The sequence below is a fragment of the Polyodon spathula genome, chromosome 54 (genome assembly GCF_017654505.1).
Source record: "Polyodon spathula isolate WHYD16114869_AA chromosome 54, ASM1765450v1, whole genome shotgun sequence".
NCBI lineage: Eukaryota > Metazoa > Chordata > Actinopteri > Acipenseriformes > Polyodontidae > Polyodon > Polyodon spathula.
This window is the reverse complement of record NC_054587.1, coordinates 196,517-339,363: the sequence shown is the minus strand read 5'-3', so window position 1 is coordinate 339,363 and position 142,847 is coordinate 196,517. Positions and strand designations below refer to the sequence as shown.

The following is a 142,847-nucleotide window of genomic DNA, read 5'->3' as shown; positions in this document are numbered from 1 at the left end:
TCGTCTTAAACAGCTTCTGAAAAGCCTCCTGTGTTTGCTCGGGTGCGGCTCCCCGTTCATTTTCTCTACACTGTTTGAAATGAACTTGCATGCGCGGCCTATTCAAGTCGTCAATTAAATTAGACAATCGCTAATTTTGCCTGTTTTGATTTCCAGTTCCAGTAGTTTTGATTTCATCCGCACAGCAAGTCAAAACTACCGAAGCAAAGGGGTGTTCTACTAAATCAGCACACGGCTGTATACGAGTACACACACACACACACACACACAAACACTCACTCTCACTCACTCACTCTCTCTCTCTCTCTCTCTCTCCACTGTAGCAGAGAAAAAAAAAAATAATTGTAATGAGAAGTTCAGAGCTACTCGCCTTTATCGTGTTTCTTTTTCTTCTTCTGCCACAGCACTACAACACAAATGAGGAGAAGCAGCAGCAACGCCCCAGCTATGCCAGAGTAGATCCTCCAGTCAGAGAGCCACCGCATTGTGCTATCTGGGTTCAGAAAGAGAGCAGTATTCAACTGAAAAATGCGGCATTTCTCAATGCGAACGTGCGATGTAACTGCATTACTATTATGGCTTCCTCCCAGTATAACTTTTTGCGGTACAATCGTGTAGTTTCTCTCGCTACGTGATGTTATGTGGAATACATAAATTGTGTTCATATCTTTTTGTTTGTTTAAAATGATATCTCAGTCCTAAAGTTGACAAACTTTCACAGCTCTCCCGGATAGATGCTGCTGCCTCGCTGACTGGATTAGAGGCGATGCAGGTGAAGATCACACCCGTCTCTCCTGCGCTCAGGGACACCTCCAGCTTCCCAGCGTGCTCGGGTAAATCCTGGTCCCCTCTCTTCCAGCGGTAGGAGACATGTTTTGTTTGGTTCGCGGTGCACAGCAGCGTTGCACTGCAGGTTTCGTTCGATGGTGTCCTCCTCACCTCCGACGAGATCTTTTCTGAGTAAACCAATGCACAACAAAGCAGACCTCCGTTACATGTCGAAACACGGAGTAACAGGTAGGTCCTGGTTGAAATATGGAAAGCACATTTTGTCATTATAAACAGTGCACATGTTAAACGTGCAAAACCATTACATTAGCTCGCTTTACTGTTATAGAGCTATATGCTCCATACTAATTACAGGCGATTTTGATGTTGAAGTCTGAATTCTTCTCGTTTAATGGGTGCGTGTTGCTGTTTATGCGAAAATGACCAGGCATCTGTCTGCAAAGTATCTTCTGCCAGGACTGTAAAGAAACCACGGACACGTGCAGCTTTTCCATTGTCTACTACAGCACAATCATTCCAAGTTAACACACAAGTTGGTTAATTGCGTGATTACATTGATCAGATTTAAAAGATAAATCCATACCATAGACATGAAGCGTAATCATGCGTGTTGGTAGCTGACCGGTAGCTATAATGGCAACACGGCTATATTCTCCAGTGTCTTCTGCTCTGAGCCGATTGATTGTTAAAGACCAGTCTGTTCTGTTCAGATGAAGCCTATCTCCGAACTCAGTTGATAGATCACTAGAACTCAGAGCAATGGTTTTTCCACCCCATCTCCATTCCACGTCAATGTTTGACTGTTGAGACAAACCAGCGGGCAAGACAACGGACTCCCCCACAGTCCCGTTCACGCCTGGGCCAGGAGATAATGAACTGTCCGCCAGCAAACCTGCAATAACAATACCATTGAACAGGGGTGCGAGATTCCGCAACCTATTCGTTTATTTTACAGAATAAAATAAAAATATCCTCACTTGTTCGGGTGATAGGTTTACACAAGTGACAAAAATCACAATGATACCGAAAAATTACAATGATATCGTAGATATCATTATCATTAACTATCATGAAAATATGAATTACTCACATCGTGTGCATTAAAAGCCTATCTTATATCAGTTACAGTGACACTGTAACACATAGCTGGTAAGGCGTTCCATCGAGTCTCTAATTACTATGTGTTTGCACTGTAGTTACTGAGTAATTATACATCGTCACAATGTTATTATGCGCGGTTACAATGCACTGAATTTGGAAATCTTTTTGCATCATATAATCTATTTTCTGATGCAATTCTGTACTTACATGCTGTACAAGTTGCATTGTAACTCTGTGTATATACTAACACATAGTAATTAGATACCTATTACAAAGTGTTACTGGACGACAACACTACACACCCAATGGAAAGCGTTACCGTATAGTTCTTGCTAAACTAAATCCATGGTAATAATTTTAGCATGCTTCAATGCAATAATGCGATAAAACCAGCACTTACCCGGCAGCGCGATGCAAACGGACAGCGCGTAATTGAAATAAAGCGATCTCCGGTGTGTAGACATTTTACAATTCCGCGTGAATGGAAACGACGTGTCAAGGCTTCTGCGACAGAGCGACTGTTGCTTTATTATTATTATTATTATTATTATTATTATTATTATTTTATTTTTTAGAATATCGTTTCTGAACACCCAGCTTTAGCCGATCCTTATTCTGCGCGCAGCCACCTGAGTCATTAACCAGGCTTCCCAGTTCTTCTTAAAATGTGTTCTTTTTTTGTTTTTCACGAGAATAATACGTCTTATCGCGCTACATTTCCTCTGGCGGTCTATTTGTGTCTCTGTGTCTATGTGTGTGTGTGTGTGTGCGTGGGGGGGGGGCATTTTAAAGCACAGAAGGGGTGTGTGTATTTGTGGTCAAGGGTCTGCGCCCTTGCACGACTTTATAGGAACAACACTGTATCATCTACTGCTCGTGGTCTGAATGCATGTATGTATGTAAATATATATGTACAGTAATGTGTATCTATTTAAACACCCCACTGACACCCTGTATGTACCCACCTTTCAATCTCCGCTCTGTAATCTATGAAACAAGAAAGCGTTCGACCGCTTTGTGCTTTTGTTATTAATATTCTTTTAAAAGCCTCCTGCGTTTTTGTCATGTGAACCTATACGTTTTTCTCTTGCCGCATTTAAATTAATTGCGTTTGTGGACTACTGGCAGCCAATAAAAATAAAAACTTGAACGTGTTTTAAGAGCTGCCGCGGTTACAAACTAACTCAATATAAAAACGGTCAGTTTTCGAGTGGCCTTGGGAAAAAAAAAAAAAAATGTGGCAGCTTTTAAAACGGAAATGTCAAAAACACCTTTTAGTTTTTCTACAGAGGCTAAGAATGACTGAAACAGGATGCAGCTGGCCTTTTAAAAACACACAGCGCTGAAACTTTTTCAGAGATACGACAATGCGGTATCAAGACAAGATCGACTGAGGACAGAGACCAGGAGACCGTCCTTCTTCACACAGAGAGGGGTGAGGAGGGTGGAAATGGCTGCCTGCAGGGTTGCCTAGTCATGCAGTCGAGGCAGGATCTTAATAAGCTTAGGAAATACAAGTGATGTTATATAGAGTTGCAATGTACCTAATGTGGAAATGCTTTTGCGTAAACCAACCCTAGCCCTTTTCTCAAACCACTGTGACATGTATGGTGCAAAAAAGATTGCCACATGAAGCACAACTCTGCATAATAACGCCGATGTGTGAGCACCCGTGCATTCTCTTAGTAACCTCTGTGCAAACACACAGCGGTTAGAGACACTCGATGGGAAGTCATATTTCTCCAGAAGCGCGCAGCATGCTCTGCGTGCGTTACTGAGGGCGACACTGAAAGGCGCGCTGCATTTCACACTCAACGAAGACAGTTTCCGTTTCACTAATGAGTCTGGTTTCTTCTTCGAAGGCAGTGCCAAACGCTTTTGTGGGACACAGAGAGGCTACTAACCCCTGGTTCAGACCTCGTTTGAGGCAACGATGCTGAAAACCAAGATCCACAAGTCCCTCAGCTTTCGCCATTATAATCTCGTCGTTCGTTAATTTTATATTCCTGGTAGCTCTTGTTTTTTCTGAAACGCCTGTAAAGATCCATTGGCGTGTTGGTCTGGAGCACAGGCAGTTCATTTCAAACAAAGAGGGAAAGGTGAACACGGAGCCACACGCGGTCAAACGCAGGAGACTGTGTAGACGGCACAAGCACAAAGCGGTCTGTCATTTTTACACACACACGAGTGTGTTTCTGTATCGCTGATTACTGAGGGGAATTTGAAATTCTCACAGCCTGAGGTGTTTTCATGCAGGCGGGTAGATAAAGGATCCACTGTGTAACACAATTTTCGTTCCTGGGTAGTAAGTGTTATTTCCTAATTGCTTATGCCTCAAAAGTATAGAAAATGGCTATTATTCCCCACAAACATTGCTTTTGTGACCAGGACAGTGATATTTCAAAATATCACTATTTCCAATGGGAAAACGGGCAAATGTGTGTCTTTTCATTCACATAAAGTCAGAAAAAAACAACACATGAATCCAAATTAACATGTATTTATACTAAAGCAATACAAAGATGACTACAAAAGATTTAGAAGTGAGTAGTTTTTCGAGATTTACGATTATACTGTAAATTTACAGTATAATCGTAAATCGCGAAAAACTACTTTGTGGGGAATAATAGCCATTTTCTATACTTTTGAGGCATAAGCAATTAGGAAATAACACTTACTACCCAGGAACGAAAAAAAAAATGTTACACGGTGATATCAAAGAGAAATCTAGAGGGGATATGATAAATGTTCTCACTACTCTGTGTGTGTGTGTGTGTGTGTTGGGGGGGGGGGGGGGGGGGGGGGGGGGGGCCAACGTAGGGATAAAAATCTGAGAAAAAGTCCCCACAAAAATAGTAACTCCTGCGAAAAACAACGTTGTGGGGACGCCCCCACTTTGTAAAGCACCTTTTTAAGAACTAAATATGCCTTTAAAAAAAAAAATAAAACCAAAAGTGCCAAAATATTGAGTTTGTTGTCGACTTTCACCCCTGTGTGGAGTTTTTGTCTGACTGGAGAGTCAATTAGAAGACCCCACAAGTATACAAACATCTGTGTGTATGCGTGCGTGCGTGCGTGCGTGCTGCGCGTGTGTCTGTGTGCGTGGGTGCGTATTTCTTGCTGATAAACCCAATAAAGTAATGCGATCTGATACCTGAACAAAATCAGACATTAACTCTCTGAAACGTGGTTTAATCTTATTATTGCATCTCAATACTTGTAAAAGTTTACCACACGCAAAATAAAAGGAAATTGCATTTTGTTATATCTAACGTTATTCTAACGTTCCTTGGCACAGTTTCAACATAACCCTAAGCCTTTTCTGCTACCATTGTGTACTTGCATATATCATGCAAAAATTTATTTCCACATTGTCCGTTGTAACCATGCACGAGCATTGTAACGATGTGGAAACTACAGACAGTTTCTCATCTCTTCTTGGAGGTAGAAACACCAACTGTCTGGGCCCCCTGCCCCCCCCTCGGGGTTGTGAAAGGAAACAGCGCAGCAAAACCGAAGAGTATTTATTAATAGTCCTGCAGAGACAGAGAGAGGGGGCTGTGAGGGAGTAAGCTGTGTAGAGTGAGATCAAACCACAGACCAACACCCTGTTAACCTCTTGCGCGCTGCAGCAGGGCTGGGTGAAGGAGAAAGATGGCGGGGCTTCTTTCGAATGAAAGTCTATTGGACAACAAAGCCGTGCGCACCTGTATTAGAACACGCCCTCCCATTTCTTCTCTAGTTTTGATTTGTTACAAGTTAAATCAAAACGGAGGGAACTGAAAATCTGGGGAAATTGTCGATGGCTTTTAATAGGAAGCACCCGCAGTTCATTTCGAAATAGTCAGAGAAAACTAACGAGGTCCTATTGGAAGAGACTCTGCAGCAGCCCCTGACTCACTGTGTGTGTGTGAGAGACCCTGAGCGAGTCACTGAACCTCCTTGTGCTCCGTCCTTCGGACGAGACGCCAAACAAACGAGGTCCTATTGGAAGAGACTCTGCAGCAGCCCCTGACTCACTGTGTGTGTGTGATGAACCTCCTTGTGCTCCGTCCTTCGGACGAGACGTACCAAACAAACGAGGTCCTATGGAAGAGACTCTGCAGGATGTGTGAGAGACCCTGAGCAAACCTTGTCTGCGTCCTTCGGACGAGACGCCAAACAAACGAGGTCCTGTTGGAAGAGACTCTGCAGCAGCAGCAGCATTTGTTGATGAAGCAGAGTTCACCCTCCTAGTCTCTGGAAGTTGCTTTGGATAAAAGCATCTGCTAAATTAATAATAATAATAATAATAATAATGTATTCTATTAATATTTGCTCTTAATGGAAACTGCACTGTAGTTGAATATTGCTTTGCATTGTAACCCTGTATTGCTCTGTAACCCGTGTGAGGCGCCTGGGATAAAGATAGTCGCTAAATGAACTAATAGACAGCGCCTAATCGAGCTTGTATTGAAACAATTTCTGACATTTGAGTTGACTAACAAGCTCTCAAATACTACCCCAGAGAAGAGAGGAACACAAAAACAGACCGCCACCAAAATTCAAGAGAAATTGTTTATTTAAAAAAAAAAAAAAAAAAAAAAAAAAAAATTATAAAATTCTGATTTTTTTTTTTTTTTTTTTTTTTTTTTTTTTTTAAAAAGGTTCATAAAAAAGGAAAAAAAAAAAAAAAAACACACTGAAATTATTAAATCTACAAAAACGTTTTGTTTTTTTTTAAATGCCAGCATCACCTGCCGGGAGTACAAACAGCTTTTGTGACTTGAGCTTTTCCCCCAACTTTAGAAAAAAAAATTAAAATTCAAAACTCATTATTCTACAGGCATGCATTTCAATCTTATTATTTCGTTGTATGGAAAACTATACAAAAGCACCAGTGGTGTGGAATTCAATATGTTACCAAGGGAACATTATTCAGCAGCTTTCACTGGACTCTATGAAGCTGAGGGAGTTCATTCTATATAGAGGGGGTGCAATTCAATATGTTAACAAGGGAACATTATTCAGCAGCTTTCACTGGACTCTATGAAGCTGAGGGAGTTCATTCTATAGAGAGGGGTGATGATGTAAAACTTCTGGCCGCTGCCAGAAGATGTCGCTGGCAGATATTTCTGAAAAGGAACAAAACCTTTAAATCTTGTTTAAGTAAGGCTAGCGCTCCTACACTCAGGCCAGTAGTGTCTCGCTACTTCTGGATTCTCTTTGCAGACCCCTGCCATAGTATCATTGAGTTTTAGTGTTATACAGGGATGCAGGACTGCAGTGTTCGCTTTTGCTCAGTTCCCGGCGAGGTCGTCTGGAGCACGCCGCAGGGCCGTGCAACGTATGAAAACAATTTCTCTCTCTCTCTCTTGATTTCATTAGATTATTTTTAAAGCCCGTGTCAAATTCAGACCGGTAAACCATCCACCCCTATTGCATCGCACCAACAGTAGTCATGACAACAGAAGCAAGCCCTGGGGCCCCTCCCCCTCCCTAACATTCCGTAGGTCGACCAGGGGGTGGGGGGTGGGGGGGGGGCTTTCACAAGAAGAGATGCCACGATGCAGGTCACAGGTTTTCATTTACTTAGAAAATTACACAATCATCGCAAATACGAAATATCATGGTCTTACCCTTTCACCCCCCCCCCCCCCCCCCCCCCCCCTCCCTCCCCCCCAACATCACAGAATTAAAGGGCGCTCCCAGATGGCATCGCGGCCCCGTTTTTTTTTTTTTTTTTTTTGATCAGGTGGTCTTTCTTAGTCATAGGTAAAACTTGCTGGTTTATGACATCACAGCGATGGCTGTCCATTCCGATGACCTCACAGCGGTTTACCGGTTTTGAGCCGTTTTCGTTTTTGTAGGCGACGTTGCAGGAAATAAAAATAAAATTAGTTTATAAAATTGACCGGTCCTTCAAAAATGACAAAAAAAATGTAAAAAAATTCTGACAGAGTAAATGTCCCCACAGTTGATGATGTCAGAGAACGACACGGAGCGTCCGAAACGATCCTTGTGGAAATTGCGTCACATGGAAAACGGTCCCCACCCCACCTCAAAATCCCAGTTGGAGTCTCGCTCAAAATCGTCTAGACAAGCCCATAGGCAGGTAGACTTGGTTCCACCCCAAAAAATGCATTTAGTTTAAACGCATTCATTCACTTCAGGGTACAGTGAAAGAAGTGTTTTAAAAAAAAAAAAAAAAAAAAAAAAACACAACTAAAAAAAATATATATAAAAGGGCATTTCACAAAAAAAAAAAAAAAAAAAAATTCACTAAAATTTTACTGAGAGAAAAAAAAAAAAAACCTCACAGTCTCTCATATTTTATTGAAAAGCTGTACTGGCTACATTAATAATAAAATCAATAGTTCTTTCAAATCTTAGGGTCAATAAACTCTGAACAACAAAAGTTGACTTGTGTCATTAAAAAAAAAAAAGGAATTAAAAACATGAAGAGGATATGACTCAATTAAGCACACACACACTTCTTTCAAACACACACACTAACGTTGTTCTTATTAAATTTATTAGAAATTAAGGCCGCGGTAGAGTTGTAAGACAAAGCCGCTGTTTCTTCAGGAACGAGCGGCGAATCGAAATCTGGTTCCAGGAGACCCCCAGTCCGGCGGGAGACCCAGTTTGAGGAGGCTGTATCAAACCCAGAGTCTCCCTGGCCTGTTGAACCCGAGTCTCCTGAAACCAAGTTACAAGCCAGACAGAGAGGCTTCATGCTCCCCCTGAAATGGCACTGCTCGCTTTTTCTGCATCCACACCGAACCCCCAGCCCAAAACATTATTCACCCCTATTCCAAGACTCTTTTTAGAGACTTTTTTTCTAAAAAAAAAAAAAAAGGAGAGCTAAACACTTCACATTGGTCTTCAAAACATAAAATTTCCAAACAGGCAAACTCCACAGTCACCTCAAAACGCACTCTACAACGGAGAGAAAAAACCAAAACCAAAAATAAAAATTTCCAAAACAGGCAAACTCAGTGGCCACCTGTACCGCAAAAAAAAAAAAAAAATTGGCTTTCCCGCCTCTCTGTCGCTCTCCTTCAAAAAGCCCTCGAAACCGGGTCACCCCCCGTCTTTCACACGGAGGTCTCCGACTGCAGCCGCATGACGAACTTGTGGCTCTTGGGGTCCACGAACTCCTCGCACACCTGCAGGAAGGGGATCCTCCTCGCCGTCACCACGAGGGCGAAGTCGAGCCGCTTGAGAGCGAAGACCACCCCCTCCCGGAGCGCTGACGTCACTGGCTCCTCGCTCACCAGCGTCCACTGGCGCCCCGCGGTGTTGTCTTTGTGGTACTGCACCGTGGGGCCGGGAGTCAGGTAGCGCTCCAGGAAAGCCTACGAAAAAGACGAGGGGGGGGGGGGGGGGGGGGGTTGGATTTCAAAAACAGGCCTGGATTATCCCTTTATCCTAGGAGACTCACACAGGTGTCACAGGGCAACACAGACAGGGTTACAATGCAAGCTTCATATTTAAAACACAGTGCAGTTTACAGCCAGCGCTGATAATAATAACACTGCTAGAATACAATATGAACTAGGATGCTGTGTATAATAATAACACTGCTAGAATATGAACTAGGAGGCTACGAGTTAGCATCACAGCGAGTTATATTTGCAGTGACAGATTAACAGTGCAAGGATAGTGCGTCAGCTGAGGATCCAGTGACAAGGCGCTGAGCTCAGGCGAGTCCAGTGCAGACCAGCAGGGGGCTCAGGGTCTCGAGTCAGTGGCGTCTCATCCGAAGGACGGAGCACAAGGAGGTTCAGTGACTCGCTCAGGGTCTCTCACGCACACACAGTGAGTCAGGGGCTGCTGCAGAGTCTCTTCCAATAGGACCTCGTTTGTTTGGCGTCTCATCCGAAGGACGGAGCACAAGGAGGTTCAGTGACTCGCTCAGGGTCTCTCACGCACACACACACACACACACACACACACACACACACACACACAGAGCGAGTCCGTGGCTGAGCAGAGCGATTTGAAGCTCCTGGTACCGAGCCCCCTTCCTCTCTAACCTCTGGAGCCCCCCAGCCTACCTTGGGCGTCATGTCGTGGGAGATGCAGAACTGCAGGTGTTGCAGGATCCCCTCCATGCTGTGGAAGGGTTGCTGCCTGGTGGTGCGAAGGTACTTCTGCATGGCCCGGGCCATGGAGGCGAAGATCGCCTGGGCCGCCTCGCGGGGGTCCATGACCTCACGCGGGTTCTTCTGATCCTCTGCCTGGAGCCGCTTGATGTGGGTGAAGGCTTCCTCTACCGCCACCACCAGCCTGGGAGGAGAAACAGCAACACTCCCATGTTAACGCTGTCAGATAGATACCAACTGTACAGTTACGACAGGTCTTCCTCTAAACCTTTAAACTGATAATTAGCTTAATTAGGCATGTCTAATTGTTTTCAGCTCTCTAAAACAAACACTTGGGAGATGTTGCACAATAACCGAAATCCACAACTTTGTAGGAGCTCGGAACAATTCGAAAATGTTAAGCTAAATTATCAGAGAGCAGGAGCTCCAAACCCCGCCCCCCCCCGAGGACCCGCCCCCCGAGGCTCAAACCCACCTGGCTTTTCGTTTGCGAACCCTGCGGTCCATCTCCGCCTCCTCGTAGTAATACTCGTTGTGGCTGTTGTCTCTCCTCCGAGCCGCGGCCGCGATCATCGCTCTGGACTGACCAGTCGAGTTATTGGTGCTGTTCTCTGAGATGGAGGGGGAGAGAGAGAGAGCGCGCGAGAGAAAGAGAGAGAGGGAGAGAGAGCGACAGAGCGAGACGGATAGGGAGAGATGCAGAGAGGGAGAGAGACAGACAGAGAACAAGACAAAGAAGTTCCTTTAATAATTGATTAGCCCCAGAAAATAATAAAAGCACATCACACACACAAACCTTGATCTCTCTCAGCGTGCAGCAGCAGCGCAACGCGACTCACCTTCCCCCAGCGAGTAGACTTTAAACCCGGACATCTTTTTGGAGAGGATGGACTTGGGGAGGTTGAGCAGGGCCGGGTTATACACGGGGAAGTCACTGTAATACTGCTCCAGAATCCACACGGCCGCCCGCTGGATACTGAGAAACAAACGAGGCGTCAGGGAGAGTCCAGAACAAGGAGATCGCGATTCCACGGGCTATAAAACATAAGAACAACACCGCAAAGGTTCTCTCTCTCACCTGAGGTGCCCGACATTGTAAAACTTGCTCGCCCCGTCGGTCGTGCGCACCACTTTGACGCTGAAGGCCGGCTGAATTTGCCGAATCTCCAGCAGGACGATCGCGAGGTACTGAATAAACAGCAAGGCGTCGACCAGGGAGGCGGCATACTCCACGATCCCCCGGTAATCGCGCTCCCTCGGCTCCAGCACCCGCACGCCGTAGAACAGCCAGTAGGACGCCACGAAGAGGAAGACCAGCACCATGAGGAGGGAGCGGAAGACAAAAACCCGGGGCAGAGCGGCCCGGGGCGGGCGGAGAAACAGAGCCCAGGAGGCGATGAGCAGGACCAGGAGTTTGAAGGCCAGGGAAACGTACAGACCCTCGCAGGGGGTCCCGCAAGGGTCCAGGTCATCCCGCCAGAGGAGCTGAGGGAGGAGGAGGAAAGCGACGGGAGTGAGGAAGGCGAACAGGCCCAGGGCCCCAGACAGAGCAGTCCCCAGGTAGCGCCTGCAGTCCGGGGCTGCCGACTCGTCCACGTCCTTGGCGATGCGGGACAGGTCCTCGTTGGACACGCTGTGCTCCGAGGTGCCGGTCACCACCGTGGTCGTCTCTCCCCAGTTGTCGTCCTGTTTTGAAAAAAAGGGAGGGGGGGGAATAAATTTAGAAAAAAAAATGTCATGGTTTAAAAAGCGCGAGGGACGGGACGTGGAAATTGGAAATCGATTTAAAAAAAAAAAAACGAATCTGTATTCAAAAAAAGACTTTTTTGGGAGGGAGATTAAAACTTTCAAAGACTTGTAACAATCTTTATTTAAATCTTTTTTTGGTGGGAAACTTTGAAAAATTGAACGGTTTTATGATGGCCTTTTAAGATACAAGAGACGTGTGTGTGCGTGAGACTGTCAGTGTGTGTGCGTGCGTCAGTGTGTGCGTGAGCCTGTTAGTTTGTGTGTGCATGTCACATAAAAAGGTTGCTATCCTCTTGCAAGGTTTCAAAACAGGTTTATTTTAGACTAATGTAACGTTAGACCACTTTGTTCATCCTAATATACTTCTCCTGCGTTTCAGAGCGTGGCTGTCTGTTCCTTTACTGTTTTAAAATCAAACTGCTCTGCCTATTAATGAAAAAACAACAGAGTCTCTTAATATTAATCTCCTAGTGAAACAGGAATTGATCACACTGCTGTGCAGCGGAAGTCTTGTGCCCCCCCCCCCCCGTGTAAGAGCTCAGTGAAGGGGTAGGAACAGCGCACTGACTCGCTCGTCTCCTCTCGTCGACTCGTTCTCCAGCAGGGGGTCCCCTGGAGCCTGGATCGTCACAGACTTGTCACCCCGACTTCCATCTCGGCTCTTAGAGCGATGCCTGTCCCTGCGATCCCTGGAATACAAACCAGACAGAGAGAGAGCGAGAGAGGAGAGATAGAGACAGAGAGAGAGATACAGACAGAGAAAGAGCAGAGGAGAGATAGACAGAGATAGAGAGAACGAGAGAGAGAGAGAGAGAGCGAGAGAGAGCAGAGATAGACAGAGAGAGCGAGAGGGGCAGAGAGAGAGATACAGACAGAGAGACCGTGAGAAAGTGAGAGAGAGAGAGAGAGAGAGAGAATCAGTAACCTGCCTGCAGACCATGGTCTGCTTCAGATCAGGTGCAGCCACAGCGACTTCATTAACCCTTTACTCTACCCTGAGCCTTCAGCGTTTCCTAGTGTCTCTCTACAGCTACAGCCAAAAGTTTAGCACCACCCCACAGAACTTGAGATAAAACTTACATACAGAAAAGAAAGCAGCTTACATCAATCAGAAATAAGAAATTTAAATGACGGGGGAGGAACGAAAGCCTGAAGACACCGCTGAACTAGAGGCTGTGGATTCAGAGCGCTGCCAGGGCTGAAAGGGTGAAAGGGTTAAAGGAGACACCCCCCCCCCCAAATTTCCCCTCCTCCCAGTCCTTTACCGGTGCTTCCTCGAGCTGCGGGAGTGTCCAGACTTGTAGGAGTACCCAGAGTACTGAGATTCGTTGTCCATGTCTCGCCCCCTTGGTGTCTCCTCTCCGCTGCGCTGCCCGCTGATCTTGCGGGGGCGGCTGTTCCCCCCTCCTCCTCCGCCTCCCCCCCCTCGAGACCCCGAGCCCCCCTCTTTCAGTTTGCGGGCGGCGACCGCCTTGGCCGACAGAGACAAGGGCAGCTTCAACAGGTCGACCCTGCTCCTCAGAGAATCTATTTTCTATTTTGAAGGACGGCCGAAACCCTTAAAAGTGAGAATCACGCCGGCCGAAACCCGACCTGGAACAACAAAAAAAAAAATAAATAAATAAATAAATAAATCTCTTTTATTAAGGAATCATTCGGTCGCTTCCAATAGGACCTCGTTTGTTTGGCGTCTCATCCGAAGAACGGAGCACAAGGAGGTTCAGTGACTCGCTCAGGGTCTCTCACACACACACACACAGTGAGTCAGTGTGAGCCGGGTGATTTGAACCTCCTGGTATCAAGCCCCCTTTTCTTTAAACGCTGGAGCAGCATGCCCTTTACAGCTCTTTCACTACTCAGGAACTCCAGAGTGGATGTCGGCGAGCTACTGCCCTCTAGAGGACAAAGGCATGCTCTGCAGGTGTCCACTCTGAGCTTCTTAAAAACAACTGAAAAATTCTCCTGTGTTTCACCACGCTTGTGGCTCTGTGTTCCTTCTCTTGTACCCTTTTTAAAACTAACTGCACGGCTGTACTATTACACCCCCCCCCCCCCCCCCCCCCCCCCCCCCCCCCCCCCCCCCACTCACAGCAGCGTCTCAAACCCCACCCTCGGTCTCACAGAGCACTCAGCTGTTCAGCCCAGCCCTCCCAGTCCGATCAATACAAAAACAGAGCCTTAGAAAAATGCAGAGAGCTTGGGGTCAACTGGTCAGATGTCTCAGACAGTTGTATCAACACTGAAAGACAGACAGAGAGACAAGTCCACACAGAACCGAATCACAGCTGATATATCATTTCACACCGAAAGACGGGCAGGTTTGGAAACCCAAGTTTGCAGCCGTTTTCTTGCGTAGGAGGAACTGAACCAAAAACCTCTGAGTTTACAGACAGCAATTTAACTATTTTGAAAACACGCACAGCCAGGACAAGGGACGGTGTCATCTTTTACTACTGGGCAAATTCCATCCCTCTCCATCTATCCTCTCCCTCATCCTCCCTCTCCCCCTCGAAACTCTTTCTTTTAACTTTTCAGAAATTAATCCAGATCGATCATTCCCAAACTTTTTTTGTTTTGTTTTGTTTTTTTAAAACCGAAGGAGCCCCCCCATTGTTAAATGGAGAGGCACAATGCATGCTGGGGTTGCTGCAAGGTTACATCGGCACGGCAACCGCAGAACACACCCCGCCACTGCCAAACCAGGGCTTTCATTGCCGTGGTAACGAGGAGGCCCGGTTGCCGGGGAGACCTAAACCAAAGCAGGAACAATGCCACGGAGGGTGGGGGGGGCGATATTTTGGCCACCTTGGTGAAGCCTAGCCCTACTGTACCATTACAAGAAGCTGAGGGAAGTTCAGGGAGTTCATTCTATATACAGGGGGAGAGTGGGGGGGGGGGGGGGGGGGGGGGGGGGGGGGGGGGGGGGGGGGATGACTGCTGAACTTGGAAACTGGTTCGACAGAAATCCTGTTACTTTTAGTGTTGACACCTTTCAAACCAAACGAAGTTGGAACCTGTTGGAAATTTATACCTTTAATTCCACCTCTGTTGAAAAGCCCGGCTTCGTTCACACTGTGATTTCCTGGCTACACCCATTGCAAACAAAGGGCTATTTCAAGACCCATGAAAAAATTATCCCTTTTCCCATAGAGGTGCAATATTTCTACATCATTTGTGTGTGTTAACATAATGAATTCCACTCAGCTTCATAGAGTCCAGTGAAAGCTGCTGAATAATGTTCCCTTGTTCTCATATTGAATTGCACCCCCTCTATATAGAATGAACTCCCTCAGCTTCATAGAGTCCAGTGAAAGCTGCTGAATAATGTTCCCTTGTTGAAAGCTGCATATTGAATTGCACACCCTCTATATAGAATGAACTCCCTCAGCTTCATAGAGTCCAGTGAAAGCTGCTGAATAATGTTCCCTTGTTCTCATATTGAATTGCACACCCTCTATATAGAATGAACTCCCTCAGCTTCATAGAGTCCAGTGAAAGCTGCTGAATAATGTTCCCTTGTTAACATATTGAATTGCACCCCCTCTATATAGAATGAACTCCCTCAGCTTCATAGAGTCCAGTGAAAGCTGCTGAATAATGTTCCCTTGTTAACATATTGAATTACACACCCAGCACTTTGTAGTCCTACCCCCTCCTCCCCCTGTTAAACAAACCTGGACAGCAGTGGACTGAAACGGCTCTCCAGGAAAGGGAAGGATTGCCTGACTGGATACTCCAGCAATACAGGGTGCAAAAGGGCAATCTGGTTGCAGAAGAGCAACATGAATACAGGACTCAAGCCTTGTCAACAGCCAGAATCAGGCACTTCAAACCCTCAACAATCTGGACGAACACAGAGACGCACAGATACACCTGCACATGCTGTACACACGTGTGAGGGAACACCGTGGGTATTAACTCCACAGCCAGCTCCATTTAGGATGGGAATGAATGGATGGGAATGGATCATACTGCTGTGCAATGTGGAGTCTTGTTCCCCATCCGTGCATTGTAACTGCAGTTTAATATCACTAGACTGGACTGGAATTGCATTGTAACTGCAGTTTAATATCACTAGACTGGACTGGAATTACATTGTAACTGCAGTTTAATATCACTAGACTGGACTGGAATTACATTGTAACTGCAGTTTAATATCACTAGACTGGACTGGAATTACATTGTAACTGCAGTTTAATATCACTGGACTGGACTGGAATTACATTGTAACTGCAGTTTAATATCACTGGACTGGAATTACATTGTAACTGCAGTTTAATATCACTGGACTGGGCTGGAATTACATTGTAACTGCAGTTTAATATCACTAGACTGGACTGGAATTGCATTGTAACTGCAGTTTAATATCACTGGACTGGGCTGGAATTACATTGTAACTGCAGTTTAATATCACTAGACTGGACTGGAATTACATTGTAACTGCAGTTTAATATCACTGGACTGGACTGGAATTACATTGTAACTGCAGTTTAATATCACTGGACTGGGCTGGAATTACATTGTAACTGCAGTTTAATATCACTGGACTGGGCTGGAATTACATTGTAACTGCAGTTTAATATCACTAGACTGGACTGGAATTACATTGTAACTGCAGTTTAATATCACTGGACTGGGCTGGAATTACATTGTAACTGCAGTTTAATATCACTAGACTGGACTGGAATTACATTGTAACTGCAGTTTAATATCACTGGACTGGACTGGAATTACATTGTAACTGCAGTTTAATATCACTGGACTGGACTGGAATTACATTGTAACTGCAGTTTAATATCACTGGACTGGAATTACATTGTAACTGCAGTTTAATATCACTGGACTGGGCTGGAATTACATTGTAACTGCAGTTTAATATCACTGGACTGGACTGGAATTACATTGTAACTGCAGTTTAATATCACTGGACTGGAATTACATTAATAAAGACTCCTATTGCACAGCAGTGTCACCCATTCCAGGTTTTACAATGAGCTGGACTAACTGACTCAGTTATACATAAATAAATAAATAAATAAATAAATAAATAAACTAGGCAGCTGTTATTAAGCGCTCCTTTCTGAATCTTGGGAATAATCTTTTCTTCCAAACAAAGAGTCGATTCTACAACAGCTGCTGGATCACAATGAGCCAACTGCATCTTAGAGGCTAAAAATAAACCCAGCCAATAACATCAAAGACAGCGTAATGTCCTCTTAGAATCTTTTTAAAAATATATATATATATATATATAAATATATATTGGGGATCTAAATTAGCGGTCTCATTGTAAACCCCCTGGGGGGGGGGGGGTTGGGGGTGGAGGTTGGAGGTTGGAGAAATCCCATTTAATGTAAAGACCCTGGAATGAGTTACCACTGTGTTTCATGACCAAAGTACTTTGGTTAATATTTTGACTGGGTGTTGTTTTGCTCGCTGTGTGCGTTTTCAATTTTGTGATCAATCTGACGATGAGAGAGTTGGAATGGCTTATTATAGAAAAAATTAACAGCTTGTGGATTCCACAAATCAACCCTTAGTCACCGTTTCATAACTACAAAACAGTGTTTAAACGTTTGTTTTAAAAAAACAAAAAACAAACATAAAATAAGATACCAATGCTGTGTGGTCTACGGCAGCTACCCTAAAATTATTATTACTATTTTAATTTATTAGGGCTCTTTGATTTACCAACAGTATCCTTTTTGAAAACTAAAAACAGCAGGACTGTGTGTCAGTTTCAGACTGTGTGACATCTTTTGAAATTTCACAGACACTAAAGCTCAAGGCAGTTTGATTTTTATATCTGGAAAAAGGATTTTTTTCTAAATGCAACTCCTTCCAAAAAAATTAAAATAATAAAAGACTTTCCCTTTCAACCTCCCACTTTGCATCATTTCCATTCAAAAACACCCGAGAGAGGCCCGATCGACCTCCGGGCTATTGATTGCTCCCTCCCTTCAACTCCCCCTCTCGGCTACCCCCCGCCGTATCCGCTAGGTAAGCCCCAGGCTTTTGCGGCCTTTTGTTTATATTTGGAAACCGAATTAGGAACAAACATATAATCAAACTGGTTTAATTCATATTAAAATATATAAAAATCATCACACACACAAATTGGTTATATTATAAATATATATATATATATATATATATATATATATATATATATATATATATATATATATATATATATATATATATATATATATATATACACACATACACACACACACACATATATATATATATATATATATATATATATATATATATATATATATATATATATATATATATAATCAATCTCATTTAGTATGTGTTTGTATATTATTGGGATGCTGTGACGGTCTTCTAGCAGGGGGGACCGATGGTAATTTGACGTTGCCCAGAGTTTGAATAAATGTTTATTGTTTGGGAAATAAATAAATAAGATAAAAAAAGCAAACAAAAAAAAGTACATTAGTGGGTATTTATAAATTAAACGCGCGCACAGATTTAAATCAGTTTGCTTTTTGACATTGCAACGCGGTAGCCGATTGCAACCCTTGTCATTGTTACATTGGTGAGAGAGAACAAATACATCGGAAACATTGTCAAAGCCACACGGTACTTCTGTGCAAGAATTAGTTCAGCATAACTAAGGGAAAAAACAATGCAAACAAAACAAACAGCAATGCATTTGATATCAAACAGCTAATAACAATAATAATAATAATAATAATAATAATAATAATAATAATAATACAACGCACACACACGAAAATACTCCCATATACATTCGTGCAGTAATGAAACACTCACCAAATTAATAACTAACGCTATATATATATATTTTTTCTTAATAGCAACTGGGATAAAACCCGTCCAGACCGGTCCAATTCAAATTTCCAATGCAGGACTGATACTTTTACCAAATAAAAGTCGAGAACGGGTTGCGTTACTTTCTTGATTTCAAATTCAGCAACAACAAACCACATCAAACGACCAACCCGTGAAATTAGACTAGCAACCCCTATTATTATTATAATTATATAAAACAATACATCTCAGTATATAAAACTCCATTACAGAAAGCACCCCCCCAAAAAAATAACAGAAAAGACGAGTAAAACAAAACAAAACACACAAGGACTTACCTCCTTACCCAGGAAAAGCGAGCGCAATGAATCGGAGGGTATTCCAAAATACATACAGTTTTGTTTTTCTGAATGCAAAAAAAAACAAAAACAGAAAACAAACATCCACTATAAATGTGTTTGCTTGTTGTTGTTGTTTACAGCGGAGTTGCGGTAAATTCAAAGCAGTGCCTGTTTTCTTAAAACGTGTCTTTCGAAAGATTGCATTGCAAACCACCGGATCTTGTCTCGTCTTTATTTTTTTCCCCCACTTTCAAATGGATTCCTTCGCTTGCACCACGTTCAGGGAATTGCTGCTGTTGTCTCTCTTAACAACGGCCAGCCCTCCTCGTTTTTTTTTTTTTTTTTTTCTCTGGATCAAACACAGTTCTCTTTGCATTCAGCGGGACATTTCAATTTCATTAGCTATATATACATATATGCACGTATTTGTATGCTATGTTTCTGCATGGGCCGTGTTTTCTCTGTTTCTCTCCCTCTGTCTGCTTGTCTTTCTCTCTCTTTTTCATCACCCGTTTTTTTTCTCCTTCTTTGCAAACAAAAGTGATCCTTCTTCCTCGTTTTTTTTTTCCCATTCAAAAGCTAAACCAGGCTGTTCCAGCGTTTAATCCAACCCTCCCTCCGGCCACTCCTCCTCCCCTGCTGTTATATTCACACACACACCCCTCCTCCGCTTTCCTTTTTGACCCCAGCTTCCATGCAGGGTATTGCAACTAAACAATTAAAAACATAAATAAATATACAGGTTTGAAGGGTAGTTTATTATTGTTATTTATTTATTTTTAAATATGCTCTCTTTGCCTGTAGCGTCCTTTCATTTTGCTTTATTGCACTTTGCTGTGCTTTTACTGTGAGAAACGTTTGTAAGGGTTAGTTTACCCTGTTTTTTTAAAAATATGCTTTACCAGTCCTCTCTGTGCTTTACAATGCTTCCCTATGCTTTATCAGACCTCTCTGTGCTTTACAATGCTTCCCTATGCTTTACCAGACCTCTCTGTGCTTTACAATGCTTCCCTGTGCTTTACCAGACCTCTCTGTGCTTTACAATGTTTCCCTATGCTTTACCAGACCTCTCTGTGCTTTACAATGCTTCCCTGTGCTTTACCAGACCTCTCTGTGCTTTACAATGCTTCCCTATGCTTTACCAGACCTCTCTGTGCTTTACAATGCTTCCCTATGCTTTACCAGACCTCTCTGTGCTTTACAATGCTTCCCTGTGCTTTACCAGACCTCTCTGTGCTTTACAATGTTTCCCTATGCTTTACCAGACCTCTCTACCTTCAGATCTCTCTATATCTATCTATCTATCTATCTATCTATATAGATTAATATGAAATGTTTATTTCAAAGTTAAGGAGTAATTATTATACTGAAAAAAATCTTCGTCTAAATTTTTCCATTTAATATGATTTTATATTAATTGAAAATTAATAGAAAATATATTAAGTTCAGTCGTTTATAATCTATATATAATATATATATATATATTATATATATATATATATATATATATATATATATATATATATATATATATATATATATTCCTCTCTGTGTTACCTCGAAACTGACCAAATCACAGGAGGGCATCCTTATTGCATATTCATGACGAGCAGAAACGCCTTTTGCAGCCGACGAATCACAGAACGCTTCTTCTGCATATTCATGAGCCCAGAGGCGTGGCTCGGAGGCTGAATTCCCTTCGGAAGAAAGCGAAAGGATGGAAGAGCCTTATCATGACGTCAGTGCCAGGAGGGTCACCCCAGCCCAGGCCAAGGGCAATAGAAACTGAGCAAGCAGTTGTGAAAGACAGAGGGAGACACGGTCTCTCAGCAACGTAGTCGATTCCCCATTCACCCTCAAAACAAACACAAAACTGCTGGGAATCAAACCATTTTCTTTCTTTCTTTCTTATTATTATTATTATTATTATTATTATTATTATTATTATTATTATTATTATTATTATTTAAAACAATCCATAGCAGGTATCTTCGTCGAGGTGGGCCACAAGTAGGACATGTAACGTACATATATATATAAAATTCCCTAACGGAAAAAAAAAAAAAAAAAACAGAATTTCCCTTACATGTACCTTAAGTTTTTTCGAGAGAGAAATTAAATAGGGGGGGGGGGGTTTTTGCACCCCGTTTGCTATTAAGTTAAAGATTTGGTCACAGATTAATAGTACCGTGTGTGTTATATTAACTATAACGCATATCAATAGTCTCTTTAAAATATATAAACACGCGTTTTTTCATAAGACTATTTATGCTCAACGTCATTACACTGAACGCAACTTTTTTAAAAAAGTCAGAATTTAGGTTCATATTAATGAAATTCACAGTAATACTAAGACCTCGTAGTAGTGGACAAGTTTATTGACTCAAATATTAAATTTAATTATTAACAGTTCCTTACAGTTTGTAATTAGCGAGTGGGTGTTTTTGACTTGCAAACTGAAGTTAGAGATGATCAAAAAATGCACTTTTAATTAAACTGTATACTTTATACAGACAACTGCCTATATTCTCTGCACGTCATCACACTGACATAACGGTAGCAGATGCAGACACAACAAATCTAAAATAAATCAAAGTATTTTCCTTGTCCTAATTATTATTTTAAATGGTAGTGTTCAAACTTGTGACAAATAACTTTTTCTAACTTGTGACAAGCGCTACACGTTTTATTTTTATTTTTTCAACTAAAAAACACATTCAATTAAGCCGCGATAGCTCAAATTGCATTGCAAATTTTTAAATAAATTGCAAGATTTTTAAAGGGGTTCTTGGACGACAAAAGAAAAAAACACTTAGTATTAATAATTCCGTCTTTTTTTAAATGCTCCTTTTCGTCGGTTTCCGGTTTCTTAAGACGGATTAACAAGGTTATTGCTGTCAAAAAAAACCCCAAAAATGTGCAAAAACTGTCAAACCACAAAATCCACTTCAAAAGATTTACGTTCCTTAAAACCCGGGCGAGTTTGTTTTATACATCTGCAACGGGATGCGGTAAATTACAGTAACCGTTAATAAATTAAACCTTTTAATTACAGCGCCGTCCTAAATATTGCCTAATCCCTTCGTTTTTTGTTTTTATTTTATTTTTTTTTTTTCCCAATTAATATTCACAAAACCCCAACCTAAAGCTAGGCCCCCACACCGATCCACGTCCTAGCCTGCCCCGCATAGCCGCACTGACTCTTGCTGCCTTTCGGTTTGCCAAGGCACACCAAGACCGTGGGGGTAGGGGGTATCCCCCATCCCCAGTAGTAGGGGGGGGGGGAGGGGGGAGGGGGGAGAGGGGGGGGGGGGGGCGGCGTGGTCTCGTTGCAAAATACAATTTTAAAAAATCAAAGAGGAAAAAACACACAAAATGTCCTTTGCAAAAATAAACCCTAACTCTAACCCTAACCCTTTGCAAAATGAAAAATGCCCTGCGGTGGGTGTCCAGTGCAAACCACGCTAGCGTTTGCGGATCTCCCCCTCTCTGAAAACGGATCCCATTCCGTGCCTCGTTTGTTATTGTTTTGATCCTTCTGCCTGGAAAAATCTCGTTTTTCCCAGGAATTTAAAAATCCTGCTAGCTTCCCCTCCAAACGCACGGCTGGAGACTTCTTTTGCGACAATCAATTCAAGCCCAGCCAGCATTTGTTCTGTTTGTTTATTTATTATTCTTTTGAGAAGTTTCTGACATCTTGTGGGCTCTTCTGGTATCTGTTTGTGTGATTTGTTGGCATAACATTTTTTTTTTTTTTTTTTTATCCCAGGCATAATCATAAATCTAAAAAAATGTTTTGTAAAACAATTATCACTGAAGGTGTGTTTGAAAAAAAAAATGCAATTAAAAAATACATTTAATCATCTAATCATCTAACTGTCAAGAGCTGCAAATATGACCAAGTCGTTTCGAAAATAAATACAATAAATAAACACAAGGGTACCAGGCTGCTCTGAAACGAGAACGTGTTTGTATTTTTTTTTATTTTTTAAGACAATGTTTAAACAAAACAGTTTTCTTCCATTTTGCCTTGACTTTATAAAACACACGCTGGATTTTACTGGTGCATTTGTGGGGAATTCCACTCTATTACATCCCATACTGTTCCTGGATATCGAAGGATTGCACCTAAAATATATTGTGATGAAATCCAGGGATTCCGCTGTGACATAAAATGAATGTACATAATAATAATAATAATAATAATAATAATAATAATATAATAATAATAATAATACATAATATAATACGAGGCATAAAATTAACGCGGCTTTAACTTGAAATGTTTTAATTACGTGTTCCTATTGAAAAATAATATTATAATTAATATAATATTATAATAATACTCTGAGTCTCTGACCTCTCCCCAATATCATTATAGTAAGGAATGAGACTCAGAGACTGGAGAGGGTTAGGATAGTGTCAGGAATGAGACTCAGATACTGGAGAGGGTCAGGGATAGGATAGTTCCCCAACTGGCACTCAATTACCCCATTAGGGAATGGCCACACCTATGATTGTTTCAGGGATAGCTGTAACCCCATCCCTGCCAACCTTTCATTCACACACACACACACACACACACACACACACACACACACACACACACACACACACACACTGTTTACAGTGGCTGGCTCCCGAGGGTGGGGGTTCAGGATTTTACTAATTTGCCAAAGTGAAAACGTCAAAAGGGAGCCCACAGATAAACAAGCAAAACAACTGTTCATTGATGATCCATGCACTCACGTCGTGGTGCTTTTACTAAATCGATAAAAACAACCAAACAGGGTAAAAAATAAAAAAAAAGAAGTGGCATAATTGTAGCTTTGTTAACCAAAAATAATATTCCCAACCCTGCTCCTTTGCCTAATCTGATCTTTTTATTTTAAACATATGGAGATTTTCACTTTAGGTATAAAATTGTATAATGAACTTAAATTCTTAAGCTTTTTATAAGCTATTTATAAAAGTCAAATTAAACTATTATTAGTTCAATTAAGGGTTCAATTACGCAATTGAAATAAAAACCAGCAGGGCAGTGTTCCCCCAGGACCAGGGTGGAGAACACTGTCATATGATACAAAGGGGACAGCATTCATTATTATTCTGGTGTTAATATTGCAGAAAAAAAGCCTGAAGTTAACATATTTAATTTTAGCGCACTGAGTAATCCCTAACCGGGCGTTCCTATAGTTTTATCAAGCTCATAATTACTGTCAGGGCTGATTGGTAAAACAATTACAGTCAGACAGAGAAATAGGTGGGGAAGTAATAATGCAGTGAACAGGATTATCAGTGCTGGTATAGGCTGTCATACAGATACACCTCTTTATTCAATCTCTATCACTGACAGGGAGGATGATCAGTGGGGCTGCGTTTTTACCATCTGTATTAAGAGAAGGACTGAAGTATGGATAGAGCTTCTCGGTGAAGGTCTCAGTGAAAGTGTAGATGTGAGATCTGATCTCCACATTGTAAAAGGAGACCTGCCCTTCCTCGTAATCCAGATAGACCCCCACCTTCCGGGGCTTCACACTCATGGGGAGGGAGATAGAGGGGTCAGCCAGAGCCTTGAACTCTCCACCATTCATCCACACAGTCCAGTAACCGTTATTAGGATTCAGTTTAATCATCCCCTTCCTGTTTATGGAGGCTCTGACTACCCCCAAGTACCACTGAGTTTTCTCCCCCACCTCCACCTGCCAGTAGTGCCTCCCCGAGGTGAAGCCCTGCCTGCCCAGGACACTGACAACACGATCAAATCTCTTTGGATTGTTAGGGAGTTCTTGTTTCATGTCTCCATCGCTCACTTGTTTCCTGTCCTCAGACAGGATGAGATAAGGGTTCGCTGTATCAGGGTCCAGAGTCACATCAACTGCGGAGAAGAGAGGAGACAATAATCATGATCCCTGAGAAATATCAACCCTCCCACTAGCCCTGGTGATTGAATGTTAAAACAGCTTTACATTGTGTCCTGATTGATTTTCACACCCTGCTCACAGCCTCATTTCCAGACACTGGCTGGTGCTTTATTGCAGCAGAGATTTATATAATAGAGACCATGTGAGTTTCTTGTGAATAATAAGAGAGAGTATTTTATGCCATTCAAGTTATTTGGTTTAGTCATAAAAAGAGAACAGTACCTGCAGCACCGAGGATCCACTTCCACACTAGAACAGAGAAAGAAAGAAGATTTCCATATAGCTCTGCTCAATGAGAGATCTATACAATATACTGTGTTAATGAATACATTTCAATACAGCTCTGCTCAATGAGAGATCTATACAATACACTGTGTTAATGAATACATTTCAATACAGCTCTGCTCAATGAGAGATCTATACAATACACTGTGTTAATGAATACATTTCAATACAGCTCTGCTCAATGAGAGATCTATACAATACACTGTGTTAATGAATACTGTTCCATACAGCTCTGTTCAATGCAGTACTGCATGTAAACGTTTGGTCACAGCTGTAGATTTAACCTGCATTATTTTCCTTTTGAGATGTAAGTAATTCATTTTGTGACGGCAGTGGAACAGAGAGATATTCATTCAAGCAGCTTCTCACACAGGGATGTTAGTTATGCAGCACTAATTCATGTAAGGTATGAATATTTACCAGCTGTGCAGTTTTCTGTCATGTCTGTAGAGTTCTTCAGGTGATTCTGCAGGTCAGAATACTTTTGAAAGAGGCTGGCATGCTCTGCATTCCTGTGAACTGAGAAACAAGATTAAAACCAAACAGCTTCTTTTTTATCACACAGCTCTGATCAAAGGTTTTGCATCATCTAGAATTTTTGGATTGAGACATCATTAAAAACAAAAACTATACAAACATCATTTTATTTAACATCATGTAATCAGAGAAGCTACAAAATGATATTGCAAAAGTTTATCAGAATCCATAAGAGTAGTACAGTAGTATTTCCTGTTAGATTTCGAAATGTCACATTTTTTAATTGGCCAGTTTTTCATTAAGTATATAGAAAACTACAAAGCGGTATGTTATTGATTATGTTAATGTAACATTATTCTACAAGTTTCATTCGACTTTATGAAACAAAATTGGTTAATTCGATTGTGTGGTGCAAAATATTTGACCATAGAAGCTGCTCTACCAAAAACAGTTCTGATTTTTATACCCAGTAGGACAAAATTACAGGAAAGCAGGCGTTCATTTCTTTCATATGTTTTGACCCGTATTTCTGGTCACTGCAAATTCTCCTCTTTCTCATAAGGGTTCAGTACTCACAGAGCACACCCAGGGTGATGGACAATGAAAGGATCCACAGCACAGCAAAACCCACAGCAGCCCACTTGCAGGGACTGGCTTTCTTCAGAGTCGTTTTAACTGGGAATACAAAGGTGAAATCGAAGTTCTTGACAGATGACTGAATGTGATTATCAAAGAGTTACTTGTCTGTTTTAAAATGATACCGCGTGCGTAAAGACTGGATCATTCTCACTGAAGCAATGCAGATCTGGTAAAAGCTGATTTTCTGCAGCTCGAGTGGTTATTAGCAAGACAGCCCCAGCACATAAGTTAGGATCCATTGGGGTTAATCTAATCTACTAAGCAGTAAATCAATACAATAAGCTCATCTGTAAATCTATGAAATAACTAAGGATATGTTAGCATACATTTTTGGAAATAAAGGAAGGTCAGGTAGGTTAATGGAAAGAAATATGTTGAAGCACGTGGGATTTCTGTAATACCTGTTAGACAGATTTGGATAAATTAAATCATGTATGATTTATTTTTCTTAACCTCAAGCCTTAGTTGCCTTAATTATTATTATTATTATTATTATTATTATTATTATTATTATTATTATTATTATTTAGCAGATACTAATTTGCATACAACCACCAGATTTAACTGGCCAGTTAAATATTTATCTAAATGTTAAATCTTGTAACTAGATTTTTAAATTATATCTGAATGTACACATTTAAAAAATATATTTTTGCAACATTTATAAATCTGGGGAAAAAATACAAGATTTAAGTAAAATCTGTAAAAAAATTATGAAAGCTTTAAGGTGGCATATTTACACATGGCACCTCATATTAAGGCTATGTTTTGGTCAAAGGTTTTCATAATGATTACAAATAAATGATGCAACAAATATAGTAAATCTCTCTGACTTCAAACATTCAACACAAGTTCAGCTGTACTACTACACTGCAAACTTCATTAAAGTCAATACGTGTTTCGACTTTCGTCTTCTTTCATAATTTCAATAGTTTCTTCAGCTTCTATACGTTGTGATTCCAAATACAATCAGGAAAAACGCGCATGATTTATACATGAAAAGAAAGACAAGAAAAAATATATATTATTGTTATTATTAGAAGTTTAGAAACTCGATTAGCTCACTTCTTTCAAAACGAAACCCTAATTATATCAAAGTCACATTCGCCTCAGTCATGTCGCTCGTTTCCAGTAAGGCGCTTGTTTCCAAGAAAAATGAACTGTATTTCAGCATATTAAACAAACGGAAACCAATTAACAGGAAATTAGACTATATTTAAACATTGGTTCTGCAAATTTTCTGAAAGTTGTCAGCAAAATATTACACATCAACAGATATCAAACTGTCAGCTTGTTCTGTGAGATTGCAATCTATCAGAAGCAGTAATAGAAGTACAGTAGTTATAGAGCCGCAAAACAATTACATCCCTAAAGTAGACAAATCTAAACGCAAAACTAAATTGCCAAAATGGTTTAATAGATCAATTTAAAAAAATATTCAGCGAAAAAAAAGGCACTTTACAGAGCGTTAAAAAGGGACCAAAAATAAAGCACACAGAAAGAGTACACGGAACTGCAAACACAAGCCAAAAAGGAAGTTAGAAAGGCCAAGAGAGAAATAGAAATGAACATTGCTAAGGGAGCTAAAACCAATTCCAAAATGTTTTTCCAATATTACAACAGCAAGAGAACATTCAAAGAGGAGGTTAAATGTCTAAGAGATACAAATGGCAAAATCGTAGATGAAGAAAAAAAAATAGCAAATATATTAAATGATTACTTTTCACAAGTTTTTACAAAGGAAGATACTGACAACATGCTCCACATGTCATCCTGTTCCTATCCAGTTTAAAATAACTTTAGCATAACCGAGGCAGAAGTGTTAAAGGGACTAGGAGCTCTTAAAATAAACAAATCCCCTAGGCCAGATGAGATCCTCCCAATAGTACTCAAAGAAATTAAACATTTGATACATTGTGAAAAGTGTTGAATTTAAATCAAGGGAAGTAATGTTAAAACTGTACAATGCATTAGTAAGAATATTGAATATTGTGTTCAGTTCTGGTCATCTCGCTATAAAAAAAGGATATTGCTGCTCTAGAAAGAGTGCAAAGAAGAGCAACCAGAATTATTCCTGGTTTAAAAGGCATGTCATATGCAGACAGGCTAAAAGAATTGAATCTATCCAGTCTTGAACAAAGAAGACGATGCGGCGACCTGATTCAAGCATTCAAAATCCTAAAAGGTATTGACAATGTCAACCCAAGGGACTTTTTCAACCTGAAACAAGAAACAAGGACCAGGGGTCACAAATGGAGATTAGACAAAGGGGCATTCAGAACAGAAAATAGGAGGCACTTTTTTTACACAGAGAATCGTGAAGGTCTGGAGCCAACTCCCCAGTAATGTTGTTGAAGCTGACACCCTAGGATCCTCCAAGAAGCTGCTTGATGAGATTCTGGGATCAATAAGCTGCTAACAACCAAAACGAGCAAGATGGGCCGAATGGCCTCCTCTCGTTTGTAAACTTTCTTATGTTCTTATGTATGTCGTTAGATTTTCGAAATATCCCATTTCTCCTTTTTTTGTCATTAGGAATATGAAAGCTATAAAGCAGCATGCAATTCAATACGTTTCATTCGACTTTAAGATGTAAAATGAGTTAATTCTAGATGCATGACTTTGGCCACATCCTTACCCAACCATCACGACCAACACCCATTAAGCCATCAGCATGTCACGTAACTAGCTATGAGGACACTGGAGTCGTGTCCTCGTTTGTTTTTTTTTTTTGTTTTGGCGCCATCAATGTGTATTGGGGAGACCGATGGCAGTTGTAACACTGTACGATTGTATCACCTTGAATTTCTCCAAACAGAAGCCAGCTAGAGTGCCATCAGGTCTCTGTCTATCTGTCGAAGAGGAGCTGTAGGTGCAAAGCCCAGGCATTTAGCGCTCTCATCCCTGATTTCTACACTTATAAATGACACAGCTGATTGCTCGTAGTTTTGTTGTTTCTTGCTGGAACAAGAGGTTCATTAATGGCTCCCTGTGTCGGGGCCAGCTGTACCACATGTTACAAAATACCCCATACACAATTAACTGAACACCAATCTTGCACTGAAGGAAACAAAACGTTCATCTATCACAATTGTAACTCAGAGTGACGTATGCTTGCTTGATAAAGCCAACAATTTCAGGGTTACGTGTTACAATTTAAAAAAAAAAAAAAAAAAAAAAAAAAAAAAAAGCCTTTCTGTGAACATTTTTATTTTTCGAGTTAAATAAAAACAAAACACATTTGCTTCATGTGAAAATTGATCTTACTCAATAAAACGCTCGATTCTTGAGTTAAATTAAATGTGTTGTTTAATTACACTTCACGGTATATTACATCTGACCCCGCCACTCAATACGACTGGCCATGACCATGAGGTAACATTATAACATCAGACCCCTTATATTTATTATTCATCATATATCAACTCTTAAAACAGGGTCTCTATAAGGATTGCTAGAGGAGATAAGTTTGTATCAAAGTCTGGTCAAACCAGCTCAAATCATCTACGCCTAATGGACAGAACGGTAAGAAATGTTACAACCGCCCCCGGTCTCCCCTATATAGTTTATTATTAATAATAATAATAATAATAATAATAATAATAATAATAATAATAATAATAATAATAGCTATGCCAATCATGTAATTTTTTTTAGATTTGTACCTATGAGAAAGTCCAGGCTGGTTAATTACCTGTGTGTTTTCCAGGCTGTTTCTCCCCTAGTGGGATGACAGAATAGACATCCTGGTCTGGTTTCTGTAGCCCAGTGTAAATGTCTTCCACCTCCATGGCTGGTGCTCTAATGAAAAGAGGAAAAGTTTAGTCTGTTTCTAAGATGTTCCTGATTTTCACTGCCACACAACGTGACCCATCAGGGCTGCCTTGTGATGTGATGAAGATGTTTCAACACCACCTCGGGAAGTGGTTTAAAGCCGACACGTATGCTGCTGTGGTCTCGACGCGTATTTGTGGTCGTCTGCAGAATTAGTAAGCCTTTCTATATGTAAATTTAAAATGAGATGCATCAGCAACATCGAAAAGCTGATAATTATGAACTACAGCTGTGACCAAAAAGCTCTGCATCACTTAGAATTGTTGACACATAATAAAAAATAAATAAACTGTATGAACTCATTTAGATCAACATGTGATCAAAGAAACTGCACAACGACCTCGCATACAAGCTTCATCTTAGATTTTGAAAATATCAAAGGTTTTCAGTTATTGCCACTGTAAGCGACAAATAAGGCGTGTAATTAAATATGTTAACGTAACATTATTCCGCAGGTTTCATTCGGCTTTATGACGCACAGTTAGTTTGTTCCTTTGGGTGAGGATGAACGTGATGAACGAGCTGAACGTGTTTGTGTTAGTATGAGGGCGCGAGTTCCTGTTTTTTCTAAGTGTAAACTCACACACTGAGGCTGGTGACATGTGCAATATCTACTGAATTTATTAAGAGACAATTAATGCAAGTAGCACTGAAATACAAATCAGACACACAAAGCACATCGACTCATATTACAGCAGAGTCTTGTTAATTGCAGCGCAGCCTGTGCGCTTAAAGCTTATGTGCAATTATCCCAAGTGCAGAAATGTGATTATCAGTAAGATATACAGTGTATCACAGGTACATTTCATTGCTCATCGCTTGCAATTGTGAAACACATTTATTTTATATGTAAATAGTCATACTGTACAGCTCTGACCAAGCCTCCTTGGTACTCTAGGTACTGAGGTTAAATGCCCTTGATTAGTATGTAAGGTACTAAAATAGAGGCAGTGCTGTTTCATCACCATGGTATTACTAACAAATGTGGTGTCATACCATACACATCCGTAGATGTCGCTATTGCTAACATTACTTAACCCCTCCTGCTATGTTTAGAATTCTGTTATGTTTTGGGTCATACTGACCCGATGCAATTTCAAACTAACAGTGCAGCCATTTCCAGAGATAATAATGCAAAACTCAGAGCCGAGTCACATAGATTTAAAATATTATTATTATTATTATCCTACCGCTGCATCTACGCTTTCCAATTCTGGACACTTTTAGATATTATAACTTTATTATATTCGCACCCTTCATTTCTATAATATTGTATGCGTTCAATTCAGTGTAATAACCTCTACAGGTAGGAATCATTGTAATCTGGAACCCGTCCTTCTGATGAGACGCCAAACAAACGAGGTCCTATTGGAAGAGACTCTGCAGCAGCCCCTGACTCACTGTGTGTGTGTGAGAGACCCTGAGCGAGTCACTGAACCTCCTTGTGCTGCGTCCTTCGGATGAGACGCCAAACAAACGAGGTCCTATTGGAAGAGACTCTGCAGCAGCCCCTGACTCACTGTGTGTGTGTGAGAGACCCTGAGCGAGTCACTGAACCTCCTTGTGCTGCGTCCTTCGGACGAGACGCCAAACAAACGAGGTCCTATTGGAAGAGACTCTGCAGCAGCCCCTGACTCACTGTGTGTGTGTGAGAGACCCTGAGCGAGTCACTGAACCTCCTTGTGCTCCGTCCTTCGGACGAGACGCCAAACAAACGAGATCCTATTGGAAGTGATGCTGCAGAGTTCACCCCCCTAGTCTCTGAAAACCTATTTAGATTAATTGGCTAATTCGTTCTGTTGGAAAACTGGACTTTTTTGGGGGGGGGAGAACATGTCGGGACACCAGGACACTTTATGAAAAGGGGGGTCTCGGTCATTCTCTCGCTACATCCAAATATGTTGCTAATCTCCGTCAATACCTGTATAGTACCGTTCTGTCTTTACTGTGTCATAGAGATGGAGCATATCGATAGCTTTCTCCAGGTTGCCCAGTCTGACTGATGGTACAAAGCTGCATAACTATCGTATCTCGCTCGGTTTTTAACCAGATTGGAAACGTCACCTGCTCACAACGGAAGGGATACCAAAAACAAAAAAAAAAGAAACCACAGCGTCCGACTTGCTTGGTGATTCGCTTAGTAATCCTGTCGATTTTTGCGTCTTGAAACGGGGTCACTGCCAAGCGACGTCTGTGTTGCAGAATGTAACTGTTGAAGTGAGAATAGAAAGTTTGCAAACGCGAGACCTCTTTTCGCCTTGTAACTGACTCTCTGCACACAGAGGCAGTTTGCAATACGATTGCTGGTCGGTCGGACGCAGAATGTTTTCAATGCCGTTCATACCAAATGGTTTATATGCGCCTGTGTTACCAACGCCGGGTTGTCCACAGTGATCAGACATGAACAGAAAGAGACTGGACAAAGCAAAGGGCTTGACGCGGCCAAGCGAGCAACGAACATTGAACATGGCTGTCCGGGAAACAAATAATAGAGGTAGGTTTGGGGGAAAAAAAGAATTGAAGACGTCTCTGTCAGACAGCTCGTTATCAAACCAAGCGATGCCCCCTCTCCCTCCCACCCACTCACTAAATCACATGTAACATTTTCGATGTATTATTATTATTATTATTATTATTATTATTATTATTATTATTATTTTATTATTATTATTAATAATAATAATAATAATAATAATAATATAATAATAATAATAATAATAATAATAATAATAATTCAGGTTATATACCCCTTTGGATGCATATTGTTTGAAGTTCTGTGGTTGTTTGGGTCTGCACAGTTCAATCACCTGTGGTAAAATAAATATCACAATGTATATTATTAGTATTTGTAATAATACAAAATAAGTGGTAATTATTTCAGAGTGTACTTGGGACAATAACGTCTTCTTTTTTTTAGACAGCAGTGCGACAGAGCGGTTAAATGCATCGTTTTGCAAATAATACTGAGCAACGAAAGGCACTGGAGCTGTGCAGCTCTGGCCAAAAGCTTTGCAGCTCCACCTCTAGAGTGAACACATTGTGCTTCATAAAGTCGATTCAAAGCTGCTGAATAATGTTACGTTAACACGCTCAATTACACGCCAGCGCTTTGTAGTTTTCCATTCACTTAACAGGAAAAGACATACTTTTTAAAAACGTGGTATTTAACTTGAAATACGACTGTGTTGCTATTAAAGCTTCCAGTGTAGACTTTTATGCGGGATCGTTTTGTAGTTTCTTTGATTGCACGATGATGTTAAATAAAATATCAAAATTATGTTCATGTAGTTTAATTATCTTTAATGATCTGCTAAAATTCTAGCTGATGCAAAACCTTTGGCCAGAGCTGTAGATGATATGGGGTTGGTTTGATCAATCTCTATCAACACTTTTTTTTTTTTTTAATGCAAAGTGTATCTTGGAGATCTCTGTCTATTCACACAGTACGTTTTATTCTGATAACCGGGGAACGTCTTTTAGTTTGTTCTTGACATTCGAGCTCTGACTATGACAAATACAAATAAAAAAAAAGGTGCAGCCATAAATACAATCTCGTGTTGGTACAGAACACACTGATGGAGTTCAGATATAGTACTGGAACCTCCTAGTCGCTGAACCTCCTTGTGCTCCGTCTTTGTTGTGAGATGTTGTTGGAAGTGACTCTGCAGCTGATGTTTACTTAAACAAAAAAAAAATAGGGTAATCGGAAATAATAATTACAACAATACGCTCCCTAAATAAGCGAAGAAACACAATGAAAAAGACAATGATGCTGTAAAAATGACAAACAGAGCACAACCATGTGGGGGTTCGATGTCTTTCTCTTTTTTTTTCCCCAAGACGAGATCTTGGAAATACGCTTTTATTTAGTTCATTTTTTTCTTCATATTTAAGACTTTACAGTTATATCACTTTTTTCTTTTAACAAATCAATCAAATAAATGTCTTTTTTTTCCCAGTAGAAAACATTTCATTGTACAGCAATTTATTTCACAGGCAAGGGGGATAAACTCCCCGTTCAATACCATGTAAGGTAACAAAAACTTGATTGCAGATATCAAGGAAATAAACGTAGGCCAGACCCAACTTCAAATCAGCCTCTGATGTACGCATCCAGCCCCAAAGTGAGCTGATACTTTGCTGTAAAAAACGAAGCAAGGCTCCTGGGCATATTAGGTCCGATCTGTGCATATTTCAGATGCAACAGAAATATGCACAGAGTCAGAAAACCCTTAAGACAGTGGTTCTCGAGTCAGGTCCTCAGGGACCCCAGTGTCTTCTGCCTTTTCATTCCAACTGAGTTTTCAGTTCCCCGACTAAACCCTTAATTGAATTTATAATAATTTGCCGTTTTTAATTGTTTCCAGCTCTTAAACAGTTTCAGGCTAACTGTAGCTTTGTGTGAGTAACTTGAAATCTTTTTTTAAGAACTAAAAAGCCCTTTAAGGAAATTGTTACAGTTCAATGAATGGTTTAGTTAAGTAATTTTGGAATGACAACCAGAAGACGCAGGGGCACCGAGGAGTAAGGTTGGTTGTTTTTTTTCTTTCTGACATGTTCCGTTCTTTAAGGTCTAGAGCAATGATTCTCAACCCTGGTCCTGGAGGACCCCCTACCCTGCTGGGCTTTGTTCCAACTAAGTGCTCACTTACTCAACTGAGCCATTAATTGAACTGATAATTTGCTTAATTTGACTTGAAGTTGGAGAATTCAAGTTCCTTACATTTGACTTGAAACCCCAAACTGTTTAAAATAATTAAGACTGATTAGACAAATTATTAGTTCAGTTAAGGATTCAGTGAAGCAGTTGAGAGCTCTGTTGGAAGAATAACCAGCAGGGTAGGGGGCTCCCCAAGACCAGGGTTGAGAACCATTGGTATAGAGGGAGTGGGACACAATTTTGAAGCCCATTGGGTTTCCAAGACGGTTGCCCAAAGCCAGCTCCAATGAAAGGGAAATGATCAGGAGGTGTGTGCGCTTGGGGATCGGGTTTGCAGATTAGCCTTTATGAAATGAGAAGCTAAGTGTAGTCGCAGGGTAACCTTCTATAGGGACGGTGACGAATAATTGGTTGTACAGCAGAATTAAGTCTTAAGTTGTCAATGGGTAAAGACTGGTGTTTCCTTACAGAATACAGTCGTGGCTTTTCTAAGATCTACACAGTAGCCAAAATTATTTTGGGCAATGGGCACCTGGCTGTCCATCTTTATTTAGGATAGGACAAAACCTTTATTTTTTTGTGGGGGGGTTGGGGGGTAGAAACTAGACAGTTGAAAATGACGAGTTCTCCCGAAAATCAGAAAGCTGGGCTATTGAGAAGGTTTCAGAATGCGATGCAGTGGTTGTTCGAGAAGACGGACGGGTTTGAGTTGAGTGTGTCGATGGGAGGACATACAACAAGACGAGTGCTTGAGTAGGAGAGTGACGCAAAGGTGACTTTTGAAGGGTGTTGGTATAACAGACGGTGGGCGGGCGATAGGAAAGGTGGGATCAGTGATGTAGAGAAACTGTGACAAAACAATCAGCCTGTTTTTCTGGGGGGCAGCAGGCGGATTTTCTGAAAGACGAGAGTTTAATCGTCATCGTCATCGTCGTCATCATCATCATCATCATCATCATCATCATCATCGTCATCATCATCATCGTCATCGTCATCGTCATCGTCATCGTCATCTTCATCGCTGTCATCGTCTTCGTCGCTGTCGTCTTCGTCGCTGTCATCATCCTCGTCGCTGTCATCATCCTCGTTGCTGTCGTCATCGTCGTCATCATCATCATCATCCTCGGTGTTGATGTCTCCATCGAGAACATCCTCGATCCAATCCTCCAGCTCTTCAGCGGAGGGCAGGTCATCTTCATCCTTCATCTCCAACCACACGCTGTCCGCCTGTGGAGAACCACAAGAACGAGCAGCACTAAGAGGAGACACGTCTAGTCGGGGTCATGATGTACTCTGTGTGGGCTGGAGGGGGGGGGGGGACTGCTGCTTCTTACATCTACATCAATTACTTTAGTTCGTTTAGCCATACAACTAAGAAGAAATAGGGTGGACTTTGAAAGTCTTTAAAATCTTACAAAGGAATTGACAAAGCTACTCCCAGTTGATACTCTGAGTGCAGCACGGAAGACCCAATTTGACTAATATTACCCAACTGTCTTGAACCAGACGAAGCCACTTCTTCAAGAACAGCGGCTTGAAGCCTTCCAGGAGACCACCAGGAGAACTAGTTTGAGGTGGCTGCATTACAAACCCCAAATCACCTCCAGCGTGCCGGTCAGTAGCCTGAAATCTAATCTCCTGAAACCAAGTTCCAAGCCGCAAAAGTGGCTTTATGTTCCCTCATCTTAAAGGTACCATGCTGTACTGTGACACAATTTTGGTTCTGATTAAACTCAAGAGAAATGCAGACAGAGAGCACAGGCGGGATGGGTGCGAGATAAAGGTGAGGGTTATACTTACATCAGTGACGTTGACAACCCCAATCTGGGGTGCAGACAGGTCGATGTCGAAGGTCTTCTCCCAGTAGGGAATGAGCTGAAACAAGACAGGGGAAGTCAGAATACAATGGAGCAGAAAATAGAGAGAGAGTCGTGTTTTATATTGATCACATCACAATGGTAAACGACATACTGAACACTGAAGCAAGGTGGAGGGTCACTTCTTGTTTTTCAATTCATTTCTAAAAGCAATTCCCAATCCCCTTTGAAGGAATCGGATTTGACATCTTAGAGGCGGGATAATAATCAAGGCGATCATTCAACTGCTTTCCTTTTCAAGCGAGTTTAATTGACTAACAAACACACAAACAGCCACTTTGATTGAATTCGTTTGTTTGCCATTTGAAAGTGAGAAGCTCATTTTTAACAGAGTATCTCCAATGGCAGTTTCGATCAATGAGGTCTTGGAATTGAGAAAAAGGGGACTTGATCACCCAACCCTGGATGCAAAACAAGAAGAAACGCCTACAAATCTAGAGAAATTGCACAGCTGGGTCTTCACAGCATTCCAAAGCACATTGTAAAATGAAGACCGTGACAACAGACATACCCTACAGAGCTCCATCAAAGATGAACCCTTTCCCATAGCAAATATATATATTGTTCTACCTAGTGTTGGAAAAAAAATAGCTGTTTTTAGACCCTTGTCCTGAGTTTCTGTTCTTGCGACAAGTTTGTTGTTTCCTTCTGCATTTCCTGGGCTCAATAACGCCCTGGTTTATGGACTGGCGCTGCTCTCAGTCACCCAGTAGGCACAGCTAGAAAGCAGATTTTTTTTTTTTTGTTTGGTTTTCCTCACCAGGGGGAAGTCATCGGGGTCGATCCAAATGATGCTCAGGTCTGGGTTATCGGTGTTGTCCTCAGCAACTTCCTTCAGGATCTCCAGGAACTCAAAACCATCTGCGTGGGAAGAGAGAGAGAGAGAGAGAAGATCGGATCGACTTGCAGATACAAGTTGGCATTGTTTTATAGCTATTTTGTTTGCTTGTCTGTATTTTTTTTATTTTGTGTTTGTTCTGATTCATTTTCTGTGTAAATCTTTTTTGCACGACATAGGGAATTATGCAGTTGTATCAGAAAGGGGCTAGAGTTATATCATGCAAAAACACATTGTAACTTCATAATAACATTGTACTGATGTGTGAGCACACATGGAGTTACTAAATAACTGCTATGCAAACTCATAGTCATTAGAGACACTCAGTGGAAAGTGTTACCCATTATCCTACGATCAACGATCTTGGAGCGGTACAGTCGGAGGTCTTGCCTGATGGGTCTGTATTTATTTTATCTTGTGTCCTAATTACATTGTTTGGAGAGATATTTCTGTATTGGGTTTGCATTGGGAACTCAACTACCATTCTAAAAATAGCTCTGCGCACTGACATCAGTATATAGATCTTATGTTCAGAACAGAAAACAGGAGGCACTTTATTTACACAGAGAATTGTGAGGGTCTGGAACCAACTCCCCAGTAATGTTGCTGAAGCTGACACCCTGGGATCCTTCAAGAAGCTGCTTGATGAGATTCTGGGATCAATACGCTACTGACAACCAAACAAGCAAGATGGAAGCGAATAGCCTCCTTTCGTTTGTAAACTTTCTTGTGTTCTTACTGCAGTGTACTATTTGGTTTTTTTTTGGTCATGGCCAGGCAGTGATTGACGGTACCTGGGTCCTCTTCTTCTGCAAAGGCGACGATGTGGAACCCATCGATATCATCTTCCTGACAGCAAACAAGACAAGGAGATAAACCGTCAGTATGCTACTATTGCAGCGTTCAAAAAGCACCAATTATATGCTCCCTCACCACTTTCTAACCAGTGGGAGTTACTGTTACAGCTGTGGCCAAAAGTTTTGCATCATCATCACCCTCTATTTAGAATGAACTCCCTCAGCTTCATAGAGTCCAGTGAAAGCTGCTGAATAATGTTCCCTTGTTAACATATTGAATTGCACCCCCTCTATATAGAATGAACTCCCTCAGCTTCATAGAGTCCAATGAAAGCTGCTGAATAATGTTCCCTTTTTAACATATTGAATTCCACCCCCTCTATATAGAATGAACTCCCTCAGCTTCATAGAGTCCAGTGAAAGCTGCTGAATAATGTTCCCTTGTTAACATAGTGAATTCCACACCATTGCTTTTAGTTTTCCCCATCTACTTAAAAAATGAAAAAATGATAATTGATGAATGTGATTTTTAAATATCTAAACTCAAATACTGTACTACTATTATGACTTCCGGTAGACATTTTGCAATATTATTTTGCAGTTCCTCTTGATTACATTATGTTCATATATTTTTTTTTTTTTAATTATGTCTCAATCCTAAAATTCTAGGTGATACAAAACTTTTGGCCAGAGCTGTACAGCTTTCTGAATTCCACTTCATGCTTTACATCACAGGTTGGCTAATCGAGTTGATGCTAGGACATTATAACAGCAATCACACAAAAAATGTGATCCTAACTTTCTCTTTGTTGTGTATGTTGCTATCAACAGAATTTACGATGTCCACATGTGCTGCTGTAGACCTGAAGGGACAAACAACATTAGTTTTACCATGGGGGGCGTTACCACGAAAGAACTCTACGAAGCTGCAACCTTCTGGACTCACCCAGGTCTCGTACATGTTGTATGGCTCCAGCTTCCTCAATGTTGGCCTGAAAGCAAACAAGAAAGATAAGTTAGTTTCCATTCCCTGCCTTTAATATAATAATTTTTTCAGTGAGCCTGCGTTAATCTTTTTATGGTTTGTTAACGCCTGGGGATATGTGATTGTACTAGCACCAATTATTAACAATTCTGTCTATAGCCAGGAACTCGAGAGCAGAACTCATTGAGTCTGGAGTGTTATTTTCTTCTAGAAAATAGAAATAGAAATGTGAGGAGGGTGGGGGTGGGGGGGTAGGATTGCCACCCTTCCCCATTAGACAAAGCCAAAAAAAACAGCTGGAGGCTGGGGAGGAGGAGAAGAACTGTGGCGCACAGCGGGAATGTCATGGATTGAGGTAAGGTATCAATCCCTTTCTTGCCAATCATTGGGTGTATCGAAATCAGATGCTAGCTGTTCGACTGGTGCTTTGTTCTGGCATTGGAAGCTCCTACGGTCTATCAAGTTATCTTAGAGACAGTGCCTGTCCCTCATACCTCTGGTGATCCTCAATGTAGTCCACAATCTCGTCCTCTGTGTACGGCTTTCCCGGGATCAGTCTGGGTTCATCCATGAAGGGTTCGTAAAAATCAACCTCGTTCATTTTCAGATCCAGTTTCTTAGCGATCTGGCCACGGAGAAGAAATAAAAAAATAAGGTTTTGAATCCTTTCTGTGTCGCTAAATTACCAGCGGATGTTGAAAACTCCGACTCACCTTCGCTTCAAAAGTGGCAAAGAAGTTGATGTACGGGTGGAACTCTTCAGCGGCATCTTCGTACTCTTTGTAGTCTGGAATTAAAATAGAAATAGATTTTTTATCAAGGTTTGCTTCAGTCGGTGTACCGAAGACAATTCACTTAAAAAGCGAGTGCCTTCAAATGTCATTTTTAATCGATTTTTTTAAATCAGTAATTCATGAGTGTCTTTGGGTTCTGCTGTTCTAATTCTGAATGATCAGATCTCTGTTTATCTGGCTTACAGCTTGCTTTGAGATTCGTTGGATGCATACCTGCTGCTATCATTGAGGATAGCAGGAGTCAGGCAAGCAGACACGAGTAACAAAAAATATATAGTTTCACAGCTTGGATCGGATAGCGACTGTGTCCTATCAAATGCAAGTCCATTTACAGTGCGTGCAGTTGTGTGTTGCAATGAATTGGCATCGCAGCCCAAAGACAAACCATTTAACCTGAAGAGCACGCTCCGTAGTGGAGAAGTCAGAACGTGTCTTATGCTGATGTGACTGTTATTAACCCATCAGCCACTAGGGGGAGACCCGTTACAGTGTGTTCATTGCATAACCTCTTAGCTTCGTCTCACGGTACGTACGCTCTGAATTCTCATTCTTGAAGTATCCCACCAGTTTGATCTCGTCCTCGATGTTCTCGAACGCCCGCAGCTCGCGCTCCCCTTCGATTAACTCCACGGGGTCGTCAATCACCTGGGGATGAGGGTTCGAATTCACCGTTAGAAGCCTTGAGGCGCTGCCCGTCACTCTGCAACCAGCAACCGGGCAGCGGGCTTTCTTTGAAATGTCTTCAATGAAAAAGACGGCGGTCTAAATAAATCCTAAATCTGAAGGTAGCGGAATGCCACTAAAATATCGGTTTTCTCAAACAATAAGTATTATGACATTAAATCACATTTTATTTGCATACCGAATTCTAGTAACTCAGAAAATAAATAGGTGCATTTATCTAATTTCCACAAAGTCTCTTTCTGCTTCATCTTGTCAGAATTCTCCTCTCTCTCTCTCTGTGGTCCTCCTCGACCGCACCGCTGACTTCTGGACCTATACTTCCAAATGATTGACAGACTCACGTCCAGAATGAACTCGACCAGAGTGTCAGCTGCCAGCTCCCCGTCGTACTCGATGACCTCATCGTCTGTGAAGATGTAAATGGAGTCCTCTTCGTCCATACCTGCTCACACAGACACAGACTTCCAGTCAAAACCCTTTGTATCCAATCGCACTTTGTACCAGCATTGAGCGTTCAAATACCCCCTGTTCAGACTGCACTTGTACATCTCTTGATCACCCCCTCCTGGTCTGTGCTGGACTTGCCTGCTCTCAGCCCCAGGCTACTGGATCCTCAGCTCACGCTCTATCCTTGCACTATTGCACTGCTAATCTGTCACTGTGGATATAACTTGTTGCATCCAAGTTCATGTATTTTAGGAGTATTATTATTTTCACTCACTCTCAATGACACTGTATTTAAGTCTTCCATTGTAACCATGTACTGCCCTGTAATAATAATAATAATAATAATAATAATAATAATAATAATAATAATAATAATAACAGTGCCTCATTGCAGCTCTGACTAAAAGTTTTGCTTCTTCACCCATAGAGTCCAATGAAAGCTGCTGAATAATGTTCCCTTGTTAACATATTGAATTGCACCCCCTCTATATAGAATGAACTCAGCTTCATAGAGTCCAGTGAAAGCTGCTGAATAATGTTCCCTTGTTAACATATTGAATTGCACCCCCTCTATATAGAATGAACTCACTCAGCTTCATAGAGTCCAGTGAAAGCTGCTGAATAATGTTCCCTTGTTAACATGTTGAATTCCATACCCTCTATATAGAACTAATATGTGAACAATGGAACATTATTCAGCAACTTTCATTCGACTTTACAAAGCAAAATTAGTTAATTCTATAGGGTGATGATGCAAAACTTTTTTGCTCATAGCTGTACATGCAATCGGTTCTCCTCTGCATCAGCTGATCGAAAGTCTTACCCAGTTTCTTGGCAACCGCTGCATCTTTCTCTGAGTCCACCAGACCGAACCCGATGTCTTCGTCCTCCAAGTCATCGAGAACCTGGGCCGCTAACTGCAAGAGAGAGAATTGAAAACGCGAGGTTTCAGCGGATTGACGTGCCTTCGTTCACCTAGATGAACAGCCAATAAAACACGGGATGCTCGAGTCGAGTGCTTCGTTCTGAGACAGGGGTGTCAAACTCCGTTCCTTTGTGTTAAATCGTCAACTGTAAAAGACCTTGAGGAAGAAAACAAAAAGAATGAATCGTGTCCAATCTAACAAAGGATTAGATCAATAAAGCTGATCGAGATTGCGTTGGACCTGAAACCACAAGACCAGGCGAGCCTCGGGGACTGGAGTCCGACACGTCTGTATCTGAAGCAAACATTCAGCATTCTCTGGACAATGCTCAACACGTCATTCCTGCACCGCCTCGATAAGAACGTAAGCTTGCGGACGCGAGAAAGCCATTCAGCCCGTCAAGGCTGGTCCCTTGCTAGCAGAATCTAGTATGTCTTTCGATCCAGTGTTTTAGACCCTGCTACTTCACCTGGTAGGCTGTTCCGTGCATTAACCCCACCCCCCACCCCTGCGAGAAAACTTCCCTTAGACCGCAGAACACATCTTTGCAACACTTTAAGGAGCGTGCAAATACAAACCCTTTTGTACGGTGTTCGCCTACTCTTATTTTTAACGGTTTACACGAATCTGAACATTACTTCTGGCCAAAAGTTGTGTATCACCCTATAGAATTAACTAACTAAGCTTCGTAAAGTCCAATGAAAGCTGCTGAATAATGTTCCCTTGTTAACATATTGAATTGCACCCCCTCTATATAGAATGAACTCCCTCAGCTTCATAGAGTCCAGTGAAAGCTGCTGAATAATGTTCCCTTGTTAACATATTGAATTGCACCCCCTCTATATAGAATGAACTCCCTCAGCTTCATAGAGTCCAGTGAAAGCTGCTGAATAATGTTCCCTTGTTAACATATTGAATTGCACCCCCTCTATATAGAATGAACTCCCTCAGCTTCATAGAGTCCAGTGAAAGCTGCTGAATAATGTTCCCTTGTTAACATATTGAATTGCACCCCCTCTATATAGAATGAACTCCCTCAGCTTCATAGAGTCCAGTGAAAGCTGCTGAATAATGTTCCCTTGTTAACATATTGAATTGCACCCCCTCTATATAGAATGAACTCCCTCAGCTTCATAGAGTCCAGTGAAAGCTGCTGAATAATGTTCCCTTGTTAACATATTGAATTGCACCCCCTCTATATAGAATGAACTCCCTCAGCTTCATAGAGTCCAGTGAAAGCTGCTGAATAATGTTCCCTTGTTAACATATTGAATTGCACCCCCTCTATATAGAATGAACTCACTCAGCTTCATAGAGTCCAGTGAAAGCTGCTGAATAATGTTCCCTTGTTAACATATTGAATTGCACCCCCTCTATATAGAATGAACTCCCTCAGCTTCATAGAGTCCAGTGAAAGCTGCTGAATAATGTTCCCTTGTTAACATATTGAATTGCACCCCCTCTATATAGAATGAACTCCCTCAGCTTCATAGAGTCCAGTGAAAGCTGCTGAATAATGTTCCCTTGTTAACATATTGAATTGCACCCCCTCTATATAGAATGAACTCCCTCAGCTTCATAGAGTCCAGTGAAAGCTGCTGAATAATGTTCCCTTGTTAACATATTGAATTGCACCCCCTCTATATAGAATGAACTCCCTCAGCTTCATAGAGTCCAGTGAAAGCTGCTGAATAATGTTCCCTTGTTAACATATTGAATTCCACACACGCAGCGCTTTGTAGTTTTGACAACAAAATATATCACATTTCCAAAATCTACCATGAAATACCACTGTACTACTATTATGGCTTCCGGTAGACTTTTACGACATAATTTTGTATTTATTTATTTATTTTCATTACACGACTAGATGGCTGGTAGATAATACATTTGTATTTATTATTTATTTCATTACACGATCATGCTAGTATATCCAAACTATATATATATATATATATATATATATATATATATATATATATATATATATATATATATATATATGGATTTTTTTAAATTTGGCGTCTCAAACCTAAAATTCTAGGATGATGCAAAACGTTTGGCCTGTCGCTGGAAAGGTTCACTCGGTACGGAATTATACGCGCGAGCCCAGCAACAGCACACATTTCGGCCCTTACAAGTTAAAGCCCGTGCTGCTGCTGGTTTTGCACTTTCTAATTCTGTTGAAATTGGAGCTTGTAACGGGCACCTGCATCCGCCAATTGGGAGCGATTTGCTTGGGGATCGAGCAGGCGGGACAGCAGCTAAACGAGAGCGACGCGGAGACAGGTGCCAAAAACAGATGATTATCTGCTTGCATTTGGCCTTGTAAATGTTGATCTGCTTTTACAGTATCTTGCTCTGCGTCTGGAATAAATATATGCAATCAATCACGTTCCCTAAATAGATTTAACACTGTTAATGCCCTGTCATTTTTTTATAAGAAAAACGCCACTTTATTTTTGTAACTTTAGCTCTGGCTAAACGTTTTACCTTATGCTCTTAAACAGTTGCAGATTTCAAGTCAGCTGGAAAATGATGTAACTAGTTAGTTCAAGTGAGTAACTAGTTAGTACAATGAAGGCTACAGTGAAGTGACTCAGAGCTTAGTTGGAATAAAAACAGCGCTAGATCTTGAAGTAACCGCATCTGGACCCCCCCCCCCCTCCGTTAAGGGCAATTGTGTAAATCAACAGCTATTGCGATCCAACTGTAATGATAGCTGAACTTCGTAAGTGTAATAATCATCGTCCAACCGTGCGATTGATCGATTACAGTTTGATTACACCTGCATTCGTCACTGGCATTGGAATTAGAACGATGGTTTCAGCAAAACAGTGCTGCTGGAATTGGGAATTTGGAATTTGGAATTTTTGGAATTGACCCCAGGTTTGCCTTGCAGTCAGAGCAGCGCTGGAGTGCATTAGCAGCCTGCAATGCAGAGAACGCCTTTGGGATGCTGGGGGAATGCGAGCGTGGCTCTGGAGGCAGCGGGGACAGCTCAAGGCGGGCTCCTGGAACATACCTGATAGGTCAAGGCAGCTCTGTTAGTTAACAGCTGTAAAGAGAAGTCGTGTTTTTAGAGTGATGTTTATATTTAAGCAGTAATATTAATAATAGTAGCCATACAAATATTATGCAGTTTAGAACTTCCAGAATACAGCTCTTGGCCAAAAGTGTTGCATCACGCTATAGAATTAATTAAGAATCCAGTTACTTAACGTGATGCATTTAAAAAAAAAATTCAAATCTAACATGAAATACAACTGTACTATTATTATGGCTTCTGGTATAGAGATTGGGTTTTTTTGCGATATCACTTTGTAGTTTCTTACAATTGCATGCTGTAAAATAAAAAAATCTAAATTATGTTCATATTGTTTTAAAACAAATAAATAAATGTCTCCATCTTAAAATTGTAGGCGGTACAAATCTTTCCCCATAGCTGCAGATTGACAAAGGGGCGATTTCTGTATAGTGTAGGGGTGAGGGTCAGCGAGCATTTGTGTGTAAAGGGATCTCGTATCTAGTAGAACGCTGCAGTAGCTGTTCATATTAACCGCATCTCTCTCTCTCACACACACACACACACACACACACACTCACAGACACACACACACTCACAGAGACACACACAGAGAGAGAGAGAGAGAGCGAGGGCCCAGCGTTTCCAGGACTGTAATGACCCTCCTTGCTAGTTTTCACTACCATGCTGCCTCAAACTGTGTTCCGGCTATATCTGAAAATGACGTTGGAGAAATGCATTTACAGCTCTGTCCAAACGTTTTGCATCGCCTAGAAATTTAAGATTAAGACATAATTTTAAATATAAAAAATAAAATAAAATACATGAACACAATTAAAATATGTTATATTACATCATGCAATCAAAGAAACTACAAAATGATCTCGGAAAAAAAAATAAAGTCTACCGGAAGCCATAAAAGTTTGATATCCAAAACGTCCCATTAAGAATATGGGGGAAACCACAAAGCGCTGGTACGGAATCCAACGTGTTAACGTAACGTTGTACGGCAGGTCTGACTTCATTAAGCAAAAGGAGTCCGTTCTACAAACCTTTGACCAGAGTTGGTGCCTTTTAAAACAGAACAGCGCGCAGTTCCACCCTGCCGCCACCAGAGGGCAGGAGAGCTGAGCGCAGGGTGGAGCGGTGGAGGTGGGGGTTGTCTGAATGGGCAGAATCGCGATCTCAGTAAATCACATTGCCCTAAATATAGGCTCTCGTTACCCAGCGCTGCTAGTCAGCAGCAATGCAGATAAATTTAGAGGCACACGCATATTCCATCCCCTGGCTATTTTCTGGGTCATGGCACTAGGACTGCATTGCAGGGGTTATGCTGACACGTACAGTACTACTGAGGCAGCATTCGGTAACACTGCCCTCAGCAAACGTGAAGGAATTATCCATGGAGATCTCCTTCGAGTACACAGCACGGACAGGCAAACACGCACAGCGACTGGACAACAGTTTAGTACTTTATGGAGCAAAATGAGTTTATTCTACGTTTTACTCAAATATATGATATATATATATATATATCTGATATATAGATATATATATATATATATATATATATATATATATATATATATATTACTGAACTTGAACTCGAGTGGGTTGGGTGAGGACGGGCGGGGGGGGGACGAACCGAACCCAACTGCCTACAACAGATGTCCTGTTATACCAGATCAGGCGCCTCTGTTTGGAAGCTGTTTATAGGTTTTGGGAGATTATAAATAAAACAGATGACATGCGTGATACAGCAGCGTGTGCGAATGTATTCGAACGCCGCGTTGATTCCGTAGCTTTGACTGGCTGAAATCAAACCACTGGAACTGAAAATCTTGGTAAAATTGTCAGGCAGATTAGCGCTTGTCCAGTTGAATTGACGGCTTTAATAAGCCACAGGTGCAGTTAATTTCAAACAGTGAGAGAAAAGGGGAACACGCAGCCACACGCCGTGAAACGCAGGAGTTTAGGACGCCTGATTTAAAGCACAACGTGGCTTCTGAATCCAAGCATCTTACAGGCTACAAAGCGCGTCAGTCAGAAGGGGAAGCAGCTGGTTGGTTATTGGCAATGAAGGCGGCCCTGGAAGGGGCGGGGGTTATTTCACTGGTAAGACAAGCTGTACTCTAAAGCCTAGGGAACACGAAGCGGCGACTTGAAACCTGGTTCCAGAAGACCCCCGTCCGGCGGGACAACTAGTTTGAGGAGACTGTATCAAACCCCAAGTCTCCCTGTCTGCTGTGCCGCGCAGTGGCCTGAAACCCAGTCTCCTGAAATCCAGTTTCCAAGCCGCACAGAGGCTCCCCTGAGCAGCCCTGTCTCCACAAACATACCCTTAGAATTTCGGCCACAGCTGTACATCGCCAGACTTATCACTGGGTAACACGATCTGATTAGTCGTGTCACTCATAACAAACACGCCACCAGTATTGAGGAGAGACGCCACTCAACCTAATCCTTCAACACTAAAGGGAGAACACAATAATAAACAACACAATACCGCACCTCCTCCTGCCTTATTACCCTATAGGACATAATTCAATTGCATTGCCAGACACTGCAAGCTGCAACACTAGCAATGCCACAAGTGACGAGCTATGCGTTTGAACCTATACAGTATCCGCACCTGTGGTCATTTGAACGAACGCTACCACGCTGAGTTTCAACTTAAACCACTTGCTATAGATTCGCGCAATTATCTCTCCTAGACCACTGGAGCAGCCTGCCGACCACTAGCGGTTAAAGTCAGGGTAGCTGATGAAAGAGTTGCATGCGATTTCTGATGCACATCCACTCGTCCTCACACACTAGGACTCGCGTGCACAGTTTGATTAAAGACGTTCTTGTTTTTGCAAGCCCTGCTTTCACTCTGTGGTCTAGAGAGCCAACTTGCTCCCGCCCCCAATTCGCCTGCTTGTCAGTAGCCAGTCAGCTGCTTCCTCGTATTGACTGACGTGCTTTCTTTTAGTCAGGGACGTCACTGCTGAGGTGGAACGACCCAGGGAGTGCAAACGGATAACCCGAAAACAACCCTTAGAAACCGAGAACGTCCTTTAATCTGAAGTAGTACACCAAACTGTCGTGTTTTAAACTGACTGTGTGTGTGTGTGTGTGTGTGTGTGTGTGTGTGTGTGTGTGTGTGTTTCTTATAAAACCGCACACTCGAGGTCTATGGTGTGAATGAAAATGTGAAGTGGCTGAGATTTATTATTATTATTATTATTATTTTATTATTATTATTATTATTATTATTTAGCCACGATTACTTGAAATAGCTAAGTGAGATCAGTGTGTTTTTAATCTTGAGATTCGACCCATTTGCATTACACTGGCCAGCAAAGAACCGAGTCTTCTCTTAAAGAATTTACAGTAAGATACATCACTGCACTAACCAGACTGTCTCTATGGCAATGTAATGACACAGCGAAATAAAAGCCAATATAATCAAACATTGGAACAGAAATCTGTTGTTTAATTAAAAATCCTGGAATATCTCATGATAACTAAGCAATAAATTAGCAGGACAAAATACCTACAAGCATAACACACACATATAATTTTAATAAACACACACACACACACACACACACACACACACACACACACACACACACACCACACACACACACACACACACACACAATTACATTATTCATGCGTTTCAGGACCAGTATTTTGAGTAACAATTCAGCACCCTCGGTAATGCCCACAAAGTGTAGCGTCATTTTAGGATTGAGACATAATTAAAAAAAAAATAATTGTCAGAAGCGTAACATTATTCGGCAGATTTGACTTCATGAAGCAAAATTAGTTCATTCTATAAAGACTGATGCTAAACGTGCGGTCGGAGTGGTACAGGAATAGAATATATGAAGGGGCTATTTGGAAATTATGAACATGCAGCTTGTTTATAATAGCTATAAACCCCCAGCGATATATTTAGAAACGCCAAAAGAAACCTTATAGTTTAAATCACTTTTCGTTTCAAAGTCTTCGATCGGTCCAGTTTTCCCGGAGATAGAGTTTGGTGTTGCGCGTTTTGTTGTGTATCTGATAACTCTCCAGGCTAAGATTCAAAGTGCTGTTGGCGCATCTGCCACCTGTTTCCAGTATGAAGCCGAGGGGATAAGGGATGAGTGCTTCGGACAGCAGTGTGGATGATTAACTCTTACCATTCCGCGACTGCTGCTTCAGATCTACGAGACTGATAGCTTTAATCAAACTTGGGGGAATTTTTTGGAGCCTCCTTTCTTTGTACAGAAAAAGTCTTTCATTGATGTGCCGCTGTTGCTTTGGTCCAAAAGTTTTACATCCTCGCCCTACAGAATGAATTAATTTCGCTTCATGAAGTCGAGTGAATCCTGTTGAATAATGTTACGTTAACATATTGAATTGCACGCTGCGTTGTTTTTTTAGTTTTCCAGATACTTAACAGAAAAAATCTGACATTTCGAAATCTAACATGAAATACCACTGTTATGGTTTCCGGTAGACTTTTGCGAGATCATTTATATAAATCCTAAAATTCTGATTCAAAACGTTTCATACAGTTGAAATTAAATTACGCAAAACTTGTAACAACCCTCATTACGCGTGGTCGTTACCCCTTTAAGAGGTACTGAAATATTTGTCTACAGTAGACACGCCAAAAGGTTGACTGAAGCTCCCTGTAGAGCAGTTGACTGCAATGGGTCCCGACAGAACAGACCTGACTAAGGAAGCATTAGGGAGACTTCTTCAAAAGTGCTTCTGAAAACAAACCATTTTCACTCAGGAAAGAACTGTCGTACAGTTATTTCCATATACAGACAAAATAAATCTATATGGAATCCAGATATTTTATTTAACGTCGTGTAATCAATTAAACTACCAAATGAAATCTCATAAAACTCTACCGGGAGCCATAACTGTGACACAGTAAGCATTTCATGTTAGAGTTGGCAATGTCACATTTCTGTCAGTTAAGTATATGGGGAAAACTACACAGCCGGTGGTATATAATTCAATGTGTTAACGTAGCCTTACTGAGCAAGACTCTGTGAATAGTTAATCCCATAGGGTGATGCAAAGCTTTTGGACAGAGCTGTATATGGATAGAACGCCGTTATAGAGCAGGGTCGACACCTGTTAGCGCAACAGAATCCATGTGAACTAATAAACCCTTTAATTCACGCAAACCTTCCATGATATTTTCAGGATGTCCTGTCCTGACTCAATAACGTGTTAGGGGTTTCAGGATGTCATGTAAGACTAATATATTAGGGTTTATAGTATATTATATATCTATATATATATTATGATATATATATAATATGATATATATCATAATAGAATGTAATAATCTATATATATATATATATATATATATCTTTTGTAATTATTTAAGTCTAGACTGACTGAGGTCGCCTTGGATAAATAATACATATATGCATAATATTATATTATTATATAGAATAATTATTATATATTATTATTATTATTATTAACAGGCAGACAGACACACAGACGCCAGCACCTCTAAAATGAGTTCTTCCATCTGAAACTGTTTCTGGGAGGCGCGGTCGCTCTCCACGGGTTCGTGGTACAGAATGACCATGACGTCATATTTCTTCATGATAGCCTTGAAGTTCTTGGTGTTGAGGTCGTGCACGCGGTCCTTGCCATCGTACTCGGGAAAATCGAGCCCTTCTTCCGCCTGACAGACCCTCCCGACCCCGCAGGAGAAGAGGCACAGAGCCGCGAGAAGCAGCCAGGCTAACTTCATGACTAGACGCCGCAGTTAAATTACCTTTCAAACTTGTTTACGTTTTCTCCTGTCAAAAAAACAAAACAAAACAAAAACAAAACAAACAAACAAAAAAACTGACTGTTTTTGTTGGGGTGCTTGAGAAGAGTTTCAAGGTGCCATTAATGTTCTCTCTCAACCAGGACGGGATGGGAGGGAGGGAGGGAGGCGGGGGTTGGTCCTCACAGTACGAAAGTAGCGACCGTTCTGGGGACGGGGGACCAAAAAAGTGTGAGAAGAGAGGAGGGTGTGTGGGCTGGGTAAAAAAGGCGAGGGGAAAAGGGGGAGGGAGAAGAGAGGGGGGGGCGAGAGCTATGTTTGACACGGATAGCTGGCCTCCCTCTATCTCCGTTTCACACTCTGTCTGGCTCCGACCTCTTTGCCATATTAAGTTTTGAAGGGGCTGCTCTGGCTAAAAAAAAGAAAAGCGCATTGGAAGTTTGGCGGGACTCATCGAGCTGGAATCGATGTGAGTTGAAAGGATATGGACGACAGCAACAATGTATCGTTTTCAATCGGGGTCTGGGGTTCCGGTCAACCCCACCCCATCACAGATTGCTTCTGCCGTTTTGATTAGTTGTTGGGTTTGAAACCAAAACCATTGGAACTTAACATCTTGGAAAACTGGCCAGGCAAATGAATGATTGCCTCGTCGATGACTTGAATAGGCCGCGCATGCAATTCATTTCAAATAGTCAGATAAACAGGAACACGGAGCCACACGCGACTGTATATGTTCCACCCCCCACCCCATCTCTTTATCCCTGTCAGTATGTTACATGTATCTGTTGTTGCAATGTCTTGCAGGGCGTTTCGAGTTATTACCTCAGTCCTAAATCAGCTGCGGTGGCGCTGGGATTCTTGTCTGGGATATTCAGGAATTTTGGATTTTCTCGGCTATTCCCGGACCGTGTTCTAAAGCGGTTCTGGTATACGATTGGCTGTTTCAATCTGCAGATTCTAGATTCGTTGAACTTGTGTTCACGCAGACGGATTATTATTATTATTATTATTATTATTATTATTATTATTATTATTATTATTATTATTATTATTATTATTAAAGTCATTTAGCACACGCCTTTATCCAAAGCGATTTACAGAGATGTTTTGTTTATGCAATCAAAGAGGCTATAAAAATGGTATTGCAAGAGTCTATATCAGAAACCACTACAGTAGTACGGTATACCTTGCTCAATTTTGTCACATTTTTTCAATCTGTGTCAGTTTACGCACAGCCCTGCCGCTCCCTCTGTATGATAAAGCGTAAAGAACAGCCAGCATTATGCCAGGCCTTAATAGAACTCCGAAGAGGACGAGTCAAGTTACGCGAGGGAATAATATACGGACTGATATTACTTTCCAAACTGAAAGTGGAGAAAGCAGTTATTAATAACAGCGTGGGGGTTGAAATCTGAGCCCCACCCTCTACGCCTCGACTCCTGTTTACTGCCTATTTTGTCACGGGGGGGGGGGGGGGGGTATTAGTTCGGTGGTGCATTTCTACGCGATATCATTTTAATAATGTAATCATCTTTATTTTTATATAGCGCCTTTCATAGTGGACCCCCATCACAAAGCGCTTTACAAGAGACTAGGGTATGTGAGCTATGCACCTCACTGTTCAACAAACGAGAGACATGCCTACAGCTGATGTGGACAAAAACAGGTTGCAAGAGTGAGCAGCTCCAGTCAATAAAGCTGAGAACGTAGCACGTAACACGGAATCTATCAGCTTTACTCTACTACCCTCCAGCGGTAAACCGCGACATTGCAATTGCTATACGTTGCTGTAAAGGAGATGGAACTATTGGGTAACCCATTCCATCCTCTCAACTCTCTCTCTCTCTCTCTCTCTCTCTCTCTCGCAAGGAGTGTCTCCTTCCCTCTATCCTGAATTTCTCTCCTCCGGTCCTGGTTACTGTGCTTAAGTTTAACTTGGTCATTTCCTTTGTAAGATTTTAAAGACTGCAATAAAGTCCCGTTTGAGGCGACATAGATCCAGTTCCACCCGTCTCCCAACGCTCTGGGATTGCTCCGCTTGCTCCCTTCTTACTGGAGGCTCTCCAGGGACACGGCGCTCTTTTGACTATGCGGAGACCACAATGAAACTCAGGAAGTACTTCAATGTGATCAGCGCGGGATTTGCCAAGTCAAGGAATCTACAAGTCAGAAGACTTTGAAGTGAAACTAGCCAATCCAAGCGGTTTTTATAGTGACCTTCAATTTATTTTTAAAGAAAATGATTTATTGCCTAGAAGCGGAAATGAGTCACATGGCAAGAGTCTGCATTAAAAAAAAAAACATCCACTCTCAACCAGCGACCAATCAAACACGATGGATTCTAACAGCTGGGCTATTTTACTTGAACTGAAAAAAAAACTGGTAACAATTTACATTGTGTCTCTGATTAAGTGTTCCTCAAAACAACAACAACAACAATTATAAAATAAAAGAAAACACCCACTAATGGAAAGGTGCTTTGATGTTTTTGGCTTGCAGACTTTCTCAGGAGCATTTCTCCTTTTGAGTATTTCGACCTTCTTCATTTATTTTGTGTGTGTGTGTGTGTGTATATATATATATATATATATATATATATATATATATATATATATATATATATATATATTATACACAGCATTTCTGTGCTTGGACTTGCTGTACAGGCTCGTAATCTCTCCCTCCCTCTCTTTCTCTCTCTTTCTGTATCTCTCTTTCTCTCTGTATCTCTGTATCTCTATATCTCTTAGGGCGGCTTATCAGGGTGACGTTCGGTGTCACTTTGCCCGGCTCTGGCAACTCTGAACACAGCATTGTGCAATGCTGTTGAAGCTGAGTCGTCTATTGTTCTCAAACAGACGCTCAGTACAAATACGCAGCACAATAGATTCATATTCTTGAAGCTGACACCCTGGGACCAATAAGCTACTGACAACCAAACGAGCAAGATGGGCCGAATGGCCTCCTCTCGTTTGTAAACTTTCTTATGTTCTTATGTCCTAACTGGAAAGCATTATTCAGCAGCACACCGAGTTTATTAGGTTCATTAGGAGCGGAATGTCATTTTTAAAAGCAGCGTTTTGAATCAGATAATTCACTTCTCTTTCCGCCAGGGTGTTCTTTTGTTTTTCCCTTTTGGTATAAAACGAGAATCGCTCTGATTTTAACCAGGCCGCGTTGTTCCCTTTTCCCACTCCTAAAATAGACAACCTTGTCAGAACTTCCTAATTTTGAAATGATCGCTTTGCTGAAAGCACCCAAAAGCTGTGTGCCAAGCCTCTGTGGACTGAGAGCAGGTCTGAGCTCCAAAAACACAGACTAGAACAAGCCTATAGGATTGTAACCTGGCCAATACAACTGAGCAAAATAATAATAATAATAATAATAATAATAATAATAATAATAATAATAATAATAATAATAATAATAATAATAATAATAATAATAATAATAATAATAAAAAAAAAAAAACAGTTTGCAGATGGACTAGTTAAACTCCATCTCTCTCTCTCTCCTCTCCCCCCCTCTCTCTCTTTCCATTCTCTCCGCCTTTTGTGAGCTGACGCCACCGTCCCAGTCTCGCATTGAGAGAAAGATCGGGGAAGGAGGAGATTTTGCTGGCCGGATAGTGTTATGACATCACTTCAAAAAAATGTGTGTGTGTGAGAGAGAGAGAGAGAGAGAGAGAGAGAGAGAGAGAGAGAGAGAGAGAGAGAGAGAGACTGAGAGAGAGAGAGAGAGAGAGAGAGAGGAGAGAGAGAGAGAGAGAGAGAGAGAGAGAGAGAGAGAGAGAGAGAGAGAGAGAGAGAGAGAGAGAGAGAGAGAGAGAGAGAGAGACCAGAGTCAGACAACATTCTGCCAGCAAAAAAAAGGCGTTTCCTTAATAGCAGACAGAGAAGCCGGCGAGAGACGTCCTGCACCGGACATTAAAACGTAGATCTATAGACGCCGTTATAAAGCCGATACCTCCAGCAATCACACTGGAAAGCACAGAGAGTCAAACGGCTGAGGTTGGATTCGGAATTGTGTTGAAATACATCCTGGGGGGGGGGGGGAGAGAAGAAAAAAAAGCCACATTGCCTCAAATTCCCGTTTTCACAATTTCTAGAAAGGAGCAAAAGCCCAAGCACCATTCCAGCGGTTCCTGCGACTTGGATACCCAGCCTCTCACAAGCCGGCCGCAGTGAGTACAACACACACCCAGCGCATTCCAGAATTCTGCAATTAATGATTTATCCATACCGCTGTTCGGGGGATTGTGCCTTGCACTATAGCTGCGTGTTTTCCAGCTCCACTTCAATAGAAGTTACTTCTATACGTTGACTATTTTAGTTTTGATTGTGTGTTTTTAAACAGAGACACACCTGATATGCTAGCTGTATAACCAAGCGCTTATCTTTGCCTATGTAATGCATTCAATACCGCATGTAACGTTCTCGTGTTGCGTATGCATAGCGTACGTTATATCTTTTTCATTTTTTTTTAATGTGGAATAAAGTAGCGTTTCCAAAGTGATATAGCACGCATTTAATTGGTATTTTAAATTATGCTTCACTCGTTCTTCAGGTTCCTATCAGGTTAAGTGTTGAATACTGTAAATACATTTAAGCCACATATTGTACATAACCACGGAATCTAGCCAAATCACTACGAGTCAAAATCTGAGGCAGAAGTAAATGGAGATGCCAAGAGGTCCTCTCTGTACTCAAAATAATAATAATCTCGTCCGATGTCGCTGAGGGCGACAGAAACTACGTTGGCTTTCACGGAAATGCGTTCAAAACAGTTGCGTTCAGCTCTGCGAGCAAACCCAGACAATCCCCTTTTGATCGACATGTTGGCTTGAGGAAACTGTGTCAGCTCGCTGTGTTGTTACGGATGCTGCCCCCTGTCGGCGGGTCGAAGTTAAAGCTCTAACGCATGCAGTCGAATTGTGCCCGATTCTTTCACTTGCATTTCGCCAATGACGCAACTCAAGTCTCGTGGCCGCCGCAGTCAATGCCACTCTTGCAGTGTTATGTCGCCTCGTGGCACACTGGTTACGAATATCGTTGATCCCTGCGGTTGACAAAAAAATATTTTTGGTGGAAACTTTTTTGTATTAAAAAGAGCTGATAAAGTTAGCCGGTACTTTAAACTCAACACAGACACCAGGACCTGAGGACACAGCTGGATGGAGACAGACTTAGGACAGAGGGAAGGAGACCCTTATTTGACACACAGAGTGTGGTAGGGGAATGTGGCAGGTGGCTGAATCACTTTGTGGCTGCTGAATCATTGGTCTCTCAGGCGATCAATCAGCAGACAAGCGATTGATGTGGCGAATGGCTTTGTCTCTTGCAAATGAGATTAGCGGCCCCTCCTTGCACGTGCGACACGTTAAAGGAAATGTTTTGCATGTTTGAGATCGTTTATTTAACATCATGTAATCAACATGATATATATATATATATATATATATATATATATATATATATATATATATATATATATATATATATCTGTTACATTCGGTACACATCTTGGCAAAATGTAAAGGCGACCTTGAACCTGACCCTGGAACTAATATTGTTCTATTTTCTGTCATGTGACTTTTTAAAATTGCCATAGCGTAATAAACAAATGTTAAGTTAGCTCTAGTGGATAGGGCTCCAGAGGCGGCGTGTGTCCTGTACAGTGGGGGAGGAGGTGAGAGGAGAGGGGTGATCTTGAGAGGGTTAAACTTTACTTGCATTAATGATTTGTCATACAAAAAGAACAAGTCTGGCAAGTAAATAGTTAAAGTAGAACTAGCGATTCGAGATAGCAGCTGCACGGCGCTGTAAATACGCACGAATGCACCATTCTAATCGACTTTCTCTCTCAGAAGGAAAGATGCTCTCCGCAGTAATTTGATTTCATTGAACTTGATGCAATTTCCTTCTGTTTCTCCGTTTCGTATGCGAGTGTATTTTAATGCAGGCTTCTCGTCCTGGCTCTATTCAAAGCAGGGGCGAGACATGTGAAAGAGGATGTTTATCATTGAAACACGTCGCGGTTTGATTGAAAGAGAAGTCCGCTGAATCAGATCAGAGTGTCTAATAAACATTACAGGGGCGATTCAACAGAACAGTAGTCCCGTTCTGCTTTCAGCCAATCAGAGAGCCGGTTTATGCTGCCATTCATGACATCATTCTCAGACCCAGGATTGGACACAGCTTCAGTCATGGCACATCAACTCCAAACGAGAATCAATGGCAGGACCCACTGGGCTATTGACTCTGAGCCCCAAGCTGTGGCTGTACAGGCTCGGACAATCAATCAATCCTTCATGGTGTAACTTTTAGTTGTGAGAGGACTGGGAGTGGAGGGGGGATGAGCTGGATTTCAATCCCACAGCTCTGTGACTGTGTTATTCATCTCCTGACTAACGGTGCAGTGGATTCCAGGAGAATACGCTGGTGTTCAATCACCCAGCTGCCACTGAATCGCACACAGTGTGCTCTGGAGGTGGTTGGTTTAGAGCCCAGAGGACTGGCAGTCAAGCAAACCCAGCTGGGTTCAAATCCCACAGCCTGGTCCCTAGCTAACTGGAGGTGGTGCGCTATAGCGGTTAGCTAAGTGTGAGGGAGCCGTGTTGAGGAGATCAAGCTGGTGTTGATTTGCAAAGCACTTCTACAGCTGCGGCCAAAAGCTCTGCACCGCCTAGAGGTTTTAGGATTGAGACGTAATGAGTCCATGCTATCGGGTGACGATGCACAAATGTTTCTCCCGCACAGTGGCTGTACACTGACTCACCGACCGCGTGACTTTGCAGAGAACAGAAGTCATGTCTGGATATGGTGCAGATCGATAGAAATGTGCCAGGCTGCATCTGATGTACTCGGAACACCTGAGGCTAGGGTGACCTTTAAATAAATAAGAGAGAGAGAGATAAGGCGATGGAAGCAGCTGGAAAGAAAGCTGATTATTTTATACGTTATCCCCCCAGGGCAGGGAATCAAGACCAGGGTACTTCCTTGACATTCCAAGTGACACCCCTGAATCTAAGCCCCTCCCCCAAAAATAAATAAATAAATAACAGGACTTTGAATTGAAAATGGCATTCACAATTGCCAGTCAGGGGAGCACAGGTTCGCATCCTGGCTGTGCTAAAGTTGACAGTCTTTGTCGGGTTCCACCTCTACAATGGACCCTACTGATCAGGTGCCTGGTGATCTCAAGCGCAGACCTGCAGGCCTCCAGAATGTCATATTCTCCAAAAGAAAGCAGGGCAAATAATGTTAATATCAAGTTTCATGACAACTGGGTAGGCGTTTATCCAGATCTATGAGAAATCTAAGTGTAGTGTACAGATGAATACATCATACAGTAAGTCCAAGTATGTAAATTCAATATGAGAACAAGGGAACATTATTCAGCAGCTTTCACTGGACTCTATGAAGCTGAGGGAGTTCATTCTATATAGAGGGGGTGCAATTCAATATGAGAACAAGGGAACATTATTCAGCAGCTTTCACTGGACTCTATGAAGCTGAGGGAGTTCATTCTATATAGAGGGGGTGCAATTCAATATGTTAACAAGGGAACATTATTCAGCAGCTTTCACTGGACTCTATGAAGCTGAGGGAGTTCATTCTATATAGAGGGGGTGCAATTCAATATGTTAACAAGGGAACATTATTCAGCAGCTTTCACTGGACTCTATGAAGCTGAGGGAGTTCATTCTATATAGAGGGGGTGCAATTCAATATGTTAACAAGGGAACATTATTCAGCAGCTTTCACTGGACTCTATGAAGCTGAGGGAGTTCATTCTATATAGAGGGGGTGCAATTCAATATGAGAACAAGGGAACATTATTCAGCAGCTTTCACTGGACTCTATGAAGCTGAGGGAGTTCATTCTATATAGAGGGGGTGCAATTCAATATGATAACAAGGGAACATTATTCAGCAGCTTTCACTGGACTCTATGAAGCTGAGGGAGTTCATTCTATATAGAGGGGGTGCAATTCAATATGTTAACAAGGGAACATTATTCAGCAGCTTTCACTGGACTCTATGAAGCTGAGGGAGTTCATTCTATATAGAGGGGGTGCAATTCATGTTAACAAGGGAACATTATTCAGCAGCTTTCACTGGACTCTATGAAGCTGAGGGAGTTCATTCTATATAGAGGGGGTGCAATTCAATATGTTAACAAGGGAACATTATTCAGCAGCTTTCACTGGACTCTATGAAGCTGAGGGAGTTCATTCTATATAGAGGGGGTGCAATTCAATATGAGAACAAGGGAACATTATTCAGCAGCTTTCACTGGACAAGCTGAAGTTCATTCTATATAGAGGGGGTGCAATTCAATATGAGAACAAGGGAACATTATTCAGAATTCAACTTTATGAAGCAAAATTAGTTCATTCCCAACAGCAGGCTCATACTGACTGCATCCTAGTCGAGCAGATACAAACGGCCTGCTATTATTTTTCTTTGCAGCTGGATTCCAAAAGTAAAATATATTTTTTTCCAGCCAACCAATCAACAACCTCGCCTGTTTTGAATGTATGATTCAGCTGTTTTATTCCGGAAATCCGTGGCTATAGACCTTTGAATACAGCTATTGTACAAACAAGATCTCACAACAATCAACGGGACTTTGGTGTTAACTACTCGGCTGCCAGCAGAGAGATGTGGTGCATTCAACAAACCGTGGAGCCTGTCAACTCTGCCTCTGTGGAATTAATCTAGAAATAGGTTTGACAGCTCTTGTGTTAAGAGAGGCAGACAGAGAGTCGGGGCTCTAGGGATTATTTCAGTTTTAATTCAGTTCCCAAATCCAGCTGCTGTTGTTTCCTCCTCCCATCCTCGAGCGGGATGTGTTCCCATAACGACTCCAGGAAATGAGCTCGCTGCCCAGTCTCAGCTGGGTTTCCAAGGCAACAAGCCCTAAGTGAATGGAGGGGAGAAGGGGGGAGGGATACAGATCGGAAGAGACAGGCTATAACTAGGCTCTGGGTCATTCTGTGAAGTGTATATGTTTCTCAAAGTTTGTGGTGGTACATTAGGTTCTGTGTATCTTTTTAATGGCTGTACTTATCAAAGCTTTTGTGTATTTTTTTTAGCAGAATGGACATAAAAATAGCAGAGTTGCAAAACCCAATGGCAGCTCTCGATTTCGGAGTGATTAAATGACCCGACTTAGTTCAACGTGAATCCTTGAATGAAGCGCTCTGATAAATGTTTCATGGACAAAAGAAAAAAAATCATGTTTTGGTTTGTTTGATGTAGTTTAGTCGGCTCTACAGCTCTGGCCACACGTTTTGCATCACTTAAATTTTTACGATTGAGAAGGTAATTAAAAAAAAAAAACATGCAACTATATGAACATCATTTTGATGTTTTATTCACCACCATCGTGTAATCAAAGAAACTACACAGCGATAGTCGTAGAAAACAAGTCTACAGGACCTTAGTACAGCAGTATTTCATGTCATGTCACATTTTTGTCAAGTGTTGTCATTCTGTAAGGTATGTGCAAATCTATACAAAGTGCTGGTGTGTAATTGAATATGCTAACGTAACATTATTCAACAGGTTTCAATGGACTTCATGAAGCTCAATTAGCTCATTCTAGAGGGGTGATGCAAGACTTTTGGCCGCAGCTGTACAATCATGCGGTCTTGCGGTTCTTCCTCTTGGCGCAGGATCGCAGGCAGCTGCGTTGGTTTTAACGGGAGCAGGTAGTTTCAGAAGTTCCACTTTTTGCATTGCCTGAGGGAGCATTGCTATTAGAGGGCTCTGCAGAAGCGTGTTTCAGTTTGACTACGCGTAACTGATGTTTTATTTCTAAATCAAACACGACCTTTGCTTTAGACTGGGCTTCTGTAATTGCACACGGTATTACAGCCCCACTGGGCCCTATAAAGACATTGCATTTATTAAGTGAGATTATAGTCTATTGATTATTTCAATCCCTTCTTCCCTTGATAGCATTCGGGGCTGACATAAAAGGCACGCAGGCGTGCAGTAACTAAACAAATAAACGAATGCATCCATTAACAAAGCCTTGAATTCCCTTTAATGCCCCTTTAAAGAAGCGTTTACATGAAGTGTAATGTGAGCTGATCATTGACAATTTGCTGCAGAGAAGTTATTTTTCAACCTGGCTTGAACACACGGCGCACCGTTTTCGTCAATTGGAATGCATTATTTCAGAGATGGAAACCATTTTTAAACAATTTTCTTAAACAAGCATCACCGCGCTTGCAACCCGTTAGATTTATGACTAATATCATCTTTCTCGCTTTCGTTCTTGCTTATTAATTTAGACCCAGTCTGCTTCTCTCGGTCACTGCTGCTGTTGCATAGCAACCGCTGACTTTGTTACCGAGGCAACCAGGCCAAGGTCCTGGGGGAAGGGTCATTATATTATTATTATTATTTTTTTTTATTATTTACAACCGAAATCCACTATAAAGTAACACAGAAAACGGACTTCGTTCTGACAAACCCAGCTATAAACGTGCAGGTATCTGACTGGATGTATTTCTGTATCCAATAGTGATGTGTCCAGGTGTTTTTGACGCACATCACACACCTAACATCAAGGGTTTTTAAAGTTTTGAAAGCGTAAAATAGAAAAATGAGCAAGGTTTCAAGCAGATTCGTTTAGTGTTGCCGTGACGGGTTCTGCCCCCTGCTGGTGAGACGAGGGTAAACGCTCTACAGCCACGAATGCTCTATAACCTTTAAGTCTTTTGCATAGCGGTTAAGACATTCGCTTACTTACACTTTGCTGCCTTATTATTTAACACTTTCCACTAAGTGTCTCTCGTTGCTGTGCGTTTGCATAGTTACTGAGTAAATCCACGTGTGCTTCCACGTCATCACAATGGTATTACGCAGGGTTACAATGTGATTCATGTGCCAATCTTTTTGCATGATATGTGTAAGTACACAATTGTATCAGAAAGGATTTGCGGTTTGGGTTAGGATCATGCAAATAAATGCAAATGCAAAAAAACGGACGAATTTGTGTCTTTTCGTTCACATAAAGTCAGAAAAAAACAACATATGAATCCAAATTAACATGTATTTATACTAAAGTAATACAAAAATGACTACAAAAGATTTAGAAGTGAGTAGTTTTTCGAGATTTACGATTATACTGTCAACCAAAACCTAGGGAACCCTATTCAGTACTTCATGGATCAGTGGATAAAACTAGATTTGGTGTGAAAAGGGTTTCTTTCTTTCTTTCTGTTCTCTCTCTCTCTCTCTCTCTCTCTCTCTCTCATATACAGCTGACAGAACCATGGCAACCATTCCCATGTCCTTTCAGTCTCGAGACGGTTGCCTAGCAACTAAAAAGAGCCAGAACGCATTATATAGAAAGAGTGAAAAGGTGAAGAGGTGGCAACGTGTTACTGTCAGTTAACTCTTACCTGGATCCAAGATTGGCAACTATAGCTCTGGTCAAAAGTTTCTGCATGATAACGCTATAGAATGAACTAACATATTGAATTGCATATTGAAGTTTTCCCCATATACTCAACAGCAAAACTGACAAACACTTGAAAAAATGATACATTTTAAAAAATACTTCTGTTGTACTAATGTAGCTTCTGATATAGACTTTTGGATGCAATATCATTTTGTAGTTTGTTTTAATTTCATGATGTTAATAAAATATCTAAATTCCAGAAGAAAATGATTTTTCAATGCTATGCTGATAGATAGATAGATATTGATTATAAAGTAAGTTTACCACATAGCGCACCATATCATCGATGTGGTAAACGTACTTTCTAATCACCCTGTACTATATAAGAACTACAGAAAATTTACAAACGAGAGGAAGCCGTTCGCTCCCGTCTTGCTCGTTTGGTTGTTAGTAGCTTATTGATCCCAAAATCTCATCAAGCAGCTTCTTGAAGGATCCCAGGGTGTCGGCTTTAACAACATTACTGGGGAGTTGGTTCCAGACCCTCACGATTCTCTGTGTAAAAAAGCGCCTCCTATTTTCTGTTCTGAATGCCCCTTTGTCTAATCTCCATTTGTGACCCCTGGTCCTTGTTTCTTTTTTCAGGTCGAAAAAGTCCCTTGGGTCAACATTGTCAATACCTTTTAGGATTTTGAATGCTTGAATCAGGTCGCCGCATCGTCTTCTTTGTTCAAGACTGGATAGATTCAGTTATTTTAGCCTGTCTGCATATGACATGCCTTTTAAAACCAGAATAATTCTGGTCGCTCTTCTTTGCACTCTTTCTAGAGCAGCAATATCCTTTAAATATATATATGTCTCAATCCTAAAATTCTAGATAATGCAAAAGCAGAGCTGTAGAAAATGTGTTTTAAAAACAGATCACTCTTTCAGTCGCGGCAAGCAGAGGGGTTAAATTCTCAGAGCGCGCTGAATGTCAAAGTCGGGTAAAAGCTGAAATACTGTGCTGTTATCAGTAACCATGGTGACTAGAATGATTACAGCGAAAAAAAATCACTCTGACAGAAGAAAAAAAAAAACACATATCTGTGTCGCTCCACCTCCCAGTTCTCTGTCACTCTACAATTACTTAATTACATAAAATAAATTGGCAGCGAGGTAAATCGAGAGCCGTACATATCCCTCGGCAGCGAGATCAAAATCCATTAGTGTTGTCAACAGGATATAAAGCCGTTAGGTGACATTATCCCCAGACACGGAGTGAACTTCCATAGCTATGCGGATGATACCCATCTATATTTGTCCCTAAATCCAGGAATTGCGTCTGCCGGGGTGCTACTTGCCTTACAACCATCAAGCATCGAATGTCACAGAATTTTCAAAGTTTGCATTGAGATAAAACCGAGGTTATGCCAGTGGGATCATAGAACCAGCTAAAAGGAAATGTGTTATTACAGGAGCTCGACCCTTGCAGACTCTCATCAAAACTTCAACTAGAAATGAAGAGTTTGGAGGGTCATCTTTGATCCTGATCTATCATTTGAGACTCGTATTAATGAAGTTATTAAAGTATCTGTTTACCATTTGAGAAATATAGCCAAACTTAGCACAATTATTTCCGTATCTGATGCAGAGAGACTAATGCATGGCTTTGTTTCATCTGGAATTGATTATTTTAATGCCCTTTTTTCTAGTGTCCCAAAACGTGTGGTATGCCGCTTTGCAGCTTGTTCAGAATACCGGAGCTAGAATTCTGACTAAAACCAGGAAAAGTGAACACATTACCCCTGTTTTGGCCTCTTTACGCTGGCTCCCTGTGAAGTCAAGAATTGATTTTAAAATTTTGCTGTTAACTTAGGCCCTGAATGGATTAGCACTGAGTTATTTGCAGGAGTTACTGACCCCGTATCTTCCAAACCGCACCCTGAGATCACAGGATGCGGGGCTGCTGGTTATTCCTAGGGCCAACAAAAGCAACACAGGAGGTACGGTAGGGCTTTTTGTAGTAGAGCTGCTAAATTACAGAATGCCCTGCTTTGTTTGTCAGGGAAGCAGGGGTTTTGGGTACACACAACGTCTTGGTAAATGGCGCCATCTTGTGGCGAAATGTTTCTTTTTTTCACTGGGGGGCTGTGGTGTGACCTAAATCTGAAGATACCTGAACGAAAACATAGATTTTCTTAAAAACAGGAATCGTTATCCGTTCCCCGGCAGCGGCGTTTGAGTAAAATAACCGAGCCGTCTCTTTCACAGAGCATGTCAGAGTACAGCTCTCTGCTCAGCGAGCTCTCTGAGAACATCACCAACGAGGACCTGGAGCAGCTGAAGTCCGCCTGCAAGGAGGACATCCCCGGAGACCAGAGCGAGAACATTACATCCTCCCAGGAGTGGTTCAGCTACCTGGAGAAGGATGACAAGCTAGCCCCGGGTAAGGAATCTAATCAGGGAAGAACGCCAAGCCATTATAGGGTAAAGACCGAACACCTCTGGCCAAAGGTTTTGCATCACCTTATAAAATTCAGCTTCATAGAGTCCAATGAAAGCTGATGAATAATGTTCCCTTGTTAACATATTGAATTCCACCCCCTCTATATAGAATGAACTCCCTCAGCTTCATAGAGTCCAGTGAAAGCTGCTGAATAATGTTCCCTTGTTAACATATTGAATTGCACCCCCTCTATATAGAATGAACTCCCTCAGCTTCATAGAGTCCAGTGAAAGCTGCTGAATAATGTTCCCTTGTTAACATATTGAATTGCACCCCCTCTATATAGAATGAACTCCCTCAGCTTCATAGAGTCCAGTGAAAGCTGCTGAATAATGTTCCCTTGTTAACATATTGAATTGCACCCCCTCTATATAGAATGAACTCCCTCAGCTTCATAGAGTCCAGTGAAAGCTGCTGAATAATGTTCCCTTGTTCTCATATTGAATTGCACCCCCTCTATATAGAATGAACTCCCTCAGCTTCATAGAGTCCAATGAAAGCTGCTGAATAATGTTCCCTTGTTAACATATTGAATTCCACACCATTTTTTAGTTTCCTATATACTTAACAAAACATTTGACATTTCAAAATCTAACATGAAATTCTACTGTACTACTACTACGGGCTTTTTTTTGTGATATCGTTTTGTGGTTTCTTTGATTGATTCTGCAGGGCGATGATGCAAATGTTAGACCACAGCTACAGTACTTTTAATAAATATTGTAGTGCATGGGTTTCCTGACTGGAGCGAATTATACAATGCTGATTTCACAAACATGAAATGGTGTCATTCTCTCCTGTTTCAGATAACCTCTCCTACATCGAGCACATCTTTGAGATCTCCAGACGTCCTGACCTGTTGACTCGTGTGATCGAATACAGGACCACCGTGCTCAAAATCTCAGACGATGACGAGATCGACACCAAACTGACCCGCATCCCCTCCGCCAAGAAATATAAAGGTGATTCGGGAGACTTGCTGGTCCAGTGGTGAAAGAAAAGATGCGTGATAGCAGGAGGTTCTAATATTTGTCCCATTTTAGAAGTAAATAACTCTCTTTATACTTGATAGCCTCACATGAGCAAAATGACAGTAAATAACTCTCTAGGGTCCATGATACTAAAGAACACGAAAAACTAACCTCCCTCATTCTCTCTCTCTCTCTCTCTCTCTCTCTCTCTCTCTCTCTCTCTCTACAGATATAATCCGCCAGCCATCAGAAGAGGAAATCATCAAGCTTGCCCCACCACCCAAAAAAGTCTAAGGTTGAAGTTCACAACCCATCCACCACCTCCCCCCTTAATCAACACACACACACACACACACACACCTCATGACCAACCCAACAACTAACCTCTAAACAGGTGAGTCACCATAGCTAGCTACCTCGATCCCTCCCCCCCTCCCCCCCCCCCCCCCCCCCCCCCCACACAGGAGAGCAAGATAAAGGCATCCAGTCTGGTGCGTGCGTAAGAGAGGAATGGAGAAACAGCAACACTCTTCTGAAAAATGCCCCTCGGGCATTACAGTCTGTCGCTGCATTGCAGAAGACCTCGTCAGCTCTTTCCGGTCACCCCAAAGTGGTTGGATTTCATTGCCTTCCATGGAAAGAGAGGTAGACCCCACCTACGCCATCGGAGAAACCTCTTCTGCCTCTGCGAGATTTTCTTCTGATCCACCCAGCGGTCAGCCCGGAAAGAGAAGAGGAGCATCAGCCATACACCTTCCTCTTCATGCTCTGCAGAACGAGTGGGGCTCTGCAGAGGGAGGCAAGCAAATAAACAAAGTACAGTGAATCTTCTTGATCTCTCCGCAGTTAACTGTGCAAAGAAGGTATTTGATCAAAATGAAATACACTGCAAAAAAATGAATTTGATAAGTCAAGTTATATATATATGTTTAAATATTTATAATAATTTATATAGCTATATATATATATATATAACCAAATATCTGTGAATGCATCATAAACCAATGGCAAGTATTGACCAGATACTTTTGTGTGAGTGAATTCCAATGGCCAGAATTCAGTATTGTACATTCCCCTTTAAAAAAAAAACAATGCAGATCCCTTTAAATAAAGATGAGGTGGTAAACATGTGAGAGAGAGAGGGAGAGAGAGAGAGAGAACAAGAAGAGAAGAGAATGTTCTGAAAATGACATATAACGCAAAGTATCGTGTTCTGTTCCCGAACTGAGCTCAGTTCGGCCAAACGTTTTCGTCCTTTCTATGAGAACGAGAAAAAAATAGAGAGAGAGAGAGAGAAAGTGGAAAAGAAAGAGAGAGAATAAAAATGTAAGGCGTGGGCAGAATCCCTCATTTTTGCTTGACCTCCGTATCACCACTGTGTTCAAACTCAGCCACTCAACTAGTAGCGAAGGCTAGATGGTGGTGGGTTAATTAATTAATGACTTAATGAATTCATTGTGTTGTGCCAAATTGTGTCCGGTAATTAGCTAGCTAGCTAGTGTGTGTGTGTGTTTGTGTTTTTTTTTTTTTTTTTTTTAATAACTCGTAGCCTTTCCCCCTCTTAAACCAATAATCTTGTTTTGTGCCAAGGACCAAGCGTTTTCCATTTTATCGTGATGAAAAAAAAATTCTATGCAAAGCATTTAAAAAAAAAAAAAAAGAAACCTTTTCAATCTCCATCGGGTGCTGCGCTCACCTAAATTCTGACGCAAGTTCCCCCCCCAATGTGAAGCGACTAATATTGATTTCTCTGACCACTTAAAAATTATGCAAATATTCCCAGAAGCACATTTGCACCAGTAAAACATTTGAATTTTGCCGAATACAAACTCTCATTGCTGAATATTTTTTTTTTCCAGTTCATAAAACAATCAGTAATTTGAGATTAATCTACACCCATGAAGCTGGTTCATAAATCCTAATTAGAGATGACATGGGCCGTCTCAATGCACGTTTAGCTAAGGAGTCATGAGATCAGCAGGTTTGGTGGCCCAGTGGTTATAAAAAGAGGCTTGATACCAGGAGGTTCAAATCCCGGCACAGCCACCGACTCACTGTGTGTGTGTGTGAGAGAGACCCTGAGCGAGTCACTGAACCTCCTTGTGCTCCGTCCTTCAGACGAGATGCCAAACAATCGAGGTCCTATTGGAAGAGACCCTGCAGCAGCCCCTGACTCACTGTATGTGTGTGAGAGACCCTGAGCGAGTCACTGAACCTCCTTGTGCTGCGTCCTTCGGATGAGACGCCAAACAAACGAGGTCCTATTGGAAGAGACTCTGCAGCAGCAGCAGCAGTTGTTGGTGATGCAGAGTTCACCCCCCTGGTCTCTGCAAGTCTCTTTGAATAAAAGCAACTGCTAAATGACTACTGCTGCTAATAGTAATAATAAAAATTCCTGGTTAAAATGAACTCCTAAACTCCCAGACCGGAGTCTGGAACCACTGAAGTAGAACAAGCAAAAAGAATAAAGATTCACGTCTAATAAAACGCTCACTGGGTGAATCGCATAAAATGGGCATTTCAAATGCTTCTGCATGATGCATAGAGTTTGTCATTGGTGGTAAAATAATGAATAGCTTGGTCATCAATTTAGCACTATTAGCAAAATGTAGAACTGGTTGTCAATCCTATAGATAGATAGATAGATAGATAGATAGATAGATAGATAGATAGATATAGATAGATAGACAGACAGACATATAGATAGATAGATAGTTGGACAGACACAGACAGACACAGACAGACAGACAGACAGACAGTCCACCAGCACTGTCAGTCCCTCTCATTTCGCGTGGCATTATTATTCATTGCTACCGTATATCACATCAAATTGCAAGTCTGAAACGTCTGGCCAATAATTTATTAAAATGATCTTATTTAAATCGCACGTATTCATGCCAGGTTTCATTGTAACAAATGCTGTTGTTCGCGTGTATAAGGCAGTTACCCTCTTGCTGGAGGACTGTGGGAAGTGTTCATTCCTGCACCATGCCTGAATTCCAAAAGAATGACTTCAGAACTTCCGAGGAAGTACAGAAGACATTCGCGTGTCATTCCTGTGGGATTCCCTCGGAATTTCTTGCGCCCTATTTGAAAATGTTACCGATTATTTTTAAAATAAAACTGCAAAAGACGCCTGAAGGAAAAGTAACAATTAGTATTCATGTCATGATTAGTTAAGCTCGTTATCTCAGCATTATTCAAACACATTTAGATAGCATTCTTCTTAATATTTTTTTTTATCGAGATGTATGTAAATATTGCAATTTTTATTTCAATGTGTTTTATTGTTCATTAATTTATTTCATGCAATTTTAATGTAATGTAATTTAATGCAAATTACTAACAAAAAAAAAAAAAAAAACAGCCAGCTTCTTAATGAAAAAGTTTTTACAGAGTTGAGAGATTGTTCGTAACAGGTATCTGTAAGCATACTGCTACTAACTCAGAGCGTCTGTACATTAGCATGGTGGGAAAAGACACCAAGAGTCTCTTTAATGACCGTGTGTTTGCAGAGCAGTTACTGAGTAAATCCACTTGCGCTTAAACATCATCACAATGTTATTATGCGCAGTTACAACGTACTGAATGTGGAAATCTTTTTGCATGATGTAACCCTCTTCTGATGCAGCTGTGCAAAAAGATTTTCCCATTCTGTACATTGTAACTCTGCGTAATAACATTGTGATGATGTTTAAAACAGGTGGATGTGCTCAGTAACTGCTATGTAGAGGCACAGTCATTAGAGACAAGGTAAAGTGTTATTGATTACTGCAAATCAATAAATGTCAGTTCCATTCACATGCTAGATTTCCAGGCCAGTCTAACAGAGATGCAGTAAGAGCGTAGGCATTAACAGACAGAGGTATGCTTGGTTGGCAAAATGTGTTAGTATGTATATATCACTGAAAAAGTAATTTGGTAACCTAGGAAACCACAAACCACAAACTGAGTTAAACTGAGGGAACACAGAGTCACTTTGTCTGGCTTAGAACTTGGTTTCAGGAGACTGGGTTACCAGGCCACTGCATGCACAGCAGGCAGGGAGACTCTGGGTTTGATACAGATTCCTCAAACTGGGGGTCTCCTGGAACCAGGTTTCAAACCAACGCTGTTCCTGAAATAAAGTGTGTCTGTGTTCCCTCAGCTGCTAATTATCTGTTCCTATAACATCCATCCATCTATCTATCTACCTACCTACCTACATCTGTAAGTAATGTAGCTGTTCATGTTGTGAGAATTCCAGTCTGTACTTTGTTTTACAGAATTTTTGAAATTGTGTGTTTAAAAAAACAAATGTTTGTGTATTTTAGAGCAAGGAGCAGGTGGCTGTATTATTGGAACGCTTTCTATTATATATATATATATATATATATATATATATATATATATATATATATATATATATATATATATATATAGTCGCATCAGTTATCCATTTTCAAGCACTGTAATAAAATAATAGAACAGGGCTGGTAGGACATCCACAACAGGTGCAGATAAAACTTGGGGAAAGTCAGGAAATGTGATTTAAACAGCGCTGTAGCCAAGCCAGAACTAGACTAATAGTCAAGCCAAGTCTCATGACTCCTATCTCCCGCACCGCTGTCTGATTCAGTCACTCGGCCCTCCTTCCGGCAGTGAAAAGAGAGGGAGGAACTTCTCCTAGTACCAGATACTGCTTTAAGAAGGGTTACAATGAAGTGCTGACGAAGAGGACAGAGAACTCATCGGCCACGACTATGGAGACACACACAGACGAAGCCGCTGACACAGACACACACACAGAGAGAGAGAGAGAGACACACACACACGGAGAGAGAGAGAGACACACGCACACACTGACACGCAGACAGACAGACACACAGAGAGAGAGAGAGACACAGGCACACACTGACACGCAGACAGACACACACAGAGAGAGAGAGAGACACACGCACACACTGACACGCAGACAGACACACACACAGAGAGAGAGAGAGACACACGCACACACTGACACGCAGACAGACAGACACACAGAGAGAGAGAGAGAGACACACGCACACACTGACACGCAGACAGACAGACACACAGAGAGAGAGGGAGACACACGCACACACTGACACGCAGACAGACAGACACACACACGTGTAAATAAAGGAAAGCATTCTGACAAGATGGAGCAGAAAGACACTTTGTATAAATCCTTGTAGAAGTGAGATAAATACTCCCTCCGTTATTACACGCGTTACTAGAAGTTCAGCATATAAATAAAACCTGTACTTGTATTATATTCGAATAATTCTTGTTGTAGAAAACTTTCGGAGTTTGGATTTTAGCTCATTCTAAACCTTTTCGAATGCAATTATCACTGCCTAAGGAGTCTGTTCTAAAAAGATCTGCTCTTAAGAGCGTGAAAGCTTGACTTGAGTCCTTCTGACTCCGGGGTGCAGCCGCTCCCCCACTCTACCGACAATTCCCAAACATAATTGTGAAGCTGCAGAGTTAGATTAATGCGTTACCTATTATACCTGTCACTAGAAGTTAAATGCAGAAATATAACGCGAATTCGTATAACCTTCCCTCGGGGTTTAAGGTTACACCGCTGGTTTTAAAGGGAGGCGCGAAAAAAAAAAAGCCATAGTCTTGTCTAAGAAGAAAGTCTTAAGCCGTATTGAAGAATTGCAAACAAAAAACCTCCAGGCTTGCATTGATGAATCGAGAACAGCTGGAGCCCTTTTTTTATGAGAATGTGTTTTTTTTAATAGTTTGGATAACTGTCAGTACATTTTAAACCCGGCTTTTCCTGCACCACCTCCTTGCAAAACAAAGATAGCATCGTTTTTATGTTTGGGACGCACATGTCACTTATACCTTAAAGGGTTAATCCAGTGGCATCGCGTCCCTTATCTTTGAGGGGCATTTTTCCACATGCATTGAATTTAATGTTTTTTTATGGTCCAGACCGTTGCACAGACAGACAAATAGACAGGAAGGTTAAGCATAGATCACTGTTTGGAAATCTAACAATGTGTCAAAATATAAACGTATTCCAGTTTTGTGTGTGTGTGAGAAAGAGAGAGAGTTTCCTGTAGAAAAAGAAAGATTTATTTTACAACAACAACAACAAAAAAGAATATTTAAAAAAATACAAGTGTGGCTTTTTTTTTTTTGCTTTCCTCTCCATGAGTTTAAATGAAAAAGAAACAGAAAAAAGATGCCATTTTTGTCATTGTGCTAAAATAAATATAAATATTATATTATATATATATTAAAATATATTTGCTAACCTACCTATGCTCCAATGTGATTTTGTTTCTTCGACTGTATAAAAATATTCAAGCAATCTGTTAAACTGTGTTCATTGAATTCACATATAAATGTTTTAATTTAGACACAAACACACGTTGTATATATATATATATATATGCTGGTTTTCATTCCAACCAAGATCTCCAGCCAAGGGTCAATGTCTGGACCCTTAACTGAACTGATAATTTGGTTAATTAGACCTTTTTTTCAAATTTGTTTTCAGCTCTTAAACTGTTGCAATTCAAGTTTCTTATAAAATGTTAGGAGTAACTTGAAATCTACAGTTTCTCATCACACGGACTAACGTTTTATTTTCTGATTATAACGCAATATACAAAAGATAAATGATTATACAGATACACAGAATTACTTGTATTCCATGATCATTTTAAACAAAAAGATATATCCTTGTATTTCACATCTAACACAGAGAAACATTATACAAAGTCCCATAACATAGACCATAGACACTTTCCCCCCATCAATAGATCACTAGAAGATGACTGATGTGAGATCTGGTCTCCACATTGTAAAAGGAGAGCCGCCTTTCCTCATAATCCAGATACACCCCCAGCTTCTGGGGCTTCAGACTCAGGGGGAGAGTGACCGGCTTGTTTGGAATAGTGTTGGCATAAAACTTCTCATTTTCAAGTCTTATTACCCAGAATCCCATTTCTGGAAATAAAAGCACTTGTCCATTCCTTTTGGCAGACCCTTTAACAACTCTTACAATCCAGCCAGTCATCTTCTCCACTTTTAGCTCCCAGTAGTGTTTTGAGGCGAACCCCTCCCTGCCCAGGACACACCATGGACGTTCAAACCTTCTTTCTGTGTCAGCGAGGGCCAGGTTCTCCTTTCCCAGTGTCATACTGGTTCGGTCGTCAGACAGGATGAGATGTTTATTGGCTGTGTCTGGATCCAGAATCACATTCTCTGTAGAGAAGGAAAGACTTAATTCTTGTTGAAGTCCTTCACATTCTGAAAAATAAACACAGCACTGATATGACATTTTTTGTTCCTTGATCGTTTTAAATGTTTCGGAAAATGTTAACAGTTGTTCCAAGGGAAAGGAAAATGCTTACTGTTACTAGCGTCCTTTTCAGCCTTTTACAAGTTTCCTACAATCAACAAAATGCATAATGCAATGATCACTGGCATCACGGTCTAAACAAAAAACCCCAAATAAACAACCCACTTCCAATATCTATATTAATCTGAAATATATTATTATCATCACAAGAAGTTAAGAATAAAATATATTTCAACAGTAATACAAGATTCATCAATACAATAAACTCTGTAATGTTTGAGAGTCTTCTTAGTACACAAAACAAATATAATGAAAACTTATCAAATTCCACATAGGTTTTGTTGCATTCTAAAAACAAAACAAAGCTCTTCCCATCAGTGCCAAGTCTGTTGGGCCAGTGGATAAAGAAAAGGGCTCGATACCAGGAAATTAAAATCCTGTCTCAGCCACTGACTCGCTGTGTGTGTGTGACCCTGAGCAAGTCGAAGAAAGGAGGTCCTATTGGAAGAGACTCTGCAGCAGCCCCTGACTCGCTGTGTGTGTGTGAGAGACCCTGAGCGAGTCACTGAACCTCCTTGTGCTCCGTCCTTCGGACGAGACGCCAAACAAACGAGGTCCTATTGGAAGAGACTCTGCAGCAGCCCCTGACTCACTGTGTGTGTGTGAGAGACCCTGAGCGAGTCACTGAACCTCCTTGTGCTCCGTCCTTCGGATGAGACGCCAAACAAACGAGGTCCTATTGGAAGAGACTCTGCAGCAGCCCCTGAATCACTGTGTGTGTGTGAGAGACCCTGAGCGAGTCACTGAACCTCCTTGTGCTCCGTCCTTCGGACGAGACGCCAAACAAACGAGGTCCTATTGGAAGAGACTCTGCAGCAGCCCCTGACTCACTGTGTGTGTGTGAGAGACCCTGAGCGAGTCACTGAACCTCCTTGTGCTCCGTCCTTCGGATGAGACGCCAAACAAACGAGGTCCTATTGGAAGAGACTCTGCAGCAGCCCCTGACTCACTGTGTGTGTGTGAGAGACCCTGAGCGAGTCACTGAACCTCCTTGTGCTCCGTCCTTCGGACGAGACGCCAAACAAACGAGGTCCTATTGGAAGAGACTCTGCAGCAGCCCCTGACTCACTGTGTGTGTGTGAGAGACCCTGAGCGAGTCACTGAACCTCCTTGTGCTCCGTCCTTCGGATGAGACGCCAAACAAACGAGGTCCTATTGGAAGAGACTCTGCAGCAGCAGCAGCAGTTGTTGATGACGCAGAGTTCACCCCCCTAGTCTCTGTAAGTCGTTTTGGATAAAAGCATCTGCTGAATGATTAATTCATGACAATACATAAACATTTCTACAGTGCCTTTCATCACAAGTATCTCAATGTGCTTCACACACACACACACACACACAGTTGAATACAATTGAAATTGAGACAAAAAAAAATCATGTTTTAATTGTAACATTAGAAAAACTAAAGATAACAAAAAAAAACAGTTGGTAAAAATAGAATTAAAAATTATATTAAAAAAAAAAAACATTAATAAAATGATAATTTTAAAAAAGATTTAAAGGATGGAGCAGATCACTCAAAGGAGTGTCTTAGGTTCGCTCGGTCTAGATTGTAGAGAGGGGAGCTTTTATTTTTTTAAAGACCTGAGTTATATCAAATAACACCTGCTTGTTTTCACCCCGTTTCCTTTCGAAGACTTAAACAGTTTCTAAAAAGTCTCCTGCGTTTCACTGCGTGTGGCTCCTCGTTCCTTTTCTCTCACTGTTTGAAATGAATTACACTATTAAATTCATACCGTCATATTGCGATTTTACAGCACCTTTATACACACGACAAGATGTGGTAGTCTGGCTCCCTCTTGTGGCCGGAATGGTCTCTGCAGGGGTTCCGCTTTGCGCTGAATTTTCCCTCAGTTTAAGAGCTTGAGCGGTTTCATTTTTACACAGTGCATGCCAACAGCGACCAAGAGAAACATTTCCATAGGGAAGCTTTACCACCTGGGCCTCTCACCTCGAGCTCTGATGGGATGGTCTTGCCTCCTGGCGGGCTTGTGAAGGGAAACAGAAACGAATTCCTTCAAATGGACGAGGAGCGAAGCTTAGAATTTATGGGGGAAAAAAAAAAAGAATACCGACCTCAAAAGAACACCCAGAGCAGGATCTAGAATATCGCTTAGTCGTTTTTATTGTGGTTTCATTATCGAGTATTACAATGCGATACAAGTACAGATTCAATGCGGGAGGAAGAGGGAGGGGGGTTGAATTTTCACAGTCAAACACACAGTGCCTTGATTCTGTTATATCCTGAACTGTGGACTTCTTGGGTCCTGGAAATGTTCGTTCAAAACTCTTCTGCAAGAGCGTTTTGTAGCATTACTGTCCTTTTGAATTCAGCAGGGAATGATAAACACAATTCAAATAATTAAAAAAAATAATAATAATTAAAAAACACACCCATTGCACGTCAATTATGGAAATTGTATGCGATTTATAACGCGCAATTAAAAGCGCAGGCGTTTCCGAGGATTGCTGTTTGTAACATCTGAACCCTAGACAGCCTCAACGTGACCTCGTTCCGTGCTCCGTTGTTAAGGTCTGCGTGTTTTCTTTTTTTCTTTTTAAATCACAGCTGGAGAGCTCGGTGCATTGACGGGTTAGAGTGACATCATCATCGAACAGCGGGGATCTCTAACAACGTCAGTGCCACTGCGCACCTAAGTGTGCGCATATAACACAGTGTAATTCACGCTACAATTTATAGCGCCGCCAATATATGCTGTGCGTAGCAAACAATCGAGGGAACAGAACGCAAACATGCATTGAAAATACATGTGCATATAATTACAATACCACGATTATGAGTAGCAGAAATACCAACTATAAATATATAAACGATACAGGTTATTTATTGCAGATATATCGTTGTCACATGGCTTAAACGAAATTTTTCGTTGCAGATCTCCTTGTAGGCTTTCCAGTTTGAAGAAAGACCCCCCCCCCCTCCTCCTCCAATGCAATGTAGTCCGTTTGACCTTTCTCAGGTCAGCCGATCTCATTGAGATCGGTTGATTGAATCGGGCGTTATCAAGCAAAAAAAAAAAAAAAAACATCCCGTAGGAATGGGCCAGTAGGTACCTACTAGCCTCCTAACCCCTACATCTATCCCCCTACCCCTAAACCTAATCTCTACACTTATAATCTCAGCCCTTAACTTGAACTGTGTTGCTATTCAAGTCGTTTGGCAGTATTATTTCAAAACCGCTTTTTAGCACCCTCTAGCGGCCGCTACATCCGACGTGCATTAAAGCGCTTGATCCGGCCCGACTCTACCCGCTGGGAGGCTTCTATTGGATGATTATTGCTTGATAACGTCCCATTGAATCGGCTTAATCCCAGTCGTATCGGGTGCTCAGGTACCTCTCACAGACGGGACTACATTTACCAGAATGCACCGGGGCGTGTGTGACTCTAAACAAAGAGCAATGCACGAAGATACATCTCGTCCTCTCTTTAATGTATGCATTACTTCAGTTCCCACAAGCGTCCTTTTTATTGTTTTACAATTCTGTTGTAGGTACAGCAGGTTGTAATCTTAACTTGTTGCATCCAAGTTCATCTTGTATTCTGGTAGTGTTATTATTTGCACCTATACGGTATTTAAATATAAATCTTGCATTGTAACCTTGTAGTGTGCCCTGTAACACCTGTGTGAGTCGTCTTGGGTAAAGGCTTTTGACAAATAAATAAATAAATAAAATAATAATAATAATAATAATAATATCGCTTGATAACAGTTCACGGATTGTCAACTCCCCAGTAATGTTATTGAAGCTGACACCCTGGGATCCTTCAAGAAGCTGCTTGATGAGATTCTGGGATCAATAAGCTACTGACAACCAAACGAGCAAGATGGGCCGAATGGCCTCCTCTCGTTTGTAAACTTTCTTATGTTCTTATGTTCTTATTCTTCAGGGGTGTTCAAGTGGAGACAGTCTCTCCCAGGGGGGGGCGGGGGGGGGGGGGGGGGGGGGGGGGGGGGGGGTTCTAGGGTTTATAGGGAGGGAGGAAGTAAACACATTCAGCCCCACGGTAATCGGGGGGTGTTCTTTCTTTCTCTGCCATTCCTCATTTCTTCTTTCTCTGGAATCGTCGGAACTGATTCTGAATGGCGAGGGCTGCTTTCTCTGTCTCCGGCGCTTTCAGATCGATATCCACTCCCTCTCTCCCCAGGAGGAACATTAGCCCCACAAAAAAGGAAGACAAGGCCTCCTCAAAGGAGCGAGGTAAGGAAAGGAAAGGATAAAGAAGAAAAAGGAAAGAGACCTAGCAGTTTTTTTTAAGACCTACGCTCACCGACGCAAAGGTAGACAGAGCCGCGCAAAAGCAGGCCGCGAAAGTATATAGGGGAGGATAAATAAAAAGGCGGTCTGTAATTATTATTATTTTAATTTCTCTCTTCCTGGAACATTAATAATGTTCTTGTGACGCAGGCTGTATTTGTTTCCATGGTTACCACTGATTTGTATAGTGCATTCAGCCATGACCGTACAGTACAGTAGTATTTCATGTTAGGTTTCGAAATGTCTCATTTTTCGTGATGTGGGGGGGAAAAAAAACTATACAAAGCGGTGTGTAATTCAACTTGTCAAGGTAACATTATTCGGCAGGTTTCATTCGACTTTACGAAGCAGAATTAGTTCGTTCACTGTCTATAGCTAAAGGTTTGGCATCACCCTGGTACAAAACCTTTAGCTAAAGACAAGGGAGAGATAAGGAGAGAGGGGGAGAGACAGAGGGAGATAGAGAGAGAGAGAGAGAGAGAGAGAGGAGAGAGAGGGGGGAGAGAGAGAGAGAGAGGATAGATATAATTAGACCAAGAGAGACAGAGGCCGCGAAAGCTAGACTAAGGGGAGGGGAGGCACTATATTCCCTCCTAAGGGGGGGGCGGAGATGTATAGACATTCGAGAGAGAGAGAGAATAGAGAGAGAGGGAGAGAGAAGAGAGAGAGGAATTATCCCGAAGAGGTAGAGAGTCATGTCATCATAAAAATAAAAAAGGGGAAATATAAAAAGAAAGAAAAAAGCACTTACAAGACAACCCTACACCCCCCTTTTTTTTGAGGACATCCCATAAGACAGAACATTTCAATTGTAAAAAAAGCCGCCCGTCAGACAGACAGAGAGAAGAGAGAGAGGGGAGGGACAGAGAGAGAGGAGACAGACAGAGAATAGAGACAGAGAGAGAAGCGACAAAGAGAAAGAGAGAGAGAGAGAGGGGGGAGAAAGAAAGAGAGGAGAGAGACACAGACAGAGAGAAGAGAGAGGGGAGGGACAGAGAGAGGGGGGAGAGAAAAATAAATAAGAAAGAAAAGATTTACTCATTTTAACTAGCAGTGTGTAATTACATGAGCCCGGATGACACTTTCCGGATGACCTGTTGAATAATGCCACGTTAACGCATCGAATCGCACACCAGCGCTTTGCAGTTTCCCCAGTAACGAAAAATAGACGAAGTCTAACCTGAAATACCGCTGTACTGCCATAACGCCTTCCAGTAGCCAGACTTTTACGCGATTTCATTTTGATTTTTGATTGCATGACGTCTAAATTAGTCTAAATTGATTTAAATGACGTCTCAAGCCTAAAGTTCTATAGGTAGCCCAAAACTTTTGGCCGTAGCTGTAAATTGTTAAGACTCTAGAGTGTGAGTGTGAGCCCCATGCCCCCCCCCCCCACCCCCCCCCCCCCCGCTATTGAAGGAGAAAGGGGTCGCCTACCTTTGTTTCCCGCCACCGGAGTTTCATTCCTGTTTGCATTCCCGCTAGACTGGAGCTGCAAAAGAAAGAGAGAACAGGAAAGAATCGATTATTATTATTATCATTGCTACGTTTGACTTCAATATATATCATTATATATATATATATATATATATATATATATATATATATATATATATATATAATTATCGGTTTAACCCTCGGAGGCATAGCCAGCGTGTTCACAATACAGTGTAGTAATGACGCTGCCGCTTGAGTAGTGCTGGAGGGAGGCAGAGCGACCCCACAGGGAGCTGACACCATGGGCGCATTATTCAACGTGACAGGCAAAGCGAGAGGGAAGGAGGGCGGGGGGGACGCACAATTTCTCAGCAAGACAGATTGCGGCAGTTAAGAGCTATTGTCAAGGGCAACCGCTCAGAGAGAGAGTAAATCTCTCCTGTAAATGCATCCGGCTTCGTGAAACGCATTCCTATTAGTAAACCTCTATATAGTTGAATGAGCTCATTTTGCTTCTTCGACCGAATCCGACAACTGTTGCACACACCTGAGCTTCTTACCCAGACACTCTGGGGCTAATCAAATTGCCAGTAAAACCTGGAATACGTGAAACTGCTCTGCAATAGGAGTCTTATTTACCATCCCGACTAACCATACTCAAATTCAGGCACTTTGCTTCAAGCACTCGCTATCCAGAAACGATGCAACCGCACTGAGTTCCTCTATTGCTTTAATGTGTGGTTCTTAAGATACAGCTAAATATAGAAGTGTTACGAACGCATGGGCGCCTCCGCTTTATCCACACCGCTCGGGGGTCTGCTTTCCCAGCGGGGGAGAGAAGAAAACGGGAGAGGCTGTGAACATATGAAGAATATGAGAGGGGGAGAGAACGGTGGAGTGGGGGGGGGGAGAGAAAGCAGAGGCGAGAGGGAGAGAAAGATGGGAGGAAAGTCAAGGGAGAGAGAGAGCGGGAGTAGGAAAGAAAGGTCCCATTTTAGAAAGGTCCCGTTTTTCAATTATTTGTCAAGTATACGGAGAAAACTATAAAGCCCTGGTGTGTAATTCAGTATGTTAACGTAACATTATCCAACAGGTTTCAATGGACTTCATGAAGCAAAAGGAATTCATTCTCTAGGGGATATGCTAAACTTTTGGCCATAGGTGTAGGTGTCCCTCAAATGAGATGTACGAAACAGGGTTTAAAGTGTACTAGCAGGTTGAGTGCAGTCGTCCAAATGCATATATAAAATTGCCAGGCATTGATCTGACAGTCGATATATTGTTCATCCAGTAAGCAATTTTCCATCACTTACAGGGCGGTAAGTGGTCTCGTTTTCTCATCAGGAACACGAAAGGTCTTGCTGGCATCGAAGCTGACCGATTAATCCTATTAGCGAAATGCTTTGGACCGCAGCATCACTGCCAATGCAGGAACGTGCTGTGAGCTGCACACCCCTGCCTGGCCTTGCATTAGCTTGAGCAAGGAAAGGCCGACTCTATACACGCTGCAATCAGGCAGAGAACACCCCATTGCAGAATGGAAACGTCCTGTGAAAACAACGTGCGTTGGTAACGTTAATCCAGTTTGCTGGAGGCGTAGCTCTAGATTTTGACATTACTGTATTAGAAAAAAAAAACACAAAACGAACTCAAGGTCCCAGAGGTTTTTTTTTTTTTTTTTTTTTAAATGTGGCTCTGTGGGAGGAGGCTGAGGGCGAACTGACCAGTGAGAGGCTTAACCGCTGTGCAGAAGAGCCGGCCTCGTCTGTATTCGTGATTATAGAGGCTTGAACTGGGTCTCACAGACAGAGGACAGAATCCCTGACATGAAGTACTACTGTATCACTATTACGGATTCTGGTAGATTTATTATTTATATATTTTCTTTGATTGCATCACAATGTTAAATAAAAGATGTAAAGGATTTTCTATAGTTTTTTTTTTTTTTTTTTAAATGTCTCAGCCCTAACAGTGTAGGTGAAGTGCGATATCAGAACCGGGAGGGTTCGTGTTTAGAGGAATGCTGACAATAGAATAATCCCCTCTCAGTCCATCACAAATTTCTATGTCGCCTAGAAAATAAATCCATCCCCTGCTTTTAAAACCCTCTTAGCGATTCCCAGCATAGGCAGGTCTGCTGAAAACCTTTCCGCCTGTTCACCCATATTAAAAACTCGGGGATTATCTCAGCCAATACGATTCTGAGAATTCAATACGTCAACAAGGGAACATTATTCAGCAGCTTTCACTGGACTCTATGAAGCTGAGGGAGTTCATTCTATATAGAGGGTTGACTGCAGTTGGTTCCAGACCTTCACAGTTCTCTGTGTAAAAAAGTGCCTCCTATTTTCTGTTCTGAATGCCCCTTTGTCTAATATCCATTTGTGACCCCTGGTCCTTGTTTCTTTTTTCATGTCAAAAAAGTCCCTTGCGTCGACACTGTCAATACCTTTTAGGACCTTGGACGCTTGAATCAGGTCGCCGCGTAGTCTTCTTTGTTCAAGACTGAATAAATTCAATTCTTTTAGCCTGTCTGCATATGACATGCCTTTTAAACCCGGAATAATTCTGGTCGCTCTTCTTTGCACTCTTTCTAGAGCAGTAATATCCTTTTTGTAGCGAGGTGACCAGAACTGAACACAATATTCAAGATGAGGTCTTATTAATGCACTGTACAGTTTTAACATTACTTCCCTTGATTTAAATTCAACATTTTTCACATTGTATCCGAACATCTTGTTGGCCTTTTTTATAGCTTCCCCACATTGTCTAGATGAAGACATTTCTGAGTCAACAAAAACTCCTAGGTCTTTTTCATAGATTCCTTCTCCAATTTCAGTATCTTCAATATGATATTTATAATGTACATTTTTATTTCCTGCGTGCAGTACCTTACACTTTTCTCAATTAAATGTCATTTGCCATGTGTCTGCCCAGTTCTGAATCTTGTCTAGATCATTTTGAATGACCTTTGCTGCTGCAACAGTGTTTGCCACTCCAGTGTGAGCACACGTGTTTTTATTAAGTAACTACTGTGTAATTAGAGACACTTAATGGAAAGTCTTACTCAATATCCTTTCTATACTTCATATTCAACAGCGCACACAGTGTACAAATTGAATCACGACTTCCTCCGTTGAGTACAATGGCAGTCCGCATATTGATGCAAAGACCCCGGCATTGCCGGCTGAGATACTTCCACGCTACTACATCGTGCTTCGCAAGGCTTGAACGCCCGCGCATTTATTAGACCGTAACAATATCCGATCAAAATGCACGGGCGAGCAGCCCTATAACATAACTGTGTTAAAATAAGACGGACTGTGGCGTCGCATTGCATAGAGAGCGTGTTACGGTAGCTCGCAGGCTACTGTACATGTTAGCACGAGTTTCTGGTATCCTTAATTCGGCATAATCAGTATACGATTGGCAAATATTGCAGATCATCCGGAGACCAAATATATTGCGTTATATGAATACAGCACGGGTGCATGCAGTACAGCGCAATATATTCTGGATAACCAAACACATCATACAACATATTCTTGAACCGATACAGTACATAACGTCAATAAAGTGAGATTTTATATATCTGCCTATTGTCCTGTATAACATGACCATATAAGTACAAATGCAAACTGTAATTCATCAAATATTGCCTTGGTGCAACTATATTCCACGTACTAATAATGTTTGTATTAATATCAGAAATCAGGATGTTTCTCGAAAACAAAACAAAAAACTGCATTGTTTTATTTTACACAGCAGGTAGAAGAAAAAAAAAAACCCAGATTCGTTGCACACAATATCTGTCTGTCAGACCGCCTTGTATCCTAATCCAGGCTGAAAGCGAAAATAAACCGAGGCTGTCATAATAACCGCTTGCTTCGGAGCTCGCTCTGTTGCCAAGCAAAGCTTAAAACCAGAGGAAATTGAAAAATGAGACAACCGCTGTCTACACAAGCAACTCGCGATCTGCTTTCAATGTCTTTCTAGATGTCCAATTCGCTGTGCATTTATTAAATGCATACAGAAATACATTATTAAATATCTATCTATCTCTCTATTTATACATCTATCTATCTATCTATCTATCTATCTCTCTATCTATAGTTAGATAGAGAGATAGATAGAGATAGACAGAGAGATAGATAGAGATAGATAGAGAGATAGACAGAGAGATAGACAGAGAGATAGACAGAGATAGATAGAGAGATAGATAGAGAGATAGATAGAGAGATAGATAGGGAATCACGCCTACTAGATAAACTGTGACAGAAATCATTTTGAGATTTCATCTCACAGGTGATATTCTGCGACACTGTCTTTACGAAAACAATAATAATAATAATAACAATAATAAGTAATAATAATAATAATAATAATAATAATAATGAATAAAATGACTCCCGATTTATGCTGCTGTTGTTATCTTATTACACTGATCCTTTTACTTTTAGTAAGGGATCGACTGTGAGAGTTACGACAGTACAGTTCGAACAAATAGAGCGAAGTAAAACTGATTGAATTTCAGGCGTTAAAGAGAGAGAGAGAGGAGGAGAGAGAGAGAGAGAGAGAGGAGAGAGAGAGAGAGAGAGAGAGAGAGAGAAAGCTAGCGGTCATTTCATTAGGGTGAAATTTGAGCGAGGAACTGGGAACACAAATCTCGTTTCTAGTGCAACACCTAGGGCAGCAAAGCACTTGCACCTGTCAGTCTAATCAGTAAGAACGTCCTTTATAAAAAATGAACGGCAGCAATACATATCCATGTAGATAATGTAGTCTACATTTCCCCGCTGGTAGCGATTCCAACAACATCAATGACATACAAAAATCCATTCTCACCTGTCAATCTCATAATAACGTACTTATAGATATCAACTGATAAAAATGCACACAGATTATACACACACACACACACACACACACACACACACACATTATTTTTTAGAATAAACGTACGCAAGGGGATGTTGTTGGCTTAGCGAGAACACTACGAAGCAACTCGAAAAGCATACACGGGAACGTTGTGGAAGAAAAGAAAAGACAACCGACGTGCTTCGTTGGCTCTTTCTTTCTTGACTTCTTTTCTGTTGCTGCTGGTTCCTTCCTTCTCCCGACAGGATCCCCGTGTCCGTGTGCTTTGCCCGGCTGCTTCTGCTGCGCGTATCACCTCTCACGCCGCTTCCAAACCCGCAGTACGGCGCGTACTTACCTTGCCAGAGCAATGCCGGAGTGCTCGCGTTCTGCACAGTGCAGCTGCATTATTAGTTGCTTTCTCGCTTGGCTGCTCCCTTCAAACTCTCTCTCTCTCTGTGTGTGTGTGTGTGTCTCTCTCACACACACAGGCTATAATTTGTGAGACACTTAAATTGACTCGATAAATGGGGGTTGCACTGATGAAAAAACAATAAAAAAGTGCTTACTATAGGATATATATATAATATATATATATATATATATATATATATATATATATATATATATATATATATATATATAGAGAGAGAGAGAGAGAGAGAGAGAGAAGAGAGAGAGAGGAGAGAGAGAGAGAGAGAGAGAGGTCGATTCTCTGCAGGTATGGAATAAGATACCTTATGGCTGATAGCAGTTTGATCGATTCCTGGTTTACTAAGAGTTGCAATATTGATCCACACTGGGGGCTGACACTGTAATGACGCTCCTTAGTAAAACCTGGAATGCGTGAAAGTGCTATGGAATAGGAGTCTTATTCGTTAATAAATACGGAGCTGCTGCACTGAATTACAAAATCTGGCCGTGCAACCCTTCCTTGCATTCTCGTCAGTGATGCATCGACCCATGTATGTATTTTGGGTTTTTTTTTTTAAAATGATTAGTAGTTTACACGCAAGACCGTCTGCCCCGCTACAGGTTAACGCCTGCACTGAAAGACTAAGGTTTCACAAAGTCAATCCGCTTAAAATTCAATTACGAGACTCGCGTAATGTTGATTCTGCACAGAGGGTGATGATGCAAAACTTTTGGCCCGAGCTGCACACGAACCAAATTTATTTTACAAGGGTCGGCTTTAAACAGAACAAGCAAACCAACACCAAAGGGAGCTTGCAAGTGAAAGAAACGTTTATTTCAGAGCAGATGAAACAAAAAAAAAGGGAACACACTCTTCTAATAAGCTGCTAAAGTCAAATGCAATTACATCCAAATCGAAAGCCATATCAGAAAAAAGCGTTGTTTTTTTTGTCATTTTAAAAGTCACTTCATATATAATATAAATTTATATATATATTTCAATACAGTACATTTCTCTCAACATCAATCATAATTTGTAAGGAGTAAGCAAATCTGTTTTGCAAAAGTTTGATTTTTGTGTTGGTTTTTTTTTTTTTTGTTGTTGTTTTTTTTTTTTTTGTATTTATTTATTTTTAAGCATCTTCTCGTACAAAACTCAAACTTTCTTTCCAAAATTAGCGATCTGTATTAAACCCATATACAAAAAAAATAAAATAAATCCATCTCTTTGTACTACCTGGTCCGGCTGATTGTATTAATTTCCTCGTATCTTTTAAGGACTTCAAAGCTAAGCAAATTAATTCAGTAAATCTCTATATATATTTTTGCTATGACTGTCTCAAAATGAGTTAAATATTTATTTTAAAATAGCCTCTTTTTTTTTTCAAAGCAACATCAGCGTTGACATTCTGGTAGTGCAACTGAAGCCTGTAAACACTATCTTAACTCTCACGTTTTGAGCATTCACCACGACTTGGTTTGAGAACTATCTCCTAGCAGTGCCCAATCGCTGTGTCTCCCACAGGTTTGAAATGATGTCATTTTCCACACAGATATAAAACACGGTCACGCTTCTACAAAGCGGTCAGTATTTGAGAAACAAAACCTAGTCTTTCATCGCCCAGGATCTGAGTCTCGAAACCTTAGTTCAGTTCTAGATCAAGTCCCCCCCCCCCCCAACCCCCCCCCCCCACCCCCCCCCCCCCCCGCCCCCCCCCCAAACCCCCCCCCCCGCCCCCCCCCCCCCCCCCCCCCAAACCCCCCCCCCCCCACCCCCCACCCCCCCCCACCCCCACACCCCCCCCCCCCACCCCCCACCCCCCCCAATCCCCCCCCCCCCAATTCCGCAGATGGGTTCTGAAACGAGATCCCCAAGACAGCTCAGTCAATCTGGCTCTACTTACATAGTAACCTTTTTGGGTAAACAATGTATTATGATTTGACCTCTGTGTTATATCATTTTGTTGTTTCTTTGATTACACGATGTTAAATTATGTTCATATAATTTGTTTTTTCAATCATAAAATTTTTAGCGATTCAGGACTTTTGTCTGTAGCCGTATAAAATATGAAGTGCAATCTTTCTCGCCTTTCAAATGTGATTTCAAAATAAACACAGCTGTTGCATTTGTAAAAAAAAACAAAAACAAATAAGTGCTAATAATCTCGTGTCTCCTACTAGACCTGACGTTTTGCTCCAGCTCTCCCTCAGACTCCTCCTCCCTCTCCCTCAGACTCCTCCTCCCTCTCCTCCTCCTCCCTCCTCTCTCCCTCAGACTCCTCCTCCCTCTCCTCCTCCCTCTCCCAAGACTCCTCCTCCCTCTCCTCCTCCCTCTCCCTCAGACTCCTCCTCCCTCTCCCTCAGACTCCTCTTACACAGTGTATTGCTGTACCATTTATAATTTAAAAAATATACATAATAAAGTCTCAAATAGTCCTACAAAACTTATCAGGCTTCGGTAGGTTGTTTTATATCAAATTCTTCAAAACAGTGCAATTTGTCTCTTACACACACGCACACAATCAGCCTGTTTTAAATCGCAATTTGGCCAAAAAATAAAGAATCGCCGTCTCTTCTTGTGGTTCTCTGCCTGGCCTGCCGAGGAGTGAACTCAATAAAAGAAAACGATAAATACAAAAGCAGCTCGACGAGATCGCGTGGCACTACTGGATCCAGCCTCCAGACGCAAGTAAGAGAGCGGGAACAAGACCTACTTGTTTACCCTACGAAATCACTTTCAATACAGAGTAAAACGTGTATTTCAGTTCGTTGGAAGTGGCGGCGGTCAGACCCCCCCCCCCCCCCCCCCCCCCTCCACAAAAAAAAAAAAAATTTGTTTGATTGACCTAGAATTTTTTTTATTTTTTTTTTATAAATTACTACCCTCATCGAGAACGAACCGATAACACATCACCTTGGGGTTGACCGAGGCTCTCGAAGTCACGCTGATTCTGGCTCGCGCGAGTTTGATGGGGGTACAGCTCTGACCAAAAGTTTTGCATCACCTAGAATTTTTAAGATTGGAGAGGATTTAAAACAAACAAAAAAAAACTTTATGAACAAAAACTTAGATCTTTCATTTAACGTCCTCGTCCAATCAAATAAACTGCACAATGATCTCGCACAGAAGTCTGTACCAGAAGCCATAACAGTAGTACAGCTGTATTTCATGGTAGATTTTGTCCCATTTTTCAAAGTACACAGGAAAACTTTTGGCCACAGCTGCACATTTTAATTCTCCGTCCTATTCTGTCTCGTGCGCTGAAGCTCGATGAAGCTGCACTATTTCTCAGAGCGATTTCTGTCTCGTGTTGAAGTTTGGTTTGATAGCACCGGAGAATGAAGTAACTCAGTGACTGATGAATCCAGGCTGCGTTTTCTGATTGAACCCCCCCCTCCCCCCCTCCCCCCCTCCTGGGTCGTGTCTGTGTGTCTGTCTGTCGTTCAGGAGGACATGCACTGCACATGATCGGGTCCGGTCTCCTCTTCATCCGAGGAGTCTGGTGAGCTCCACGACTCATCAGAGTCTCCCTCTGTGCCCCCGGTCACTCTGGGGTGGCTCTGCCACATAAACAAACAGCAAAACCACAAAATATCACAACACTTCTTAAAAGACAAACACAACGTTTGTTGCGTATTATATAAATATATATATATATATATACCGGATATGAATACGCTACTAATATCTCATCGCTAGCAACGTGATATATATATCGGGAATAATATGCTTCTGAATACACACACCGAGGTGAACGCTGCTTGTCTCTCTATCGATAGCAACGTGCAAATTTATCAGAACACACACCCTCACTGCTTCTGCAGTTTTGAGTTGTCGTGCATATGAAATCAGACCACCTGAACTAAAAACTGTCAGGCAAATTAGTGACTGCCTGACTGAATTGTTGACTTTAAAATGGGCCGCGCATGCAGTTCACTTCAAACAGCAAGAGCGAAGGAACACGGAGCCACACGCGGTCAAAACGCAGGGGGCTTTTCAGAAGCTGTTTAAGACGCCTGATCGAAGCACAGAGCGGTCTGTGTTTCCATATCACTGATTACCCAGCGGGAATTGAAATTCTCACACCCAGAGGGTGTAGTTAGAAAGGCACACAAAGGATAAATCAAGGGACAAAACACCCACGAGGTGTTCCAACCACGTTTGACACACGCTGGAGCAGGTCTCCCTCTCGGCCAATGGGAAGCGCGCGCGTGTGGGTGGGGGGGGGGGGGGTTCCGCTGCATTGTGACGTCACGGCGCTCACCCTCTGCGGTCGCCTCTGTCTCACGTGTCTCATGAGGAACCACAGCAGCTGCGTATCGTACTGGTTGCCGTGCCTCACGCTGTCTTCGTCGCGCTCTCGCTTGTTCTTCTTCATCACCTGGAGCAGGACGGAGAGAGAAACGATTTCAAATCCAGTTTCAAATCCATTCTGCACAGCCGCGGGGAGGCTTGTGCATAGAGAGGTTTTTCGTTTCTTATTTCCGTACCTCTTTCAGCCCTCGCAGTCCAGTGGGGGTCTCTGCCGTGGGAGCCCAGATCTTGACATCATGGTCCAAACCACTTGTGGCCAAAACAGGCAGGTGAGGGTGTGGCTCAAGACAGTTCACCTGGGCAGAGAGAGAGAGATGAGAGAGAGAAGAGTTTTGAGGTGCGAGAGAGAGAGAGAGAGAGAGAGAGAGAGAGAGAGAGGGGGGGTGGTGGGGTTTATCTTGGAGGGTGAGGGGGGAAATGAACACATCTAACTTGGGGGGAGAGATGGAGAGTGGAGAGGGCGGGGGGGGCAGAGGGGAGATGAGAGGAGAGGTCTGAGTGGGGGGGGTTGGTGGGTTTTATCCTGCTCTGGGAAGGGGGGGAATTGGGGGAGGGGGAGGATTGCCGGTGGGAAAGGGGGGAGACGAGAGAGGAGGGGGGAGAGGGGGTGGAGGGGGGGGGGTTGGCAACGGAGGGGGAGGAGCTGTAGGTTGGAGGGGAGGGGGGGGGTGGTTCCCTTTACGGGGGGCGGGGGGGGGGTTGGGGGGGGGGTGGGAGGGGAGAGCTGAGACCGGGAGCGCATGGATTCCAGCCCTTTGCATGGAAGGGGGTCATTCTGGGGGGTATATGGGGGGGGAGTGCGAGGGGGGTGTGACAACTGGTGATGAGAGCCAGTCTCTCACTGATATCTTCTTGTCGGCATTTTGGACGTACGGCGCTCGAACGGCGGTCTGTTCTCTCTCTCCAGTGTCTCATGGAGGAAACCACAGGTGCAGCGCTTGCTGAGTTATCGTTATGGTTGAGAGTTTAGCCTCTATCGCTGTCTTCTAGAGTCAACGAGGTAAAGGCTTGTTCTGGTTCATCACCTGGAGTAGGGTGGGGGGAGAGAAAGAGTGGAGAAGAATGACAGAGGAAAGACGAGAGTGAGGGAGAGAGGAAGAAGGAAAAGAGAGAAAGAAGAAGAAGGAAGCAAGAGGAGAATGAACACACTACAGCGCGAGAATGCGAGAGAAGCAGCAAAAGACAAGGAGAAGAAAAAGGGAGAAGAGAGAGAAGGAAGGAGAAAGGAGAGGGAAGCCGAGAGGGAGAGAGGGGAGATTTGTCAAATCCAGTTGTTTGGTGATTCAGAGGAGGCACAGGGCGGGGGTGGAAAGATCCAGAGAGAGAGGGGCTAGGGACAGTCAAGTGCGAGGTTTTTGGGAGATTCGTTCATATTTCCGTTACCTTATCAGACCCTCCTCGCCAAGAGTCAGTGAGGAGGGGGTGGAAGGGAAACAGTCCAAAGTGAGGGGGTTCTATTAGGTGGATGGAGAGTAAGAAGGAGAGAGGAGAGAGAGGAGAGGGAAGAGAGGAGGTGAGAGCCCCAGGGATACTTGACACATGGTCCAAAACCACCGGGTGGCCATAAACAGGCAGGTGAGGGTGTGGACTCAAGACAGTCACTGGGCAGAGAGAGAGAAGAGGAGGGGACGAGAGAGGAGAGAGTAGGGAGAGAGAGAGAGCGGAAGAGAGAGTGAGAGAGTGCGGGAGGGATCGCGCGAGAGAGGGGAGGGGAGGAAGAGAGAGAATGAGGAGAGAGAGGCTGGAAGGAGGGAGAGAGAGGAAAGTGATAGAGAGAGAGGAGAGAGGAGAGAGAAGAGACAGAGCGAGGGGAGAGAGAGAGAGACAGAGGAGGAGAAGAGAGAGAGAGAGAGAGATAGAGAGGAGGAAGATTGAGAGATGGAGAGAGATGCGGCGGGAGAGAGCCGAGAGAGAGGGAGAGTGAGGAGAGAGAGCTGGCGAGGTGAGGGAAGTAAAGAGGGGAGTGAGGATGGGGGACGGAGGGGAGTGATGAGAGGAGGGGATCGAGGTGAGGAGAGAGATCATGTTTGTAGTTCTTCGACAGTGTCGATGTCAAATTAAAATAACATATCTAAATTATGTTCGTATATAGCTTCTTAACTCAAGCCTAAAATTCTAGCCGATGCAAAACTTTTGTCTCTAAAAAAAAATATCCTTCGAAGAGGAATGGGGAATCGTTTTTTTTTTTTTTAAAAAAAAAGGATTTGGAATTGAAAAATCGGAAATCGAACCGAACCAGCCACGGCGAACAAGTCCAACCGCACGCCACCCTTTGTCTCCCTCCAGGCACGGCCACAATCCGCGGGCGAGTTCCTTTGTCCACAAGATATAGAGGGGCCAACAGTCACTGACACCCTCACCCCAAAACTCGTCGCGATCGCGGGCCGTAGGATTAGAAAGGAACGTCTAGCGCAATTCAACCCCCCTTCACTGATCAGAGAGCAAAGGAGCAACAAGGAGGAAACAAATGGACAACTGGTGACGGAGAGCCAGTCTCTCACACACACACACACACACACGCAGAGTTTCACTAAACGCTCTCGCTCTCTCTCTCACCTGTTGCATTGTTTCGGTGTCCCTTGTAGTGTTTGGTGTACTCCGCTCCATCGCTGTGGCTCGTGTCAAACAGGTAAATGTCTTCGTCGTTGTAGCTGGCCAGCAGTTCTGAGAAAGGAGAGTCGGAGAGAGACAGTCACCTAACGCAGACTCTTCATCGAGTCTGAACACAATACAGCTTGGCAAGGGTTCAGCAGCACACAAGAAAAAGCTTCGCATCACATAATATTAATTTTTTTTTTGAAAGACGTGGACGGTCTCCTGGAAGCCATAAAAGTAGTACAGTAGGTTTCATATTTGACTTTATGAAGCAAAAATGGACTTCATTCTATAGGGTGACGATGCAAAACTTTTGGCCATAGCTGCACGGCACAAGATCAAATGAAGTGCCTAGATCTGGAATCTCTGTGTGTTCAATTACAGTGCTAGAATCAGAATCTGCTTCTTAACAGTAAAACTAATATATATATATTTGTATTAAATTAGTCATTTAAGGGGCTGGCCGGGCGTATCGAATGGGACTTCACCAACACGTGCAGCTAAAACACAAGGCAGGGCTGAAACCTGAAAGAAGTGCCGAGTCTCTTCTAAAGAAGACTTGACGCTGGGTTGGCGTTCGTCGCAAGGGACGGAGCTCAGGGAGTCCCTCGTGGACGGTTCTCAAGTGAGTCATGGCTGCTTCATGTCTCTTCCAATAGGACCCTGCGTTTGTTTGGCGTTCGTTACGAATGGACGAGCAGAACGCCGTTCAGTGAACCGTCTCCTTCATTGATACACACAGTGATCAGTAAATCCTGGAGACACAACCAACCGCAAAAAAGGCTTCGTGCCACAGCACTGTAAATAAAAGCGAAATACGAGTCCCGGCAATAGTGTGTCTCACACCAAACAGTGAGTCAGGGGCTGAGCCGGGCGTTTCGAACTGGGAACCACAAAACGTGCAGCTCAAACAAAGGCAGGGCTGAACCTGAAAGCAGGCAAGAGCTTTCTAAAGCAGCTGACGCCTGGGTGAAATCGCACTCACCCGTCCCGTCGTGGCTGTACACAAGACAAGTGATGTTGGTTTTGGACTCACTGGCGATCAAGTGCTGCGGGCAGAACTTCTTCAGAACGCCGTTGTTCTCATTTTCATTGATCTTTCTGTGATCATAAATTCTACAGAACACACAAAACAAAAAAACGTGCACAGCACTGTAAATAAAATGAAATACGAGTCCAGTGCAAGGGTGCAGAAATTTGGAGACACCCACCTCACGTACTGATCGCGCCCCCCGACAGCAAACTCATGGGTCCGGGCAGGGTTCACATAGATCGTGTACAGACCCACCTTCTTGTCGTTCTCTTTTGCGACCACCAGCTTCCTGTTCAGAAGGACGGGAGGAGGCAGCAGTTTAAAAGAAAAAAAAAGGGGAGGAGGGGAGAACAGTGCCAGAGGGAGAGAGAGAGAGAGAGAGAGAGAGAGAGAGAGAGAGATGAGAGATTGAGAGAGAGAGACAGGAGAGAGAGAGAGACGGGGGGGGGGGGGGGCGGTAGTGAGTGGGGGGGGGGGGGGATGGGTGGGAGTGGGGGGGGGGGGGAGTGGGTGGGGAGGGTGTGAGGGGGGGGGGGGGACGCTGAGATTTGGTGAGCAGGGAGAGTTGGGGATCCAGATGCCAGCGGGGAGAGAGAGAGAGAGAGACGGAGAGAGAGAGGGAGAGAAAGATTCGAGAGAGAGAGGGGGAGAGGGACATTCATGAAAGACAGGGGGGGGGAGGGGGATCAGAGAGAAAGAGCACAAGGAGGGTTGGGAGTCCAGAGAAAGAGAGAGGGGGGAGGAGAGAGATCCCAAGACGAGGAGTTGCACGCCCGGCCAGAGAGAGCGTTCAGAGGGAGGATCCCGAGGAGGGTCGAGATCATTCGGAGAGAACCCTAGGTGAGAGGGAGGAGAGAGAGAGAGGAGGAGGAGAGAGAGAGAAGAGAGAGAGTTTTGAGAGAGAGAGATGTAGAGAGAGGAGCGGGCTGTTGCATCAGACTCTCATTGCTCTAGGAGTGTGAGAGAGTGCAGGAGGGAGAGGAGCCTGAAGAGGAGAAAGACAGTCTAGCTTTTACAAAAGGCAATGGGAAATTATACAGTAAACTCCTAGGGCAACGGGGAAACTGTGTGACGACACCGGGCGGGAGACAACGGGACAGCGTGTCTTACGCCTGGCTGGGATTCTCATACTCAGTTGCACAAACTCCGGGTCCTAATCAAAACGTGTGCCGGCTGGGTGTGTGGTTGACGAAAAAAAAAAATAGTTTTTACAAAAAGCTGGGTGAAATGCTACAGTAACAGCTAGAGCAATAATCTGCAAAGACGTCAGCAACGGGACAGCGTCTCTCAGGGTGGAGTCTCTCTACAGAGCGGGAAGGAACTTCGCAAGCCGCTCCCAAAAAGACTTTCTTGATGGATTTGCATCCTGGGTGGCTGACAGGTCAGCCAAGCAGAATCTGCAAATCCCGCGCACACAGAGCCAGCTTGTGGAGTCTCCAGAGTGGACAGAAGGAAGTTCTGCTTGCCTAAAACGACAGTGAAATCAAAGAGATATACTTCAAAAAGAGAGCAGTGGATTCGTACAGAACAATCCCACTTCGTTAAAACGCCCCCCTTTGTTCTAATACGCTGTTCCCTCTCAACCTCTAAATCAAAACCGGAGCAGTGGCTGATGTCAGGTTTCACTGGAAAGATGGAAAAGCTAAAGCGTGGTGTGTAATTCAATATGTTAGCAAGGGAACATTATTTAGCAGCTTTCACTGGACTCTATGAAGCTGAGGGGGTTCATTCTATATAGAGGGGTTGCAATTCAGTATGATAGCAAGGGAACATGATTCCCATCTGTTTTACGCCTATGCTTTGATTCCCATACGCTGTTGCACAAACTCTCACCTCTAAATCAAAACGTATGCAAAAGGCTGATGTGCAGAAGACGAAAAAAAAAAAATAGTTTTTACAAAAAGCAATTTGAAATGCTACAGTAACAACTAGAGCAATAATCTCAAAGACGTCAGACAACGGGACAGCGTGTCTCTGGCTGGGATCTCTCTCAGGTCCGGGTCCTACCTTGTGTGCCGCTCCTTTGTGTTGAGCTACTTTCTTGGTGGATTTGCATCGCTGGGTGGCTGACAGGTCAGCCAAGCGAATCTGCCCATCCCGCGCACACATGGCCAGGGTGGAGTCTCCACTGAGGGGAAGGAACTTCGCCTGCCCAAAAAGACAGTGAAACAAAGGCTACATATAAATTCAAAAAGAGAGCAGTGGATTCGTACAGAACAAGTTCTGCTTCGCCTAGAACGTGTAAATCAAAGAAACTACTAAAATAATATCGCAGAAAAGGTTGCATGTTAGATTTTGGAAATGTCACGTTTTTTCCTCAATAGATGGAAAACTAAAGCGTTGGTGTGTAATTCAATATGTTAACAAGGGAACATTATTCAGCAGCTTTCACTGGACTCTATGAAGCTGAGGGAGTTCATTCTATATAGAGGGGGTGCAATTCAATATGTTAACAAGGGAACATTATTCAGCAGCTTTCGACTTTACGAAGCAAAAACGTGTGCATTCTACAGGGTGATGGAAAAGTCCTAGCCGGGTGTAATGTAGCGCTGTATCAGTGCTTCATGCAGGTCTGCAGTGACACAGTCTTGCAGGAATCGCCCGCTCGCGTCTTACCTGAAACACGTTGCTCTTGTGCCCGGTTTCAAACTCCAGCACGGCTCTCTTCCTCGTCCAGTCCCAGATAATCACCTTCAGGTCATCGCTGCCGGAGGCCAGCCTGCTTCCGGAGCTGTTGAAATGCAGGGTGTTCACGCAGCCGCTGTGCTTCTCCAGACTCCCCTGCAGCTTGAACCTCTGCACCAGTCCCCGGGCCCCGCACGCCCTGGGGGTGAAGTGAGGCAGCCCTCTCCCGATCTCTCTGGCCCTGAGCTCGGGGATGGCCCTCCAGCCGGGGCAGCCCAGCTCCTTGATCTCAGAGTCCAGCCACTCGTCCAGGGCTTGCTCGTCTTCCACCTCCTCCTCTTCCTCGTCCTCCTCTTCGATTTCCTCGTCCGAGCTCGAGGGCGTGCGTCCCCGGCTCCTGTCACGTCTGCGTCTGCGAAGCTCTCTCCGGCCGCCTTCTCCTCCGCTCCGGTCATCGCTGTCTCCCGCTTCCTCAGTCAGGGAATATCGGACGGTATCCTCCATGCTGTCAGAGTCCCGTTCCTCCTCCTCCTCCTCTCTCCGCTCTCCTCCTTGTTCCTCTGTTTTATCTTGAGATGTCTCCCCACTTCCATCTGGAAAGAATTTCAAGAGCATTAGCTTCGACTTGAGTGGCGTTTTTTCTGACCTACAGTTTTTCAGCAGCCTGTCCAATCGATCGATCGATCCCGGTCCTGGAGGTCCGTTCCACTCCAGGTTTAATGAATGTGATAATGAACTACTTTGAGGTCTGGACAGAAGGAGGTTTACTTATTGGACTGGTTCGTTTAAACGATTAAGAGAAGGGTTTAAATCTCAGGGTCACTCATGACCAAAAAAAACCACTTCAACGAACTCGCCTGTGACGTGTTCTCCAGATCTGCTTCGGGCAGGAAGTCTGCATGCCTCTTCTTCCTCCTCCTCCTCCTCCTCCTCCTCCCCCCCCCTTCCTCCTACTCGGGTCGGCAGGGGATTGTGGGAGCCGTCCTGCAAGTCTTGAAGCTCTTCAGGGGAACCAGCGAGACAAACAGATATAGATCACACACACAAACACACACACACACACAGGATACCTTTGTCCTCACCATTTCCAAGACCTGCTTTCCCAGCTCCGTCTGCCATCTCGTCTTTTGCCAAAGTAGACTCTGGAGTAGAAAAAGAACAATACTCCGAGGTCATTTAATGGCAAGAGGCCGAAAAACGGGAGCCTGCAAGAACGGTCAAAATACAGGAGGGCTCCCGATTCATGCATTACACATTTTCAGAGGAAGCATAAAACTTGCGCGATCCAATATATTAAAAAAAAATATATATAAATGAGCGCGTGACAGTGCGTGTGCGTGTCAGCGTGTGCAAATCGTTTAAGCTTCCCTTCAAAATGCCTGTTCGTTATGTACGAACTGGTTTTTTTGGGGGTTTTTTTTTGGTTTAAATGGCTGCTAAGGTCAAACAGAAATACGTCACCTTACCTCTCCAGCTGTCAAAGATTCAAGGGCACTTTGATTTGTTTTTTTCACTCGAAGTTGGATTTTACTCGTCTTGAAGTAACATTTTCTTCCTGTAAACACGACAACAAAGACAAAAACAGCAATGTTCACTGGAAGTGAATAACAACGCAGAGACCTGATGAATCGTCCAGTACAGCTACGAGGAAAAGTCTTGCATCGCCTCGAATTCTATATGAACATAATTTAGATCTTTTATTTAACATCATGTAATCAAAAGTACATAACAAAATTACATCGCTAAAGTCTACCAGAAGCCGTGGCAGCAGCATTTCAGATTAGATTTTGAGATGTCGCCTTTGTTCACTGCTGTCAGGTTTTTTTGTTCAGAATCTGGAAAAACCACAAAGCGCTCGTGTGCAATTACACCAGCAAGGGAACATTATTCAGCAGCTTTCACTGGACTCTATGAAGCTGAGGGAGTTCATTCTATATAGAGGGGGTGCAATTCAATATGTTAACAAGGGAACATTATTCAGCAGCTTTCACTGGACTCTGTGAAGCTGAGGGAGTTCATTCTATATAGAGGGGGTGCAATTCAATATGTTAACAAGGGAACATTATTCAGCAGCTTTCACTGGACTCTATGAAGCTGAGGGAGTTCATTCTATATAGAGGGGGTGCAATTCAATATGTTAACAAGGGAACATTATTCAGCAGCTTTCACTGGACTCTATGAAGCAGAGGGAGATCATTCTATATAGAGGGGATGCAATTGCGACTCATATGTTGAACAAGCGGAATATACGTACCACGTGTAAGCTATACTGGACATCGTGTGCTTATGTATAGACTTCCTCAAGCTCAGTGGTTCTCCGCTAATAAGTATACTTTTGTTCCAATTCATACGTTAAGGTGTCTTGACCTGGTGCGCGTTTCTTAGCACTTTTCATCAGTACAGCCTCCGCGATGCAATGTTTACCTTCCTCGTTTTCATTTCTCTTGTCACCTGTCTGGTCACAAACTTCTCTTCTTTCTTCCTTTCTTCTTTCCTCCCTCTCGCAAAGTAAGTCTCCAATACGCCAAAATTCTGTCTTCTTTCGGATTTCTATGCCGGTGCTTTGTATTCATTTTTCCTCCCCTTCTTTGGGTTTCCATTTTCCAAATACGGCACGACACAGACAAACATTTCGGTAGGAAGTTCAGCAGATTTCCCGGATCTTGAAGCAATAGTTGGTGCCAGCGGACGGGTAGACATGCTGTGCGCTCCCGCTGTGAACGGGTAAGTAGGATGTGCGTGCGGATTCGGCAAGGAAAAAAAAAAAAAAAAAAACAAAAACAAAAACAAAGGTGGATAATTCGAACTTCAGAAGCATTAAGACAGAGCGATATACGACATTTCAACTGCTCCCTCTGTACGACACAGCCACGAAACGTCGCCAAATTATCCCTGACACTACGACGAGATTATTAATATAAAACACGCGTGCCATCAGCCAGCACGTTACAACTAACCCCCTTAAAAACTATTAAGGAAAAAAACTAATTAGCTCAATCAAGCGTTTACAGTCCTCTCGTTTACAACTCATAGCTCCATATCCGGCTTATATTATATCCCCTATATTATAATATCTCTCGAGGATGACGCGACCCCGACTCTCTCTTCCATCTCAATTTGTCTGAGAGAGATCTGACTCCGAGAGAGAGACACGTTTGACTCTGTATGACTGAGATCTGTGAGCTGCTTTTGCAAAACATGATATATTATTAACCTCAATATATATATATGTGTGTGTGTATATCGTGATCTATCTTTGTTTATAGGGGTGTAATCTCCGAAGTGACAACTAATATTGTGAAGGACTCGTAATTGGACCCTTTTTATCGTTAACACGTTTTCGCGCCCTTTCGGGTAACGTCAAAATAGCTATCAAAGCAGTGAGAACAGCAGAATATATATAAAAATATAAAGTATAACAATCAATGCGTAAAACGCAGGGATGGTCCTACGCAGCGAGGACCGCTGCTGTTGTATTCACAGACGGATACAGCAGGAAGGCTGTCCATTAAAAAACACCGCGTCTGAGTGGCGCAACTGTTACTATAAAATAACATATTATCAAATAATATTATTATCAATTGTGTACGTAGAAGCATTCGTGTTGTGCTTTGTAACTAGCATTGGTGCCTACAAAGCAGTCGCATAGCGTGGTTCAACCAGTGATGTTCGGGCACAAGTGTGCAGGCCTAGCGTATAATCCAGACGATTGTTCGCTTGTGTATAACCATTTTAACATATATGTATAGTACGCGTTTTTATTTTTTCTGATGTTCGCTTTTCTATGTATAGAGAGCTGCCAGAGCTATGTCGTCCATTCAAGTGTTCAACGTCTTCTTCGGAACGCAACGCGTTTTCGTAGTCGGAACACGTTTTTTTCTCTTTTTCGTCTCGTACTTAACGCAAGCCCAGTTGTTGTGACTTACGATATATAAGAAGATTCCCTTTTTATTCTCTTTATATATATTATAGTACTTGAGTTTGGTCTTTTTGACTTGTCAGCTGACCACCAAAAAGTACAGCTGCCTCTCAGTCAGCAATTGAACGAGCTTTCTTCCAAGTGTGCTCCGAGGTCGGTGAAAAATGCGGGCCTGTCGTTTATTTGGTTTTTATTTTTTTATTTATTTTTTTTTACATATATTACCCATTGAGGGGGGGGGTGGTGAATCGCGGGCCTGCACCTGAACAACTATGGGTTCCGGCCCCGGCGGCAACACACTAAGCACAACTTTAGAACCGTTGATTGAAATAAATGTCAGCGAGTGTTACCATCCAAATAGTTGTTCGGCGCTTCCCGTGCAAAAAGTTGGGTTAGTACTCTTGATGTATTTTTTTGGTTTTTTTTTTTTTTTTTTTTTCTTTTTTTTTTTTGGCAGGCGTGCAGAACCAAGGGGGGGGGGGGGGTGCGTAAGTCGCAGGTCCCTAAAAAACTGACGCCATTATGGCGCGGAACGGAGTCAGAACTGTGATTTTAAGATATCGAGGGGATTCAGTTTCACCACTCGAGATGGGAATCAGCTGGCATCCGCACGTCACGTTTTTATTTTCTGTACAATGTAATTTGACGTGCATTTTTTTTGGTTTTTTGTATATATCTGTGTAACTGGGGCCCGTGTACAGCAGGTGTTGTTGTTGATCTGTAGTTGTGTATATTTGTGTGATTCCTGTTGATGCTCTGATGCCCTGATATTTACAGAAACGTCCAACACGGGTATTTATAACAAGCATGGCAATTTTTCATCCAAACATGAGTAACATACATGCAAAACGCACGCAACAGCACACAACACCACACACAGCAAAACACAACAGCTCTGATTTTTTTAAATGTATTTTTAGTTTTTATTTTGTGTTCAATATACAGCAGATATTTGCATTAGTAGAAGAGACAGACAGTCCCATTCAACTGGGCGTCATTTCCATCGAAGTTAAGATCAGCCCAAAGGATTCATTAGGAAACTCAACAACACCACACAGCGTTTGTTAAAAAAAAAACTCAACTCAACTCAACAACACCACACAGCGCAACTCAACTCAACACAACTCACACAGCGCAACTCAACAACACAACTCACACAACGCAACTCAACTCAACAACACCACACAGCGCAACTCAACTCAACTCAACTCAACTCAACAACACCACACAGCGCAACTCAACAACACAACTCACACAGCGCAACTCAACTCAACAACACCACACAGCGCAACTCAACTCAACAACACAGCAACTCAACAACACCACACAGCAGCGCAACTCAACTCAACAACAACACACACAGCACAACTCAACAACACAGCACACACTCACACAGCTCAACTCAACAACACCACACAGCGCAACTCAACTCAACAACACCACAGCTCAACTCAACAACACCACACAGCGCAACTCAACTCAACTCAACAACACCACACAGCACAACTCAACAACACCACACAGCGCAACTCAACTCAACAACACCACACAGCACAACTCAACAACACCACACAGCGCAACTCAACAACACCACACAGCGCAACTCAACAACACCACACAGCACAACTCAACAACACAACTCACACAGCGCAACTCAACTCAACTCAACAACACCACACAGCGCAACTCAACAACACAACTCACACAGCGCAACTCAACAACACAACTCACACAGCGCAACTCAAGCATTTTAACACACTACAAACCCATCTGCCCAATTAAGTAAATATGTTCTGTGTGAGAAGAAATGAACGTGGATGAAATGTGAAGACCAGTACCGTTAAAACATAATGAAAATCAATCCACAAAATCAATCTCATTTTCTGAACCAGTTATTCAAATACACTGTTAGCAATACACCCATTTGAATAGAAATGACAGCTCCAGCTAAAATTAATCGACAGATACTGTTAGCATTTCAATGCGTCTGGATTTCAAACCTGGGCAAATACAATCTATTCATTTTAGGTTTAGTGAGCATTTGATTTCTCTATTCCTAACATAAAAACATAAAATATATTTATTTAAAAAAAAAAAAAAAGGTATTTTTTTTTAATACAGTATTTTCAAATACTATTATTTTGTTTTGTTTTTTTTGGCAAAGTTAGTTAGTTAATGGAATCTTATTTTAATACACGCCCAGAGCAATAAGTAAGAAACTCCCTTGAGCTTTGAACCCAGCTCAGCTTGATCAACAAGTGCTCTTTACAGAATTCTAGAACAGTGCTTCTCAAACGTTCCGCTCCGCGCCCCCCCCCCCCCCCCCCCCCCCCTTCCTTCTGTCTGTGGTCACTTTGCGCTGCTTCCTTCTCTAACATCCCCCCCTTCTCATCACATCCTAACTCCCATCCTCCTCTCTCCACCCCTCCCAGAAACTCTCCCACACCCTCCACACCGACACACTCTGGAAAAAGCATCATCCTTCAATCCTTCTTTTCCACTTGCACAACCCTTCCAGCAACATCCACACAAAACCAGGATTTCATCTGAATCTCTGACAAGTCTTGCAGGGTTATAACCCTCCTGTGTGGTTTCTAGCCTTTTAGGAAGGGTGCAGACAAAGGCCTTTGTCTCACGCAGATAGAGCACAGGTAACGGGGCAGGCAGAGTGGAAACACGATGCCCCCTGTGGCAAACAGAGACCGTTTCTGATCATTGTATTCCATAAGGCAAAGATGTGCATTGTGGGTAAAGACTCTCGCAGGTTCGCGCCCAGTCTTCACTCTGTTATACCAAGTAACTATAAAAAAAATCAGAACTACCTACTAATTAAACCCCCCAACACCAGTTTCCCCAACTTAGAATACAGGCAACATTTATCCCAACCCCAACAGAACACAGACAAAAACAACATTGTCGTGCCCGTGCTGTGATTGGTGGATCCTGGCACAGGGAGCGTCTCATTGGATGAGGGGCGCAGAGCGATCATTAGTGACCGTCCTTCTGAGGCGCACATGAGCAAACGGGTTTCTTCAGAGAGAAAGAGAGAGAGAGATGCCATAATCAATATGAGCAGAACATTTGGCCAAATCCTGTTGAGAAGCAAAAAGGAGGGAGGATAGGATGAGAGGAGAGGGTGGGAAGGATGAGAGAAGAGGGTGAGGATGCCTGATTTAGTCTTACCTGTTTGGGGAGGATGTTGGTGCTCCAAAATCGACAACTAGCTGAAAACCAAAGAAGTGAACACCAGTTAAGGGACTGATCTCCAATATAAATCCAGTTGTCCTCTTTGCTGCCGGTGGCCAACTTGTCACAAAATCACAGCCTTCTCCCTGTCCTAAATACTCCCACACTCCATAACTGAGTGATCATCCTCAATTACCTGTGAGATGTCTGGGTTCATCATGCTGTAGGGCCTGGGTCGGAAGGTACTAACTCTGGGAGGGGGAGTGTACTGGTCCTCGCCCTCCTCCCCGCTCGTGTGGTTCGATCCTCCGGTGCCAATCTTGTCAAGGTTCCCAACGCTGCCACTCAGCTTCGAGACAGGAGGAGGGGGGCTGACAGAAAGAGAGGGAGAGCGAGTGGGAGCGAAATAGAGAGAGAGAGAGAGAGAGAGAGAGAGAGATAGTTTTTGGGTCAACTGCAACCATGGTCTGACTCAAGCTTGCTCACCCACACACTGTATTGAACTGCAAACCTTTGGTGAGAGAACAGTTGCTATTGAAAATGGCACCCTACAAAAACAAGAGAACGTTCACAATGAAGGGAAGCAGAGAGGAAACTGGCAAAGAAAAAAAGGGCAGCGTGGGCTGAGAGAGGAAAGACTTACCTTGGGATTGGACTGCCGGGGGAATTCTGAACAGGCTGAGTGTATGACAAAGGGAACCAGCCTTTCCTGAGAGAGAGAGAGAGAGAGAGAGAGATTGGGTTTGGCACGACCCATGATGTGGTGGCATTCTCTCCTGGTATACCCTGGGTCCTTTGATCACTCTGAAAGGTCTAGCTATTGCCGCAGCCCGTCTGTAAAGGACCACAAAGCCACTATTTTGGCTTGCAGCTTGATTTCAGGAGACTGGGTTTCCAGGCCACTGCACGGCAGAGAGACTTGGGGTTTGATACAGCCCCTCAAACTAGGTCTCCTGCCGGACAGACGGGGGTCTCCTGGAACCAGGTTTCAAGCCACCGCTGTTCCTGGAGGAGCTGCTCCAAGTTCCCGTGACAGGTTGGGAAGCAGGATTCCACAGGAAAAGCAGATTTAAGAACACTGGTCGCTTATATTGATGATTCCCCAAATAAAATCAAAATCTAATTCACGCTTTTTCAGCTGGTTTTCTTAAGCAAAGGACACAGTCAGCTATCTGAACCGACTTCGAAACCTGATCCAGGCTCTTTTATACATGCGAGCCAAGTTTAACTAGCAATCGATTGAGCAATTTAACCCTCCTGCACTTGAAGGTCTCTTGATCGACCCCTCCTGCTATGCACTGGACTTGCTTGATCTCAGCGCAGCGTTACTGGATCCTCAGCTGATGCGCTATCCCTGCACTATTGCACTTCTCGTTTACCTGCCAGTTCTCTCGTTCTCTCCGTAGTGCCAGCCGTCCCTCGGCTCCGAGATGAGCAGGGCAACCTTGTCTCCGGGTAGGAAGTGAAGTAACGAGACACCGCCCACTGCCTCTGTCAGCCCGCCCCCTTGAGGAGAGTGAGGGAAGAGAGCGAGGACCTGAGGAGGACGGGAGGGAGAGACACGGGGCAGAGTCCCTCCTGAGAGAGAGAGAGAGAGAGAGAGAGAGAGGGGAAGAAAGCGTTGAAATCTTTAAAATCATAAACAGTCTCGATCAAGTTCACCCAAGACTTGACTTTAAATTCAGCACAAAGAGAAGAGCAGAGGGCAGAAATGGAAGCTGAGTAGAGTTTATAACAGAATGCAGGAAGCACTTTTTGAGAGGCGGAGAGAGTATAAATGCATGGAACAGCCAATCTGGTGAAGTAATCGGGTCTGAAACACTGGGAACATTTAGAAAAGTAACACAAAAACTATTTTATAAAAAAAAGGATTAACTCACCCAGGAAATGCAGTCTAGCCTCGAGTCCTTGTTTCCGCGACAGTGGCAGGGTGCTGGTGGCATAGATATCGCTGACCTTGAGCAGAGGGGGATTCTGGGACACTGGAGGAGGGAGGTGCTGAGTGAGAAGGGGCTCATGGGAAGGAGGAAAACTCTCCCTTTCTTCTACCAGAATCTGACAGTCTACAGGGGTGTGGGACCGTGAGAAGGGAGGATTGTGGGATAGTGGAGGACTCTGTGGTCTGGAAAGAGGGGGGTTATGGGTAACCGATTGATGCGATGTTGCATTGTGGGAAATATTATGAGATGAGGATGGTGCATTGTGGGTAACCGTGGTGTTTGGGGTTAGAGAAAGAGGCGGACTGTGGGGGTTGGGAAAACTCGAGAGAAGGGGTCCATGATGGGAGACGGGTGTCTGGGAACGAGAGCCAGCGGCGGAGGAATTCTGGGATGGCTCGTTGCTAGTGGGCGTGTCTCTTCCTTGGTTGCGGTGGGCGGCGCCGTTTGGGAGGGGCGGGACTTCCTGTACAGAGAGCCTCTGGGAAGACAGAGAGAGAGAGAGAACATTTTAGGAGATAAACAGACAGATCCACAACAACATTTTTTCAATTTTTGTCAGTTTTTCTGTTAAGTATTTGGAAAACTATGAAGCCGTGTGGAATTCAACGTGCTAACAAGGTAACATTATTCAGCAGCTTTCATTCGACTTTATGAAACAAAATGTGTTCATTCTATAGGGTGATGAAAAAACATTTTCTGCCATAGCTTTACAACCAGGAACAAATTCAACAAATGACTCTCGATATGATCTGTCTCCCATTGGGCCCCATCAGATCCAGTAACACACACACTCACATGACTTCCTCCCAGTTCCAGAGCTGCTGCGTTTCCCAGTTTAGCATTTCGGAGGACCTCGGCGATCCCAGCATTCCCGGAGCTGGCTGCAGTCTGCCGCACTAGGTTCAACGCTCTCTCTGGCAGTCTGGTGGGCTGGGAGCAGGACTCCTGCCAGCAAGACAGCTTCTGAGACAGCAGCTCCCTCACCTGGTAGGGAAGAGGAACTGCAACTTCAATACAGAAATATTATTTTTGATATTTTAAAAGATTGGAGAACTGCTAACAAGAAATGAGACTCCTGTTGCACAGCAGTGTGATCCAGTCCAGGTTTTACTACCAGCTTGATCAGCCCCCAGTGTGGCTGCCACGCTTGACTGCACCTTGCTGTGGTACATGTTGAAGTGTTTGGTGACGGCACACTGACGGTCCACCAGGAAGCAATAGCGGCGCCTCTCTTCCGTGAGCGCTGAGCGGTAACCCGCGGCAACCAGCTGATCCAACTCCCCCTGCCGTCGACTCATCAGCTCCACGAACTGGGAAGAAAAACAGAGACAGGAATCTCTATACAGCAGAAGCATATATTATATAGATAGATAGATAGATAGATAGACAGATAGATAGAGAGATAGAGAATAGTGTGCATATGTATTAGAACACACACCATTGGAAACACACAGACAGGGATCTCTATACAGCAGAAGCATATATTATATAGATAGATAGATAGATAGACAGATAGATAGAGAGATAGATAATAGTGTGCATATGTATTAGAACACACACCATTGGAAACACACAGACAGGGATCTCTATACAGCAGAGTGCACCTGTATAGGAAAAGTAGTGATTGTCAGGCATGCAATTCATTTCAAACAGTGAGAGTTTCTATACAGCTGATCACTGAGTTGAGATTGAAATTCTCACACCCAGAGGTGTGTTCATGCAGGCGGGTATATAAAGATTTCAATGACACAGCTGGAGCTGTTCTGACACATTTGCACAGGGCTGTAACTCCATTGTATATAGTCTCTTTATCCATAGCAGTGAAAGGGTTAACTCACACCCATGTCTTTTAAACCACGCCCCCACACAAAGGCAAGCTAAAATTTCTCTTGACTTGACCAAAAACAAGGTAGCAAGCTTGCCTTTCCCCTGGGTGTGAGAATTTCAATCCCCCGCTCAGTGATCAGCGATACAGAAACGCACTCGTGTGTGAAAATGTCAGAGCGCTTTGTGCTTCAATCAGGCGTCTCAAACAGCTTCTGAAAAGCCTCCTGCGTTTGACCGCTTGTGGCTCCGTGTTCCTTTCCTCTCGCTGTTTGAAATGAACTGCATGTCTGACAATCACTAATTTGCCTGTTTTGACAATTTTTAGACAAGATTTTCAAATTCAGTGGTTTGATTTCATATGCACAAAAAATCTAAACTACAGTCTCTCTCTCTCTCTCTCTCTCTCTCTCTCTCTCTCTCTCTCTCTCTCTCTCTCTCTCTCCCTCTCTCCCTGCTTTGTTTGGCCACAGCTGTGCATGACAGGACATGACATCAACCTTTCATTTCCTATTCTCCTTCCTGTTATGAATCCCCCCTATTGTTGCAAAGTGTTCCTAAACAAACAGTTCTCCGTCTGCCTCTGTTTATCTCATCCCTCAATCCCTTTCTCTTTCCACTCTCCCCCTTCCCTCTCCCTCCCTCCTCTCCCCCTCAGCTGAGATGGCTTCCACATTCCTCACTCTAATCCTGGCTGTGTAGAGAGTGAAGGAGCTTGTATTCAAGAGAGAGCAAGCAAGTGGGGGGAACATTAACACAATGGCAGAGATCCAGAGAGAGAGAGAGCGAGAGAGAGTTATAGCACGACTCTGGCCAAACATCCTTTCCAGAAGAACTGACACAAATGAAAAAAATTTGACAGTTTGAAAATCTAACATGAAATACCACTGTACTATTACGGCTTCTGGTTGATTTTTTTTTTTTTGTGATATCATTGTTATAGTTTCTTTGATTATATGATGTTAAATATGCAGACACACACACACACTCCGATAGACAGCTCCAGGCTCTGTTTGAATGACAGGACGACACAGTCACACAGATCTTTGGGGTCACCTGCATCTCTCGGTCCCCGTATTTTTGGGGGTGCCTGCTCCCCTGGCTCTTCCTCCTCAATTTCTTGAGCTCGGACTGACAGCGCTCAATGGAGTCTGATTTTGATCTCCTCTCTCCCTGGTACTTCTTCAGAGTGGCCTGAAAGAGACACAGAGAAACAAACATCTCTCAAATCCTAAAATCCTAGGAGGTGAAGCTTTTAGCCCTATATGTCTATTAGTAATACTATTTTGTGTAGTATATTATAAATCTCTTCTTATCCTCTGGTCCCCCTGAGCTTAATAAGAGTTTTACAATCCTGAAACAAATGCGTGTTGTAATCAGAGTTTAAAATAACCTAATTAGACCTGTACAAAAAACCAAGGATTTAATTCATGACTGTATTGGAAACAAGGTCTTCTTAAACGCGTTTCCCAGCACTGGAACACTGGAGTTCCAGACTCGGGGTTCGGCTCACCGTCAGGTATTTCAGATCCAGCTCAAGTTTCTGTTCCAGCTGGGAAAGCAGCTCCGAGTGGAAAAGCTTCAACTGGGAACAGAAAAGCAGGGATGCATTAGAGAGAGAGGAGGGAGAAAGAAAGGGGAGAAAGAAAGGGGAGAGAGGGGAAAGGCAGACACATAGATGATAGATACAGGCAGGCAGACACATAGACAGACAGACTGACCACTTCTTCCAGCTGCACTTGAATCTGTCGGTGAACTTCGGCCATTTGAAACAGCGTGTCCCCTGAAAGACATGGTCACAAATGAAATAATCTCACTCCTAATTTGTATCTCGGCACTTGTGTTTTATTTGCAGACATCTCTTACTGGTTTTGTAAGAATATTGTGCGTGTTTAAAAACATACAGTTCACTAATTCAAACACACTGGCACACAGGGCGGGCATTGTAGTGTCAAACTCGACAGTGATTTAAGGGAGAGCATTGATTTCTTTTTTCCCTACTATGGAAGGATGTGGAGGAACAGAAGGGAAAGAGAGAGGTACTGAGAGAGAGAGAGGGGGAGAGAGACAGGTACTGAGATAGAGAGAGAGGGGGAGAGAGACAGGTACTGAGAGAGAGAGAGAGGGGGAGAGAGAGAGAGAGTGAGAGAGAGAGAGAGAGAGAGAGGGGGAGAGAGAGTAGGTACTGAGGGGATCTTGGGTAATACATCTTTAAGAGAGAAAAAGGGAGAGGGAGAGAAAGAAAGTGAGCGAGAGGGGTACTGAGAGAGAGCGTGGTACTGCGAGAGGATTGTGGGTAATGCATCTTTAAGGGTTAGAGAGAGAGAGAGAGAGAGAGAGAGAGAGAGAGAGAGAGAGAGAGAGAGAGAGAGAGAGGTGCTGAGAGAGGGTCCATTGTTCTGGGTTTATTCACATCACATGATGCGATTGGGTCAGTGTGCAACTTTTTCTGAGTGGGGGAGGGAGAGAGAGAAAGAGAAAGGGAGGCAGCACGACAAAGAATATATTCTACATACAGCCATGTGCAAATGCATCGGAACACCTCCAGAGGTGTCAATGAAATCCTTCATATACCTGCCCGCATGAAAACACTGAGAATTTCAATTCCCGCTCAGTAATCAGTGATATAGAAACACACTCGTGTGTGAAAATGACAGACCGCTTTGTGCTTCAATCAGGCGTCTTCAACAGCTTCTGAAAAGCCTCCTGTGTTTGACTGCGTGCGGCTCAGTATTCCTTTTCTTTCTCTGTATGAAATGAATTTCACATGTGGCTTATTCAAGTTGTCAATTAAGTCATACAAATGCACTCACCCAACTCTTTGGATCCCTGACTGTCACTCGCCAGCTCTCCCAGCTTCACCAGAGCATCAAAATATCCTTTAGCAGCCAGAGAGACCCCTAATAAATGGCAAACACATTCGGCTGTCTATCTACACAACACCAAGAGCAACAGCTGTAGCGCCTTTCATCACAACGACCCCAAAGCGCTTCACAAACACACACACACACTGACACACACACACACACGCAGACTGACCACACAAACAAAACACACACTTGTCACCTTGACACACATTGACACACACACACACACACTGAGACACAAACACACACACACTAACACATTGACACACACAGACACAAACACACACACACACACACACTGACACACACACACACATAAACACACACACTGACACACACACACACATCACAAACACAGCACATGTGAGCGGACTCAAACTGACACATTGCCACACACGACCCACACACTGACTGTGTGAACCACACACTCATTGAAACAAGACCAACTGAACACTGTGTATGGGCGTGGGTGGTACATGGGATGACTGACACACACACACTGACACAGACACACACTCACACACTCACACACTATTCAATTCAAATCTTTTTGCATGATATTTGTACACAGTTCTACCTACCAGTTAAGGCTTTCTCATAATTTTTTCCCATAGTGACGAAATTCTTTAGACCGGGGTTGAACTGCTCAAGAATTACCTGGGGGATGGGGGGGACGACAAAAAGTTAATTTCATTTTCAACTCAGAGTCCAAGCAGGGTCCGGAAGCTGATAAAGATTCTGCGTTTATTCCTTTCTCTGAGAGCTGACAAGATCATCATCAGAAAGTGAGTAAGATGAGCATTGCCTGGATGAGGGCTTTCAATACACGCTGTACAGACTTCCCTGTGAACTTATAGGGTCTTCAGTAACTACATGTGACGTTTCTTTGAACTACTCTACAAAAATGTGGTCTTACAAGCAGAAGAAGAAGAAGAAGAAGAAGAAGAAGAAGAAGAAGAAGAAGAAGAAGAAGAGAGCAGGTCTGACTTGTTCAGTTCCTCTTTCTCAGATCTGAGCAAAACAGTCCAGGTGGAAGCACTAACTAGGCCTGACCTGACCCTCATGCCTGGGTCACTGCTTATCTGAGCAGACTACAGCCTGAGAGGGAGTCCTCAGCAGCCCTGACCAGCCCTGACCTGCCCTGACCTGCCCTGACTCTGCACCTCACACTATCTGAACATCTGACCACATCACAACTCAACAAGTCTAAAACGAGAACTACACTGAGCTATGTTAGCATTCCCAGTCACCACTCTTCAAATGAAACACCCTTCCCAGCTCCACTGCCCAGCCACACAGAACCCGTCTCCTTGACTCTCCAGAGCTCAGCTCCACTGTCAATGCTCTCCACCCTGTCAGTGAAGTAGATTAGCGATTGCTAGCGAGACACTTACCTTGTACACATTTTCTGTCATTTTGTTTACTTCATCAGATCGGGACATGGCAGCTGTGATTCCGCTGACGATTGATTTTGTGCAGATTTAACCCGGAGGACCTTAATGCCACTTGCAGTCTTCTTTTTACGATAACAAAATGTTTTTTAAAAAAGAAAACGTTTAGCTATGCTTGTTCTGAACGGGTTTAAACTAATGCAATCCTTTTATTATTATTATTATTATTATTATTATTTATTATTATTATTTATTATTATATAGTTTACAAACTTTACAATGAAGAGCGGGACATTATTAAATGTGCTTATTATAATTATGTTTGTCTTGTGTTGATAAACAGCTACACATTAACTTTTCTGATTAAAGTTTAATTGATTTCAATTTGCTATGTTTGAACTGCAAATCTATAGCTATTGCTTGATATTAGGGCGAAATGGAATAAAAATTGGTAGTCGCTGTGTAATATCTTTTAAACACACACACACACACACACACACACACACACACACACACACACATTTGATTGATACAATCTTCAAGCCCACAGTCAGTAACAAGTTGTTTTATTCATTATTTAAAAAGAAATTATCCGCTGCCTTTTTTAAACATGTTTCTATTTTTGTTAAAAAGTCGCGTTTTTCTTTTAAACATTAAACTTCTACCGCAAAAAGTCGCGTTTTTTGTAAAGATTCGTAGTTGAATTGAATCGATAGCGGTGGAATATCTTATTATTATTATTATTATTATTATTATTATTGAAAGATTTGTAGTTGTTTATGATTGTTACAAAACTATAAAACCGTCATCATAACACACACACACACACACACACACACAGTGATTAAATTGTATCTTCATTAAAACAAAGACTAATTTATATATTTTTTTTTCTCAAGATGCATTCCGTTTTTGCAACCCCGATCTCTCTCTCTCTCCTCCTGAATTATATTTTGCTGTGCAATCCACTCTATGCGATACCCTATACAGTCTTGACAAAAGCCGGTAACCTTTCTTTCTCTCTTGTATTTTAGTTCAGCAATATCCTTTCCATGCAGAGCCGGTGCGCGTCGTCCACTGAAAGCCTCTAAACCGAGGCGACGCTGCGGCGTTGAGAAGCACTCGATCTGAATACCAATGAATTGAGAATAACGGTGCTTAATGACAGAGCCACAGAAAAACCGACCAAAAAAGGGAGGCCCGTCCATTCAACTTCACTCCAATCACTGCTCATAGAAAATAGAGGGTCACGGCCCGGGACAAAAGAATGAGGGCTAGTGGCTGTCCAGTTTAATCCTCTCTGTCTCTCTCTCTAACCCCCCTCCCATCCCCTCTACACACACACACACACACACACACACACACACACACACACACACACACACACACACACACACACACACACACCATACTTTCACTAAACGCCCTCACACTCTCTGCAACAGTGTGACAACAACACTGCCTCTCCGTCTCTCTATCTCTCTCCCTCTCTGCCTCTCTCTCTTATAGTTCATTGAAGGTGTCGTTTTATATGTGATGTTTTGTAGCGGCAGGACATCTCAGTGAAAATGCAGATGAAATGCACAGCGCACAAATACACTGTTGTTTTTATTTATTTATTTATTTATTTGTTAGAAAGCTAGCTTCATCGTCTGAATCAATGTGTGCGCACATTTTACAAACAGATACCTGTTAATCGTTCATGAAAAACGTAAGACGTAAGGGCTTCTTACTTTCTGTTCTAAACTCCCTGGGGGTCCCTGAGGGTCACACTAATTATCATCCAGTATCAATTCAAATAGATCCAAAGCTTAGTCAAAATCTTTATTTACAAAACTTGTCTGCAGTTTAAACATGGGATTACACAGCATTGTGACAGATATATGCAATATAGACACCTCAGAGATTAAGCACATTCCCTGTTACATTATTTACATGAAACGTTTTTAATAGAGTGCAAATACAGAACAGTACACTAGACAAGTTCTTTCAGTAACACTTTCCATTAAGAGTCTCTAATTGCTGTGTGTTTGCATAGCAGTTAGTAAATACAAGTGTGCTCACACATCATTGCAAAGTTATTATGCAGAGTTACAATGTACTGAGTGTTTGCCTGATACAACCCTAGCCCTTTTCTGATACAATTGTGTTTTTACATATATATCGTGCAAGAAGATTTGCACATGAAGTACACTGTAACTGTGCACAAGAACGCGGCAGCGCTGTGTAACCAAGTACCCATTCAAAACTTCGCCTTCCTTCACTCATTCATTCCCTCTCAGTCCAAAGAAGTGAGTTCACCCCAATCGTTCCCTATTGAATTTATTTGAACATATTCACCTAATAATAAAAAATACAAAGATAAAGCAACCGTGGTGCACTCCCTGGTTATAGAAGGAGTCGATCTTACAAGATCTCGGACGGCTGAAAAAACAAAACAAAGCCCACTTCTCTCAGGAAGGACAGGGAGGGTGCACATGGATACATTGGAAGCCGCCAAAGCTCTACGGTTTCCAAGCAGATTCGGAACAACAGCCTCTGGGGTTCTCTCGGTCTCACCGGCTCCCTCTAGTGGCAGGGGTCGAAGGGGTATTTGGCGACCCCGGCGTGGAGCTCGATGGAGGACTCGATCGCACGGCTGCCTGCAGGTGGCCAGGCTGTAGATCTCATTGGGTTCATTTCACCCACGAAGGCTTGCGTGGCTTCGAAGCGACCGCCAAGCGTGTCCTGAAGGCGTGGAAGAGAGAGTGTTGGGATTGTGGAGGGAGGTTGCCAACACAGGGGCAGGGACAATGTGGAGGTTCAGTACCCATGCTTTTCTGTGTAATACAATAGGGGCGCCCCAATAAAACAACGCTGCTGATGCCAGCTAATCGTGTCAAGATGTTTCTGTAGCGTGGTCATGTCTTTGCAATACATTAATCGTTCCTTTTTCAGTCTTCACCTAGCACCTGATAAAGGGGCTTCATTCATTTATGATAACCAAGTAAAAAAAGTCGTGTAGAAATCGGTTTTCGCTCAAGGATATATTACAACTATTTCAGGACTAGGTATAATAATATGGGAACTTATCCTAATTCAATAACTTCAAGGTGAACAGGTTTTCTGGCAGATATTCTGGGCAAAATAACCCATTTTTTTTATGCAGAAGTGGGCAAATGTGTTATAATTTAATAAAAAAAAATCCTTGTGTCCAGGTGTTTTTGTGACGGTGTGTTTGTAAAGCTGAGGGAACACAGAGCTGCTTTCAGGAGACTAGGTTTCTGGCATGGTTCTGGGCGTCTAGTCTTACCTGCTCTTGTCCCAGTATGAAGACACTGCCAGGTTTGATGGGGTGCCACGCTGCCAGGTTCTCTCCAGTGCCCCTCTTAATACCACCCTGGTACGACTCCCACAGCCCATCCCGCGTGGACCAGGTCACGCACACGTGGTGCCACTTTGCATCGTTCATGGAGGGGAAGTGTCACCGCCTGGCAGAGAGAGACAAGAACGAGGGAAAAGTCAGAACAGAACTGTGATAGACCAGAGCTGTAACATCCCCCCAGCCCTGGCTGCTGAGTACGCCTCGCTCTCTCACCTTGTCATTGACGAGGAGCTCCATGGGGTTGTTCCCCAACTCAATCAGCACCAGCTCATTGGCCTGTCCCGGGACGGAGTAGGAGAAGGGGGTGCCCATGCCAGGGGACGAGGTGGACTTCAGCCAGAGGCAGAGAGTCAAGGTGAATATCTCTTGAAGGAGTGTGCGCTTCACGTGGCCGTACATGTAGTTGGTGCGCATGGGGAACCCGATCTGAAAATCATCCGGGCTTTTCACCTTCTTGTGAGAGGCAGAGGCTGCAAAGAGAGAGAGGGGGAGAGAGAGGGATAGAGAGGGAGAGGAGGAGCGAGGTAGACAGAGAGAGATTAGTCATTTATAGTCATAACTACAGCAGGCATTGCTGTATAACTGCATAATTAACTAATTTTGTTTCAGAAAGTCACATGACACCTGCCGACACACTTAACAAAATGCTGACAATTTGAAAAATGCGACATTTCGAAATCTAACATGAAATACTGCTGCTGTACTACTGTTATGGCTTCTGGTAGACTTCAGCGATGTCATTTTGTAGAATCTTTGATCACATGATGTTAAATAAATATTCTAAATTATCTTCGTGTTATTTAATTATGTCTCTATCTCTAAAATCCTAGGTAACCAGATCTACAGCAGGTATTAAAGTATAATATCACAGCCAGAGTCCCCTGCATGTGAACTCTTACCCTTGTCCGAGTTCCTATGTGGCAGATGATCCATAACAGCATCCAGCTTCCTGCCCATGGCTGGAGTGGCGCTGGTTGTCTCGACTCTTGACTCCTCTCCTGTGATGGGGGACATGGTTGCGGTGGTGCCCGTTGTCATGGAGCCTGTCATCGTGGTGACCATCGTCGTGGTTCCCGTTGTCGCGGTGTCCATTGCCGTGGTGCCCATGGGTACTGGGTCTTTGACAAGACGACTCGACAGAACGCTTGATCCAGTTCTGCGTTTCACACTCGCAGTCGCGTGAAAATGCACTAGAACTCCCCACAGCTTCTGTGGTCTTTGATTTGCTGTGCGTGTGAAACCAAAACCACCAGAACTGAACAGCTTGGAAAATTGTCATCGTGTCATTTAATAGACGACTTCAACAGGCTGCACATGCAATTCATTTCAAACGGAGAGAGGAAAGGAACGCAGAAGCTGTTCGAGACGCCTGATTGAAGCACAAAGCGCTCTGACATTTTCACACACGAGTGTGTTTCTGTATCCCTGATTACTGAGCGGAGATTGAAATCCTCACACCCAGAGGTGTTTGCATGCAGGCGGGTAGATAAAGGATAGCAATGACAAATCTTGAGATGCTCTGTCAAATTTGCACACAGTACAGTACTCTACACTAGACTGCATTGAATTAGCTGGCTCTCAGATCCCCAGCATAGCACAGAGTTCTCTATACTAGACTGTATTGAATTAGCTGGTTCTCAGAGCCCCAAACAACACACACACATGAAAACCCGCAATGAAATCCAATCCCATTTCACAACCCTGTAACGTCTCTTTATCTGCAGGTTATCTATCCTCTCTTTGAGTGACTGCAGCATTCTGCCCATCTGATCCACTGACACGGCGTGCTTGGGGGGGTCCCCCATGGTGTTCTTGGAGCCACGCGTCTCCTCGTGATGCGGCCGGGGCACCCCGTGTAGAGAATGGGGTTCGGGGAGGCGGTGGGGACGCGAAGAGCTTCCCAAAGCGTTGGAGTGACGGGGATCGGAGTCTTCGGCGTCGTCACGGCGCCCTGTAGAATGCATCCCAAACCCTTCGCAGAGCGGGAGCTTGGGCGATAGCTCACGGATCGTTTCTCTCTGGTCCAGAATCGTCTCCTTCTGCTGGACGGTGGCTTTAGCGTCGTCCGTTAGACCCCACCAGGCATTGGAGCTGCCGGGGGTCGCGGGTTGGGGGTGTCAGTCGTTGCCGGAGCAACCGGGATCAGAATCCACAGGCATCGGGGTGCAAACGAACTTGGGGAGCGGAGGCCCGTGTTCCGCCGAGGCGTCCAGCAGGATCCAAGAGGAAAAGACCAGGAGGAGAATCCAGTGATCCAGTCTGCGCAGCCAGAAGTGACTTTGAAAAAGATTTACTCTGCTTAGTGGCTACTTAGAGCTGCTTACCCCTCCCTCCCATCCATTACTCACTCTTTAATTCCATCTCCATGGCAAAATTAAAGACAGGATGTTATTAACTGTCTGTCCTACATTCAATGTCTTCTTGTTCTAGCTGTCTGGGGCTGTCTGTCTTTCGGTCTTGTATATTTCCTGCATCTAAGATATATCTTTATATACAGACAAGCAGGTATCTGAATGCAGCTATATTGCACTGTCCTACATTCACTAATGGCATTGTCTATCTGTCTCTGTCTCCATGGAAACCAGGTTTTAGCCGAGACAGGATGTTTGTCCACTGCCCTGCATTCAATATCTTTCCGTGCATGTAATCTTCCATCTGTCTGTCTGTCCGTCTTTGTCTAGCTTTCTGTTTAAGACAGTCATGCTTCGGGGCTGTGTGTGATCTGTGTAATGGGTGAGTGGGGGGGGGGGGTCATGTAGGGTCAGGGAGGGGCGTGCACTTGCGAGGTGAGCCTTTAATCTGGAATATCGTTCCCTCACGGACCGCCGCGATCAGGGGCGCCACTCTCTGCTCCGAAGGGCATTCGCTTGCACTGCCGGGCTAACGAGATTCATTCCACTCAGGGACTAAACTGTCTGGACGTCATCACTGAGCGGATGAAATCAATTAACCTGCAGGACATTGTGTCTAGTTTGAGAGAGAAGTTATATGAATTGCTCCTTTGAATCTAAATTTAAAAAATAAAATGCTTCGGAACGTCATTTTTCATATATTACACTGGCATCAAACCAACCGTTTATTTTGCTATATGTTGCCCCAGGAGACTTTCATACAAGCAGTCATTTTAAAATGCTGCACACACCCACGCGCGCATACGCACACACACAGCAAAATAAATTTTCTGCTAAAATAAATTTTCTTTTGAAGTTTGTAAAGGTAAGCATTTTGGTGATTTTTCAGTCATTTTTTCATTTAGATTGTTCGGAGATATTCAGCGTCTCATCAGCATAACGAAATTTACCCAAGTCCCTTTGCTTGAGACATTTTTTCATTTCTTTATACTGTGGGAGATTTGGTTGGAAATAACTGATGTTTATTTCAGAGGGAAGACCGACGTCTTCCACATAAGAGACACGGAATGGAGAGCGACAAGAACTAGTACTGTGTGTAATTAGACAGTATTATTGTACCATAAGAGACACTGAAGAAGCCTACCTAGACAGATTGATGTTTTAGTTTATATTAGCGAGAAAAGAGAGTTATTTTAGAGTGTGTGGCTGTGCAGATCCATTCACACATGGTGAAATAAAACAAGCAACACACTTCACTGAAATGTCATTTTAGCATTACACTTTCTATACTTTCCTTCAAAGGAGAACATTATTTAATATCGTTATTTATACAAAAAAACAAGTTAGATTTATTTAAAAAAAAAAAAAAAAAAACAACAAAAAAAAACATGCAACATCCACTTCGCAAAACATTCGTTAAAACTGATGCAGGTTGTTTGAAAGGAATGCTAACGTCAACAACAACAAAAGAAGCTGCCATGGATTCATTAATCCAAATAAATTCAGCAATGCACAGGTCCCCTTCATTTAAACCCATTGCAACAAATGCACATGGGCATTACTAAGTTAAGAGAAAGGGGGCTCCCTCCAGTCCAGGGAAGGCTTGAGGCATGCAGACTTAACTGCTCCCTCCCTCACCCCCCTAAGAGAAAGGGTGATCCTTCCAGTCCAGGGCAAGCTTGAGGCACGGAGACTGAACGGATCGCCCCATAAGAGAAATGAAGACAACTGATCACAACAAAATATTAATAATAAAATAAAAATAAAATCTCATAACATGAAAACAAAAACGATATTGGTTTTAAAAAGGAACTGGAATTGAAAACCAGGAATTGACCAGGAAGTGGTCCCTCTCCCCATTGCGTCCCAGGCGATACCTCCCCTCCCCTCCTTCCAAAGAGCGGCCCCATGCTGGGCGCCACACTGCAGGGATTACCGTCTCTCTGGTTCCCATCATTCAGAAAGAACCCAGATGATACTCAAAGGGTTTCCCCCCCCCCCATTTGCTTAAATGCCAGGATCCATTCTTGCCCGGATGTTGTAAGCAGCTGGCAGCATTGATCACGATCTGTCAGGGCCAAGTAGAATTCTTGAATCCCCAATGACGATCTCTTAAAGCTCGGCAGCAATGATCTTCTAGGAATAAAAACAGTCAAGCAGCTCTAGACTTAATCATTGATCCGAGGTCACCACATTGCTCTCTGTGCTGGACATGACCAAATTGTTACCTCTGCATACAGCACACCGATGCCAGGTCAATGCAACTTCATGTTAATCAGAGGTGCAGTGAAAGGCAGACAGCGCCCCCTACGGGTTACACCATGCATTTCTTATGTATTGTATAGAAAGTTAACTTCAAGGATTGTTTCAGGTTGCGTCAGGGAAATCGTATTGCAGTATTTGCAGTTCCAAAACCCGCTTCTTAATTTGTTTAGCTGAACCAATTAAATAAATAAGCCTCCATCTATCCAGACCCTGAAGTAGTTCACGATCTCATTTTACTTGCTAAACCTCTTGGAGTGGAGTGGAATGGCTCTCCAGGACCAGGACTGACTGGACACCCCTGGCTGGATGTTGAAACTCATGATAAGACTTTGGAAGTTGGTTCTCAAGCAGGGGATAGCCGGAGGAGGAGGGGCTGAGGGGCTGTATTTATTTCAAAACGAGCGTTTCTCAATCTCGGAATCGAAGAGGGCTTTTAAAAAGGGACTGCCCCCCATAGTTCATAGAGAAATCAGGACAGAAAGATAGAAAGATAAATCATTAAATAAAGGGAAGCTACAGGCTGTTAAGTCAGAGTTATACAAGCGATTTTTTCAATTGCCAGAACAGTCCACTGCTTTGTTTCCGTTGTAGAATTGCCAATAAAAACTGCTTGTGTACCTCCAGCCTTAAAGAGGTTTATATTAGTGGTCACTGTGGTCCAGTGGAAAAGGGGTGCGTCTGTGAGGGGGGGGGGGTACCCCAGGATTGCTACTTGGTGTGAAAGAAAGGGGCATGGAACGAAGGACGAGTTTTAAAGTCTATTTGTTCCTCTCCTCTCTCACTGCTGCTGCTGCTCCTCCTTCTTCAGTGAAATGCGTTTCTTCCTCGCAGCCAGCATCTCGTAGAAAGGATCCACACTGACTGCAGACCTGCCAGGAGAGAGAGAGACAGAGAGAGAGAGAGATAGAGAATGTTCATCCACTCTTACAGCAAAGTTGGCTTTAGCTGTAGACCCAGCAGAGTTGTGATGACAGACAGAAGCTCACTTGATGTTTTTGATCCACTCGTCTTTCTCTTCCTGGGTGGGGGCGGAGATCCGGTAGACGTTGTGGTTGCCCTCCACGACCCGGCCGTCCGCCTCCGTCTTACAAGCCTTGATCAGCTGACCTCGGTTATTAGGAATATACAACTCGAAGCAGTTCTGGAACACCCAGGGAGAAACACGCCTTCAAAACCGAATGAACTGCACGTGTGGACTGTTAAAGCCTTCAATTCAAATCAGACAATCGTTAATTTGACTAACAATTTTTCAAGATTTTTGATTTCGCGCGCACAACAAATCAAAGACTACAGAAGCAACGGGGTGTGTTCTAATAAACGTGCACACGGCTGCTTAAATATAATTACTCGTATTGTATTGTGCACCCTATGGGTCAATACATTGGGAGATGCAATGCAGGATAAACAGCACTGATTATACACAATAAAAATAAGTCTGAAAGGAACAGAATTCTCACCGGTTTCCTGGGATCTTCCACTTCCCGGATACTCAAATTCTCCAACGGGATAATCCCTCGAGGTTCCTTATCCTGGGAAAAAAAACACTGGGCTAACAGTGGAAGGATTGCGAACGAAGGCAAACATGGAATGAACTACTCTATACACTATAAGGATGAGACCAGAGCGTGTTTTTCTCCATTCAAGTGCAACCAACCGCTAACTACTCTCTTCTACAAGGTTACTGTGGTTCATTCTTTAAAATATTTTGTTGCTTGTACATTCCTGCACCTGCTTTCTCACGTCAATCGTTCTAACCCTAAGTTACCCGAGCAGCTCTGCCTATGCCAAAGCCATCGCCAAACAAACTGGTTTAACATGACCAACGTATTTCCTTTCACGCGATCACCAATACGTTCCCACTCTGCGACACTCCTGGGAGAAGAAGGAAAGATTTCTTACCGTGGTGTACTCAAAGTAGTAAAGGCAATTGTCTGTCAAGATGAACCAGCGTCTTTTCCACGTTTTCACGCGACCCCCTGTCGACACAAACAAACAAGAGAGTCACGCACACACACACACACACAGCGCCACAGCTGTCAATGCAGAAAGAAAGCCGATCGCCACAACCGAATGGAAAACTGCATGCTGGCAGGCAGATTGAGGGATAGGAGGCTCCACACAGACCCAGATTCAGATTCTCAGTGAACTTGAAGTGCTAAAGGAATGTCCGTACAAAGTTTCATTATGACTGGATAAGTAACTCGCTGTCCATCTATCAATCGATTTATATAAAAAAAAAAACTAAAAGGGATACACCCCAACCCCAACCCCAACCCCAGCTCTAGCCCCAACCTCTGCAAGCTGGCAGCCTGTATAATCATGTAACAGTTCTTCTCCGGTCTCAAACGATGATCTGATGAGACATGTCTTACTGCAAATCATTTCACCTGGGTAGTCACAATTTTCACTTGTTTTCAAAAACGTATTTTGAGAGCCTTCAACATGCAACATTTTGACAAACACTGAAGATTAATAAGCAGTGTAGATACATACCTCCTTAAGCGCAATCAGCAGAAGAGAGGAGAGGAGAGAGGGAAAGGAGAGAGGGAGAGTGGCAAGAAAGGGAGAAGGGGGATGGAGAAAAAAGAAAGAGAGAAATATTAGTCACATTAGCCAAGATCATGCAGAAATGTATATCACAGTGAAAGCACAGGACCAGACAAACCTCCCCCTTACAGAGACGTTACAATTAGTTACTTTTACACACAACTGAATCCTACAACTAAATTTTAAACCCAGTTTGGTTTTCGTGAAACTGTACTAACCTTTAAAGAACAGTTTTAACTGGATTTAATTCATCGAAAGAAACAGACGATCTGAAACGTATTCAATACCTCAGACGAGAGTCCTGGAAATGTATTCTTAGAAATAAAGCTGGAAACAGCATACAGACTACAGCAGGGAACTCAGTTAAACAAAAGCGGAATTTACAGACAGGAGTGATTAGCGATTTCTTGTGTCCCACATCAGAAAACACTGAAGACAGTGAAGGTAACCCTTCTCAATGTGTAAAAGGACATTTTAAAATCATCTTGCTGAATAGTGATCTGAAAGCCGCGTTTCAGAAAGTGAAGTAAGTTTCTCGTAGGCGTCTCGTCTCCGATCTGTACCTCATCCCTGCAAATGCTTTCTCTCGGCAAACTTCAAAATCACTGAATATTCAAACTGAAGACTTTCTTAGAACAAGGCAACAGCGAAAGGCTGGGTCGGTTTATCTTGGCAGCGAGAAAAAATTGGGCTGTTTGTGCTGTAGGTTTACTGTTACGGAGTATAAGGCTACAGGCAAACACTGTGCATCACCGAGAACTTCAGTATTGAGACACAACAACATTTAAAAATACATGAACATTATCCAGCAGCTTTCACTGGACTCTATGAAGCTGAGGGAGTTCATTCTATATAGAGGGGGTGCAATTCAATATGAGAACAAGGGAACATTATTCAGCAGCTTTCACTGGACTCTATGAAGCTGAGGGAGTTCATTCTATATAGAGGGGGTGCAATTCAATATGTTAACAAGGGAACATTATTCAGCAGCTTTCACTGGACTCTATGAAGCTGAGGGAGTTCATTCTATATAGAGGGGGTGCAATTCAATATGAGAACAAGGGAACATTATTCAGCAGCTTTCACTGGACTCTATGAAGCTGAGGGAGTTCATTCTATATAGAGGGGGTGCAATTCAATATGAGAACAAGGGAACATTATTCAGCAGCTTTCACTGGACTCTATGAAGCTGAGGGAGTTCATTCTATATAGAGGGGGTGCAATTCAATATGTTAACAAGGGAACATTATTCAGCAGCTTTCACTGGACTCTATGAAGCTGAGTGAGTTCATTCTATATAGAGGGGGTGCAATTCAATATGTTAACAAGGGAACATTATTCAGCAGCTTTCACTGGACTCTATGAAGCTGAGGGAGTTCATTCTATATAGAGGGGGTGCAATTCAATATGTTAACAAGGGAACATTATTCAGCAGCTTTCACTGGACTCTATGAAGCTGAGGGAGTTCATTCTATATAGAGGGGGTGCAATTCAATATGTTAACAAGGGAACATTATTCAGCAGCTTTCACTGGACTCTATGAAGCTGAGGGAGTTCATTCTATATAGAGGGGGTGCAATTCAATATGATAACAAGGGAACATTATTCAGCAGCTTTCACTGGACTCTGTGAAGCTGAGGGAGTTCATTCTATATAGAGGGAGATGCAAATAGTTTCATTAATGGGTTCTTAATTATATTATTTTAAATTAACCAAATGTTGATTTTTTCCTTTTCTTTAATTGATTCGAAGTGTAATCTCAATGTAATCTTTGTCCAAAAACATTCCAGTGGATGCGAGTTAGCTGGGCGGGCGCTCTCTCCCTCTTCCTCTCCCTCTCCCTCACCCAGCTTGAGGAGCCAGCCCTCCCGGTCCGGGTTGAAGAAAGTGTGCGTCAGGTCATTCCCATCATCCTCTGGGATTTTGAACGGCTCGTTCTTGATGCTGTCGTAAAGATTCTGACAAAGAAGAAAAAGAGAAATGAAAAAGAAAAAAATCTAAATTGTGGTGCTTCATCCATCCATCCACCCAATGGGTAGGTAGGTAAGAGAATTTTGGTCGGGGCGTGGGGGGAGGTGGGGAGGTGGGGAGGTGGGGGGACCACTTCCCACCCCCTCCACCCCCTCACCCTCAGCAGCTCCTCTGGCAGGTCCCCTCCCTCGTTGATTCCTCTGTTCATGGAGATGAATCTCTCCACCCCCGGCTTGTCTCTCACGTTGGGGTTGTGGAGACTGGTGTTCAGCATGATGATGGCGAACGACAGGACGTAGCAGGTGTCTGAAGGAAGAACGCTGAAATCAGAACCCCCGTGTATTCTCTCATACCTGGGCAACAGGGCCCAGTGAGTGGGTGAGTGGGTGGATAGCGAGTGGGGTGTTTAGTACCTGTACTCTGAAAGACACCCGGGTTGCATTGACAGTATCTCTGAGCGAATGCTTCCATCATCCTGTCGATTTTCTGCGCTTCTCCAGGCAACCGGAAACTCCAGAGAAACTGTCTGATGTCGGAAAAACACGGAAATAAATCAGCTTCCATTTATTATTATTATTATTATTATTATTATTATTATTATTATTATTATTATTATTATTAACGTATTTGTTTCGGTTTTACCCATGACAACCACAAGGTGGCAGCAAAAAACTAGAAGTGCAATTTAAATTAAACAAATCGCCAATTTGCCCGATAATTTTCTTAACGATCTTTGCATCATTTGCACACGGCTGTATGCACACAGCCGGAGAGGACAGACCGTCAACACAACACACAGACCGACTGCTCACCGCAGCGCTTGCACTAGATTGAGGTCCGTGAACTCGTGGAGATCCACAAACGCGTGGAGGACTCGGATATTGAAGTCGTCCCTGAGCAAAAGAACAAGAGATTATTGTTAATATTTGTAGTATTAATGCATCTTTCAGCAAACGCTTTTATCCAAAGCGACTTCCAGAGACTAGGGGGGGTGAACTCTGCATCATCAACAACTGATGCTGCTGCAGAGTCTCTTCCAATAGGACCTCGTTTGTTTGGCGTCTCATCCGAAGGACTAGCACAAGGGTGAACTGACTGCATCATCAACAACACAGTGAGTGCTGCTGCAGAGTCTCTTCCAATAGGACCTTGTTTGTTTGGTGTCTCATCCGAAGGACGGAGCACAAGGAGGTTCAGTGACTCGCTCAGGGTCTCTCACACACACACAGTGAGTCAGGGGCTGCTGCAGAGTCTCTTCCAATAGGACCTCGTTTGTTTGGTGTCTCGTCCGAAGGACGGAGCACAAGGAGGTTCACTGACTCACTCAGGGTTTCTCACACACACACACAGTGAGTCAGGGGCTGAGTCAGGTGATTTGAACCTCCAATTATCATTCACTTCTAAACAATAACAACTGATAAGATGAGAAAACTCTGATGGAGCAAGAATGATCAGATTGTAGAAACGTGATTACACACTGTTGCACAATAATGCTGAAAATGCACTTCAGCAAACTCAGGTGTGTCTTATTAAACTCAGAGTGAAAACCAGGACTGGATCAAATTGCTATGCAGCAGAGATTCTCATTGCTGTTTCCAGCCCAGCTATAAGGAAGGCAGGCAGGGTACCTTTCACCGAGATAATCCCCTATCGCAGTCTTGTTCAGCCCCTCCCCTTTGTACAGGAACTGAGCGATTTCTTCAGCGATGTGGCACAGCAACTCGTTCTCAACCAGGAACTGAATACCCTACAGACACACACAGAGACAGGATAAACACAGAGAGATACCCTGCACACACACACAGAGACAGGATAAACACAGAGAGATACCCTGCAGAAACTCGTTCTCAACAGTGAAATGACACACACAGAGAGACAGGATAAACACAGAGAGATACCCTGCACACACACACAGAGACACAGGATAAACACAGAGAGATACCCTGCACACACACACAGACACAGACAGGATAAACACAGAGAGATACCCTGCACACACACACACACACAGGATAAACACAGACCCTGCACACAACACAGAGAGATACCCTGCACACACACACAGAGACAGGATAAACACAGAGAGACACCCTGCACACACACACACAGAGACAGGATAAACACAGAGAGATACCCTGCACACACACACACACACAGACAGGATAAACACAGAGAGACACCCTGCAGACACACACACACACAGACAGGATAAACACAGAGAGATACCCTGCACACACACACACAGACAGGATAAACACAGAGAGACACCCTGCACACACACACACACAGAGACAGGATAAACACAGAGAGATACCCTGCACACACACACACACAGAGACAGGATAAACACAGAGAGATACCCTGCACACACACACACACACACAGGAGTGTGTACACATGAGAGATACCCTGCACACACACTATGGACACACAGCACATATTTGTCTCCAAGTATGTTCTTAATCAATCTGAAAAAAAGAATTAGTTAGTACTTGTGTAGTAGTAACTAGTTTCAACCTTAATTAATTAAGAGGGTTATTTTATATTATTAATTATATCTTATTATTATATTAATTTTATCACCTTTTTGGGATCCATGTTGAACTTTTTTCGACCATGGCTGGGTGACCGGTGTTTCTGCCAAAAAACGTTGCTTACTGCGATAAAAAAAAAAAACTGTTAAAACACCCGATAGATCGATCTCTCTCTCCCCTCTGTGTTGCTCTCCACTCCTCTGTGTTGCTCTCCAGTCCCTCTCTCCTCTCCCTCTCCCTTTCTCCTCCCCTCTGTGTTGCTCTCCTCTCCCTCTCCCCTTTCCCTCTCACCTCCCCTCTGTGTTGCTCTCCAGTCCCTCTCTCCTCTCCTCTCCCTCCTCTCCTCCTCTCCCTCTGTGTTGCTCTCCAGTCCCTCTCCCTCTCTCCCTCTCCCTTTCTCCTCCCCTCTGTGTTGCTCTCCTCTCCCTCTCCCCTCTCCTCTCACCTCCCCTCTGTGTTGCTCTCCAGTCCCTCTCCCCTCTCCTCTCACCTCCCCTCTGTGTTGCTCTCCAGTCCCTCTCCCCTCTCCTCTCACCTCCCCTCTGTGTTGCTCTCCAGCCCCTCCACTTCCATCATGGCCTCTCTCAGCTCATCTTTGAGTCTCTGGATCTCCAGCAGCAGAATTCCTTTCCTGCGTCGAATCTCTTCAAGCTCCAGACGCTCATCCGAGCTGAGATCCCCTGGGACTGAGAGACACAGAGACAGGGGGGGACAGGGAGGGAGGGAGAGAGACACACAGACAGACAGACCGACAGAGAGACAGGGAGGGAGGGAGAGAGACCAACCAGACAGTGTGTCTGACAGGGGACGAGAGGGGGGAGGGGGAGGGAGGGAGGGAGGGAGCTTAATCAGCCACAGAGTGTCTAGGTAACAAGCACAGGTGTGCCTTATTAAACTCGTAGTAAAACCAGGAATGATTTGTAACTTAATAATGACTAAAACCTTTCAACTAATAACAAACACAGACCGAGAACAAACTCTACCTGTAATGTGTAGTAAATCTATCTATACTGTGCTAAACTGTTTCATAGCACCTACAGCACTAAACATACATACAAAACCAGGACCACAAATGTTTGGCAAATGTTAACTTTGAAAGAATAAGAATGTATTATTATTATTATTATTATTATTATTATTATTATTATTATTATATATTATTGTGTATTAGAAATGTCGTTTTTAGTTTATGGCAAAATAATCAAAATACCGACAACAGTAGGTTAAATGTTTGTGTGATCATCCACATTTACAAATACTTATTTAGAGACAAATACAACATGCATTAATATTATTATATTATTATTATTATTATTACAACATCTATACAATGTACTCGATGGCACGAGTACAGAACATATTAGACAGTCAGAGAGAGAGACAGCTGTCAGTCACCTTGACTAAATCAAGTTCATTTCAAGTATATCCTTTACAAAAAGAAAACATGCAGGCTAATACTGATAATGATATAAGAATATATATTATATTATAAGATAATTACTTAATATACTAATTAATAATAATAAAATTAATTATTATTATTATTATTATTATTATTATACAATAGAATGGACACATCGAGCTTCACATCGCTGAACAATACACCAGTACGGCATCTTGAAATGCACCGACACCAGGAATTGATCGGGTTTTCATTGATAGCTATTATAATAACGCCGTGATCGATTGCCGACCTAAAAAAATAACAACAAGAGCTGAAACGAATGATTCAAAACTGATTTCCTTCCATTCTTTACGCCAGTAATGAAACCCCGATTCAGCATTGCGCTGACGTGCAGTGACATTATTAACATTGATAATACCTGCCGTTTACAAACCAGGTACTGGAGAGAGGGGGGCCGGTATGCGTTATTAAGAGGTGCTGACAGCATGCGAATGCAGGACACGCGTTTTCATGCAACAGCAACACAAGAGCAAGAATAGAGACTTACTAAAATCTAAATCCTCCATCCCTGTTCTCTTTCCCGAGTCACTGCGGATTCAACCGCTTTAAAACTTTATACAACGCCCCGTCGCGGACACTCTTAGAAACAAAGGGAATACGGGGATACGGGATACGCCCATCCCTTTGAAATCCTCATTGGAAAGACAACGGAGCGGTGGAGTGAAGCCAAGCGGCGGCCATCTTGCTAAACCCAGTCAGATTGGACTCCCAGCTGGAACACATCTTGGTAAAGAAAGCGTCTGTTATGCGGGACTGCCGGGTGGGGGGATCGGGCCATCTTGGTAGAGGAGTCGCACTGGAAGACATTTTAGTGAAGGAGGTAATACTATTTCAAAGCAAATGTGCAATTCCAGTTAAAAACAGCAGGTGGCAGCCAAAGCGCCGTTAATATTTCCATGTTTAATTAATTGACCCGCAACAAATTGATCAGTTTCCACCAGTTTCTGCCATGTATAGACAGTGAGATGGCAGAGGAACGAAGACGTCACTCTCTCAATTGCATAGCGAGGGTGATTGGCCAGGCTGGGAAGTGACATCACCAGGTGTCAAACTAGAAAGGGGAGAGGATTATATCCGATTGAGGGGTAGAGTGAGCGAGAGAGACAGGAGAGAAAGGGAGGGGAGAGACCATCTTACACTGTACCTGAAGCATCTATTAACAAGTTACTAGCAACACAAGAAATTCAGATCAAAAAGTGATTAGATAGAGAGACAGACAGAGAGATAGATACTGTGTGCGATCCGATGAACTAGTATAACCCAGCGGTACTGCACAGTACGTCCACAGAGAGTCACAAATGAAAGTCGCAAATTAATCTCAGGTTCGTGAGGGGGGGGGGGTACCTTTTCTTTTTAAAGCTGTCCGCCCCTTTAATTTAATTATGAAGCGGGACGTAAACAGCCGAGAGCGTCTTAAACCCGTCAGCCATTCATCTTTCTGGGTCTGACAGCTAATTTAATTAAATTAACGAAGGCACCGTTCCTGGGACAAGATGATTGATGCCCTGCACTTACAAAAGCAGCGCACAGTTCAACACCCACAACGATATCTACAGTTCTGGACAAACGTTGTGCCCCACCCTATCCAATTACCACATTCTGCCTCAAAGTGGAATTAAATTATTTTATTTTAACATATTGAATTGCACACCGCTTTATAGTTTAAAGGAAAACTGACAAATTGAAACAGATGTGCCATTTCGAAATCTAACATGAAATACTACTGCGCTGCTATTATGGCCTCTGGTATAGACTTTTATGCGATATCATTTTGTAGTTTCTTTGATTACACGATGTTAAATACAAGATTATGTTCATATAGTTTTTTGTTGTTGTTGTTGTTTTTTTAATTATGCGTCTATCCTACAATACGCTAAAAGTTTGGCACAGCTGTACAAACTGATTGTAATTGTCTTAGATTGTCAGTACCTCTCTCAGTGAAATTCATCACTAGATAATTCTCAGAAAGCTACCCATCTTTAAAAAAAAAAAAAAAAACGACGTATTTCAATTAATATAGTCAGATATTTAATATACAGAATTTACAGTGTTTCAGCATGCATTTAAAAAAAAAAATTGTGTGATATACAGTACAGTCCCAAAAAAAAATTATTTATCAACACGTTTTCCACCCCCAACGTATTTTGTCTACTTTACACAGCAATTCGTATCTTATCAATATCTTATTTATATGCCAGTTTCTATCTACAATCTTTAAATATGTTTATAAAATGTAAAAAATATACAGAAACATTTAAAAAAAAAAACAAGAAAAAAATCCCCCCCCCCATCCCTTAAAACATGTCTGGGAATATCTTAACCATTCATGGAGGTAATTCTTCCCAGAGTAGCTGTGAGCTAAAATAAAGCACACTGGTCAATTACAAATGAAAATCAGAAGGTCCTGTGGCTTTCCAGGACCACCCCTGTCCTATACTGCCCCCTGCAGGTGACCAGATGAGTGGATAACGGTTTCCATAGCAGTCGGGGAGCTGGGGGCCACAATCTTCCCACTTCCGGCCCTCCCAGCCTCCGGGACCCCTGCCTCGCTAAACCCAGCCCCCCTCTTGCAGGGATAAGAAGCCAGCATGACCACCACCGCCCCCTTGTGGTGACTCCCGGTATTGCCCTTGCGGTACTCCTTGTAGTTCTTGGTCAGCAGCGTGTACAGGAAGGGGTTGACGCAGGAGTTCCCGTAGGTCAGGCAGGTCACCAGGTGATTGATGTAAATCTCTGTTCGCACGGGTAAAAAACGCAGGGCCTCCGGCCGGTACAGAGGCAGCAGCTGCCAGACCCAAAACGGTAAGAAACACGCCCAGAACGCCAGCACGATGGCGAAGATCATATACAGGACCTTGTGTTTGGGAGGCCGTGTCTGCCCCTGACCCACATTCCCTTTGGTCTGGGATCTCCAGTAGATTCGAGCCAAGCCGGCGTACAGGAACCCAATGATGACCCCCGGAGCCAGGATGCTGGTGGTGAAAAGCACCGTGAGGTAAACTTTATAATCCTCCTCGCTCCACGTGGGGGAACACATCCTCCTCAGACTCCCGTCTTCCACGAGCCGCTCCTCGAGATGCACCATGACCATCATGGGAGAGGTGAGACCCAGGGACAGGACCCAGACTAAAGGGGCCACCACTTTTCGATAGCCCCGGGATCTCCCGGCTGTGGCCAGGGGCCTGGCGATGGCCGCGTACCTCTCCGAGCTCATGATGGTCAAGATGAAAATGCTGGAGTGCATGGTGAGAAGATCCAAAGTTAACAGGACTCTGCAGCCGGCCTCCCCGAAGACCCAGTCTGGAGCGAAGCTGTCATAGACGATAAACGGGGCGGTGCACAAATAGAGCAGGTCAGCCAAAGCTAGGTTCAGAACATGGACATACAGAGAAGAGGAGGACCTCCCATGCCCCCTGCGTACCACCGCCAGGGTGTAGAGGTTACCTGCCACCCCGATGGCACACATCAGAGACAGGAGTGTCCCAATCACCGCAGTAACTATCATGTCTTCAGCAGGGGGTGACGAGGAGTTGGGGGAGAAGGCTGCAGACTGGTTCCTTTGCCAGGGGGTCTCCGCGGAGGAGTTGGTGTGATGGTGGCGGGGGTCCTGGGGTTGGCTGCTGTGCTGGTAGAGCTCCATCATTTGCTGTCCCTCAGAATGCCTGTCTCACTTTGCGCTGCTGATTCAACCAACTTGGGTTCCTCTGCTCTTAGCAGGCAAACTGTGGTTCCAATCTGGCTTCATCCTTGAAAAGGAAATGCAGTAGAGAGGGAGAATTGTGTCAATTACAGACCATGGATTAGCTATTGGGACATGCAGCTCTGGCCAAATGTTTTGCATCATTTAGAATGAACTCCCTCAGCTTCACAGAGTCCAGTGAAAGCTGCTGAATAATGTTCCCTTGTTAACATATTGAATTGCACCCCCTCTATATAGAATGAACTCCCTCAGCTTCATAGAGTCCAGTGAAAGCTGCTGAATAATGTTCCCTTGTTAACATATTGAATTCCACCCCCTCTATATAGAATGAACTCCCTCAGCTTCATAGAGTCCAGTGAAAGCTGCTGAATAATGTTCCCTTGTTAACATATTGAATTGCACCCCCTCTATATAGAATGAACTCACTCAGCTTCATAGAGTCCAGTGAAAGCTGCTGAATAATGTTCCCTTGTTAACATATTGAATTGCACACCGAATTGCACCCACTCTATATAGAATGACCTCCCCCAGCTTCATAGAGTCCAGTGAAAGCTGCTAAGGGTTACATATATATAAAGTAATAATTATATACGTCTTTCACGAGTGCAGGAGACTATATATATATATATTATATATATATATATATATATATATATATATATATATACATGTATATATATATGTATATATGTGTGTACATAATGTATTGTACACCCATAGTGGCTTTGAGCTGCCCCCATAGTGGCTTGACACGCAGGAGAAGACTCGTGGCTTTGTCGTCAGCGTGCTAGACCATTACTCTATTCTCACGTGTGTAACAGAACGCCACGCTCACATATTTGATAAAAGTTGTTACCGCGCAGCGAACCATAAATCTGTGCTTTCACAGTCACGAATGAAACGAACACCAATGACAGCAAAGCGTTTTACTTCAAAATGTAAGATTACTGAAAACAGAACAATAATTAAAAGGAATTAAATGAATGCGCGTCATGCTTTTAAGTCCAGCCCTTTGCGCATGCTGGCACCGACTCAGCGTGCTTTTAACCAGAGGACACTGCCGGCCCGGGAGGTATAACAGAGACACTGAAACAAAGTGTACGAACTGAGAACTTTCTTGAACCTGTAGTAGGATGGGATCGCATTTAATAAGCATTTAATCGAATTCGGCTGTATTTAGGGCGATTAAAACATAAAATAACTTCAAAGCAAAAGAGATCTCGAGAAACATCCATTAACACAAAACCCACAATTTAACCCAAAATTGCGAGACGTGATGTCACTCCAATAAAACAAAAGCACGCGGGCTTATGTCACTTTCATTAATCATTTATACAAGAGCCTGGATTTTGCATTACAGTTTATTGATTTTAATCAACAATATCCTATTTTACTGTGACTTTCCTTCCTAAAAATACATTTGTAATTTGTCTTATTTTGTTTAACTAAAGAAATTCCGGGGAATATTTTTTTTTTTTTTACATTTTCCCCTCATTCAATCCAAAATAATATGCGGTGGACATAATTAATGTGTTATAATGCAAAGTCATGCAAACAAAAAGGTATTATTGTTATCTTCAACGCGAAAGCGAATTCAGGTTTCCAGTTCCAGTGTTTTGATTGCACATGCGTAGATCAAAACTACAGATGCAACAGGGGGTGGTATTCTAATAACTCTGCACGCCGCTGTGTTGTATGTTATCTGTGAATGGATCCATTGGATTCTCTTACAGCCGGCAGAAGATTATTTCCTCCTGATAACCGCTTCTAGTGAAAGGCAGCAGCGGGCGAGTTTGGATTGATGTGGGTTTTTTATTTTTTTTTATTTTTTAAAGACCTGCCGATTTCTTTTTTGTTAAAAGGTTCTATGCTGTAACTCAAGCAGGACACATGATCTTAATTAAAGTCTAGTTTCGTTAATCTGTGAGCGCTGACACCGCGCTAAATAATGAAGCTCGGAAACGACCCGGCCAACAGGAGAAAGATGACGCTGGTTAGTGCAATTCCAATACAGGAGGGCTATTAGTGGGACTGCTCTGCGGAGCTTTGTCACGAAGCGTATTTGTGCTTTTCATTCACACAGACCCGAGATACCGGCGCCCTGTCATTGTTTTACAACACACTGATCAATGCATTGCATTTAATTGTGCGATGCTGAGCCTCTAAGAGAAACTGACGGACAGTATTATAAATCACAGTAGTTAAAACCAAACAGTGGTACAAAGATACACCGTGTTTGGGGCGGTTACTTTTAGCAAATTCTTACCGTTACAAGTTACTTCAACAAAAAAAAGTAGCCGCGGTAACTTCTTACAGTACATTAAAAACGTGTTCTCAATCAAGCGCAGTTACGTTTTACAAAAAAAGTGTATATATTTTAAAAACTGTTCTCATTTGCACAAGCCGGGCTGCTCTAATGCACTGCAAGGTATATCCATAACGATAAACACGCACACACACCTGGACCGCCTTACCAGCCGGTCTGATTAGAGTCAGTCGATTCAATGGGGCGTTATCAAGCAAACATCGTCCCATAGGAATGAGCGAGTAGTTTCGTTTTCGTACTCATTTTAGTATTATTTCCACGCCGCTTGTTTAGCGCCTTCTAGCGGCCGCTATATCCGACGTGCGTTAAAGCGCTTGATCCGGCCCGACTCTACCTGTTGGGAGGCGAGTCGGTACCTCCTGGTCCAGTCCTATGGGATGATTTCCCTTGATAACGTCCGATTCAATCGACTCTATTCTAATCAGATCGGGCACTGGCACTAGCGGCTATAGTTTCACAAGCCCTGTAGCAGGCGTGTGAAACTCGGTTCCTCGAGGGCAGCAGTGTCTTCTGGCTGTCGTTCTGTCTAATTATTTAATTAACTGGGACACATTTAACGCTTCTCTTGAACACAAAATTAGATGAAGGATGTTAATTGAGAGCTTAAGTTGGAATGAGACACAGAAGCCCCTGCGGCCCTCGAGGACTGGAGGACACCTGTCCTGTAGTCTCAGGCTTACCTAAAATAACACCAGATTAGTATCCTCGTATCAAGCTGAGAGAAACCAGCCGGCAATCGTGAACCCAGACGCAAAGTATTCAGTCGAGGAAACGTTTCGGCAAATCGCTTCTCCTCCAGCAGCAAGTGTATTAACGTTTTATTGCACTGTAAAACAAAACAAAACAAAGCAAAAAACACCGTATTGTTAATGTAGATTTACCTTAATATGTGTAGATTACTTCTAGTGTCTATTTCTGTATTTAAAAAGTGTGTGTATATATAATACGGCATTTGAGGGTGAAGTGAATACACAAACATGACTGCAGATGTATAAACGCATCTGAAATGCATGATGTGCTCTGTGCAGAATGCGTGTTATTAATTTTATTTTAAATCACACCGTGCTCTAGGATGATTTTGAATTTATATTTCCTAAAATCCCACGAATAAAAATGAAATATGCTTTACTGTTAACAATATAACACTATACTTTCTTAATGCTGAATGATAACTCTCCACCACGGCAAAACTACGGGACAGTTCCCACATTTGTATTCTATTCCACCCCAGGCAAGGAAACAAGATCCAGACGAGCAGAAATACTGAACAGTCTGGAAACAATTTCCAACCAACGCCATCCATTCACGCGGGTCCCTTTAGAAATCCACAGGACGAACATCCCAACAGCTTCTGCGTTTCCATTTATTCTCTAACGCATTTCTACAGAAGGTTAAGATGTGTTAAAAGGAAACACAGTCGCCGTGTATTTGGTTGGGTATTTACAGAGTTTGTGGGTAAGGTTTTTAACGCAACTGTCTAAACACCCATTCAAAAATTGCGTTGATATTATATATATATATAATATATATATATATATATATATATATATATATATAGTATACTAAATATATTATAGATGTATATAGTAACTATATGTATATAATATATATATAATATTATTAATATCTAATATATATATATATTATATATATATATATAATCTATATATATACATATACTACACATATACACACACATATATATATATATATGTAATTAAATGAATATCTTTCCAATACAGCTCTGAAGATGACGTATCTAACTATTTTGAACTTGCTTTTCATTTGACACTTGCCCTAAATCTATAAAGTAGCCGGGGGGGTCAGCGGTGTCTATACTAAACACCGCTGGAACGCGCTTTCATAGCCGTATTGTCAACGAATTATTATACTTACAAAAACAACTTGTAACAAATCCTAGCAATATATTTATATCAGTAAAACGAACAGAAAACATCGTGAGCAACATCTTTACCAAACAACAAACGTGACAGCGTGTTCCTGAGAGGAGCAATTCAATCTACATTTCGTATACAAAAGATACATTCATAAAGAATAGGAACTCAGTTCATTTGTCAGTTTGTTTTCAAACGCGTGTTAATTGTGACACTATAATAGGACATTTACCCCATATTGTACCCCTTTAATATCAGAGGCCTGTTAATAATTGTACACAATATAATTACATTTTAAGACCTTCTAGCGATACTGTCTGCTGGTAAAATTATAGAAATATACTGGTTTTAAATGTCAGTTATTATAAAAACAAGAGGAGATCTAAGGCAACGGGTTTACCTGGGAGCTTGTCAATATTCACGGCCAGTTACCTCCGACAGAAGACCGTTCTTCGTACTTTGCAATGCTGCCAGTCCAGCGGGGTCCCGGCGAATAACAGCGTCTGTCACGCCGTCCCAAGCGATCTTTAAAAAGCGCTTGAATTAAAACAAAAACATATATTTAGAATATAGATAGATACATTGATACAAATGACTCGATTAAACACACACGCACACACACACACACATATATATATATATATATATATAGAATACTATACTTGTCCTTACTGTAGCCTGCAAGGTGGCTGTGCTTTTACCAAATCTCCAGTGTACACCAGACACTCACTGTCACTGTCTCTCTCTCTCTCACACCCCTCCCTCTCCTGTCTCCCACCCCTTTTCTACCTCTTTCCTTCTCTTTCTATCCTAACCCGCCTTGTCAGCTCTCCTCTTTTCTTCCCCTCCCTCCCTCACTCTTTCACCTGTCTCCCCCGCTCCTTTTTCTCTCTGAACTGGTCGGACTCGCTACAACGTCAGTAGTAACGCTATCGATATATCTCGCCCCCCCCCATTGGCACTACTCTTGGACCAGGGAGGGTAGCGAGCCAATACAATCGTCTATTTATATGATTTCCTACCTCCTTTCTATGTCAGTTTTCGATCTACTCTCTCTCTTTCATTCCCTTTAGCTTTCTGTCGATTTTCAATCACCAGGTCTCTTTCTCCACTACTCTCCTCTCTCTTTTCTCTCTCTAAATGATCAAGTGTTCTACTAATCATCGATTAAGTACCTGTCTCTCCTCCCTCTCTCTCTCTCTCTCTCTCCTCCCCCTAATCTCTCTCTAGTCTCCTCGAATCCTCCCCTCCCCTCTGTCTCCCTCTCTTCTCTCTTCCCTCTCCTCCATCCCTCTCTCTCTCTCTCTCTCTCCTCCTCTCTCTTAGCGTATTCATGCCAGGTATGTGTTGAAATTCCTCACACCCTGCTGGGACCGGTATGTCCCTCCCTCCCTCTTCCTCTCTCATTCTTCATTACAAAGTACAGCATTGCACCTACTCTCTTCTCTGAAGCACTGGGGACACGGAGACACTTTTTCAGGACCAATGGTTTGAATACCGGTTCCAGGAGATCACCTAGAACTTTAGGACTGAGACATAATTAAAATATATAAATATAATTGCTATCTTATTTAACATTCTCCAATCAAATAAACTACAATATTACAAACATCTATTGCAATCTATAATAGTAGTACAGTTTTATTTTTGTCTCCTCTCTCTCTCCTCTCTCTCTATCTCTCTCTCTCTTTCTATCTCTCTCTCTCTCTCTCTCTCTCTCTCTCTCTCCTGGTCAGTATTTCAGATTCTTGTCTCAGCTGGGGTCCACACTCGTTCTGTCTCTCTCTCTGTCCTTATAAGAGCAGAATCACCTCAGTCTCACAGACAGCTGGAACACAGACTGACTCACGTACATACGAATGCACACAGACAGTGCACCACTGTATCTAAAGCATTACTGCTCTCAAGCACACACTAACTCACACACTGAAATACAGCAATCCATTCCCTTACCTCTTATCAGCACTCGTAACTTTATCACAGACCCGCTCCCTGTTTAAAAGAGAGAGGGAGAGGCATAGAAACACAACCAGACCTGAAGAGACAGACAGACAGACTGACTATGTCCGTTATAAGAGATTATAAACAACAGCAAAAAAAAAAAAAAAAAAAAAAGGCAAAATGTAACTAAAAGTGATTACTTTATGCATAGAATGTAATCGGTTACCACATTGCATTACCTCTCTTAAAAGAAACCACTTCAGTTACAAGTTACTGAAAAATGTAATCAGGTTACTGTAATCAGATCAGCTGTAGCCCCCCTTTTTCTTTTAAACCAGACTAAAAATAATCTTACTTTTTTCACAGCAAATGAAAGGCAGCGTTTTATTTTCAGCATCACTCAGTAACTAATCACATTACTTAAGAAAACTCTACTATATAACACCCAGAACAAGTTGTTCTTTTATGATGTGTCAAATACGAAGTAGACTCACTGATCCAGACTCCTGAAGTTCAAACTGACCTACAGCTCTGGCCAAAAGTTTTGCATCACCTAGAATTTTAAGATTGAAACATAATAAAACCAAAAACTCCATGACCATAATTCAGATCTTTTATTTAACATTGTGTAAGATCAAAGAAACTCCAAAATGATAACTCATTAAAGTCTCCCAGAAGAAGTTGTACAGAAGTATTTCAAGTTAGATTTTGAAATGTAATATTTTTCCATTTTTTGTACGGGAAAAGTACAAAGCGCTGGTGTGTAATTCAATATGTTCACAAGGGAACATTATTCAGAGGGTTTCATTTGACTTTATGAGTTCATTCTATAGGGAGTTATGTAATGCTTTTAGCCAGAGCTGTACAGTCTGAACCTGACTGTCATACTGAAATGAACAATGATACAGGCATGTTAGCCAATTGTGCGCGAATTCTGAACCACCCTGTATTTCTGTTACACAAACTACAAAAGCAGATGATTGCTGTCTAGTCATTTCAAACCCATAGAAGAGTCAGGAGAGAGAGAGGGGTGGAGGGATGGAGAGAGGGAGAGGGAGGGATAGAGAAGGGGAAGGTGGCGGAAGGGGGAGGGTAGAGAGAGACACACACACACAGATAGTACGTACACTGCAGCATCAGTTTTGGGAATACCTGCCCTCATCCAAAAACAATGATCTGAAAAACAGATTAAAAGTAAGAGGAGCATCCAAGCAAGAAACCCCAGCCCCTCCCTCGCTGTCTGCCCTCTTCTGTAACCTCTTAACCCCCGTTTCTCTTTCCCCTCCACCCTCTCCTTCCCCCATTTTGCTCCCAATCTCTCCCCTCTCCTTGTTCCTCCTGACAGTGTGAGGGCTCGAGTTTCTTGCTCAGTGGGGCTCCCAGACCTCTTTCACAGAACAGCAGAGCAGCACATCACAACCCTGGAGTTTATTTTTATACAATAACCAGACCCAGCTGAGGGACAAAGCCAAACCTGTGGGACATTAATCACGAGACAAGCGCGGCCCGCCTGTCTCCGTCAGTCTGTTCGTCTGTGTGTCTGTCTGCTTCTAGCACTGCTTCTAGCCATCTGTTCACATATGGATGAGTCATCTCTTTTCCTTAAATATTATAGAAAGGTGTGCATAGCAACTAATGATCGTTAATCAGCTACAGCAATAGAGAACGATGAATTGAACAAACAAGAAATCCGATGTTGGCAACATGTTGCTAACGTGAAGTATCTCTCGAAGTGCCCGTCTACAGCTACAGCCAAAGGTTTCGCGTGCCCTAGAACTTCAGGACTGAGACGTGACCGACAGTCCTCCAAACTCAAGCGAATCCATCAGAAAGCTGCACTGTTGCTAGCGTGCAAGCCCGGTGGATAAACCAGGAGCAGGATTCAGTGTCTCCTTCAAGCTCGGCTCAGAGGTGGAAATGCTGTTTCATTGGATATATTTTCTTCCTAGCCAGTGTTAGTCTGAATCAGACTGGGAACCAGGTGTGGAAATATTTGCCCAGCTGAATTTCCCCACACTGTGTCTTCCACAGTTTAACTGAACTAATTGAACGAGCCTCCATCTACCCTGACCCTGTAGTAGTTTTAGCTGTTGCCCAAACCTGGAGTGGAATAGAATGGCCCTCCAGGACTGTGATTGACTGGCCAGCCCTGCTGTAGATATATGGATTGGTTGATTGACTGACTTGTTGGTTGACTGATTGACTGCTTGGTTGATTGATAAGGAGTTGGCTGGTACGCATGCTTTTTTTTCTGGAGTGAAGGGGAGAGGTGTTAGAGGAGAGGGCTTGGCGTGCGAGGGTTCAGCTCTCTGACGCAGGGCAGATATTATTTTTCAAGCAGGCGCAGAGTTTGCGGTCTGAGAACAGGGAGGTTGTGTAAACTGTGCCGACTTCACGCTGAGAGAGACAGAGTCCCGAAAGAGAGAGGGGGGGAGAGAGGAGGGAGAGAGAGAGAAGGGACGAACACTCCATAAAAAGAGAGGGGAGAGAGGGAGATGGAAGAGGAGGAGGGGATAGGGAATGGGGAGAGGGGAGACAGAAGAGGGAAAGGAGAGAAGGCGAGAGAGAGAGAGAGAGAGAGAGAGGGTGTGTAAAGTAAGCCAGCTGCATGCTGAGACAGACTGGCTTGTAATTCATTGCAGAACAGCCCGTCTGTGTGTCTGTGTTCACTTAGCGGATTTCTTACTCTCTGTTTCATCTGCAAGGCCAATGGAACGCTTTGCAAGCACTTACTGAGCCAACAGTACATGCAGGACGGCAATCATATTTGGAAAATGTTATATAAAATTCACAGTATCAACTTTGTTTGTCTCTTTCTCTCTCGTTTTCTGACCGTGCCACGTCAGGAATTCTCCACCCTCCCCTCCCCTCCCCTGTTTCAGCTTGGTTTGTGGCTGGAACAGGTGGGGAGAGCTTCCAGGAAAGCCCCCTGCTGCTGCGAGTCAGACCAGGCCCAGCTGACTCCGAGGTAAACACAGAGAGCTCAGAAATCAAAGAGAGAGACTTGCTTCCTCTATCACTCTCTCGCACGCTCTCTCTCTCCCTCTCTCCCTCTATCACTTTCTCGCACGCTTTCTCTCCCGCTATCACTCTTGCATGCTCTCTCTCCCTCTATCACTCTCTCCATTCTCTCTCTCCCTCTCTCGCATTCTCTCTCCCTCCATCACTCTCTCACACACTCTCTCTCTCTCCCGCTATCACTCTCTTGCATGCTCTCACTCTCCCTCTATCACCTCTCTCACATGCTCCCTCTCCCCAAGATAGACAAGGTGGAGTCAGCACGGTCGACAGAGGTACACGGAGAACATGATCACTTGTCGTCTTCATCAGCGGTGAATTTGTAACCTTCTTAAAGAAGCAGTTGTGACTAGAAGAATTTCCTAATGCTCTTATCAATGCATCTAGAGGGCTGAGCGACTGAATCAGACAGCGGTGCAGGAGATGGGAGTCATGTGACTCAGCTTGACTATTATTATGCCCATTCTGGCTCAAATGCCTCACTGAATTTATGTGTCCCGGGCTGGTTTTAAGGTTTGGAAATCCGGTCTCCTTATAACTGGCCAGTGTGGACATTGCAGTCTGTCTCTTTGCTTCTCTGCCATTTCACAGATGCCATTTCCAGGGATCTTAAAAACTGAGCCCCCTTCTGTGACCCCCAGCCTGTCTCTCACCTCGTGCCCAGTCCTCACACCTTGCTGTCAGTCGCCACAAGCAGTCGAGTCCCTGGCTCTGCAAACCACAAGAGGCCAGAGGTTACACAAGCGAACACAGACGGCCCTGTACTGACAAAATGCTGAGCAGCTCCAGAACTGTAAATCTGTCTGGATGCCTCTGTGTGTGTGTGTGTGTGCGTGTGTGTGCGTGTGTGTGTGTGTGTGTGTGTGTGTGTGTGTGCGTGTGTGTGCTTGCAGCTACGGTCAAAAGGTTTGCATTACCTAGAATTATCAGATTAAGACATCATTAAAAAAAACAACAACTATATGATCATCATTTTTAATCTTTTATTTAACATCCCATAATCAAAGAAACTACAAAATGATACCTTAAAAGTCTACCGGAAGCCAAAATAGTTGTACAGCATGATAGATTTGGAAATGTCACATTTTTCAATTGTTGTCAGTTTTTCGTTAACCTTTGGTTTAACTTTCATGGAATCTAAGGATAAGTACAATATTGTTTCATGGCTGTTAAACCCACATGCCTGCTTGGGACTGACTGTCAATCTGTCTAACTACCCTAACCCTAACCCTAACCCCTAACCCCTAACCCTAACCCTAACCCTAATCCCTAACCCTGCAAAACTCTAGCTTGTCCAACAAAAGCCAGACTCTGTTTGACATGCATTTTTATTAAACTGTAAACAGAACTTTAAAATGGTTGGTTTTATGCAGTTCATATTTGTAAGTGCTAAGTAATAAATAAATAAATACATAAGACATTACCAGATAATTGAATTCATACATTGATATTATACATTACTAGTAAAATAACAGAGTGACAAATTCACAAATGAGTTACCACTGGAATCCAGGCTATTGCCGACCGTGACCGAGGGGTTCCTAGGGGGGGGTGCACAATTGGCCGAACGCCGCCCTAGTAGGGAGGGCTTATGTTGGCAGGGCAATCCATGGTGTGCAGCGCACCAGTGCCCCCTGTGGCTGATAGGGCTCCAGCGGGTCTGCAGTGGAGCCATTCAGATCTGCGTTGTCCTCTGGCCCTATCGGTCTGGTGGCTTCGCTGATTGGCAGGAGTACATTTTGGAGGACTGTGTTTCAGCTTCCATTTCCCAGAGTCTCCGTGGGGTTGCAGTGTGGCAAACCAGGATTAACATTCATGAAATTGACGATTCTAAATTGGGGAAAAAACTGGGGGAAAAATCATTGGCAATGATTACATATAGATAGATAGACAGAGAGATTGAATGATTGATTGATTGATTGATTGATTGATGATTGATTATCTGGGATCACTGAGGTCCTGGAATTCATTGAAGTCAAACCAACGATCATCACTGTTGACTTCCAGGGTCACCTGACAATCATCATCATTGAGGAGAGCATTGAGAGAAATGGCATCTCTCCATGACACAGGGGCATTATGGGAGTGTGTGGATTGCCCGGCCCTGTGTTGCTGCTGCAATGGCTGATGGGGGATTTCTTTTCCCAAGAAGTTATGAGTAGAGGGCACATCTATGTCGTTGTGGCGCCACTCACCAGGTGCATTCTGGGATAGGTGGCGCAAGAGTTCACCGTAGCTTGTCTCTAGAGAATTCTGGTTAATCCCAGTGGTCGCGTTTTGTGGACAAGGCTGCAGTACAGCATGGGAAGGCCATTCTTGCTGCAAAGAACTGTGGGTAATTGTGCCCAGTTTCTCAGAACTCCAAACCCCTGCATTAGGCATGATCTGCCGCAAAGCGCCCTGGGAGATCTCGCCTTCCAAGGAATCATAAGGAAGGTGCAGGGCCTTTTGCTCTGGAGTCCGTTCCAGTGCACTCTGGGGGCATTTCTGACTTGTGAAAAAGTTGGGTGGCGCAGAGATCAAGGGATTCTGCGGGAAATTAAAGTCTGTCACTTTTCCCTGGCCCTGCAAGAAATCACGGGATACGATGGAGTTTCCTGAAAGCCAATCAGCATCCGCTGGGGCTGTGATGTCATCAAACAGCCCCTCCTCCTCAGCAAGAGGAATTTGATCAAAGGGACAGGGAGCTTGAGACTGAGGGGCGGGGAATGATTCGGCCACGCCCAGAAAGGAGGAGGGGCATATGGGCAAGAGCTCATGTTCTATATCATTGAGGCTTTCAATTGTATAGTCTAGATGTCCTTCTGACCCCTTTGTGGAGGTCAATAACTGGTTTTGGGGAGCCCCAGCACCCCAATTTTCTTCACTAAAACTGGGAGACACACTCTGTCCATCATTGGCACCACACAGAGTCTCCCAGTCACCATTGTTTTCATCCCACTCTCCCACACTGAATTCCCAGTTACCAGACTGAAACCCCACTAAACCCCCTTGAGATTCAAATGCCCCATCTCGCCTTTGGCTGGGGTCTGTGTCACATTCAGTGCCATCTCCCATCTCATAGAACCCCAAACCAGAGCCTCCCCATTCTGAAACAGGTGCCAACTTCGCAGTCCCAAAACTTAGGGCCACCCTGCCCAATTTCATCGGGGACCCCTCTTCTAAGTTCTGATCGGGGGGTTGCTCAGCAGCTGTCCATTCTTGTGTGGTGTAGTTGGATGCATTCACCACATTCCTCTGGTTTTCAGAATGCGCCAGACCTGAGTCCCATCTGGGGTACATCCCCAAGTGACCCTGTCCTTCCAAAGTCACACCCATCACTCTATCATTCAAACTTTTCTTTTTCTTCAATGAACTTTTCGAAATGCATCTTGCATTGTCCACGGATCCTCCAGCTCTGTGTTTTGCGATACACCTGTTCCTCCAGCTGCCGATATTAAAGGTACCCCTAGAAGCTGGCTTTGGGGTGCCTTTTGAATCCCTGAAATGTGTGTTTGTGGAGCTGCCACTGTTGAACCAATATGTCAAACCCACACTTCTTTCCTCTATATGTTCAGAGTCTGCTACACCGCTGTATTTCCACTGGTCCCTTTTGGAGGGTTTTGGGCTGTCCTCTGCACTCTCTAAATCTGTTTTGGGGCTCCCCCTGAGCCCTGAGTTGACACCA

The 142,847-nt window shown here is 43.0% G+C and overlaps 9 protein-coding genes and 1 pseudogene across 12 annotated transcripts in view; 1 reads left to right on the top strand and 9 right to left on the bottom strand.

Annotated features, from left to right (window-relative positions):
- Positions 1–3,350, bottom strand: part of LOC121307207 (SLAM family member 8-like) — an 8,623-nt gene extending 5,273 nt beyond the window's left edge. Inside the window, exons 1-4 of one of the 2 annotated variants that reach the window (XM_041239342.1) lie at positions 2,291–3,350; positions 1,373–1,681; positions 714–956; positions 371–493 (exon numbers count right to left, since the gene is read on the bottom strand). In XM_041239342.1, coding sequence (XP_041095276.1) covers positions 371–493; positions 714–956; positions 1,373–1,681; positions 2,291–2,354 — 739 coding nt within the window. In that variant the 5' untranslated portion in view covers positions 2,355–3,350. Of the gene's footprint in view, positions 1–370; positions 494–713; positions 957–1,372; positions 1,682–1,766; positions 2,258–2,290 lie in introns of those variants that run through there. The other variant, XM_041239341.1, reaches the window with a different exon arrangement.
- A 4,849-nt stretch (positions 3,351–8,199) lies between these two features.
- LOC121307187 (vang-like protein 2) lies at positions 8,200–13,255 on the bottom strand. The gene is made up of 7 exons (XM_041239325.1): positions 12,995–13,255; positions 12,298–12,418; positions 11,059–11,666; positions 10,820–10,956; positions 10,456–10,591; positions 9,933–10,164; positions 8,200–9,230 (listed from the first exon to the last, which is right to left on the bottom strand). The coding sequence occupies exons 1-7, from the start codon at positions 13,063–13,065 to the stop codon at positions 8,970–8,972; spliced, it is 1,566 nt and encodes a 521-aa protein (XP_041095259.1). The 5' UTR covers positions 13,066–13,255; the 3' UTR covers positions 8,200–8,969.
- A 10,277-nt stretch (positions 13,256–23,532) lies between these two features.
- LOC121307264 (zinc-binding protein A33-like) lies at positions 23,533–30,248 on the bottom strand. Its single transcript, XM_041239431.1, has 5 exons — positions 29,891–30,248; positions 26,134–26,232; positions 25,501–25,599; positions 25,018–25,044; positions 23,533–24,749 (listed from the first exon to the last, which is right to left on the bottom strand). The coding sequence occupies exons 1-5, from the start codon at positions 29,985–29,987 to the stop codon at positions 24,208–24,210; spliced, it is 864 nt and encodes a 287-aa protein (XP_041095365.1). The 5' UTR covers positions 29,988–30,248; the 3' UTR covers positions 23,533–24,207.
- A 3,585-nt stretch (positions 30,249–33,833) lies between these two features.
- On the bottom strand, positions 33,834–50,931 carry LOC121307262 (calsequestrin-1-like). 2 transcript variants are annotated; one of them, XM_041239426.1, is made up of 12 exons: positions 50,585–50,931; positions 45,064–45,096; positions 41,936–42,029; positions 41,007–41,107; positions 40,515–40,626; positions 39,901–39,974; positions 39,682–39,812; positions 39,149–39,194; positions 38,200–38,254; positions 37,328–37,428; positions 36,491–36,565; positions 33,834–35,917 (listed from the first exon to the last, which is right to left on the bottom strand). In XM_041239426.1, the coding sequence occupies exons 1-12, from the start codon at positions 50,831–50,833 to the stop codon at positions 35,603–35,605; spliced, it is 1,386 nt and encodes a 461-aa protein (XP_041095360.1). In that variant the 5' UTR covers positions 50,834–50,931; the 3' UTR covers positions 33,834–35,602. The 2 variants fall into 2 exon arrangements, with proteins under 2 accessions (XP_041095360.1, XP_041095362.1); XM_041239428.1 differs by lacking the exon at positions 45,064–45,096.
- A 3,755-nt stretch (positions 50,932–54,686) lies between these two features.
- LOC121307268 (astrocytic phosphoprotein PEA-15-like) lies at positions 54,687–66,115 on the top strand. The gene is made up of 4 exons (XM_041239437.1): positions 54,687–55,040; positions 64,531–64,705; positions 65,572–65,727; positions 65,966–66,115. The coding sequence occupies exons 2-4, from the start codon at positions 64,534–64,536 to the stop codon at positions 66,028–66,030; spliced, it is 393 nt and encodes a 130-aa protein (XP_041095371.1). The 5' UTR covers positions 54,687–55,040; positions 64,531–64,533; the 3' UTR covers positions 66,031–66,115.
- Positions 66,116–86,934: 20,819 nt separating this feature from the next.
- LOC121307214 (DDB1- and CUL4-associated factor 8-like) lies at positions 86,935–96,227 on the bottom strand. Its single transcript, XM_041239352.1, has 13 exons — positions 96,143–96,227; positions 95,759–95,818; positions 95,534–95,677; positions 94,668–95,269; positions 94,059–94,199; positions 92,230–92,387; positions 92,004–92,134; positions 90,980–91,087; positions 90,845–90,853; positions 89,807–90,024; positions 88,600–88,719; positions 88,374–88,490; positions 86,935–87,669 (listed from the first exon to the last, which is right to left on the bottom strand). Exons 2-13 carry the CDS (start codon positions 95,793–95,795, stop codon positions 87,553–87,555), a joined length of 1,902 nt encoding a protein of 633 aa, XP_041095286.1. The 5' UTR covers positions 95,796–95,818; positions 96,143–96,227; the 3' UTR covers positions 86,935–87,552.
- A 4,710-nt stretch (positions 96,228–100,937) lies between these two features.
- Positions 100,938–110,016, bottom strand: LOC121307260 (brain-specific angiogenesis inhibitor 1-associated protein 2-like). Its single transcript, XM_041239425.1, has 14 exons — positions 109,807–110,016; positions 108,994–109,069; positions 108,359–108,445; positions 107,267–107,328; positions 107,059–107,130; positions 106,602–106,739; positions 104,879–105,031; positions 104,517–104,705; positions 103,662–104,199; positions 103,161–103,359; positions 102,425–102,490; positions 101,978–102,152; positions 101,779–101,819; positions 100,938–101,625 (listed from the first exon to the last, which is right to left on the bottom strand). Exons 1-14 carry the CDS (start codon positions 109,852–109,854, stop codon positions 101,556–101,558), a joined length of 1,914 nt encoding a protein of 637 aa, XP_041095359.1. The 5' UTR covers positions 109,855–110,016; the 3' UTR covers positions 100,938–101,555.
- Positions 110,017–111,897: 1,881 nt separating this feature from the next.
- Positions 111,898–115,284, bottom strand: LOC121307213 (annotated as a pseudogene).
- Positions 115,285–118,110: 2,826 nt separating this feature from the next.
- Positions 118,111–127,185, bottom strand: LOC121307270 (cytohesin-2-like). Its single transcript, XM_041239440.1, has 12 exons — positions 126,788–127,185; positions 125,371–125,521; positions 124,885–124,954; positions 123,930–124,048; positions 123,114–123,194; positions 122,715–122,827; positions 122,459–122,607; positions 122,177–122,288; positions 119,683–119,759; positions 119,241–119,312; positions 118,770–118,924; positions 118,111–118,652 (listed from the first exon to the last, which is right to left on the bottom strand). The coding sequence occupies exons 1-12, from the start codon at positions 126,804–126,806 to the stop codon at positions 118,562–118,564; spliced, it is 1,209 nt and encodes a 402-aa protein (XP_041095374.1). The 5' UTR covers positions 126,807–127,185; the 3' UTR covers positions 118,111–118,561.
- A 1,152-nt stretch (positions 127,186–128,337) lies between these two features.
- Positions 128,338–134,951, bottom strand: LOC121307263 (urotensin-2 receptor-like). 2 transcript variants are annotated; one of them, XM_041239429.1, is made up of 4 exons: positions 134,894–134,951; positions 134,622–134,758; positions 133,007–133,152; positions 128,338–130,046 (listed from the first exon to the last, which is right to left on the bottom strand). In XM_041239429.1, exon 4 carries the CDS (start codon positions 129,941–129,943, stop codon positions 128,732–128,734), a length of 1,212 nt encoding a protein of 403 aa, XP_041095363.1. In that variant the 5' UTR covers positions 129,944–130,046; positions 133,007–133,152; positions 134,622–134,758; positions 134,894–134,951; the 3' UTR covers positions 128,338–128,731. The 2 variants fall into 2 exon arrangements, with proteins under 2 accessions (XP_041095363.1, XP_041095364.1); XM_041239430.1 differs by lacking the exon at positions 133,007–133,152.
- Positions 134,952–142,847: the final 7,896 nt, after the last annotated feature.

Excerpts from the sequence above, each read along its gene's own strand:
- LOC121307214 (XM_041239352.1), bottom strand. The coding sequence starts at position 95,795 with ATGGCAGACGGAGCTGGGAAAGCAGGTCTTGGAAATG. Across the intron at positions 95,270-95,533 it reads ATCTGGAGAACACGTCACAG|ATGGAAGTGGGGAGACATCT; the intron begins GCGAGTTCGTTG and ends AATTCTTTCCAG. Across the intron at positions 92,388-94,058 it reads ACAAAGGAGCGGCACACAAG|CTTTTTTTTTCTTTTAAACT; the intron begins GTAGGACCCGGA and ends TCCCCTCCTCCC.
- LOC121307270 (XM_041239440.1), bottom strand. Across the intron at positions 119,313-119,682 it reads ACTACTTTGAGTACACCACG|GATAAGGAACCTCGAGGGAT; the intron begins GTAAGAAATCTT and ends TTTTTTTCCCAG. Across the intron at positions 118,653-118,769 it reads GAGTGGATCAAAAACATCAA|GTCTGCAGTCAGTGTGGATC; the intron begins GTGAGCTTCTGT and ends CTCTCCTGGCAG.
- LOC121307260 (XM_041239425.1), bottom strand. The coding sequence starts at position 109,854 with ATGTCCCGATCTGATGAAGTAAACAAAATGACAGAAAATGTGTACAAG. Across the intron at positions 105,032-106,601 it reads ACGGGGACCGAGAGATGCAG|TTCGTGGAGCTGATGAGTCG; the intron begins GTGACCCCAAAG and ends TTTTCTTCCCAG. Across the intron at positions 102,153-102,424 it reads CCCGGCAGTCCAATCCCAAG|CCCCCCTCCTCCTGTCTCGA; the intron begins GTAAGTCTTTCC and ends TCTTTCTGTCAG.
- LOC121307262 (XM_041239426.1), bottom strand. The coding sequence starts at position 50,833 with ATGAAGTTAGCCTGGCTGCTTCTCGCGGCTCTGTGCCTCTTCTCCTGC. Across the intron at positions 39,975-40,514 it reads CAAGAATGAGAATTCAGAGC|ACTACAAAGAGTACGAAGAT; the intron begins GTACGTACCGTG and ends TTTTAATTCCAG. Across the intron at positions 39,813-39,900 it reads TTGCCACTTTTGAAGCGAAG|ATCGCTAAGAAACTGGATCT; the intron begins GTGAGTCGGAGT and ends CTCCGTGGCCAG.
- LOC121307187 (XM_041239325.1), bottom strand. The coding sequence starts at position 13,065 with ATGGACAACGAATCTCAGTACTCTGGGTACTCCTACAAGTCTGGACAC. Across the intron at positions 12,419-12,994 it reads CGCAGCTCGAGGAAGCACCG|GGATCGCAGGGACAGGCATC; the intron begins GTAAAGGACTGG and ends TTTGTATTCCAG. Across the intron at positions 10,165-10,455 it reads GTTCGCAAACGAAAAGCCAG|GCTGGTGGTGGCGGTAGAGG; the intron begins GTGGGTTTGAGC and ends TTCTCCTCCCAG.
- LOC121307263 (XM_041239429.1), bottom strand. The coding sequence starts at position 129,943 with ATGATGGAGCTCTACCAGCACAGCAGCCAACCCCAGGACCCCCGCCAC.
- LOC121307264 (XM_041239431.1), bottom strand. The coding sequence starts at position 29,987 with ATGGAGGTGGAAGACATTTACACTGGGCTACAGAAACCAGACCAGGAT. Across the intron at positions 26,233-29,890 it reads ACAGCCTGGAAAACACACAG|TTAAAACGACTCTGAAGAAA; the intron begins GTAATTAACCAG and ends TTGTATTCCCAG. Across the intron at positions 25,045-25,500 it reads GACAGAAAACTGCACAGCTG|TGTGGAAGTGGATCCTCGGT; the intron begins GTAAATATTCAT and ends TCTCTGTTCTAG.
- LOC121307268 (XM_041239437.1), top strand. The coding sequence starts at position 64,534 with ATGTCAGAGTACAGCTCTCTGCTCAGCGAGCTCTCTGAGAACATCACC. Across the intron at positions 64,706-65,571 it reads GGATGACAAGCTAGCCCCGG|ATAACCTCTCCTACATCGAG; the intron begins GTAAGGAATCTA and ends CTCCTGTTTCAG. Across the intron at positions 65,728-65,965 it reads CTCCGCCAAGAAATATAAAG|ATATAATCCGCCAGCCATCA; the intron begins GTGATTCGGGAG and ends CTCTCTCTACAG.